At 46.5% G+C, this 144,179-nt stretch overlaps 2 protein-coding genes across 2 annotated transcripts; one reads left to right on the top strand and one right to left on the bottom strand.

The window, feature by feature from the left end:
* Positions 1-45,581: 45,581 nt before the first annotated feature.
* Positions 45,582-77,143, top strand: tbx21 (T-box transcription factor 21). The gene is made up of 6 exons (XM_088906443.1): positions 45,582-46,651; positions 69,212-69,366; positions 69,837-69,958; positions 71,430-71,588; positions 72,886-72,947; positions 73,290-77,143. The coding sequence occupies exons 1-6, from the start codon at positions 46,098-46,100 to the stop codon at positions 74,128-74,130; spliced, it is 1,893 nt and encodes a 630-aa protein (XP_088762569.1). The 5' UTR covers positions 45,582-46,097; the 3' UTR covers positions 74,131-77,143.
* A 1,060-nt stretch (positions 77,144-78,203) lies between these two features.
* On the bottom strand, positions 78,204-122,427 carry itga3b (integrin, alpha 3b). The gene is made up of 26 exons (XM_088906265.1): positions 121,835-122,427; positions 97,808-97,935; positions 95,859-95,941; positions 95,187-95,436; positions 94,848-94,943; positions 94,172-94,373; positions 92,663-92,856; positions 91,138-91,226; positions 90,596-90,732; positions 90,177-90,260; positions 89,994-90,061; positions 89,614-89,750; positions 88,941-89,096; positions 88,457-88,554; positions 87,860-88,034; positions 87,571-87,648; positions 87,035-87,114; positions 86,083-86,160; positions 85,803-85,905; positions 85,402-85,578; positions 84,800-84,913; positions 84,596-84,709; positions 84,048-84,146; positions 83,711-83,836; positions 82,019-82,175; positions 78,204-80,261 (listed from the first exon to the last, which is right to left on the bottom strand). The coding sequence occupies exons 1-25, from the start codon at positions 122,029-122,031 to the stop codon at positions 82,065-82,067; spliced, it is 3,174 nt and encodes a 1,057-aa protein (XP_088762391.1). The 5' UTR covers positions 122,032-122,427; the 3' UTR covers positions 78,204-80,261; positions 82,019-82,064.
* Between the last annotated feature and the right edge of the window lie 21,752 nt (positions 122,428-144,179).

The following is a 144,179-nucleotide window of genomic DNA, read 5'->3' as shown; positions in this document are numbered from 1 at the left end:
GCTGGGGGTCAGAGCGCAGGGTCAGCCATTGTACAGCGCCTCTGGAGCAGGTGGGGTGAAGGGCCTTGCTCAGGGGCCCAACAGAGTAGGATTCCTCTGCCAGCTGCGGGATTTGAACCGGCAACCTTCCAGCCACAGGCGCAGATCCTGTGATTGCAGATACTGTGATTTAAATGTGATTGCATAAAACATTCCCAGTATATTTTGTATAATTCAGCCTAATTTTTCAGGAGTCCTAAATTTCACATCCACCCATCCATTTTTTAACTGTTTCTTTATATTCAGGGTGGAGGGGGAGCCAGAGCCTATCCCAGCAAGCAACAGGCACAAGGCAGGATACACGCTGGACCTCCTGGGTCTATTTCAGGCCACACACACAGACCGGCGCCCACTCACACCAGGGCCAATTTTCCCACAAGCCAATTAACCTTCCAACATGTCTTTGGACTGTGGGAGGAAACCGGAGCACCTGGAGGAAACCCACATGAACATGGGGTGAACATACAAGCTCCACACAGACAGCACCACACGTCCAGAACTGCACCCAGGGACCCAGTGCTGTGAGGCAGCAACGCTGACCACTGCGCCACAGTGCTGCCCAATTTAACATCCATCTCCAGCCCATCCCCAGAATTTGGCTTCCAGCACAGACTGAGCAGTTGCCTTAGAGGTAAATGTGTGGTTTGGGCCAGAACAGCAAGTGAGCCCCCTCCTGTATGTAAACTGCTTTCTGATCCATCGTGTTGAAAAGTCTTGTATAAATTCATTGGATTCCTTGTTCTTATTATCAGTGGCGTACCTTTCCCCTGCCTCCTCTGTTCATGTATCTGTGGCTGAAGTTACATTTCTGACTCATCTGTTGGTCCGTTGAAAACAGGGGTCTCCACCCCTGGTCTTGGAGAGCTGTGATCCAGCTGCCTCTAGAGACCTAAGCAGGTGAATTGTTAGGTTAATTTCGAGGGCACTGGGAGCAAATCTCAATACGCCTTTCCCCTCGAGGACAAGAGTTCCCTTAATTAAAGCAATGGCTTGCTCAACTGGTCAACAGCTTGCAAGCGTTCTCTTCTCAAAGAGGTGATTCAATAGGACATATATACCCCCTATCAGTGTGGAAGGAAAATCGGTTTGCAAAGACATTCTGATGCACTGTGTTTCGCCCCCTCCCATCTAAACCACAGGCTCCTTCTGAAGCCCCCAGTGGGCTACAGGAGGGAGGTTTGAGTAGGAGTTGCAGGGGGGAACCCTGCAAATTCTGGAGTCATGTGATTTAAGAAAATCAAGAGGCTTTCACAGCAGCAGAGAGGCTCGGGGACCGAACTCTCAGTTGATTCAGTTTCTTAACGTTCTCCCCCTTTCTCTTCTCTTTTTCACACTGCCTCTGTGTGCCATGACACCCACAGCCTTCCTGCTCATTTCTGTACACAGAGTGCTCTCGCCAGCCTTCGCCTTTCTAAACACGCAGAGAAACGAGAGAGAGAGAGAGAGCTCGGGTATTAAAGTATTAACACAGCCATCAAATGCTACAAATTGCAGCGCAGAACAGAACAGGTAGTGAATAAACTTAATCAGAGCATTTCCGTTAATGATTACGTACAGAGAGAGAGACTGATTGTGCATTCTGCTTATCCTGGGGAGAAATCAGAGATAAGGAAATGGCAGAGTCTGATAGGGGGTGGTGTGCATATTGGGGAGAAATGCTTTAGAAAAGCAGGCTTGATGCTATCACCAGCAGAGCACAGCGCAGCACAGCTGTGGTAAAGACACAGTGGGAGATGCAGATCAACATGGTGAAAGCAAGATCACTGTGCGTTTATTGACACGGCGCATTAGAAACCTTAGAAGAAATCACCCAGCATCACCCAGATTCCGTGTGGAGCAGCTTACGGGAGGGAGGTTTCTGGGCTTTCCTCAGCCCCCAGAGATTGTGTCTCAGTGCCCTGTGGGGCTGTGAGCCCCAGATTGGACAGGAGTCACAGGGACTGGGCTCTTTCAGGACTGCAGCAGGAAGCGCTACTGTGCTGCTAGTGAAGCTGCCTTTGCTGAGAACAGACAGAGGGCTTGTGCTGCGGACACACCTCGCGAGACCCTCGTACTGTTCACAGAGGCTGCAATACTAATAGCCTGTAGGGGTATTCCACAGGTTTTATACTTCTCCCGAAACCATTGGCCTCAAAGGAACTGGGAAAGTCCCTTGAACCAGTTCAATTAGACAGTTGTCCTTGAATGAGAGTCCCCCAGGGGACTGGGCTAGGATCTCCTCTGGAAAGGCAATGGAGCAACTGGGTTGAGTGTTATTATCTTGTGATAATGCCAACAGTGCTTATGCTAGTAGTGTTAATAATAAGAATTCCTCAGTTATATAGCACTTTTCTGGACGTTCCACCTTAAAGCGCTATTCAGGTAGTGGGGACACACCTCCACCACAACCAGTGTGCAGCCCCACCTGGATGATAGACCAGTACGCTCCCCACACACCAGCTCTCAGTGGGGAGGAGAGCAGAATGATGATGCCAGTTCAGAGATTGGGATTATAAGGAGAGCATGATTGGTGAAGGTCAGGGGGAATTTTGGCAGGGAAGTCAGGGTGTTACACATACCATCTATTTTAAAAGTTCTTACAGACAACACTCTTATATTTACATCCTCACGTACACGTTGGTGATCAGGGCTCTGGCCTTCGTCAGAGCTCTTAATACTGAGCACAAACTACCGTTTTCTTGTGTGACCCTTCATATTCCGACAGTCGGCCAAAGACTGGGATGATTACACGAAGACGTGGATAAAAATGAAATTAAAAAAAAAAGCGCCACGCGGTGTTTTGCCAGGTGATTGACAGGCGAGGCCTTGGCGCGGCTCCCGGGGGCGGAAGTGACGTCGCCCGTAGAGTCCGCGAAGGTGGCCGGTGTCTTTCTTTCTGCCTGTGAAGTTTCTATTTTCAACCTGCTACAGAGGAAACACAGATTGGCGTCGAGGCGCTTGGTTCTCATCACCACGTTCTTAAGAGGAAGACCCGTTAAAACGTTGACGCGGCATAATGAGGTGAGGAGCCGTTAATTCCTCTGAAAAAAAAAAACCGCGTCAGTCTAACGTACTTCGCTGTCCGAATGGCGACCTCTCTCTCACCTTTGGGGTTTTCTAAAACGTATATATTTTTAAAGGAAACTGAGCCTCTACCAGCAGTTTCTGATAGTGGGCGTGTCGGAAAAGGTGGAAAACCATGAAGTATTGTTTTCCAACTCGAGGTGTGCTGTAGGTAGGGCCTTCACTAACAGGTTACTAATTTAATAATTGTTTGTTACCGGCGCTACGTGCTGTCTGTATCAGTTCTGTTGCCGAGGATAAACTCGGATATTTATCGGCGAACGTGGCGCGTGAAAAAGTCTTTTAGCACAAATTGATGCTGACCTTCGACCCATAGCGAGGCGGGGGGTGTAGAGGGAACCTGTTTCAAGGTCTAGACCTTGAAACGGGTGTCTGCACATACATTCATCAAAACTCCCATGCGTTCTCTGTGTATGTCTTAATGTGTTAGTATGAACTGAAGGCAGCTGTTCTCTTGTTAAATTCAGTTTGTGTCGTTGTAATCAGTGCTTCCTCAATTTCCCCTGGTCATAGTGTTGGAGTCCTGCTCATCCTGAAACATTCCCAGACAGGGATACCCCCCATTCCCTGCTTTCTGTTCCAGACAGCTGTTGCCTACAGACGTTCCAAGACCTTGGAGAAATGTCTAAGTCAAGCAAACTTTATTTTTGTGTTGTACCTCTTCTTTCGTGTCAACAAGTATTTTCCTTTTTGATATTGTAATATCTGGAACAAAGGTGCCAAAGAGGAACAGATAACAATACCACGCCCCCCCCCCCCCCAAGGAATCTCCCCCCAATTTACCCTTCACAAGATCCCCAAAAACTAAACGTCGTGCAATAACCCTTTGAGCATGTTAGTAGTGATCCAGGTTCCAGTGTCCCCAGACCCTTGTAGAACATAGAAACACAGGAGCGTTTACCAACGAAAGGAGCCATTCAACCCATTGGGCCCATGTGGTAGTTGATGGATCTGAGGACCTCCCCCAGGTGTTTTCTTGAAAGAGAGTAGGGTATCAGTTCCAACAACATGGCTGGGTAGCTTGTTCCATACTCCCACCACCCTTTGGGTAAGGAACTGGCGCCCGTCCTCGGTTTTAAACGCCCTCCCCGTGAATGATCACACAGTTGCTGGGCTTCCGTCTGTGTCTGTGGAGCCCTGACGGAGACACCCATTGCAGACCCTGCAGCTTTTCAGCTGAGTCACATCAGCCGACTGGATGTGATTCTGCTGCTGCTGCTGCTGCCTCAGACCCTTCTTGGTTCCCTAGAAGGAAGGTAACTTCACACATGCTGTTCGTTCAAGACAAGTCAAATGCAAGAGGAGTTCTATTTATAGTAAATGGTGGAGTATGGAGCACTTGGGTGTCCTGGCTTGCAATGGAAAGCCTTGTGTCAGAGGCAGCAAGTCTAATAGAAATCCCCATTTTGCAGCGTCTTTGTGTTGTTGCCGTTGTTTTGTTTTCTGTTCATCCAGACGCACATACACACGCACACACATGCCACACTCGGCCTGTCCTTCGGGTCAGAGGTGAAGCCACAAGCTTTTCCTGTGATGGAAACTTCAAGGGCAGGTCGGCTCTTCTTTGACACAAGCAGAGAGAAACAGGCTTCCTGGAACTGCGCGCAGGAGATGAGAGAGAAGGCCCAGGGTGTGTGTCTGCAGCCTGCGAGGCACCGAGCGCAAGGCGGGGGATGTTTGACAGCAGTGTGGAAGGTGTGATGATAAAGAAAGAGCCGAGTTATTGCATAAAAGCAGCAAAGAAAAGACGCAGTCCTCTGTCCAGGAGAGTGGCACAGAGAAAGATCTTCGATCCTTTGATAAGCTAGACAAAAAAACTCAAAGTGGTCGATATGTTTCATTGCAGTTGTTTATAACCTTTGTGACTGTTGCGGAGTAAAAAAGGACGATTAGCTGAAGCGGTGCTTCTCTTTTGTATATATTAGACAAGCAGACATCAGCCTTGTGCTGTGGACTAAACCTCACAGTTCAGCAGACCTCTGCCGAGTGCTGAAGAGGGTAGGCGAAGGAGCCGTGACGCACAAATTATGCATTCGCAGTTGCTGACGAAGCCACCCTATTACCCGTCTTCATGATCAGCAGCAAAACATGGTTAGCTGTTAGCTCAGTAAAGCAGGGGAATTAAGGAGAAAATACGAGGAAGTCCATTTAAAACCGAGAACGGGGGGTTGTTATTTACACAGAGGGTTGTGGAGGTGTGGAACAAGTTTACCCAGCCATGATTTTGAAGCCGGTTTCCAGGCTTCTTTCAAAACATGGCTGGGTGAGATCCCCAGGTCATTTAACTCCTAACTACCACGTGAACTAGAAGTGCCAGATCTCTACTTGCTTGCAAACTTTTTGTTTTTTTATGGTGCTTTCAATAACTGGCTGTTATGTCCCCACAGAGGATGGAGTCAAGTGATTCACTTCTAGCTCTTAGTTTCGTAACAAGCCTTTTTTTATTAGAAACTGGGGGCCTGTCTTCTCGTGCCTTTTGAATGTCCTGTGTGCAGTGCTAATCTGCTTCTCAGTACCTGTGTTGTAAAGCACAGCAAACATCCCAGTTTCATGGAGACAGTGAAATACAAGGCGTTGCTTTCCCAGAGAATGTTATCATGGTAAATGTACTTAAACAATAGGATTAAATATAAAGTGATGTGCTCAGGACCTGATGTGAATCTAGGTGCTGTGGATTCTTAGAGCTCAGACTATGGACCCCAGCTTAAATCCACCAGTCTGAAATGCACTTTCTTTACCAACGGCACTGCTTTGCTGTACTCCTCCACTATGATCATACCTTTCGGCCTTTTTTTGGCCTGCTGCTTTCATTGTCATAATTTCTTTTCTTTCAGTGCTTGAAATTCTGCTTTTATCCTGGCTTTGTATGGTTGATGCTCAGTGACCACCTGATTCAGGTTTCTATGTCACTCTCCTGATGTGCCTCTGTTACATCTTCCCCAAGCTGCAGAATGACTCGTTTTGAAAAGCTTTGTGATGGCGCTTGCTTACGATCAGAGAACTGTGCAAAACATGCATTCTGCACTCATTCAGACAGCTCAGGAATGCCCAATATCTCTGCAGATTTTTTGGGAGGGGTGCAAAACTTATTGACATCCTTAATGTCTTTTGTTGTTTGTACTGTATTTGCCTTCAACGAATCTACAGTTCTGTGCGGAAGGTGTATACGTCTTAGACACAATCCAGACAATACATACACAGCGTGTACGTTAGGAACATCGACGATTTACTCAGAACCAGCACTGGTGTTTTGTACTTGGGCTGTTATTAACGGAGCTTAGTCTGGGTGAGAAGCAGCCAAGCTTGTCATTTACAGTGCCTTGCGAAAGTATTCGGCCCCCTTGAACTTTTCAACCTTTTGCCACATTTCAGGCTTCAAACATAAAGATATAAATTTTTTATTTTATGTGAAGAATCACCAACAAGTGGGACACAATTGTGAAGTGGAACGAAATCTATTGGATTTTTGAAACTTTTTTAACTAATAAAAAAATGAAAAGTGGGGCGTGCAAAATTATTCGGCCCCCTTGCGTTAATACTTTGTAGAGCCACCTTTTGCTGCGATTACAGCTGCAAGTCGCTTGGGGTATGTCTCTATCAGTTTTGCACATCGAGAGACTGAAATTCTTGCCCATTCTTCCTTGCAAAACAGCTCGAGCTCAGTGAGGTTGGATGGAGAGCGTTTGTGAACAGCAGTTTTCAGCTCTTTCCACAGATTCTCGATTGGATTCAGGTCTGGACTTTGACTTGGCCATTCAAACACCTGGATACGTTTATTTGTGAACCATTCCTTTGTAGATTTTGCTGTATGTTTGGGATCATTGTCTTGTTGGAAGATAAATCTCCGTCCCAGTTTCAGGTCTTTTGCAGACTCCAACAGGTTTTCATCCAGAATGGTCCTGTATTTGGCTGCATCCATCTTCCCCTCAATTTTAACCATCTTCCCTGTCCCTGCTGAAGAAAAGCAGGCCCAAACCATGATGCTGCCACCACCATGTTTGACAGTGGGGATGGTGTGTTGAGGGTGATGAGCTGTGTTGCTTTTACGCCAAACATATCGTTTTGCATTGTGGCCAAAAAGTTCGATTTTGGTTTCATCTGACCAGAGCACCTTCTTCCACATGTTTGGGGTGTCTCCCAGGTGGCTTGTGGCAAACTTTAGACGAGACTTTTTATGGATATCTTTGAGAAATGGCTTTCTTCTTGCCACTCTTCCATAAAGGCCAGATTTGTGCAGTGTAAGACTGATTGTTGTCCTATGGACAGACTCTCCCACCTCAGCTGTAGTTCTCTGCAGTTCATCCAGAGTGATCATGGGCCTCTTGGCTGCATCTCTGATCAGTCTTCTCCTTGTCTGAGCTGAAAGTTTAGAGGGACGGCCAGGTCTTGGTAGATTTGCAGTGGTCTGATACTCCTTCCATTTCAAGATGATTGCTTGCACAGTGCTCCTTGGGATGTTTGAAGCTTGGGAAATCTTTTTGTATCCAAATCCGGCTTTAAACTTCTCCACAACAGTATTACGGACCTGCCTGGTGTGTTCCTTGGTCTTCATGATGCTCTCTGCGCTTTCAACAGAACCTTGAGACTATCACAGAGCAGGTGCATTTATACAGAGACTTGATTACACACAGGTGGATTCTATTTATCACCATCAGTCATTTAGGACAACATTGGATCATTCAGAGATCCTCGCTGAACTTCTGGAGTGAGTTTGCTGCACTGAAAGTAAAGGGGCCGAATAATTTTGCACGCCCCACTTTTCATTTTTTTATTAGTTAAAAAAGTTTCAAAAATCCAATAGATTTCGTTCCACTTCACAATTGTGTCCCACTTGTTGGTGATTCTTCACATAAAATAAAAAATTTATATCTTTATGTTTGAAGCCTGAAATGTGGCAAAAGGTTGAAAAGTTCAAGGGGGCCGAATACTTTCGCAAGGCACTGTAGTGTCTTTGATTTACACGTTGATCAGAATCTTCAAAAACGTGATCACAACATCTCAAGGTTAACTATACACGAGCAGCCAATATGATGTGTTGTAACAGCAAATCCATCACATTTGCCAATCGGGTCTAATTAACTCATTGTCAGGTGTTACTTGTCATTAACGTTTGTTATTCTCTCCACATCCATCCACCCATCTATGAAGCTACAGAAAAAAACAGAAAAGCTGCTGTTTAGACTACAAAATACAGATTTGCACTAGCTGCTATCACAAAACAAAATGGCTGAAACTTCAGCAGAAGGTTACCATAAAACTGTTACCGTATAAAGAAAGAAGAACTCAGAGTGGAAAGAGCAGAACAGTGTAAAATGTCTTTTGTACCGCAGTAGAATTGAAATAATTATTCAGACTCGAGCATTTAAATCCTTGTGTTGCAGTGAGATATGGTGAGATATTTGAAAGAACCCCTTTGAGCCCGCTGGGTGGTGACCTGTCACTAGAGTCTAAAAGCGCTGGGAGGAACTGTGCATTTATCTGTAGTGGTTTAGCTGTGCAGTTTGTCAGCCTGTCTGTCTCATTACTCAGGTGAACTTGAACTCCCTGCTTTGCTTTTTTCGGCTCAAGTCCAGAATGGTAGAATCTAATCAAAACCAACTTGCCAAAACTTTTATTTTTCTCATAAACCTATTCTGCATGGTTCTGATTTAGGAGTCCATTCTTAGCTTAAAAAATAAACCTGGCAGCTGCTTTCCGTGCATTAGTCTGCATTGGGAACAAAAAATCCTGGTTTGGACTCTTTCAGTGAAAATCAAACTTACATTAGGGACTTTCTAATAACCACATCTACCTACCAGTGGGTTCTTATCATCATAATAAGTTGGATGTGTTGTGTCACAAAGTCAGAAGTATTCATACAGCACAACAGTAAAAAATTAAGTTTTATTGCATGGTTTGCTAAGTATCAAATATAATGTTCAGGACAATATTTAAAAATGACTGCTTTTTGCTTGTGAATTTTCTTTTTAAACTAGTCTCTCCTTAGGCATTTCTATTTTATTGGTAAGGGTTCAGTTCCAGTTTTGCTCAGCATGTCTTGTTGAAGCTTTTGCTTTTGCATTTCTTCAAATGTTCCTCTGCTCGTCGTTAAAGAAACATTTAAGTTGCCATGAGATGTTTTCAGTGATGTTTTAACACTTTCATTTTTCTTCTCGCATTGTGGTGGGACATGCCACCCATTAAAAGTAGACTGATGGCAGCTTACAGTAGCCTTTAATAGTCATTGCTATTTGTTAGTGATGGGACACAAGCTACTTGCTGTTTCGTGTGTTTCTCTCGATTGCTGATCTCTTGTAGCCCTAAAAAGAGATTGGAAAATAAATCCATAAATCATTGAAATTAATTCAGCTGAAAAATACTTCTGTATGGAATTCTGTATTTTCTTGCATCACAGTATCTGCTTACTGCACAAAATCAATGGGTCGCACGCTAAATCGTTCTAAGGGAGGAAAAGATTTTTCTTGACGATATAAAGCTGTAACACAGAACTTCCCCTGTGTGGAAGCACTTCGTCTGAAACCCGAGCCTGCTCTGCACAGTTAGGAAAGTAAGGCCCTCAGTTTAAAAAAAACTGGCAGATTATTTGCTAATGAACAAAACACATTTTCAAAAACTTTATTCAGTTCTTGCAAATGAAACAAAAAAATGTGTATTAAATCACACATTTCCTTAAAAATAGGCTGTTTAAGTATATTTTACTTTATAAAACATTTGATTCCTGTGAGGTGAGTGAGTTAATTTTTTAGCTTTGACGTCTGAGCTCATTAGAAAAGCCCTCACTCATTTTGCAGACTCAGAGTCCATGTAGAAATGACCAGTAGATTGAGATCAAGGAGAGGAGAAAAGACTGCCATTTCGTTCAATTTTTAATGACTGCTCAGTTTTTTAAAAAATGAACCATGTTTCTAAAACTACCACATTTTACAGAACCTTTCACCTAGTAAAAAAAAACAAGAATAAAAAAATTGCTTTGCCATTTTAAACCCAGTCCGTTCTCTCAAAACAGAACAGAGGCATCTATATTTTTATAAACTGTACGCTCTTCAATGCTTCCTTTAAAAAAATGAAAAAGATCTTAGTCTTAGAGGTTAACACCATTGTATTTCCTCCAGTTCTGTGGGCTATAGAGCTGCGAGCTGCGTTTCTTTCACCCGGGCTAAGGTGGTGGAGAGAGAACAGCAGCTCAAACCACAAACTCGACTGCTCGCAGTCGGGTTTAACACATGAAGAGAGAGAGGCAAACGCACCTCGCAGCTGGAGTCCTCCCCCACTCCCCACCACCTCTCCAACCCCCCAGACCCCTCCATCGGCATTCCAGGCTCCGACCAATTTCACAAGACCACGCGTTCGCAAGGCAAACCTCCGCTTTTGAAAGCGTGGTCAATGGCTTGTTCGCGGCCACGGCTGGCAGCCCCCGTGTTTCGCACCACATTTCCCCTTTGCTGCTGGGGTATGCATTCTCCCGGCCAGCCTGTCTCTAACGTGGCCGTGCCCGTGCGCTGTACCGCGCCGTGCCCGGAGCGCACAGCGGTAGTGACCAGGCACAGTGCAGTTTTCTTATTGGTGACGTCTCCAAGAAGACCTACAGCCTCTCTTGTGCAAAGTAAAAACCACCAATGCCCAAACACAAGTCCACATTTTACTTGAAGGTTATCTCTGGCTTAAAAAAAAAGGGCACCAGATATATTTGCTCAGGGTACGCTGTGAAATACCAACCTTGTCTCTTCCTGGATCAATGAATATTTTAGCAGGTACTATACTCCCCCCACTTTTGGGAATGCTGCTGTGGCACGTTCCTCCAGATACACAAGTTTATACGCAGTGGACATTCAGCATCAAAAGAACTGCCTGTATCTACAAAAATCAGCTTATTTGTCAGGCATAACCCATGTGTTATAAGCTCAGCTACTAAAAGATGGTCACGTCCGTTTCACTGTCTTTTATTTTTTTTCTGGAAGAAAAAGCAGAGGACTTCACAATGGTTTGGCGGTTGGTGCTCCTGCATCAGACCTCTTGGGTCCTGGGTTTGATTCTGCCACTCTCTGTGGGGGATTTGCATGCTCTCCTCATGACCTTTTTGTTTTTTTTCTGGGTGTCCTAGTTTAAGGATATAATCTTAACTGGTGACTCTAAACTTCCCCCAATATGCATGTGACTGAGATGTCATGGTGTCCTGTCCAGGGTGTATCCTGCTTAATGCCCATTGTGTGCTGGGTGAGACTCTGGATGACTGTGACCCTGTGTTGGACTACGTTGGGGCTGATAATGAATGGATAGAATGTGCGCAGACGTCCTGTGCAGTTATCTTTTTTTATTTTTTAACAAGAGGCAAGGAGAATGTTCAACTAGACCTGTAACATAATGTGAAATCTTGGCATTCAAATTTCTGGAATTACTGTATATTACTGTCCCAGAGCTTGTTTGTGCTGAGATGTCAATAGGGTGACTTCATGTCCAAATGTGGGAGGCTCTCAGATAAGAGCAAGAATATTTTATCTTTTTCATATGAAGCATTGTTTTTAGAAAATATCTTATGCTATGATGTATGTCGCTCAAACAATTTAACTGATAATTGATTGCTTTTTTAAAATCAGCTTCTTGCTCTGTCTCTTGTACAAACATTCAGTTTTTTTCTCAGTCCCTCACTTCATCTTTATAGGAAATCTTGTTCATGTTGATTATTCGTAGGTGTGAATGCAGTGTGCAGTGTACCTGAGATGTCCCTTGGTTAACAGTGTTATTTTATCTCGTTTAATGGGACTTAAATATCCTCGTGTTCAACAGCATCTCATAGCACTTTACAACAAGTTGAGTTCCAATAGAGCAAAGAGGTGTTACAAGTTTACAAGTTATTGTAAAATTGTATTTGGAAGTAACTTTTTGTGATTTTTTTTGTGGTGTAGATTTGAACTAAAGAATTAAACACACACATTGTTAAAATTAGGATTTCTTACTGCTAACTTATGGTCTAAAGGAAAAATAACTGATTTAAAGGTTGTTAAGCATTCAGGAAGCTAAATCCTCACAGCTGGCCTTTAAACTGTTGTCTCTAAACAGAAAGCAAGAGCCAATTTTATTTTTATGATGTGTTTTTAAAAAACAGGCTATTATACATTCTTCTGAGCTTTTGAGATCTGCTGAAAGTCACTCAGCTTCAGCCGAACTTCAGAGGGAATGGGGCCTTCTGGGGTGCCATACTGTTCACGGGCTTCACCCTGCTCCTCAGTAAGGTGGGAGTTGTGGTTCATGAGCCATCACTGATGGATGATGAAATGTTTACTGTGGTTTTGGAAAAACTGCCAACAGAGCTTTGCGCAGTATGAAAGTGTGTGTCTGCATACATGCAGAAAATACATACAAATGTGTGTGACTGGGACCTAAAAATGTGTACATATCGTTGTGTGCACATCTAAACCTGGGGTCTCTTTGCATTTTTTTTTGGTAGGGGCAGGGCAAAACCTTTGGGTCAGATTACAATTTTTGGTGTGCGTTGTGCACACGGCTCTCAAGCATTTATAGCCCTGATGCAATTGCTTCAATAGAAGGAGTGCATTGATGCCGAAAAGTACAACTGAAAGCTATCAAAGTTCTGGTCTGTTTGTCTGGCTTCTGGCCGCTACTGTGACTGCTGTACGAACTGCCCAGCTGGCACTTCTCTGTGCTCACCTGTGTGTTGTCCCTTCTCCTTGTTGCACAAGAGTCTGGCGGCGGTCGGTGTGATGTTCCCTCACCCAGCTAGGCACAAGTCGAGGGAAAATAGTTCTTTGCCCTTTTTTTTTTTGTTTTGTAAATGTGAAAAAAAAAATTGCAGTTAAACCACTATAGGTTTGTGGCTAGACCTAATCAGAAACAAAAATCACAGTGGTTTTCAATATGATTCACCTTTTTTTATTACCGTTCTTTACTGTTTTATAAATTGGCAGCATTGGCAGAAATGTTGGATGGAGTCCATTTTTCTCCCTCCTCGTCTAAGGCTTCTTTTAACAGACTTCTCGGAAGCTAATAGTGTGACTGTGGTGGCGTGAAGAAGCTGTATTTTTGTTGGGTTGGGTTCTGACACCCAGTGTCGACGATGGGCCAGTAGGAAAGCCCCTGGTCCTGATGTTTAAGAGCAGCATTGTCCTTTGCTGGAATCCCACTGACAGGAGGTGTCAGAGGTCGGAGAGGGTGGATGAACGTTCTCCTTAGCACGTGTCATTAGCACATCAACACGTGTATTTCAGGTAGATGTCTCAGTGGAAATGTGGAGCAGAGCAACGCTGGATGTGGTAAACTGTTGATTTGACTTAGTCAGCCATACAGGACAACAGAAGGGTGGCAGGGCAGGAAAATGGAAAGTCTCTCTCTGATTGTGAGTCAGATAGCTACTTTACCCTACATTGATCTCCTCCCATCATTTTTGTTTTCCTGCAGTACAGCAGCATCTTTTTTCTGAGACTGAAGACATTGCTTTGTTGCTGGCTTGTTAAACCTTTTCATCTTTTTTTAAAATTTCTACCACCAACTCCTATTTTTACAGATATCTCTCTGCAGTTCTTCGGTAGACCACTAGGGGGGCCAGGCAGACCACAAATGTTGCTCTCATCCCATAACCACAAGCATGGGGGACTGGAGCGCCAAAATGTAGTTTTAGGTTCTGCAGTTACAAGAAATGACACTTGTGTTCACTCAACATTACCATGCACAGTATAGGAAGTAAAAGCCCAGGATTTAAAGGGATTTAGTGTTTGGATAAAGGGCTCCTTAAAATGTTGTTTGAATAACCTTTGTCATGGCATCAACCTTTGAACCTAGCAAAGAACCTAGCAAACATTTGAAGTATTCAGATTACAGTGGTTGTGTTGTGAAAAACCGTAGAGCCCTCGATCTTTAAAGTGAGGCCCTTTAGTGAGAACGAAAGACGTGACAGAAAGCGAGTGCTGACAGGACAGATGTCGAGGCAGCATGTTCATGTGTTAGGTCTTTATGACTGGAGGGGGAGAGAGAGGGCTGTAAGGATGCACTTTTTTGACTCGCCCACCCTTCCCTACTATTTGTCCAGGGACATGCTGCAGGGCCCACAGAGCTCTACAGGGGATTTGGAGCTGTCGCGCCAATAAACCTGAAACATCCTGGTGTTGAAAGCCTGCCAGACCCTTCGGTGCTGAGCAGATGGTGTGTTTCCTTAACCTGTTACTGTGAGCCGGCGACATGGCCCAGGCGTGAACCAGCAACCAGTAACCATGCCTTCATGGGCTGGGCAACTTGGTGGTGCAGCCCCCCCCCCCCCCCCCAGTCTGAACCCCAGTTTCTGGTTTCCTCAGAGGATCCAAATGAAACAAGCAGGACGGGCCTGTGCTTTGCAGTCATACGCTAAAGACAGTGGTTCATGCAAATGAACAGCTTCTAATTTGGGAGTATGCTCCTGATGCTGTTCATCCTTAATTGTGCCACTGCTTTGTATATGTTTTTTTTACAGTGCAGACAAAGTGTTATTAAAAATGAGTATAGTTTTTGTCTTGAGCTTTTTTTCCTGCCTGGTTTCTTTACTGTGGCCAGTCTCGCAGTGGGTGTAAAAGGTGAAAGGTTATTGCTTTCTGTTAGTGTTTGATGCTGAAATTTCTCTGACGGCATGCAGTTGTCAACATGTAGATAACAAAGTAGTACCCCTGGCAAAATTCCCCTGACTGAAGAAATCTTCAGTTATTTTTAATTGTGCAATTTCAGCGATTCAGACAAAGGTTGTGTGGCCTTCATCTGTAAAAAGCTTAAAGAACAATGGCAAAGTAAATCAAATGATCACTAGTTCGAATTATTTCAGTTCTTTTCTCACCCTAAAGAACAGGAGTCTCTGAACCCTCAACTTTGAACTTACAAACATTTTGTTTTACAAAACAGGTGATTTGGATTTGCCTTCAAAACCCGCAGGAAGTTTTCTCCATTGTCTGGGATGGACACTTGTGTATGTGAAAGTCTACTGCCTTTAGTGCAGTGATTGGTAAGTGGTGGCTAGTTGATATTAGATATTATAATCAGTATATAAAGCTTTTAAACATATCTGAAAGTTCCACTTTGATTTTGCGGGCGGTGCTGAGGCTCTGTGGCTAAGAGCCCCTGAGCAAGGCCCTTCACCCCAGCTGCACCAGGGGCGCCGTATAAATGGCCGACCCTGCGCTCTGACCCCCAGCTTCTCTCCCCGTCTGAGTGTCTCATGGAGAGCAAGCTGGGGTACGTGAAAAGACAAATTCCTAATACAAGAAAATTGTATATGGCCAATGAAGTGATCTTATCGTATGTGTGTATATGGTGTGCATAGCTATATGTATACCTTTCAAAAGATGATCCCTAAAAATAAATCCAAATGGAGGATTTTTTTCGAAAGGTGTGTAGAAAGCTGCTACTGGAGCTAAAGAAGTCAGGTCTTGATTAGCCTCTGGTGCTTAATTAGCTACTTGCACCACTTAGATAGGGAGCATGAGAATTGTGCAGAACACACTGACTGCCACATGCTGGGGGTTCCCCACTTTACTAAACATGACTGCAGAATCACTCTCCTGCACTTAGGGCATTTGTGTCTCAGCCTCTAAGGAGTTGATATGAATATTGTTGTACGTCTAACCTGTCTTTTCTTAGTTAAATCAATCAATCAATTAGTTTATTGTGAAAGCAATAAAGATGTAAATATTGTCTTACGTTTTGAACCAGAGCCATTTACCCTGACATCCTGAAAAATTTCTTCCGTTACAGAATAGGACAAAGGGCCCTGAAGGTGTCCATCTAGATCTGTGCTGTTATATTTTTCTTGTGTTAAGTGGGAATCTGTGCTCTGAAAGCCATCTGTCCCAAAATTTGTTTAGCTTGTTTTTTGTGCTGGTTCCTGCTCTCTCAGATACTGTCAGATACTACGTACGTTGGGATGCAGCATCACACAAAAATCTCATTTATGAGTATATTGATTGCTTAAGGTACTTCTGCATTTGTCAATGGAAGTAACTTTGTTTAGTGAAATAATCATCCATCACCAATTCGCACTGGTTTTGTTTTGTTGTTAATGTTTCAGATTCATTAATGCCCCCCCGGCTCATGCTATTCCAGGGGCGCCGTATAAATGGCTGACCCTGCGCTCTGACCCCCAGCTTCCCTCCCAGTCTGTGTCTCATGGAGAGCAAGTTGGGGTCTGCGAAAAGACAAATTCCTAATACAAGAAATTGTATATGGCCAGTAAATCTTATCTTATCTGTAGATCCTGAGACCGGCAGGTCTTGGGCATAGAAGGCAGTTCTTTCATATAAAATCACCTGTCCCTGTGGATCTGCAGCTGGTAAGCTACATCTACCAGTTTTAATATTTTGTTCACATGCCCAAGATGCCAGCATAGAGGACTTTTGTGTTGGTATTGGAACATGCAATGCTCTTGGGCTGTTGAGGACAGTGAGCTGGAACTTCTCTCGGGTGTTCTGTATTGCACAGCCCTTTGTTCCTGGAAATAAGTGTTGCATTCTTTTCTCACACCTTCTGCCCCTTGGCAGTTGAAAGATTTGTGTTTGCAGGACCGCTCTGTTGCGCTTGGAGGATCTGTGGCTTGTTGGAAGGTAACGGACACTAATAGTCTTCTCGCAATTTAGCACGGTGGCACTGCAGCATTGGCATCTGAACCAGCAGGTGCTTGTGACCGGCTGTCTGGTACAGTGCTGCTCTTACCCGCATTATGGACAAGTGCTCCGCTGTTAGGCAGTGAGAGAGTTTCAGCTAGGGTCTTGCTTCTATACTGTCTTGTCCTTCGTCTTTTTCGTGGTCTTTGGCTTGTGCCAGAGTTTCCCGTTCCTGTCAGGGGCTGAGCTGGCCAGATTGGAGTGGTTAAACAGTGATTTAAGATGGCAGAGGTCTGGAAGGAAAGGAAATTGTGTCCCTGTGGTTTTTATCAGTTGAAAGACAGAGCTGTCATTGGTGATGACAATGCAGTTGTCCTTCTTTTACAGAGCCTCCAAATTGACCACATTGGGTGGTGAACTGAGGGTGCGTCGTGGTAGGATTATACCTCGGCGCTACAAAAAGTCTTAGTAATGCAGATGCATAACAATATAGATATTAAAAAATAAAAAGGGTTCAGGGTGATGATGTTTTTTAAAAAAAACCCAGGACATCTCCCGTGCACGCTGGAGAGTGAGGAGGGAGGGCCTGCAGAGCGAGAGGAGAGGAGAGAGAGTTCACAGTAAACAAGCGGCCGTGAAAACATTAACGAGCAGAGCTGACATTTGGCAGAGGCTCGACAGCATGTAGGTCTGACCTGCGTTTGAACCGCTGACCTATGTAACTCACCCCTATCGGTGACGGGGCACACTCACAGCACCGCGCCTGACTGAGCACAGTGTGCCCAGGGGCATGGGCACTGGAGGAGGGAGGGGGGGTTGATTTGGGGGATAAGTGCTGGAGTAACACTGAGCCATGGCTGCCAGCCTGTAAGTGGAGTTGGGTTTATTTGTTCAGTTCTGTCTTGAAATAATTACTGGATGATATGAGAGAGAGAGATCAGGAGCAAGTGCTGTGACAAATGCAGAATGTGCCTTCTAGGCCCCTTTTTGTGCGTGTTAAGCGGGATACATCTGCATTCGTCTTGAAATGCAGAAGAAGCGGTCTAGTGCCCTGCCTCGTTAAAGACGCAGGGGGGACAGCTGGTTCAAGGTTAGGTTCCACCCGAGTTGAAACTTGACCTTAAGTGGCAGCGATCAGAAAATGTTTTTGTTTTTTTATTGTAAAACGCTGAGAATCTCCAGTTACTTTATATACCCGACCAAGCTGGCGATGTCAAGTGTGTTTAATGGTGAAGTCACAGCCTTGATCCCCCAGTAACGTCTGGGCAAGGTGAGGACCTGCAGATGGGCGGCTCTGACGTGTCCACCTGTCGGAGCTGTTCGGTGTTCGATGTTGCGAGCCTCCTTCGGCAGAGGTAGGTCAAATCCCAAACCTGCAGGGGCCCAAAAAATGACAGGAGTCATCGTCCCGCGAAAGCCCAGATAATGCCCACCCTACTGTGGCGCTACGCTACCTACTGTGTGCCCCTGTCTGGGGAGTGATATAGGCTCGATACAGCAACATCTGGGTTGCTCTGCTTTTACGCAGCATTTTGAGACCCAGGAAACATATTTCCTTTCACACTCCTGGAACCGGCTGAGAGGTGGAGGGCTGAGACTGCCTGGGTAAAGCCCAGCTATTTTGGCTACACTTGGGTTCTCGGTCCAGGGCAGAGCTGTAATTTTAGAATTTCAGAATTGGACAGTTAAACTTGTGAACAGCACTATTACAGTTTACCTGGGTGCATCTCAGGATGTTAAAACATTCTAGACTGAAACTTACTGCTGACATGAACCATATCCTCAATGGGTAACATAATAACAGTTGCTTACACTTCTATAGTGCTTTTCTGGACACTCCAGTCAAAGTGCTTTATAGGTAATGGGGATCCCCTCCACCACCGCCAGTGTGCAGCCCCACCTGGATGATGCGCCAGTACACTCTCCACATACCAGCTCTCAGTGGAGAGGATAACAGAGTAATGAGGCCATTACAGAGATGGGGACTAATAGGAGGTCATGATTGGTAATGGCCAATGGGAAATTTGGCCTGGATGGTAAGCCTTCATGCTTAGAAGCATAGAAGTAAGTGGGTATGTATATACCAACAGCCTTACTCAAACTGTAAATTATGGCTTTCAACCATTTGACTGCCCAGCCTAGCCACTGCAAATCTTACTAGCAGTTACACTTAAAATGTTCATGTTCAAATACTCTGAAGAAGGAGAAAGATGTTTCAGGGTGGTTAAGGATATGTATGAAGGTACTCTGAAGTGTTGTATTGGAAGTGAATTGATTTCAAGGGATGTGTCTTTCAGAAAGCAGGGGTATTACTACAAAAATGTATTGACATTCATTAGTAATGAAACTGTCTAAACTGCTAGACAAATGATGGATTGTGACATAAGCTATATCCATGCATAGATTTGTGTATTATGTACGGTATTTAAGTCCTTCAGAAACAGGGGGATACATATATCAATAACATGAACTGAATTTCATATAAACACCTCTTTTTATAGGAAACAGAGAATGTCTGAAAAGAAATCAGCCATTTTATTTTTATGAAGTTTCTTTTTTGGATATTATTCAAAGTTTCTTTCCATTCTGTGTCACAGATATGTGGTCACAAGGTCTGTATGATTCAGCCCCTCACATGTGGTTTCATAACCACACACACAGACACACACCAGGTCCTCCCACACAGCACCTCCGTTCTCTAGTGACATGTCACTGTATTAAGTACGTTTCTCAAAACAAAGTCAAACATTCAAAATATGTATACACTTTCTGTCGCCTCAAGGTTTGCATTTAAGAGTCCATTGAATAAGAGTTTTGTAACCAGCTAGATTGGTAATGTAATTGGTTACACCAGTTTCATATGTTGATTAAACAGCTCCATATCACCCGAATGTGGGAGAAAGGTGAGGTTGTAGCCACTTGGAAGAAGGAGATACAAGGTTAATCAATCTTGTGTGCTGATTTTATGTAGACTCTGTCATTTGTCTACAATATACAACAGGTCTCAGACGTGTATTTAAAGAATTAAAGAAGGATCAAAATGCGCTTCCTTACATCCAATTCCCATATCCAGGAGCAGAAACGGGAAAGGCTGGTTTGCATCTGTGAAGTTCCTTCTTACTGTCAGTACAGTTTAAAGGTGTTTTTCCCCCTCCTTCACTGTTGTACATAACACTGCTTACTCTCAAAGAGATGCCGGTTTTTTTTTTAAATATTGTTTTTTTTACTATTTTTTTAGGGGTACCAAGCAAGAAAATGTATTCAAAAAAGATTTCTCTAACACTTGCTTTATTGTTGGATACTTTGGGGGAAAGAATCTTAACTGATTTTCAGGAGTTACATGAAATCACCCCGTTCTTGCAGAATGATCCAAACTGTTATTGATCTGATTGAATGTTTGCAGGAATTAGTACTGTTTTACTGAAAATCTCTTGAGATCTCAAATCTGATAGTGGATCTTCTGTTTAGAAGATGGCAGCAATAAAGTCATCTCAGAACTGTAGCAGAACTGTAACAGAATCTCATTTTTCTAAGAAAATGATAGTTTTTCTTGATACATTTTCTTAGGGTAAGTTCATACGCAGTTCTTTCTCATCACATGCATTGCACCTTTAAAACAACCTAAACAATTTTAGAAGATATTCATTGCAGTTGCACTCAGAATTGCAAAGGTAACCCTAAAAAAATGATGTCTCCCCCAATTTAGCATAAAAGAAAGGTCTTTATTCTTCACCCCCACCAAGACAGGTGCAGGAACATGGTTGGAGCTCAATGCTGTGATGCCCTGAGCTAGGGCATGAGAAGTGTTTTAATTTCAAACTAAAAGTCTACTTGAACACCCATTCAGGTACAATCCACCATATATTTAATCCCATTTGTTATCAGTCCACAGTAAAGGTGGTAACCCTAATTACAGGTGAGGGTTTACATCACAGTAGGAGATGCATGCTACCTCCACACCTCTGTAAGCATGTTTTAGCTGCAGCTCTGGGTTTGACTGAGCAGCTCTTCATTTTAAGATGCTTTGCCATGGCAGACGGGTGGCAGAGCATTTCTTTTACACTTGGCAGTATCACAGCTCCGATCTGTCACCCTCTGCCTGTCTTAATGTGCGAAAGGAAGACGTGTTGCGCCTATTAGCACTTCCTGGCGAGGCTGGCACGCTGATCCCCCTTCCCCGGGGAAGGAGGCAATATGGTGTCGCGCGGCCCCATTCCGCCGGCGCGCGCGCGCTCTCCGGCTGTCACAACAAATCAGGGCGCTGCCGGCCGCCTGGGCCAAATCAGGCGAGCTCTGGAGTGTGCCGGCTCGCATCCCTGTCGCACGGTCCCGTGGCCTGAGAGACTTCCTCACGCGGCCTGTCCGCTGCCCCTTATCATCTTAAGGCTGGCCAGGGCCGCAGTGATTGCTCTGATTGCGTTCTTGTCTTCTGATGTGACCAGTCTCAAGTGCAGGCACTAAGCTTAGTTTGTCATCACCTAAAAACCTTTTTTTTTTTTTTCCCCTATCTCACTGCCCTCCCTGCCTTGCTCTCTTGTAAAGGACAAAGAGAATATTACAAGGGCAGCTTTCTAGGAACCTGGTAGACTGAGTCAGAATTTGAGGTGAACTCGTGGTTTTTCTCAGGAGACAAGTGAAGCTGTTTGAGGCAAACCCACTAATGGTGGAAGAGTGCGTTTTGGGGTCACCTCTCTTTCACATGATCCTTAGGTCTCCTTGGCTCATATTCTCTAAACCAGTAAATGCAGTGATCTTTTCTGAAGGCATTTCCAGCCTCCAATATAAACATCTGGAAGATAACCTTACTCTGGTCCTGATTTTATTTGTTCTTCTGTAATGTGTTTACACTTACAATAATAATATTATTCAAATCAGTCTGCACACATCACAGTAGCAATGTTATATATCAGAAAGTCAAAAGATCAAACGTCTCAAACTAGAGACTTGGTCTTTTACCCTGCTTTGGATGAACTTGTGCTCCCCTGACCTCCCAATAGCAGTTTTCCTCTTCTCCGTCTGATGACAGTACCTTGGAGAGACTGTTATGGGTGAATTTGATGCAGAGGCTTAATGTTTTAAGCAGAGCAAATCACAGTATAGGTTTAGACATCCAAGACAGCAGGAGGGACTTTTCCTAACATGGTTCTGAAGAGCTGGACCAGGTCTTCACATCTGACTCAGATCTATTATTTTCAGCTCTTTCTCCTTTAAAAGTAATACTTTGCACGATGGTTGTTGACCTGATTGGATGGAGTCAGATAAAAGTGAGAGACAGTACTCTGAGTTGCTCCAAATTCCCCACTCCTGATCAGCTCACGAGGTGCATAGGTCAGGAACTCATTAACCTAGAAGCTGGTGATTCCCCATAGGTTGTGATGGGTGCTTATTGAACTCCTGCATGTTAAACAGGAAGATGCCTGCCTCTGTGTTGCTGGGTGCTTTGAATCTATCCTTTGTCCCCACCTAGCTGGCCAAGTGTCCCTGAATGGTTTGCAGTAAATCCTCCACCTGTTTCAGAGTGGTCAAACTGAAACTGTACTCCTCAGAAGAACTTTTCATTAAGGAGTGTTGAAGGCCGATGGGTTGTGTAATGTATTTTTTAGGGATTGTCAGTAAATTTATGTGGTTTATTAGACTCATCCTTAACACCCCAGAAGGAGGTGTGCAAACTGGCCAGACCACAGGCGTGAAGTGTCCACAATCTCGGTGTCTGCAAGGGTGGGAAAGCAAGATCAGGGATATCAACATCTGTTCCTACAAGTGTTGAAGTGTTGTTGAGACGTTTGTGTTATGGTCTTGTCCCTTTCCAGAGAACCATGCTTGTCATGGGAGCTTTATTGCCTCTCAGCTACAGGAGAGGGGTTCTATCATTTGTGTGGGTTTGCATGTTCTCTCCATGTTGGCTTGGGATTTCCACCTGGTGCTCCATTTTACTCTTACCTTCCGGAGATGTGCAGAGTAGGGCTCATCATCTAATCCAGGGATGTCCAATACTGATCATGGAGAGCAGGGAGTGTCTGCAGGTTTTCCTTCAAACCTGGCTCTAACAAGCTATTCCAGTTTGTTACTGGCTTCACTGGGCCATTTTAACACATTTCTCTCAGTTCTTTAGGGGAGCTGATGAAAACAAACCTAGAAAATTGCAGTTACTGCAGCTCCCCAGCACCAGAATTGGATGCCATTGGCCAAGGCAGAGCCCCAGTCCGATAAACCAAAGGCTTGCAGCACTGGCAGTGACAGTGGGGATGGAAGAAGAGTTTGGGCTTGACCAATGCTAGTCCATAATGTTTCCGAGGCCCATGTTTATGCTCAAGTGAGCCGGTGATGGACAGAAACTAGCAGTGGTCCTTCTCTTGGGCTTTCATTACTAGCTTGATTTAGTGGCAGAATTAGAATTCAACAATTTTATAGTTTATATTGCAAAACTGGGCACCATCAGCTGAGGTCAGTAGAGGCCACTCTGACACTTTGCTGGCTGTCTAGATGTGCTGTTGTGCCTGGGCGGGCAGACTTCCTGTCTGTTGAATTGGGCACGTGGGTCATCTCATTTTGCACTAGAGGAGAACCATGCTTTTTACTGTTAAAAAAACAAATGATTTCCTTCAAAGGGTTGGGCTGAGACTCTCTTACAAATTTTAAGATTTCAGCTTTGGTCTCTCTTCATAATGTCTGTTATATTCAAGTTTGGTCCAGGAAGCGGTTTTGTCATTTTTGTTAACTTTAGCACTGTAGGTTTTAGGAGTTGTCCTATAGTCAAACCTGTGCCTTCAAGTATTTGTTCAACAAAGCTGGCAGCCTGCTCAATTGTTATAGTTATCAGGCAGTCAGTTCTTATTAAAGGTCAACTTTTCAAAGCTCTTGAATAGGCCTTACTAAAAGTGTAATGTGGAAATTTAAGTATTAATGAGCTTCCAAAAATATAAAAAGAAGTATTTCTATTTTGAGATTTTTTTTCCCTTAAAAAAAAGACTGGCACAAAATCAATTCAGAGCATCAAAAGTTTGAAGAAATTACATGTTAGAATTGAGATTCTCAGTGCTTTGTAACTTTGTGTCATTGTGTTAAATTTCTTAGCAAAAATAAATACTAATGAAAAATACTCTTCCACTCTTTTTAGATACAAATCTGTTCTGTTCTGTAGATCAGTTCTCCTTCGGATGTCTCGGTAAAGAAACAGTTTCAAATAAACGCTTGGGAAACAGTATTTTCAAGGAGAAACGGCGTAAAAAAATTAAAATAAATCTGCCGTGTTACCCACTTCCCCCTCTTGCGCCCCGAGTTCTCTCCCTGTGGGGAGCTGCCCTGGAGGTTTTCGCACCCTGACGCCAAAGATCACCAGGTTTTTGACCTAAAATTAAATCAAAATTAAACGAGCCGGCGGCCAGGCCACGGAAGCCGATATTGGAGAGGTTCACCAAGGTGGGGGCTGGGCTGTCTACTGATCTTCCACAGCTGTGTGCTTGGATGCCTCTGCTCTTATTAGCTGTGACGAGACACCAGAGTGACATGTTGAAGCTCGGGGGGGTGGTGGCGGCAGAGATTTAAATACAGGCGCACAGGAACAAACATTCCTGCATATCTGTATCCACACGCGTGTGCAGTCGCAGGGATGCGGGGGGGGCAGTCAAAAATCCGCAGAGGAAAAACCACGCGCATTGGCATGGTTCACAGACGGGCAGCCTGACGGATTTGGGGGGCGTGCGAAACGATGCCAGGGGGTGACAGGTTTGAACTTTGGGACATCTCCGCTCCCGACAGATGACACAGTCAGGGGGCACCCGGCGGTCACCGGGGGCACGATGGCGGTCAACAGGGATGACACAGCCCCAGAGGGGGAGGGGTCTGGGATGGCGAGGCGGTGGAGGGGAGGGGGGGCGGTTGAACACGCGAGGCGTCACAGTGTCGCCGTCATGTCAGCCATTGTCAAGTGCAATCAGTGTTCGTTGTAATTTTCTGAGCAATTAGAGCGCTTATATTGAGAGGGCTGGCTGACTAACAGGAGGCTGGTTGATACTCGGCGCCCGTGCAAGCACAGATCCACACACACAGCCGCGCCAGGCCTCGGTTTGCTTTTTGCCATTTTCTCCAAAACCATGGGAATTTTACGATGCTTTTTTTCTGCCCTTTTTCACACTCCAGATTTCACTGAAGCGTTTTTAAGGCGTCCCAGTTTGAATTGACTGATTCTACACAGGTACAGTTGTCATTAAATGCCTTCAAGGCATTTGGGAACAAAGAACATAAGAACTCAACAATATTTGCATGTACAAGGAGGTCCAGATCATGTGCTGTATAGTAGATAATTGCATGAGTATCTCACCTAAATGTTTCTTGAAGAAAGCCAAGGTTTTGAAGTCATGATTTAGATATCAAGGATGTTGATAATGAGCTAGGTATCAGTGAAGACCTTGTCATAGGGTCAGAATCACAATTCAGGAGTTTTGCCTTTTTCTTTCATCAACTTGTACCTACATTTAGGTTGTTCGGGGGCTTTTCCTTTTCTTCTGGTGAAACTTGTCAGCAGAGACTCGATTGTGGAAAGAGGCAGTAGGATTGTCCGGAGGTGGTGCCCGGTTCAGCAGGGACGACTTGGTGGGGGTCTTCATCCTCCCTGAGAATGGCTCTGAGTAATACTTGCCGCCACCCCCCACCCCAATCAGAGCTAAACTTCCTCTCTGCCTGCCTCCTCAGCTCTGTCACCTCTCACCAGAATGTTCCAGTGTACTGCGCTGCTGTAGCCAAGCAGCTCATTCAGACGGGCTGTGGTTACACAAACCCACAAAACAAGATGTGAAAAACAACATCACCAAAACCAAGGACATCTCAAGAAGCAATATTTGTACAGTTTAATTTTATATACCACTTCCTAGAATCTATTTTCTTGGTTTAATGCAAGACAATAATACAGTAGTCGAAAATTGTCATGCGATTGCTAATCTTTGAGGGGTGTTAATAAAGTACTGGACAGGTTCCTGAAAAAAAAAGGCAAAACAAAATAAAGACAGGCAGAAGTCCTGAGCTTATTCACTGATGCTGTATCTTCAGGATTCCTTGTACTTTTAAAATCCCCTTTTGCTTTTAAACATGTCCTGTTAGACTATATCTTGTACTATGTACCGTATTTTTTAGCAGATCATGGCTGATCAATATTTTCCTGACCTGTGTTTTAGTCCTTTTGTGCATTTTTTAAAAGATGAAGCTTGGTCTGATGCACACTGGAGTTAACTTACTAAATTAAGAAAATGTCTTTTCAGCACGTTATTCCCCTGCACTTCCTATCACATATACTGTAGTTACAGTGCTTGCCCAGAATTTTTTTTCTTGATCAATTAAGTTTGAATGAATGATTTTTTTTTTATTTACTGGATTCAATTTCAGCACAGTTGATAAAAAAAAGAAGGTAGACGGAGCGGGGTTCTGAGAAGGTCAGGACCCCGAGGGGCTGGCTGGTGCCGAGGCTGATAGGGACCCCCCTGCGCCTCAGTTTCTAAATCCAGGGGTGTTCACAGCTCTGCTGCTACCGTCGCTGCCTCATGCCTCACTGAACCGGAAGACACCAGCAGGAGAGAATCTGCGAGTGTCTGGTGGGATCAGACCAGATGACCGCTCATCCTCGACGCCCCCGCCCCCCCGCGCCTCCCCCTTGACTTTCACAAAGCCTGAGCGGCACTGTTTGCGTGGCGTCTGCACACGTCGACAGCGCTCTCCCGTTGCCCGAGGCCTGGCGCTCCTCGGCTCCGGCCCTGCCTGATGAAAATGAGCAGCCGTGGCATATGGGTCATGGAACAGCAGTGCAACGCCAAGCACAGAACAGAGGAAGTACCACACACTGGTACGGTGTTTGTAAATTAGACTGTTGCTTTTTCCCATGGTGTGCGCTGATTCTGTGGGAGATGTATCCTGTTGTTTCTTCTCCAAGGCGGGCATGGGGTGGATGTCATGGGGGGTTGCCTTGATAGGGCTTCATGTGACTTCTTTTGCTGACTCCAGTGTGGAGCAGTCAGTGCTTCAGAGTTTTCTATAATAGTTCCTTTTTAATTGGTTCAAATTCAGCTTCATTGTATTGGTTTAGAATTCTAGTACTTTGTCATTTTGACTTCATAACAGTGCTTCAGTGAAAGACAAACACCAGCCCTTTCAAGCCTTAAGTCCTTGTTACTAGCAGCTGCTTAATTACATCATTCAGTTAATTATGAATTGATTACTCAAGCAATTAACTAGGAGGCTGTGCCTTTCCTTGAGTCTTGCAATGGGAGGAATTGCTAAGGCTGTTGTTTGGCTGCTCCTGCCAGAGTATGTTGTGAGGTTGGATCGTGTCTAAATGATTGTACAGTGGTTAATGGGGTGAGCATTGAGGTGAACCAGGGTATGTGGGAGCCTAGAAAAGGCCTGGATGAGGATCTGCTTTCTTGTGTTTAGGAGATCATCTGTGTTTTCCACAGATACAGGTGAAGCTGGCCAAGAGCAGTGGTGATGACCACTTGCTGGTGGTAGCCTTTGCCCTTTTCTCTTTGATGTTTTTTATGTAAAAAGTGTCCTTCATGCCAATATACTGAAACAAAGGGGGCTGCAATTCCACAACCCAGGGTTCTTAGTTAATTATCATTCATAGGAAGATGATTATATATAATTCTGGTATGAATCAGCCTTCTTCAATCTCCCACTGAAGGAAGACAAAGTTCTTCTATATGAGTCTTCTCTCTCGGCCAGCTGGCTCTTGCAAGCCCAACGGTTTCATCATGGGGGTAGTTTTTTGGACTGTTGTGGTCTCCTGAGATGCACTCTTATACTTACCTGGTGCATTGCATTTCCGTTTTAGTGTCTTGACTCTGGTCATGGTGAGGAGACAGCTGTGTGTTTCAGGAATGTAAAGGAATGCAGAAGAGCACTGTTCTGTTCCCCAGCTTCATTTCACAGGGTTTCCAAACTTTTGAATAGTCCTCTGTGTGTGCGTTTGTATATATATATAAGAAACCCAGCAGGGCCATCCAGACAGCCCCCACAACCCCTCCTGATTCATGGTCTAATTAGGATCTCCTGCTCGTTAACGCTAGTCACCCCTCGGGCTTTGTAATAAAAAAGTTGATTTTATATGACTAAACAAGTCAGTGTCAGGGGTTGTTGTGTGTGTGTGGGGGGTTAATTTAATCAAACTCAAGTGCTGCTCCTCCAACAGTGTCAAAGATGAAAAACAAAGTGAAAACTCAGAGTGGCGTTAAAGAGAAGATTAGCAGGTGTTTGATTTGTGTCTGCGGATAGCTCTCTGGCCCCCTGTGATACTTTGTCTCTCCCTACATTAGGGTTCTGCCTGTAGTTCTGAGCACCTTCAGGGCAATGTTGGCAAGGAGGTTCAACGGAGATGATCAAACATGGCCCAGATATTGTGGATATACAGTAATTACTTTGATCACATCTTCCTTACCCCCCTCTCTCCCCTCTTCCTCCCTCACTCCGTCATCCCCTCCCTCCCTTCCTCTCTCCTCTTCCTCCCTCTCTCTCTGTGCTTTCCTTGCTGCCCTCTCTCTTTCCCCTGCCTAACCCTCTCTCTCCCCTCTTCCTCCCTCACTCTGTCTCCTCTTCCCCCCTCTTCCTCCCTCTCCCCCCCTTCTCTCTTCTCCTTGCTGCCCCCTCTCTCTCCGCCCTGACCTACTTTTGTCATTTGATCTTGACGGGAAGGTTATCCCCCGTAGGGTGTACAGTGTCAGCCTTTTGCCACATCAGTTTCCATACAAAGGGCACCCTTTGTCACTTCATATTTCTAATTTTTTAAAAGTACCTTTTTTTTCTAATAGTGTTATCGTCATTAGTATTTTCATTTTGCGTTTGCTTCACATTTTGTCCCCCACCCCCCTCCCCGATTGTTGCTGTTTAACCCAGGGGGAGTTTGTGGCGTGTTGTCAGAGGGAAAACGAACACAATCTCCGTCTTTGCTGCAACAAAGCACCCTCAGATGAACAAAGTGCCTTTTTAACTAAGGGGTCCTCTGGACGGTTAAATAAAGCGCATTTAGTTCAATTTTTCAGTTATTTAAAAAGGTGTTGCGCAGAGCATTTGAAAATAATCGCCTGGTAAAACGTGTGATCTGTTTCAGCGAGCCAGGGCCTGAGACCTTTCTGTTGACACAGATCAACCACTTGAGAGGCTCAGTTTTTTTTTAAATCAAATTAAAAATGAGCGAAAAAAAGACACAAAGATGAGGGAAGTGTTTCTAGCCTTGTTTACACCAAATTATAACACTGTTTATTTCTTCCAAAAGTCTCGCAACTGTTAACGTGAAAGATTCCACTTATAAGCGTTAACTAGCAGCTTAGAAAGTAAGCTGATGGGGTTTTTATTACTCTCACACAAGTAACTTGCAAAACAATACACTTCAGCATAAGACCCTGGCGAAACAGGTGGGGAAGGAAGGAGGGGGATGAAGAGCAGGATGGGTTTTTTTTACCCCCCAGTGCCAGTGGCAGCCTTGTGAAACCATGGCATTGTGCCAGGCATGCTGGAGCACTGTTGGCACGTGGTGGGCCTGACCCTGGCACCGCTCACGCCAGCCGTGTCGTGGGCCGTGTGGCCGGGGCTGGCGCCGGGAGGGGTCGGCGCCCATCATCGCGCGGCGGCCTAATGGTACTGATGAGCTGGAGCCAGCCCCCCGGCCCACGCGCCCCGCGGCACGGCCTCTCCCCGTCACGCTAAGCAGGGCCGACAGAAATCAACGGAGATGAGGGGGGTGGGGGGGGTCAGGGGGAAACTAAACTTTCCCTGGCTTCACAGGACACGGTGAGGTCAACTCCGAGCGCGAGGAGCTGATCCCGGGATCACCACCCCTGCCAGAGTAGGGAGAGAGCAGAGCGAGCCCAGCTCTGTGTAAAACTGCCAGTGCCTACAAAGACTGGAGGACAGTGCTTGTGCAGTCTTGCTATTTTTATGTTGGGTGAGACATTTGATGAGAGGAAACCTGAGTCGGAGTTTCAGCTTCAAAGTGTTTAATTCTAACAATTATTCTCCTTTTATATGCCTACTTGTAATGTGCATTACTGTGTAGTGTACAGTGTGTGCTGTATGATTTCTGGAAATAAGATGGTGTGTACTAAAAATGTCATATATATGAATAACACTGCGATGTTTTTGTGTGAAAACCATATAGATCGCCAGTTAAGAAGTTATCTTTCTGTGGTCTACCACTTCTGGCTGCTCTGTATGGATGTGGGTTAAGTTTTTGTTTTCCGAGACCAAGTGCATAAAAATAACAATTTTGTATCCACTTTTGCACAGAATTTTAATTCTATTAACTTAGCAATTTTTAAAAGGCAATGATAACATGTAGCGTACCTGTGTTAAATTGATTATACTGCTAGTTTCACAGGTCTGTCCACTTGATCTTGGTTCACTGACCTTTTTCTTTGTCAAGATGTCTCAGAGCGACAAGCTGGTTAACAGCTGAAGAGACATTCTGATCCTGTACAGCAGCAGACTCCGCTGAGTGTCATCACAAAACATTTGCCCCTGTGCAACATTAGCACCATGTTTTGGCTGAAAAAGAGAATCTTTCCCTTGAGTAGTACATTTCCGTGCAATATCCCGAGCTTCTACTTGCTTTCAAGTTGCTCTTTGTCTGTCCTGAAACTCTTTACCAAGAGTTTGCATAACTGGAACATGTTAAGTATAGTTCTTTGATTCACAGAAATTTTGATTTTAGGATTACACTTGTTACTACCTCCTTCTGTATGGCTGAGAAGTTACATAGGTTTCTTAAACTATGTATAAAGCAGTGCACATTAATTTCCTTCAAATATTTTTGGTAAAAAGTAGAGGAGTCAAAATACTAGTGGACATAACTTGGCATTTAAGTGCAACAGTGAAAGCCTGGCTTGTTTGCAGCTGTAGTCGGAGGTAGCGACGTGCCTGCAGTGTCTCTCCTGACCACCTGGGCTCTGAAACACGACTAGTACAGACTCTGTAAGCTCATCAGGACCCTCTGAACCTCACTCCTAGGCCAAATTGCTCTTCTACTTTTCAGTCCTGGGCCTCTCGCAGACAGAGATGGCTATCCCATCTGGCCCACAGCCAGACTTGGCACCAGCTGATCTGAGCAACTCGGCAGGAAGCAGCTTGTTCTGTAATAGAACAGGCTACCTCTAAGGGGACCTGGAAACTGCATTTAACCAGCTGGAATGATTCCTTCAAGCAGGGGGCATCCTTTCTCCTGAATTAACCTGAGACTTGTGTGACTGTCACAAAATTGTAGAATGACTCTCAGCATTCTTCATGGGTTATTTAAACATCTCTCTTCCTCACATTAGTGCTGTTCTAATTTTATACTTTTATTGAGGAAAGTGTACAAATCCGTGCATACTGTTGAGTTGGGCTGACAGGGTTCAGAGGTCACGTGTAGAACCTGACAGTGGACTCCAGAGCCACATCACTAGAATGTGTGACAGAGCAGACACGTACAACTGGGCTGTGCTAACCTTGGCTTTGAGGCTTGAGCAGTAAACAGAATCAAAAGTTCATTTTAATCTGTAGAAGCCATTCACTGAACTTTCATTGATAAGACAGTTGTCCTGCATGAAGAAGAGAAAGAATAAAAGAGGCCAAGGGAAGGAGAGAACAGAAGATGGAGGTTGAATCGAGGGAGAAGGCTATGCAGCCGCTCTCATTGACAGATGCCAGCCTGCTACATTAGCATTATTAATGATCCTGATGTCGCTAGACTTGGGGGAGGGGCGGTGGAAGCGAAGAGAGCTGGATGAAACTGAACACTGTAGCGTTGATTTCCTGGAATGCAAGCTTGCAGAGCCCTGCTCAGCTGGCACCAGACCCAAATACCTTCGCCTGCCCCTCTTCCTGCCCCCCCAGCCCCATTTATCCCCTGCAAGCTATCACTCCCTGTGAAATGGGAACTTCCCCTCTCCACTTCCTCTCACCAGCGTTCCACCCCCCCGCACACACACACAGCGCCACCGCTTTTATTAAAGCAGTGAGCCAGCTTGCGGTGGCTGCCCTGCTGTCATAACTGGCCTTCCATAAAAGACCGTGTCAAATGAGTTACTAGAAAACCGGACAATCCTTGGAACCCTGAGAGCAAGGACTCCAAGATCCCACCATTCCTACAGTTTTTCCATTGTTCTTTACTGCTGCGCCAGGAGAGGTTTTTCAGGGAACTAAAGCTCCTCATTAGAAGGGTAAATAGGTGGACACAGTGCAAATTAAGATATGCATTTCTCTTAAGAGATTAGTGCAATAAAGTGACTGGGAGCAGAAGGCACATTAGCTCTGTGGGGCCAGGTTGAGGCCAGCATTTCTTGGTCTTGCCTACTGCTGTCTCAGCCGTTCCACTCCTCTTACCCCTTGTCCCTTATCTCTGCCAGACTTAATGTATCTCTTCTCTGTTCCCTCTTCCAGAGGCTGTTCCTTGCTCCTCAGTGGTGCAATAAACTGCCCACAGAAGCTGAGATAGTCAGTCCCTGACTGTCTTTCTCAGACAGGACCTGTGACCTCTGAACTCCAAACTACTGTAATTCCTCACTCACTCTTGCACTGTATAGCACTACTGGACAGGACTCTCAAACTGGACGTAGAAGGTATGTATTGCACTTCTGAACTATAAACAAGGACGTACTGTATATACAGGCTGCTCTCCCAAATGCAGATGCGTGTGCACTTGACTGCAGCTCTCTGACATTACCAGCACTCGTGCACTGAGGTGGAATGTAGTCAAATACATTTGCCCACTACTGCAGTGATGTTCCCTCCCAATCTGCAGTCTCCGGAGACCTTAGAAAATCTGCCTGCGGAACGTAAGCATGGTAACATTGCAGTTTACCACGCTCCTATGTTTATACTGCAATGTACATTTAGTTTGCTTTACCGAGGGCACTCTTGATTTGTGCATTGCTTTGTTGCGCTTTTCCCCCTCTTCAACATAATCCTGCTTTTCTGTACTTCAGTCCGCTGTGCTTTTATCAGGTTTTACTCCAGTAATCTTTTGTGAGGGGACAGCTTGGACGCAAGACGTGCTCCTTCTGAGAGCAGTCCTGGGCTCGAAGGGGAATTCTGGCTGTTTTAATTAAGGTTCGTGTAATTTACATTGGACAAGGCCCGTGTCACGGCACGTCATGTGCGCCTCGCAAATTACAAGACACGTTAGCCGAAATAGCGCTTGGGCACTTAGATTGACACTCATTATCTAGCACTGCGGGCTGTGGGCTGGGAGTAAGATAGTGGTGGTGGTGGTGTTGTTGTTGTTTTTACAGCTCTGTCCTGGGGAGGCAGCTCCGGGTACACCTCGGGCTTCGCAGGGGCTCGAACTTCACGTACGATCAAGCCCAGGGAGCAGACACAGCCAGATCCAGCTAAAAATAATTAAAAACAAAAAGATTGGATGATTGATACAGATGGAGGCCGACTGGTAAAGCCAGATAAATTAATAACGAAGGGGAAATGAGCTTTCCCTGCTGGCTGGTGTCAGGTTATATGGCTGCTTAAACCCATTTGGATCTCCCCCCCCCAGCTGTAGACCCTTTTAAGCCCTATAAACAGAATCTCCCCCCACCGCTATAACCACCACCCCACACACTGAGCCACCACTCCTCCCCCCACTGAACCCAGTGCCAGAGAGTAGTTGGAAAGAGCCCGAGTGGAGTGTGGAGTCCAAGAGCAGGGCCACATGCACACACAGTCCTTCTCGTCTCCCCCTGACATTTGAGTTGCCTGCACCATGCACAGTGCAACACCGAGGGCTGTGTTTTTCTTTTTACTGCCGCTGTATGCTTTTGACACAGTTTTTGTAACTTCTTGTCAGGTTGAATGTAACCCCACCCCTCCATTACCCTTCTGCAGTCAGCGTGAGGTCTCTCTAGGTCTGGCCATGCTCTGCACACTTGAATGTGCTGATGTCGCTGATGGGCGGCAGGCTAGCTAACTTAAGCCCTCCGCCTCTCATCGCCGCTGTGTGCGCTTCTGACTTTGCAGCAGGAGAGGGCAGGAAGCTCCTCAGATCTTCTCCCGTCGTCTCATCATGCTGTGACCGAGAACGGGTACCCTCTGCAGCGCGGCCCTGGGCGATGGTGGATGGGGGGAGCTGCAAGGGGAATGAGAATAGGTGCAGAGGAAGAAGCAGTTTCATTACAGGATATGGGGGTCCTTCTCCTCTTCCTGGGATCTTCAAAAGCATCTCTTTCTCACCCACCTGATTTCCCCCTTCCACCCTACACCCCCTCCGTCCCTGCGGTATTTCCTGAACGAGGGCTAAATATACCACAGGACAGAAACGAGAGCTTGATCCGGGCTGGGCACGCGCGCCAAGTGGGTCAGCATGGGCTGGTCCTACGCCACGTCTGGGCGGGACGCTGCCAGCCCCCATATAGTGAACAAAAGAGTAAAAATATAAACGGCCACAGCTGCAGGGAACGTCGCTGCTTTGACGCTTAACACTGAAGCTATGAGCAACTACAGACAGTACTGGCCCCCCGCCTCACAAATAATTAATTCACTGGCACGTCTAAACTGCCATTCGTACATGACACCTTTTCAACAAACTTACAGAAGGTGTCATTCACAAATCACTGTAGTTTGTTTCAACTCTAACAACTTTGTTTCAGACACTGATTGCAGGATCTTACGTTTGCAGCTATATCTAATAATGTAACAGTTTCCCTGTTCTTTGCTTTAACTTCTCTTCCGTTTACAAGCAGGTGTGCAAGTGAGTTATTCTTTTCTTTGTAGTGATAAAGTGCAGTGTTTTGTGCTCCATATTTATTGTGTTGTCATGGAGCAGGTACACTTCTGGCCATATAGGGATCTGAGGATTACATCTGGGTTACAGGCACTAATATGCGGAATAATTTGGAAAAATGTTTTGTGGAAGTCCTGTATTATAAAACGGAAAATAAATTTTTTACCACGTTCCATTCAAGGGGGTACAACCTAATGTTCTGGTAAAATAGAGATTTAAAGAAAATCAACATTTTATTCTTCTCTATAACTCTCCATACATCTATTGTCAAACCTCGAGCCTGTCGTGAAGTGTAGGAGGCAGGGCAGGACATGCTCCCTGGACAGTAACGGGATGCACATACACGGGGACAATTCCAGACAGCAGTTGACCTAAGGTAGCCTCCATGTCTTTGGGAAGTGGGATGAAGCACAGGTGAACATGTTGAGACCACACAGGCTCCTCACAGGAGCTCACCAGCGGGTAGCTTGGCCAGGCTGCTGTTGCGCCATCCAGTTGCTCTAACTGTTTGGATTAACAACCAAAGAGCGTGGGACATCACGGAACACGGGAGTGGGGAAGAGCAGATGGAGGCAAGAGACTTGACGTGTTGTGATGTGTCGCTGTCGGTGAGACAAGTTACAATGTGCCCAGTCAGTTTCTGGAGTTTCAGGGGCAGGAACAGAGACATCAGAATGTCTGTGCTTTACTGAAACAGTCTGTCACTTTAGTTTGTGGGATTCCTGGCATGTGAAATGCCAGATATTACAAGACAGAGACTCCCATCTGCGCAAAGTCAGTGCAGCAGACCTTCTTTATTTGGGCGACGAAAGAGAAAGTAAAGAGTTTTTATTGCCACATGGTTAATTTTAATAGCAGTGGTAAGAAAGGTCATAAGCTGGCAGCTTCAGTAAACACTACTGGAATTTCAGAATATATCTTTAAATAATTATGTATTAGAGGTTCCTTACAAACCCAAAATACGAGCATTTGCAGAGACAGCAGCTTTGAAAAGCTCTTAAAATGTTTAGGTTTTCTTGCAGTTCGTTCTGAGTCCCAGCCTTATTTCCTTTATGCTCCCTAATTGAACTTGTCTTGAACTTGCAGTGAACTTACTGAAATGCACAGAAATCAAGCAGGGTGACTAAACACACAATCTTTTCATAGCTCTGCCCTGGCGCCCTGGGTGAACTAAAAGCAAGAAAAAAAAGCACTACGGAAGCTGTAAGAACTATCACAGGTTTCATCTGCAGATTTCATCAGTGCAGTAATAAGTCTTTTAGGTTTAAACTAGCAACCAAGCATATGACCTCTTTCATTAGTAACTTGATGTGCTTTCTCTGATCATCTCCTCCCCCCCCAAAAATAAAATTAACTTATTGACTTGAACAATTTCTAATCCTGGGAATAAGCACTCTCCTTTTTCTTCCAGGCGTTTGTACAGAAAGTAACTCGTGCCTGTTATTGTAATGTGACTAAAAATAAAGGGTGAAGTGGTTAGGTACTTCTGTACACCCTTTTTCAACCTACATAGATCACAGTGATAAAAATAAAATGGCAGAAGGCTACTGATGCACCATATCTCTGTGCCGAGCAGGGAGAGATACAGAGCAGTGATAGGAGGCAGATGCGATACCAGGACTGATGTACAGAACCTAGGAAATGAATGCTATGGCAACCTAATATTTACGTATATAAGTATAAAGAACTGGAATGGAACTCTGCTATCTTTCTATGGGGGAAGTTTAACTCGTTCACCTATTTTTGTGTGCAGTGCTTCAGATGAGGACTGGAAATCAAAACATCATCGTGTTAATCTGATATAAAAAACAAAGAACTGGAGGGATGTTCAGCACCAGTGTGCAGCCAGCTCTGTTCTCTTAGCGTTTCTGTTTTGTTGTTGTTTTCTGTTTCTGTTCAGAATTGCTCCTCTCAGCTTCTGAGTAGTTGATCAGTATGGTGTCTGAACTGAGACAACACTGAGAGTCGGTGACAGACAACAGCTTCGCTATGCTCAAAACTACTGTCTTCCCCCTTTTCTTAGTCTGTGGTTAGTGCTCTGTAGTGGTCACTGACAAAACGGCAACAAAAAAATAACTAAAAAAACCGCCTGTAATTTGGAGTGTTTTCCTGAAACCTTCTGGTGTCATGGACACATGGAATCTATCCCCAGTTCCTTGGCTGCAAATCCAGCTATGATCACAGAATCCTGAACAGGGCAGCAGTGGCATGCTCATTAAGAGGTGTCTAGAAGTGTGCTCAGTCATGTGAACGTCATGCACTGTGTGAAGCTTGGTAATTCGCTCATGCTAGCTGCCTTGTGCATTGCACTAGGAATCTGCTTATTAACAGTCACTACAGCTTCAGACCTTGTTCGCTTGTCCCCAGCTCCTGGGGAACTTCAAATTTGCTAGGAGAGTAAAGCGAATTTGAATAGCCACTGTTTGTTACATAGGTAAGAATGAAGTAAAAGAGATATCATGATAAAACAGAGTTGGGGGGTAAAGTATATATATATACAGATGATCTTTGAGTGGAAATGGTAAAATACATTTTAACCACGAAGAATTACTGACTTTAAATTTGCATGAGGGTGCAGATCATGGACAATGGCTATCGTGAATAGTGGTGAGACTTAGCACATGCACAATTGTGTGACAGTTTATCTACTGCTTGGAGCAGTATTTCTCAGTGGATCCTCTGTGGGTGCAGGGTTTGGGGAGGGTTAGGACTGCCTCTGTGTGGTTGCAATGCCCCTGTGAGTTAAGGGCCATGTTGTGAAGGGCAGCTTGAAACTTCTGCACACTCTCAGGCTAGAGGAATGTGCCTCTGGCGGCAGCTGCTGTATCCCATCAACTGCAAAGTGCCTTACCATTACAGCCGAGCATCACGCTTTTGGAAGAACGAGAAAACTTAATATCACAACTAGTTGTTATGTAGTAACCTAGCAAACAGTGTAGGCTACGTCGCTCCAGGAAGTAGTTCAAAACCTGTCTTGCCCAAATTCAACCTGACTTCCTGCTCTTCTTCTCATCTGGAGCCAGCCAGGCTCTGGACGGCAGTATGATGCCATAGTGCCTGTATCGCAGAACTAAAGTTTAGGCTTTGAACAATGACGGATCGAGACAGGCGGTTAAAAGATTCCAGTTGATTCTCTGGGTGGGCACTCAAAAGTATTAATTTTATTTTAATCTCTTGCTGTGACAAACCGAATAATTTCCATTCCAGACTGAATGAGAGTCATATCTGGGGCATCCCTGCACAGGCAGTTAAAACGGTTTTGCATGGCTGAGTAAGTCAGTGAAGCCTGACTCATGCCAGAGTGCAGCGTTCAAGACTGAACTTCCAGGGCCCTGCTGTCAGGGGCGTGCAGTTCCAGTCAGCAGGGGTGTCCACATAACAGACCACATAAGTACAGATCTGTTGCCGTCCCTGGAGGTAATGAAGATAGTAAAAGAAGAATGAGGTACACCCATGACACAGGCCTGTTATCAACTTGCGGCCCTCTGAAAGCCCCTCTCTCTTTGTTTCTGGCCTTTTCTGTGTTGCAAGGCTGATCCACCTCAGTGCTCAGCGCAAGGCTAGCTGGCTGCTTTGTAGGAGCAAACCCAGCATTGATTACCAGCTAATTATAAACTGAGGAAGCAGCAGCTTGTTTGTTTCTAGGGTTGCGGTGGAATATATTTGCACTTCTTCTCCAGCAGTTCATGTGATATCGGGTGCGAATTCCACAGGGCACTAAGTGCTGCCTCTCTCTTCCTCTCTCTCTTTTGCTCTCTCTGCTTCTTCTTCATTTCCCTCCTGCTCCCTCTCTCTGCTTTCACAGACTCCATAGGTGGTGCCTCCTGAAGCTTTTTTTTTTCACACCAAATGTGGAGAACATTTAAATAAACATATGTTCAGTTAATTCCGCCCCGTGTCTCTGCGTAACGACCTGCAAGCAGGATCGCACTTTTCCAGGAGCGGGTCGGAAAACGCGCGCCGTTGAGTTTCTCGGTGCGGGGCTGTGCTGCTCCTGCCTCACCTTCAGGGCTGCAGGGCTCGTGCAGATTTCCCTCGCGTCACTGGGGGCCACATGCAAACAGTACCCGTTTTGTGGTTCTTGCACTTCAAAGCACTTGTTCTACATTTTCGGTGTTTTATTTCCACCTACGTACCTCCCTTTAAACTGTAATTAGTAGTAAATGAGTCTTCACTGGATCCCAGTTTAGTGAAATTAATATTGCCATCTGGGTTTAGGGTGCTTCTTTTCAAATGAACCATACTTTTTGTAAAAGGTTTTATTAAAAAAACTATTTTCAGGATTATTTATTGGGACATCTTATTCAACTACTGACTAAAATAAAAATGTTACCATGTATGCTGAAAAGAGTTTGTGTTTGTGCCCAAGGTTAAAGTGTTTTATTCAGAATTTTTCAGACAAAAGTCCTTTTTCAGCTGTTTTGAAAGATATGCAACCACAGTCACTTTGCTGGAGGGATTCATGGGGAAAAACGCTCAGTTTTAAGTGAGAAGCAGCTCACTTTGTTTGGTAAGAAGCAAATGTTTGGCAAGTTTAAAGTGACATCATGTGATGGAATAACATATGTTAGGAAAAGGGTCCTGAATGTAGGTCAGCTGTTATTTTATTTTGCACTCTATTTTATTACTCTACTCTGTTTTATTTTGCACTCTTCAATGACTAAAAGACTTGGAAACATTTGTAGGACCAATTAAGTCACTAATTGATTCAGTTCAGCCATTAAGAAATCGGAGTGAAATCCAGAAGACCTTGTCATGAAAATTACTGGAGATGTTGATCTATGTATAGAAGGGTTACACAGAGTTCACCCCAGGAGTAAGCGCACATTGAATTCACTTTCTTAAGTCTGAAGACATTTTTTAATTTTTCTAATTAACTGAGCTCCAGAATGAAATAAAGCCATTCAATAGGAGAGGACTTTTTTAATGCTAAGGAGACAATCTCCTAAGGAGGACACTCTTTGAAATGTTCAGTGTTAATATTTAAAGGCCTTTAGAACCCGAGACTGTTTGTGCTGTATGGGCTAATTGAAAGACCGCCATGTCTCAGGAGGTGGTTCTACTTTTTATAGAGCAGGTAAAATTCCCCAGAAAGCCTTTCTGCATACAGATGACTCAAAAACAGTTGTCAGATTACTCAACCCGCTCTGTGACTTGGTGGAAAGTGTGGTGTCCAATCTCAGCCTCGGTTCAGTGCTGAAAAATGGACGGGTCATTTTTGGAACCTTGTGCATGTAATGTCATGACAGGAGAAGGGATGACGACAATGTTATCCTGTAGCCTGCAGCTGATATTAACTGGGTTGTCAGAATCCAGAGCCGTTTGCTCAGATTTCTGCTTTGAGAAACTATTCCAGGCCCTTATGCTTTTTCTCTGTGTTCCTCTCGATATCAATGCACTGTTTGCACAGACCGGTAAAAGTTATCTAAAAGCCATGTGGACTCAGCTCAGCTCGGTTCTGTCCACTAGCCTTCTGGGCCCCTGTATTCCAGGCAGCCGTTGTAAGATGAAGTTGTGTGCCAAGGGAGCTTGTCTTGTCCTGTTTGAGCTCAGTGACTCGCATGTGACACAGTGCAGATTCCAGGCAGGTAAACGGCCAGACCCTGGCATTTTGTTTTGTTCTCAAAAACAGAAGAGACGGGGAGAAAGGCTTGGGAATGCAGGCAGCCGGCAGTAAGACACGGAGAAAGGCTGTTCTTGAGATATAGATCCCTTCTGCCTAGTCAAAGAGATCGTCCCTTAATTTCAGCCACTCTGCGTGAAATTGTGCTGTAGAAGGACTTTGAAAATGAATTACATGCCAAAGGCCATTTAAGAAGCGCTGTCACTAATATGCTTTAAAAGTCACACAGCAGTTGGTCAGGCGGTGACACCAGAGTGGCTTTTGGTCAAGCAGCGTCCTTAGATGTGCTAATAATTGATCAAAAAGACTGAAATGTAGGGATCCTGACTGGCTGAATCAGTAAGGTTTCTCTCTTGGAGAGCGGGTCAAGACCTCCCTCCTTTGGGGTTGGGCTCTGTCCCTGGCTAGGGTACCCTTCTCTCACTGCCCCATTTTGAGTCACACCGCCACCTGTGCGCTTGCAGCGTTGGCGATGAGAGCTGCCTTGCTCCTCCGGTGGGAGAGGACTGTCCAGTGGGAGCTGTGCCCGCCCACGATGAGGAAAAGGAGGCGGACGTTCATTTCTGGGGCCTTTTTCAGAAAAATATAACATAATAATAATTGCTTACACTTATATAGCTGTTTTCTGGACACTCAAAGCGCTTTACAGGTAATGGGGACTCCCCTTTTCCACCACCAGTGTGCAGCCCCACCTGGATGATGCGACGGCAGCCATAGTGCACCAGAACGCTCACCACACACCAGCTCTCAGTGGGGAGGAGAGCAGAGTGATGAAGCCAGTTCAGAGATGGGGATTATTAGGAAGCCATGATTTGTAAGGGTCAATGGGAAATTTGGCCAGGACGCCGGGTAGACACCCCTACTCTTTTCGAGAAATGCCCTGGGATTTTTAATGACCACAGAGAGTCAGGACCTCGGTTTTACGTCTCATCCGAAGGATGGCGCCTGTTTACAGTATAGTGTCCCCGTCACTATACTGGGGCATTAGGACCCACATGGACTGCAGGGTGAGAGCCTCCTGCTGGCCCCACTAACACCTCTTCCAGCAGCAACCTTAGTTATTCCCAGGAGTGTCCCACCCAGGTACTGACCAGGCTCACACCTGCTGAGCTCCAGTGGGCTGCCAGTTGTGAGTTGCAGAGTGATATGGCTGCTGGCATGTGCATGGCAGCATGGTTGTCAATCCTCTGCAGTAAAGCGAAAGAAATGTTCTCAGGGGAGGGTTTTTTCAAAACGAAATAATTGCAGATTCCCAACTAAACTAACTGAAACTCAGTGTTGCACGTTGGGGGTCGAATTAAAGGCTGGGGGGAAGGGATTGCGTTGAAGACACCTTTCTTCTGTGGATCTTAATCTCCGTGATGCTCAGTGTCTCCCCTGTCTTAGGTGTGGTGCTGAACACTATCGGGCTTCCAGGTGCCTTTGGGGCTTTTAGTTTTTGTTCGATTGTAATTGTGATAATTACTGGCTTGATTGGATAAATTATTTATTTTCCCCAGGAGTGGAAAACATTTAAGATTTTTTTTACAAAACTCAAATCCCTCTTTATTTACCAAGAACATTTAAAAAGAAAATATCGGAGGTGTGATTTTCAATCAGACTTTAAAAAAGACAAAAGTCCCCTGACCTACCACAGCCCAGGTGCTAACTTTTCTGTGGCTTCTTCAGCTTAAGTGGGTGGAAAATGTAAGCTTTTTAGAGCCTTACTGTATGTGGCAGACCTCCATCTTCTCAACAGGAACAACATACAGCAACAGAGCTTTGCTCTCATGCATCGTGCAGTGTCCAGAAAGATTTTTCCTGTCATGGACAGAAACACCTCTTCCGCATTGTCCTCATTTAAGTAGCTCAATCAGAGACCGTCCTTTGTCTTTAACGCCAACACACTTCCAGATAGTATTTTATAACGGGGAATTATGCGGAATCGCTCTTTATTTTTCCAAGTTGATTTTGGAATAGCCAGGCCTAGATAGTGGATCTTGTGCCTGATGCACAAGGGACAGGACTCCCCTTGGACCATTTTGTCCATTTGTGCCCAGCACTTAATCAAGAAGTTCATATGACAACCCTTGATGTGGACACTCCTCAAAAGCTTACAACATGCAGACACTCCACTGTTCTAAATATGAGCCTTTTCATTAAGCCTTTCAGTTCGGTTAGTATTGTATCCAAGTCCCAGAACTCCTTGCTGTGTGGTATACAATTTCAGGTTCTGCTAGAGGCAGCTCAGACTATGCAAGCACGGTAAACCACCCAAGACACCCCAGTCTAAACAGGAATCAGAAGCCTCTCTGCTTCTTTCGCAGATATGCAGGCTGTATGTCTTTGACAGATTGCGACTGCCAGTCTCACAGAGCAGGGCATGATGGTAGACAAGGTGCTGTGTCTCCAGTCACCTGACCTGTGAGACGGTTTTCACAGCAGATGAATGTGCACTGCTCTTGCTCCAGGGAAAATCAGGCCCAGGTCTTGTCCCTCCTGCACAGTGTCAGCACCAATGAAATCATAGTGTGACCTTCTGTGCTCACCTTGCTACAAGAAACACAGGAAGTGGGATAAGAGCAATTGCAGTGAAGGAGGAACCACAGAATATCCGTGGTGTTTCTGCGATGAGCTATGTTGGCCTAAAGGCTTGATGAGCAGAGATTGCTCTTTCGTTACCTTTCTCTTAACCACATTAACCAGATATCGTTTTCAACACACAAATTCAATTTGTTCTTTTTTTCCTTTTTTTCTGGCTTTGGAAGAAAAAGATCATTTCACTTTTTATTTGCAAGTTTAAAGGGTTGCTACTTACAGTATATATTTTGTAATGGGGGGGGGGGGGTCATAAAGAGTAAGAGACAGTCGAAATGGTGCTGTAAAGTAGGACTAGGGTATTTTTTTTCAATCTGTGTGATATGAAGGCCTCAGTCTGAACTATGAGTTCTTCTAAAGATGTCCTTTATAAATGGCAGCAGTATCAATAGTTTTTTCTTATTTATTCTGTTTGATGAACTGGAGCTAACAATACCTTTAACAAAGAAGGAATAAAGCTGCGTGTCTGCAGTACTGTAGAAATGTGATTCTTGCTCTTTTTTTCCACAGGTTGGCAAGCTTTTGGTGTTTGGGATCTGCTGTCATGCCCTGTGTTTTCCCTTGTGCTGTTCAGGCATTAGGAAGGTGAAGTTTGATGTGCCTTTAAGGAAAGGGCTGAAGCGTACAGCATGAAGTGCAGTAAGTTAAATTCCCCGTTCGTTCTTCCTTCAAGTGTTGACAGTTCCTACAGCTTTGAGTGTTGCTCAAAGCTTATCACCTATGCCCTTTTGTAATGGAAAAAGTCTCCATGTTTAATACTTCAGGTGTTCTGTGCTGTGAGCACCAGGTTTCTGGATTCCAGCTGCTGGTGGTTTAACTGAAATCATGTTAGTCATCATGAAGTCGAAAGTAGCAGAGATAGGCATCTAACTGTTCTGTTTCTTACATAAACCCTCTCTTATTCTTTCTTGCATTTCATCTTGCCACACTGCCATCCATCCCTCTCTCTTGAAGTGAGCACAGCGCAGGGGGCCAGGGATGTGTAGTCATTACCCTGAAGCTGTTTGTCCACATCTCTGGGGCTGTGTGGAACAGTCAGGGACCCTGGCCGAGATATTGTCATCTCTGCGGCGTTTGGACTGAGAACAAATGTTGGCCGGCACAGATATTTCACTGCATTGGGTGTCAGAATGGCGTGAATTAGCAGAGACCTCAATCAAATTCTTACTCTGCAAGTTACAAGGCACTGAATCCTGTCCTTAATTTACACTTAAATAACATTCTCCTCCCGAGAGACTCGATGCCTTCGGGGTCTCAGAGCTTTGCTCCTCGTGTGTTTTGTAATGGGGGACGCTTATTCCCAGCGATCTGGTCAGGGTCTCAGAGCTTGGTGGTTTCCACTGGCTTCATGGAGATTCTAAGTCTGTAATGGTTTTCACCACTATTTACTGGAATAAACATTCTGAATAAGCACGTTGACACCTTCCCCAGGCCCAGTCGGTGAGTTACAGCATATTTACATAGACGTTTCCAGTTTTTGGTAATGTCTTTACCCCCGTTAAAATATCAAACACCAGACTCTTTCCACTAGTCCTTTTTTTTGGTCCTGGTGCCCAGTAATCCCACATTCAGCCTTTTAAAAAAATGTCTGCTTTACCTCCTAACAGGCACGGAATCACCCGGCGGTATTAACAGCAGGGAGTTCCGGCAATAGGGACTTAAATGAAACTTAACTAAGATCTATGGAGTTTTATCTTTTGAGTCTGTTTAAAAATTCACCTTGAAGACTGTGACGTGCTTATCGAAAATAAATTGCGTTAATATTCATTTTTTTCTCCTAGGTGAAAAAAAAAACCCGTTGTTGCCAGTGTGCATGTATACCTATTTTAGAAAACTTATAAAGATGCAGGTATTCGAATTGCATCATCATCATTATTTTTGTTTTATTGAAATGGGGCATTCGTACTTCCACTATGCAGTCCTAAGTCTGCAGTGAAACTGGGCGATAGTCTGGCTAATGGGGGAGTACCGACTCGCCAGCACGGTTCATGCAGAGAGAGAACATTTTTAAAACAGGGCAACAGCCTACTCGAAATGTGAAAGGTGCAAAAACGACCTGCAAAAAACAGGTGGCTTTATAGGAGCAGCAGCAGCTAACATCTTTAAGCAAGATGAGCGTGTGTTCTCAGTGTCCGGGGTATCTTAGAGAGCGAGGATCTTGAGAGCCCGTCTTGAGCAGAGCGAGTCGGGCGCGGACGCGTGGTCCCGGAGGGTATTTCGGTTGATTTTTTGCAGTTTCTGCGGTGCTGATTTCCTGATGTGAACCGATCGCAAGGAGGGTCAATGCGCAGATAACCGGGCACTAGGCTCGCATTTCAAGCCGGCAAAGAACCTTAAAGGAAAGTGCGAAACCAGTTCAGTGTTATCTGGGCACATCATCAGAAGAGCGACTTCCAAAATCACTCCAGCCAGCACAATGCTTAATAAGTTTCTAAAATGTGTGGCGTTTTGTGCCACGTAAAACATTCTTGATGCATCGTTATTTCTGATGGTGTTGCTGTTCGTTGACGCTCCAGTTACTGTCATTACCAAGTAAGATTTGTTCGTCAGATTAAAGAACTACGACTTCAGAAATTTAAACAGAAACCCCCCGATTTAATGAGGGGTTCGGGGCTCTATAGTGTTTTCACACAACCCATAAATGTGGGGGAAAAAAAAACGCGTTGACTTTCAGGTGAACACATCTCGTTCTCTCTGGTGGAAGGGTGGGTATACATCGTGTATCTGAGCGATTACAGATACAGCAGTGGGCACCTGTTCTTTCGTGTAAACGAATACACCCCTTGTGCTTTGGAAAAGGGAAAGGCGGTTTTTCTTTTTACCTGACGACCAGTGCTGTACTGTTCAGCTAGAGGAATGCAGACTCGTTCTTGGGCGCTTTTCACCAGCCCCTCAATTCCTAAATGAAAGGGGCAGATCGCTGCCTTCTTTAAAAAGCGCCTCGGTGTGCGAGTGATGAGGACTGACTCTCGACAGCCCCAGGCGAGAGAGCACAGCCCTCTGTGAAAGAGGTCCCGTCGCTCCAGCCAATCAGCGGCTCTAGAAACTATATATGATTTAAGAAGGCGAGCATGTGTTTCCAGCTTTAATAGCGAGCTGGGTGAAACACGCTGTGAACAAGTGATGTCTACTATACTTTCAAAATAGCTCACTTGAACTATCCAGTTCACGAACGGCTACCGCTATCGCGTTAATTTAAGTTCCTTGGCGTTGCGGGTTTTTTTTAAACTTATTCTTTTTGGGCACAACACTGTACAGCAACAAACTTGTAAGTTGGAGGAAAAAAGAAAAGAAATCCCCCCCATCTGATTAGCGGTAGTTAAAAAGAGTAACCGTCGCTCGAACCCAGCCCACCTGCCTCGGCGCGTCCTCGGCGCCGGTTCGGGCACCTTGCGGGCTTGCGCTGCTGCAGGTTCTGGGTTCATTGAAAGACGAGGAAGAACGGAAGACAAGGCGAACTTATGAAATTACACGGACACCTGGGCTGACGCAGCAAATGGGCGGAATAGGTGGCAATTTTTACGTGAGCATGTTGAATGGGACTGAGGCGCAAAGTTTTGGAAAGGACTCGGACATCAACAGCCACCTCCACCGCAGCAAGGATCTGTCCGACTTCAAAATGGGGATCCAGGACACCCGGTTTTACTACCAGGACCCGCTGCAGGCGGGCCAGGACAGCTGCTCCATCACCCTGCCGTACTCGGCCGGCCAGAGCGTCACGGGCTTCGGGTCGCACATGGGGAGGCTGTTCACGTCGCCGGGCCTCGACAGCTGCCCCTACAGCGCCGTCCGGTCCCCGACCCGCAGCGGTCCCGGCCAGAGCTTCGCGGCGGGCGGCGGCGAGAGTTTCGTGCACTCGGGCAAAGAGGTCTACCCGGCCGGGGGAGACGGGTACACGGCGCCCTACCAGCACGGGTACCCCCGCCCGCCCATGTACCCGCTGCCCGGGCTGCAGGTGTCCGGGAAGACCCAAGCCGTGCTGAACAACTACCCGCTGTGGGCGAAGTTTCACAAATACCAGACCGAGATGATTATCACCAAACAGGGGCGGTAAGAGGACTTTTTCTGTGTTATTTTTAAAACGCCAGACCGCTGGGTTTATTCCTGATGGGTGCTCACACGAAATGTGGTGGCAATTATAGCAGCAGTGTCATCATCGTCGTCGTTGGTATTAGCAGCACAGATTGTAATTCGTTTGGTAAGGACGCACAGGTTTGCTGCCTCGTAGCTTACGTTGTTTTTTTTGACGACCTCCTCTTTACTATCGAGTTAATTAACGATATTCTGCATTTATATAGTGCGCTCCAGCGCCGTCTCTAAAACTCCCCTCTCGGCTCGGAAAGCCAGGCGTGTGGGATACAAGCAGTGCCCAGTGAAGACGCACAGGCGGGTCGCGGCAAAACCGAAACCGGTTCGGAAGCCACACGCTCTCCCGTGGGTTTTAATAAAGCGACATAAATAATACTAAATAGCCGGACCTTTTGTTTCCTGTCAAGTTTTCTGGAGCTATGCATTTCGTTTTGTTTTTTTTGCACTACCGTTTCCGCACACGGCTCACCACCACCACAAAAAAAAACAACAACAACATATATATCTTGAAATAGTTTTGCTCTTTTGCCAGTGTGGTATCTGCAGTCTGAAAGTTGACCGTCCTCTGGAGTTTTTTAGCGGCTGTATAGCGACCCCCTGTCTCCAACACATCAAATAGGTATACACAGAGACGCACCGTCTCGCATTCAAACCACACACAAATGCACTGCTCCACATAAACACACAACCCCAATAACCGCATGAAGCCGGCTACTTCTGGGCTGTGCGTGAACTAAAGATGAAGGCAATACTTTCTTCTTTTTAAGAGCAGTGCTAACCTTTCGTGGACGGGAGGAGTTAGAAGCTCAATTATTTCATTGGCCTTATCTAGGTACTGGCTATTAGTTGGGTGTCGAAAGGGCTATTTTACTTCGGGTTGATCGTGGCCACTAAAAATTCCCAAGTGATTAAAAAAGGCCCGTACTCTTTAGAGCTCTTAACATTAAAAAAAAAACATTACATTTCACCGCATTTTGAGATGCTTAGGTAGCTTGCCTGCTTTGCGTTAAAAATTCCTCGGTGAAGACGAATGCATCGTCTGAGCAATTGGTATTTGACCTGCCCTAGCGTTCCCGTCGTGACGGGCGGCGTGCGGTTAATTAGGGGATGGGGATTGTGAAAATACCTCGAGGACGTTGTGACACCTCGGCGCCCCCCCCCCCAGGGTGCGGCGCGCCCCCCCAGGACAGAAGCGCCCCCGGTGTGGTCTGATAGGTCAGCGAGCATTAGCGCGAGGAGGGACACGTCTTCCTGACATCGGGCTTTCCGTCCGTCGAAAATTCTTACCGGAGGGGAAGACATAAAACGAATCCATCACTTTATTTCTTAAAAAAGCCCATCCTGCGGCCTCCACAGGCTACATTAACACTCGGTGCAAAAGTTCTCTTAAGAAAACTCAGCCGAATCCTTTAAAGAGCATTGTGGTTTTTTTATTTCTTATTATTAGTCCTTTGTTATTTTCTTTCTAATTATAATTGACAATAAAAAAAGCAACTTACCGTTAACATTAACAAGTCGCACCGGAAATAACTATGAACAGCTGTGAGAGACAGTAAATGCTGGATGAAAGAAATATTCGTGGTATTAGTATATCATTATTAAATCTAAGTACACTAACTATGGCTTGTGTATTTTACATATGGGTATAGTCTTCCTAAGATGTAAAAATCTACTTTAGATGAGCTTTACAGCAGATACTGCCCCGTCTTTCTGGCAATGCACAGATGCTTATTTATATTTTAAATAACAATATAATATAAGGACCTTGATGATCTATTGGCAACATAAGCTTGCCTAGAAATTGAGTCTTTTTTTTTTAATTAGTGGCAAAACGTGATTAGGATATCAATAAGGTTGAGCAAACTAATGGAAAAGTGTATAAGCCTTTAAAAAATGGAAAAAATACAAAAATGAATCCGTTTTTTGCTTTGACTTTAATAGTAGAAATAAAGTAGTCATCAATCCACTGTAATGATGGTTTTGTCATTTCAGTGTATTTTTCCTATATCAAAGCAGAATTTATTATATATATGAAGTACAATCTACCTGATTACGCCTGAAGATTTTATATGACAATATTGTACCAAGTTGAAAAAGTACTGTTTTTAATGTCTTACATTTACATTTGTTCTACTTTTGCTCATTAATGAAACAAGTTCCACCTTGTTAAGGTAATATAAAAATCTTTGTCAAATTTGCTTGATAACGGTAATTCAACTACTGTCGAAGTGAATACCTGTTGGGGTGACATTGCTTATTTATTCAATACCAACGCAAATCGGACGGCACCACAGTTCAGTCACCCTGGCTTGTTGCTTTCTCTTGTTCCACTGCAACTCAACTGACCAGCTGAAAGTCAAACTGGTAGAAAAATCAGCGAGGAAGCGCTGTTCCCTCGCGAAACGACCGCCTGCAGTCTAGAGAAAGCGTGGCCTCGTGAAGCTGAAGAGGGCTGCAGCTCGATGGCGACCTGCTGGCTCCCCGTTCCGTCACCTGTTTCGACAAGCACGCTGCAGCAGGCAGGAGACTCGAGTGCAGCGATTAGGAAGTGCAGGGAGACCCAGACTTATTGCTGTTCTGTGTTACTCTAACTTGCCTGGACCCCGTGCTGGTGTCCTCAGCCACAAAGAGAACGGTGTTCAGTGTTTTAAGAGCGCTTGAGTTTCAGTACAGCAGAAGTAGAAGAAAACAAGGGCGCCCAGGTGTTGAGAGTTTTGTTGCTTACGTTTTATTTCACCAGTTGCTGCCAGATTTCAGTGGCCTTGTCAGTGTTCTGTTTTCGGCGGCGTGGCAGAGAGGCGATTCTCACAGATGTTTGATTTTGAAAACCCTGTGGAACCAGGAGCATTTTTATTTTCATTGTAAAGCAGAGCATCAGTATAATTATTACCTCTATTTTTCGTGTTCTTTCAGCTTCTGCTGGTGCTCCTTCTTATCACGATTAGATTTATTCCATCTCAGCCATAAGAAGACTTCATTGACCTACAGTATGTAAGTGGGTGAGGAGTAAAGTCAGGATTGTTTTACAGGTCTTAATCAGGTTCTGACTGAAAGCTGACTCATAAACCTGCAGAAACCCATCATTTGCAGACTGGAGGTGCCTGCCCCTGAGTTAGTCTGAGTACAGGAGATTATACCATACAGTATTCAATATACAGAACAGTACAGTAAATCCCATTACTGTGATTATAAATGACAAAGGTAAAGTGTAAGAAAAAATTGGATAGCAGATGATACAATGGGCCAACAGAGACAGTCAGCTCTGGTGCTGATGAGCAGAGATGAAACTGCTTTAAAACAAGTGACTGGGAGCACTGTGCTGCCTGTTGAAGCAGGCACAGCAGCACCTTGTGCCATTCATGAAGACGCACAGTTTCACATTGAGTGTGTAGAAGCCTTTAAAAAACCTGTACTCACTGTCAGCATTCAGAAGTTCTTCATGACATACATGGTACACAAGTCAAAGAATTCAAAATAATAGGGAGACTCTTGAAAGATTATTATTTTGTGTTATAATTATTTAGTAGCGTGTCATAAAAGATGGTATTTTACATTTGAAATTTTGACCGATCAGCCTGTTTTAAAGGGATAAATGATTTGTGATTTTTTTTTTCAATGATGTTTTGCTTTTTTGACAAAGAAAGAAATTCAAATCTGACCTTTTGGTTCACTTTAGATAAGCAGTTTTTTTTAGTCAGAGTTCTCTGCATTGTTTCTGAAGAGTGTTGTGAAAGTATATATTTTATAAAGAAGAGCTCCTGCCCATTACCTAATTATGTTAGATAATTGCACGTTAATGATTAATATGCATATACATATCTTATCGCCTGATCGGAAGTGATTATTTCAGAGAAGAAAAATCTATGTGACTAATGAGCAGATAAAATCCTTTTTGAACTTAATTCTCAAGGCTTACAATTACAGTAAATTCGTAGTATCTTTACTGTAAAATAATTAAGGTTGAAATGTACATAATGAAAAATAAAGAGAATAAAATTAAGTGTGTTTAATGGGACATATCTAAGAGCTCTTTGGTTGCACTACAGAAAGTTTTCATTCGTATCGTTTGGGAACCTCTTGGTGTGTACCGGTGCCCTGTCAACTCTTTCAGAACTTTTAAAATTGTCATCAGACGGGAGTTTCAGAATTGTCCTGTTCCGATTTAGGTTTTGCTTGTTTTTTTTACTAATTAAACTAATTGCAGAGTTGGCCTACAGGGATTACTCAACCTGTACGTGTTGAGCAGGAGGTGATGAGGTTCAGCAGGAGAGGATAAAGAGGTGTTGCTTTGTTCACGAGGGCATGTTAACCTCACATGGCCTGCGCCAACTTTTTGAACCGCACCTGCTTGCGCTCCCTTTAAAGACTCTTTTTTTTCTGTGTGGTCTTTTTACATTGCACTTTCTGTTAGTAAACACAAACTAAGATCTATGTATATTTTGTTGTTGCTGTTTCAGTCTAAAAATAAGTGTTTAGAGGAGGTTTCATACCACAAGAATAGGTTTCACATTGTCTTTGTCTTAGAAGGTTACAGCCTAACTGGTCTTCACACTGTTTTGAAATTAAAATTCAAGTAGATACATTTGATCAAATGGACCCTTTTCCTCACCTCCAAAGAGGCCGTGGAGTCTTGGAAAAACTGCATGACTGTAGCCCTGGGGAAGGCAGGTTGTGGGGCTGTGCTGTAGAGGATCATGGGAAGAGTGTCGTGTTCTGTACCGGAAGCCGGTTCCTCTACTCTTAAAATCTGTGTCATGTGGATTTTCATCTTGCGTAATAAACCTGTGCGTGAAACCCCTTTAGGCCTATAGTCACTTAAGCCAGCTGGGTAGAGGTACACTGGCCCAGCACGAGCCATGTAAAAAGCCAAAGATTTACCCCTCCTGCCTCGCTGTTTCTCTTGCGAGGTAGTGTGGGCACAGGAGGGAGGCGATTCTCTGGCTTCTCACATCCCACAGCTCGCCTCGCTCTCCTTGAACGCGTCCAGGTCCGCCCTCAGCGTCGCAGCACAGTTTCTTTAACGTCAGTTACTTGTCGTTTAAGGAGCGAGAGGGAACGTTTACGTTTTTTTTAAAACCGTTTTAAATGTCTGGAGATAGGTGGAGTCATGCCATGAGGTGGGTAGTGACAGGAATGCCCCAGCAAGTGTTCTTGACCACACACGTATGGCCACATACTGGACTGCCTGCAGGTCCAGTTCCAGGTCCGCTGCCCCGGGTCACAGGCTGTCAGTCCATCTCGATCAGAGATCAGAGGAAATAGCTATCCGTTACTCAGCCTGGGTATTTTGGAGTCGCACCGATGAGTCTGAGGCAGGTCGAGGGCACTGCTTAAGTCAGGGGCGCTGGGGTCTTGTGTCGTTTGTGTTGGTCCCATGTTGGCAGGTCATCAGGATAAAGTATAAAATATTAGGCCTGTGACAATTGCTGTGATTGTTTGGTGAGATCTAGCCCAAAACATCTGAAAACAGAGGTTTGGGCAAGAGAATAGGCCTTTTATTTGTCAGCAAGGTAAAGTCATGTTCTTTCTACAAGATGGCAATGGGCATATAGTCACAATTGCTGACTTTACTGGTTCGAACCGCTGGGCAGCTGCGGTCAGCACCACCCGTACTAGCTCTTCCATGTGAAGGAAGCTCAGTACGAGAACTCAAGTCATCATTTCACATAGGTCTTTTCGGCTGGTCCACAGCAGCTGTCTATAAAAAGCACAGACATAAACCTCTTTGGATGTCTCTGTGTGCTAGGGGAGGGGAGGTTTTTGGGGGTATATTTATTGCTTTAAATCCTTCAGCGCAGCTAGCGAAGACCAGCATGTCATTTTCATTTGGATCCCAGGGCATCTGCCAACACGGTTTATATCAAAGCCAGCGCATCACAACACCGCGCGCGCACATACACCCTCACAGGGCACTTGAGCGCTAACTAAGTGGTAAAGAGGGATAACGTACGTAGCATAAACGCAGAGCCTTGCAACCAGCCATGGCTCTCTTTAAAAAAAAAGAAAAGGTTTTAAACTGCCGGCTGCCAGTTTTTGTCTTTGTCTGATTTTGCTCGGTCTCTCTTGAGTTTTGAACGCTAGCCATTCAACCCCCATCTTTAACCTTTACAGTTTTAAATAAGCAATAATGTTCTTTTTTTATCCTGCACTGATCTAGAAGGGAAATGAGAGGAGAGGTGGTGTACCAGTGATTAAGGTTTCCAGCAAGGGAGGTTATTCCATTGTGGACAGGTTCGGTCAGGGTGCTTAGCAAGTCAGAGGCGTTTTTGCTGTAGGAGGTGATTGTTACAGAGAACCGCTCTGTCCTGCTGTCACTCAGTTGAAACAAAAACTGCAGGAAGAAAGAAAAACCCGTCACTTGGCAGCACAGGTCTGCCCTGCGAAATGTACAGCCCACTAATATTGATAGTAACGCCACTTCTACTACAGTTACTGTTTTTAAAAAATAACACCTGTTCTGCAAGTGTGTGAAGATATACATCACGATTTCTGAAAAAAAAAGATGGACTCAGTTAACAGTGTTTGATTGTTTCGAAATTGTTTTTGTGTGCAGTTTTCTTTTTCCATATGTAGATGCTCGGTAGACCACAGAAAGGCAACTTGTGATTAGTTTTCAGCCTTTGCTTTGCATTACATAAGCCGTTGGTGGCATACGTACAGTAATTCAGGCCTACACACTCGAAAACAGGGAAACAGTTTCCCCTAACATTTGCTCAGTAATAGACGCCTTTAATCTGGGTAACATCCTACATCCTGGCTTGTACAGAACATGAACAGGTGTAACAGCAGCCCCTGCCCTCGACTTGCTCTACAGCAGGCCTGGCTTTCCACACAGCACCTGTACAAGGGCAGATCTGTCAGCTGGCCCTTGGGGCATTTCGGTTTCACGGCCCTTTGCCGTTTCGGGTAGAAAGAAAAGGTTTTTTGAACATTAGGAAGACCGCGTACACTAGTGAATTTTGAAGTTACCCGAGGCTCCGGCATGCCCGAAGTTTCCATATATGCAGCTTCATAAATCAGAAAGAAACTAAAGTGAATCGTGAATCATACTAAGAACACAGAAAAAAACCCATAGAAAAGCAGGGAATTATATATATATAAACACACAGATTTATATGTGATCATTTTCATCCTCTGTTTGAAACAAGGGTCTTCATTTTTACATAAGATTGATAAAAATATTGTTTGGATAGTATACCTACTTGTCAGTGATTTCTCTCCTGTGTGTGTCAGTGCGTGCGCTTTTTAATCCTAGACAGGTCGAGGAATGTTTGTGAATCAAGTAAAGATGCAGTTACTATTGCCATGTGTGTATGTTGATTTTTATACCGCAAGTTGAAATGTTTCCATGGGCTCCTCTGGACAGGCCCTGTACCTCCATCCCTTCGGCTCCCAGGCCCTGTACCTGCTGGGTTACGTATCGCACCTTTTTTACAAAAGGAAGTTATGTTCTGTTTTCTACCGTTCAAAGTCGATAAAGCTTATAGTTAATCTGGTTCTGTGCATGATTTAAGTATCAATACCGATTATTTATTACTGTTTGTTAAGGTATTATGAAAGTGCAATTTATAGATTTTCATTTTGTTGTCAGTGTTAACGTTACTTTGGCTAATAATTCTGGCATAGTTATTGCCAATTAATTTATTGCCCCACGATGCACTAGTGTTGTGTTCTCATTGGGAAAATGAAAAGATGTGATTTCCTGGAACACCGCTCAGAAGTCTTGCCTGGGGTACCTTAGGCGGCCCTGACAGTCGGGGCCCTGGCAGATGTTGGGGTGCCTGGAGTTTGAGTGTGCGACTGCGTCCGAGCCGCGGCACAATTCCCACCAGAGAACGGCAGCCTGAGCGAGTGACTGTTTAGACCGAATTGAAGACAGCTCTGACAGGAACCCCCCTTTTCAGACAGCAGGTCGGGTTCTTCTTCCTGCCCAGAGCAGCTTTCCTTTTTAGGTTGGCTAACGCCTTTTTTTTTCCTGACTGGAACGGAGGTACAATCTATAATTAATTAAAAGTCCTCACAATATGAATCAGTCTTCCGACCATTTTCGTATGAGAGCAACTTTACGAGCTGTTGCAATTCCCACAATGGAGTTTTAATGGCAGCTAAAGAATCAATTTGCCTTAGTACCTTTTAATGCAATCTTTATCTTGTTTAAAATTTACTAATATGTAACATTAATGTTTTATTATAATATTAATATAATTGTTATGGATTATATATATATACACTAATGCTATATATGTGTTGATTACATATGCAGATTACAAGGTACTTCTGCAGTCTTGTCTGGGAAGTTTTATAGCTTAAATATGACCTTTGAAAGCAAACTGCGAAAGCATGGCTCTCTGTGGTGTGAAAGGTGTGTGGATGTGCTGAAAGGGAGTTCCTTGTTGCATTGAGTCAAAGCAATATACATATATATGTGTGCTGAGACTCGATTCTTGGTTGTCCTGCCTGAATATATACACTCCGGTAGTGCAAGATTAATGAGAAGCATGTTTCAGATGGAGAGGCTCACCTTTTGTCTTTTGTTCAAATTTAAATCAGCTGGTGGTACTGGTGGGATTGCGATAAAGTGTGCAGACTTTGTGACTTAGAATTGCACCAAAAGGAAACCGGAATTAAAGTCATCTAATTTAAGTATCTCTGCCAATGGGTTTCTGTGGTATTTAATTGACCAAGGCAGTAAGAACATTGCATCCACACTGAAAAACAAGTTCTTCATCTGATATGCGCTTAAAGATGCAAAAACAGAAATCTCGCCTTGCTGCGATAAAGGGCAGGGCTGTTGTTCCACTGCGTTGTTTCTTTAGATGCAGCTGACAGAAAGGAAGCTGACTGTATGGAACCTTGTTTTCGGTGCTTCTCAGCCACAACAGAAATATCAATTATCTCCCACTTGATCAAACCAAATACAACCCTGTCATGGTTCTGAGCTTTGGGGGTGAAGTTGAGCTTGCCCTCATCGTGATGGAATTTATATACCATTCGAAACACAGGATGGTAATCTTCAAACACTGCTGTGGGTTACTTCTGAACAAGAGTCACCTTTGACTAAGCACCAACAATGATTGAGCATGTTTCTGTGGAATTACTCAGCAGAAAATGGCAATTCCTGTGTTAGGCTTTTGGATGCTTGCAACCGCTCCTGCTTGGTTAAGTTGTGTGTATTGCAGAAGAATCTCGGAGTAGATTTATGTTTTTAACAAAATATTGAATACTTCATACAGTTGCACTCAAAATAGTATATATATACAGGAACAAGTAATAGGTTTATTCCATGCTGAAAAGAGAAGAGAGAAATCACAATGTTTCGGCTGTGGAGCCTTTATACCAGTTAGTTATTCTGATGGCTGTACCAGGCATTGTTGCTGAAGCTGCTACCTTGGCCTCTTTAACCCGTTTTAGTTATTTTAGTATTGTAGTTACTAATTATTAAATGGGCTGGATGGCCTCCTGTCGTTTGCAGACCTCCGGACATTCTTACGCAGAGCAACACGTATGTGTAATTCCCAGTGAGTTTCCACTCTTTAAATTCAAATCCGAAAACCCTTTTTTTTAATGTGCTTTTACAGTGGCACGGTCAGGCCATCGTGTGTGAGACGAGGAAACTGTGAAATCCGTTCAAGGTGTACATTATCAGTGGGGTTGTTTTAAGTGTAATCAATCTAGTTTTTAAAAAAAAAACTGGACGTAATTTTCACCGGTGCCACTTTGTGGTTTGTTGAATGCGTTCTTGTCCCAGTAGGGGGTAGTTGTGATGAACTTGTTTCAGAAGCTGGGGCGCTGAGACTTGTGACTGCAGCAGTACGGAGCCGCTGTGTATCTGGAGCAGAGATAATAATAATAATAATAAACTTTATTTTATATAGCGCCTTTAAAGGTGGCTTCTCAAAGCGCTTTATAGGATCACAACAATAAGTAAGAAGAATACACAAGATAAAACACAATTACAATATACAGAGGAGACTGTGGATGGTGGTACTAAGAAAAGCAGAGGGGTGAAGAATGGAACCAGTTCAGTAAAGGCTTTTCTGAAGAAGAGGGTTTTGAGTCTGGATTTGATGGAGTTTAGAGAAGGTGACTGATATCCCTGGGGAGAGAGTTCCAGAGATCATGGGTCCTGTTGCACTGTTTTTCAATTGGAATGGAACTCCAGGGCTACTTTGGCAAAAAGGATGCCGTGTTCTGCGTGTCCTTTGCCCAGGAATCTGCTTGACGCAATGTCCAGTCCCTTGGGTTGGTTCCATGGGGTTCTCGGTCATTTTTCTCAGGAGGATTGATTGGTCTCTCCTCCTCTGCACCACGGGACCAGACCAAGCTCTTGGTGGGGTTGAGCATCAATTTCTGGCTTTTACCAAGGGAAGCTCCAGGATATGTCAGAGTTTCATATTCAGGTTTACAATGTGGTTGGAGAGAAATACACAAATAATAACCAAATCTCATACTGAAATTTCTTTAAATAATTTCAGTGACTAAAACACATAGTAACATAGTACAGTGGGCAACCAACAGTGAATTAAGCTAGAGGTAATTTTTTAAAAGCCTAAATCCATAGATCGTATGTTTATTTGCCTTTTTTCTTAATTCATTTTTATGTTTTAAATGGTAAACTGATAAATAGTTTAATCAATATCAGCATTTTATTATCTGAAAAATAAGGTTTTAAGTCTCTTAGGAACTCAGGATATAAGTAACCTACTGCGGTGAAGAAAATTGCGTGTGAAAAAAAGATTTAGATTTACATACTCAACCAAACAAGAGTAGGTTTCCTCTCTCACAGGTAGGGGTACTGCTTGGCTGTATTTCAACGTGATAATAAAATGGGTACACGTATACCAGCTGGCGGTTGAGCTGCAGTATGTTAGGCGATGAGGAAGCAGGCAGGGTTGTGGTTATCTCAGAGTCAACTGAGCCTTATAGACTAGCTCGGAGACTCTGGAGTGCGGTGAACTCCGCGCCTCTCAGACAGGGCAGCTAGCAAGTATGTGCTTGAAAAACATACCTTTTACTGCATCAGTGATACCATAATCAACATCCAGTGAATCCATTCTAAATGTCCCGAATTAAAAACAACACAATCAGCTGAGATACTTTCAGAGTCATCATTTCTGTTAAACAGTGAAGATAAAAAAATGGAAAACCCGTTTGGCCCCTACTCTTAAACATGAACCTCACTGCACACATGCAGAGGCTGGGTGGCCTAGGGATTTAAACCACTCATTTGAGGCTGCAGGGCCATGCCCAGCCTCTGCCTTTGGCTCCCCCGAGCCAGTTACTGGGCCTCCTTGTGCCTCCTTCTTAAGATGAGCAGGACACCCGAGGTCCCACTGTGAGCAGTGCTTCAGCAGTAGCTGCTGGTGTGCAGTTCATCCCCTTCTCTCTGCTAGTCACTCTGAATAAAGGCATCTGCTCAAGGATGGTGATTATTGTTATTACTGTGCGGGTCGTTTAAGCGGGTGACCTTCCATAATGAAAAGTACAGCAACCTGAGAGGGATTGGGGGGGTCAGTCATGCTTGATCTGGCCTTGTACTTGTCGTCTTCTCAAGCTGTGAAATAGAAAACCTCCAGGACCTTCCGACGGAGGGGTGGCCGTTTTTTTGTTGACTGGATGCAGTCCCCATTAACGAAAAGGCGCCAAGTTTGTGTTTTGGGTTGGCGAACGGTGCCGAGAAGAACGTGCGAGCATGTTCTTGGCCGCCATGCCTGGTGTTGGAAGCACGGCTGTGACTCGTGTACTAAAAGTGTGGTGAAGTGCTAAGCTGTGGTATCGAGCCATCGGTGGCTTTTTCAGTTCCGTGCCCTGACCGACGCGCTGATTGATACACACACACACACGTATTTTATCTGATTATACACACAGTACAAAGGAGGAGGTTGAGTGTTCTGCTGGTGTCAAAGTATAAGTCTACTACCGGTTATTTTCAACAGCAACATCCTGCAAAACACAAGGAAGTTCTGTGGTGCACCTTGTCAGCAAAGGAGCCTCAGAGTTCACAGTGCAGTAGCAAGAAAGAAAACTGTCGGAGAGAGGACAAGAAAGAGCCGAAAAGCACGAGTACACTGCCAAATCTCTTACAGCCATGTGGCTTTGATGTGCAGGGTGCAGGGAGAGCTGTGCTGTCTTTTCGCTCCTTTTTTTTGTGCAGGTATATTTAGAGGAAAGCCAGCCGAGTTCCCTTCTGAAGATTTCGGCCTGCTCTGAGCTCTTGCTTTGAAATGCACCCGAACCACAGGGCTTGTGGCTTGGACGAAACTCGCTGGCTCTTTTCAAGTTTTCCTCTAAAACAGGAGAAATTCACTCAAAATAAGCCAGAGTCATAGTACTGCGTTTCACTTTGATTCAAATGAGGTTGAGCTCTGTGGCATTTTCTGTTACTCTCCTGAGGCTTTAGGATCTAATTTAACTGTTTTGATTAAAGCATTAATTACTGTTTTAGTTTTAAAGGTGTACAATAGAGTGCCCTCTTGATTTATTCCTGTCCCTGATGAAAGAGCAACGATAGGCATCAAATAACAGGAACTTTTCTAAAAATATTATGCAGTAATTAATCTTAATTACATTGCATAGAGAAAAATCCTATTTGGCATGAATAATCTTGAAAATAGGAGGGTCACATTCATTCACACCCCTGTAGTTAATTTTTTGTAAATCATCCTCTGGCCATGAGACTCTGTCACTTCAGATGGGAAATCTGTGAACATTTCTCCTTTTAAAATTGCTGCTTTGGTTTCCTTTAGTGAACTACTGTCATCTCGAGTTACAATTACAAAAGTTTAATTAATTAGATCAAATTCTGGAGTTTGAGTTGGCCAGTCAAGAGCACTTAACCTTGTGTGCAGTTTACACATTTCTTTGTTAACTGAATTTATGCTTTGGGTCGTTGTGATGCAAGAACGTTCATTTCCTGCCTAGCCATTAGTTTCTTGGCAAAAAAAGAAATAGTTCTCAGGGTAAAATATCTTGGTATGTGTTGGAGTTCATGATTTCCTTGTGGACTGGTGAGGTTACCTTCGGTTTGAGAGCCCATAACAATAGACACTACTGCAGAAAGTGGTAGGTTCAGATTTTTTCTGGATTCTTGTATATCCATGATACTACTAATGAATATTCTTCGTGTGTTGCCTCCTTTATAACCCAGGAAAATAGGAAGCATTTAAAGAACCAAACAACTTCCCAAGAGCATAATGTTGTTGTAGATTTGTCTTTGCTGAATTTTATTTAAAGTGACACTTAGGTGTGTGAATAAATGTGACCCTCTCGTTTTTTTGGAATTCAATTGTGTATTTATGGCAGGTATGACTTTGTGCTTTGTGGTGGTATAATGAGTACTGGAGTACTCTACTGGAATTTTTTAAAGCAAGGCACATTATCCAGCCTGTCAGCCCTTCTATTCTCTGTCCCTATTTCATCGGCGCTATGAATAAACGTGGAGCAGGAAAAAACATTTCTGCCTTTAAGATTTATCGGGGTTTAATTTCTTTGTACTTTATTTAAAGCACTCATATTGAACGGCTTCCTGTCAAATGCAGGGCAGCTTTGGCCAAGACAGTGAGTAGTGATTAAATGAAACCTCAGTCTTGGCCAGCATGTTACAGACCTAATCCTAGGACAGGTTGTGAAGGAACAGCCTACAGCTGATCTTAGTGCCCGAGTCCCTCCTGGCCACCACTGTGCTGTTTTCTTAACAAGGTTTGTTCCTTCTTGCTGAGGATAATTCCAGGTGGCCTCTTTCTGAGGAAACCTCTCTCGACAGACAACTGCGTGTAGATCTCTCACTTTGCAGAGAAAATCAAAAGACTCCTATCAGCGAGAGATTCTTTCAGAAGATTTTGGCTTACGATGAAGCAACAAAGCATGTGACCAATTTCAGACTTGTACGGGAAATCTACCAAACTGTTAGAAAGCTTTAATAAAAAAAAATAGAACAGTCTGTGTTTTCTTCAGTAATCTCTGTTGAAGAGCTTTTGTTGCCAAAAAATAAGTTACTTATACGCATGCTTAAATCACTTTTTCTTATCAACTCAACTAACTGAAAATACTGAGAAAGGAAGCCAAATGGTTTTTGTTTCAAAAGTTCTCTAAATAGAAATACCTTCTGTAAAGTTTTTTTGGTTCCTAAAGTTATTTTTATGTATTGTTCATTAATGCGCCGTTAGGAGTTGAAGGCGATTCGAGTGTTGATATTCGCTTCGGTCGCCACCCAGATAGCTGTTGCGCCTGGCGCAGGTCTGTTAAATTTAAAACACAGGTCGAAGAATAAGTCTGGAAACGTTGCGCGTAATCATCCGTTTAAAGAGTCACTTCTCCAGTTGCAGCCTAATATTTGATTTATTCCGGTTGTCATATTGCATTTTCGGCTTAATGCAAAAGCGATGTATGACGCTTTGTGCTTTTCATGTCAAAATCTCAGACATGATTAAATGATGTCACATCATTATTCAGAAAGCTCTTCATTAAGCTGTGACAGTGGTTAAAACTGATCGGCTTTAGACTGCTTGGCCAAACATGCTTTTCAATATTCATATTTCATGTTAACGGAGACCCTCCGAGGGTGTTCAGAGGTGCGGCTTTTTATTCTTAGAAAAAAAAAAGGCAGATCGACAGGGGGAAGCAAGAGTGTCTATTTCTGGTTTGGTTTTGTTGTAACTTTTTCATTTGTGTGTGTGTGTTTTTTTTTTGTTGTTTTCTTGCACTCGCGCTTCCTGCTGCACTCTCGGGGTTTGACAGCGAACGTGCGAGGGCCCCTCTGTTGCCCGCAGGTGCGGCTCCTTCATCTCCTTCCGCTTTCCACGCCAGCGAGCCGCTCCAGTGGCGCTGGGCCTCCCCGCCGTGGGTCAGCGCCGGCTCGTGCCGTGGAGCTCTGGGTCCCCCCTGCCACTGTCCCACCCTGCGGGGTCACGAGGACACTTGTGCACTCGCTCGAGACCTGCACTGTGCTGCTCTCGCCTTGTCTTCGATGCATCGCAGCCCAGTGAGCATTTTATTTTGGGTAGACACGATGGCCAGTGTATTGTTTAAAAGGCTAAAGAAATATCCTGTTCATATTATTAATATTAGTGAGTTGGAAATCCTATAACTGCTGTAAAATGCATGTATTTGGCGTTGCTGACAAACCTCGCATGCTCAGTTTTGTGATGTGTGGAGTGTTACACGGAATAGGAGACCGACCAGTCCTCCCGGGCCTCTTGGGTGCTAGCAGATGATCGAGCTAGATCATCTCATCCAGCTGTTTCCTGAAATCGGCTTCTCCAGCACGGCTTAAGATCCCGCAAGCCAGTGCTAGTAAGTTAGTCATAAAGGAGGAACGCTTGTGCATCTGACCAAGTGCGAAGAACGTTTTTTCACATGTGGTGTCAGAAACCCACTCAAGTAAAACACAGAGTAGTTAGAAGGCAACCGTACACTGTCACAGACTTGGAAGTCATTTGGCTGGAGAAGAGAGCAGGGGTTCTGAGCCCTGTACTCTCCAGACACCCAGGTGCTTATCGATATTATTCCAAACTCTGTTGCTCTGACAGGTGCGCCAGAGCGGTGCTCCCAGCTGGAAGAGCAGGTATCCACAGAATACCTTCGGACTCGTCGATGCTTGAAAGTCCGTTACCGTTCCCGTCTCTCCACCTCGCACAGTAACGAGGCGATGGAGGAGGAGACCCAGTATGAAGTAACGCGCTGTGCAGATCCCGAGCAGGGCAGCTCCACTGGCAACACCGTCTTGAACTGGCAGCCCTGCCATAATCTGGAAGTGAACTCTATCCCTGGCTGAGATTCAGGGAGCACATTCATGTGGAAGAGCTCTGCGTGGTAACTCAGAAACTGGGGGTTTTCTGTATTCCTTTTCAACACATTTCTCAATTGGCTGTCCGAGTTATTAATTGTTTTATTTAAAAAAATTATTTAAGTTCTTGGGCGCAATAACTCAGGTGATAATTTACACTAAGTTTACACGTTTTTAGGACTTAAGTCATTACTGTCTAGTTAAGACCATGAATTAGTGGTGATCGGTTATCCCAGCGAGTAATCAATGATGAGTCCTGCAGGCGAGCTGATGTCGTTGGGCGGTGGCGTGAGACGGGCTGTGCTCACATGAGAGGTCATTTCGCAGGGCTGCAGAACAGCGAGCTGGGTTCCCGGATTGCAGGTCTGGAAGGCCATCAAACAGACAAACAGTGATTCCACCGGGGGAGGAGACATACAGCCAAAGCCTGTATAGCCGTGGTGCCTGAGGCCTGGAGTTTATCCCCTGCCGCGCAGTGAGCCCGGTCTCTCTGCAGCACAGCCTGAGGTGTACCCCATAGCGCCTCTCTCTGCAGGCTTCTCACCTACAGCGCGGCCTACAGCCCGGGGCTGCAGGTTCGAGCTGCTCCTGCTGCCTCCCCTGTGTCTCCGAGTTCAGCACACTCAGTGAAACTCTGCGATTCCCCCACATGCAAATGAGCACCCTCTCTGGTACTTTCTTTGGTTTCTTCCCCCGTCTTCTGATTTCCTATAAAAAGGCTCTGTTTTAATAACTCTGACAATATCAGGGTCAATTCAACTTAGGAAAATGACACAACTCTATTTTTGTTTCAGTCTTTTTCTTTCTTTCATTAAGTTTGTGTGGGCTGGCAGGCTGGTCTCGTATGAAGAAAGTTCACGGCTGGTTTCTTTTTTCAGTTATATCAGTGACTGAATTCTGTCCTGAACAATCCTTCTGAGCCCAGAGAATGTGCCCTTTCTCATCTCTAGCCCAGTGACTTACGTATTCCTCTCCTGCGAGAGAGAACTCTACAGCTGAGTGATTTTAAGATATCAATTAAGCAGCTTATTTAACACCATAGAATGTTTGTATTTTTAATATAGATGGTAGTGTGCAAAAGTCTTTTTTTGCTTTGTTCTTGACACAAAACTCAATTCTGTGGTGTCCTGTTGAAATTTTAGACTTAGGTTTAATAGCAGTTATTCCTTGCCATCCTTTTAAGGTGGCTTGTTCTTCTCGTACAGCATCCTTGGGTTCGGAAAGGCGCTTTATGAGTAAAAGTTATTATTATCCTCTACACATACATAAAACTAAAAGGCAACTAATGTATCGCAAAATACTGTATGATAGCAATGAGATTTGATTGGCAAATGTGCTGGATTCGCTGCTGCTTCAGTTTATATTGGCTGCTCATGAATAGTTTACCTGCTGTGATCACGTTTTTGAAGATTCTGATCAATGTGTAAGTTAAACATGCTAAAATGATGAACTAGGCTTTTTCCCATCCGGACTGAGCTGTATTAAATACAGGCCATGTTTTTATCTCAGTAGAAAACATTCGGAGGCTTTTGAGTAAGTTTTCGATGCTCATCATGTGCACACCTATCATGACTCCTGATTGTGTCTGAGATATCTAGGCTTTTGCTTTGCAGACCACATAGTATAAATTTGAGCAAATGTGCTGATGCTTTTGTATCAATGTAAATGATTAGGATGCTTTACAAGACATCACACTGTCACTGAGGTGCACAAAATCATTTTTTTCTCCTTTCAAGCCCCCAGTAAAATGCAGATGTTGCACCAGTTAAGTTACGCGCGCGTCGCCCTTGCTGTATGTGAATCGTTCCAGCCCGCACACCCGCACGGCATCTTTCAAGTGAGCCAACTGCAATAATAGCCAGATGCCACCCCGGGCTGCTAAAAAAGAGAAGTTTTGGGTTTTTTTTTTTCTTGAAGCGCTGCTCCTTGTCAAGCGTGCAGCCTGTCGGTCTCCAGTCTGCTGCACACGCAGGGAGTGAAAAGCAGAAGCGTCAAGCCGGGACCCTCTGCTCCTGCACGCGGGGTCCGTGCCCCCCCCGAGGTAGGAGCGGTGCGTATGGACAGCTGGCGGCGGACGTCCCACCCACCCTGCGGGACTGAGGCTGCCGCTTACAGGACATGTGCTCCTCTACTTGTTCAGTCATGCCAGCCCTGGGGTGCCAAGGGCCGGGGGGCGCAGGGGGCATGGGGGGGGGACTTTACCGTATTTTCCTTCCGAATGATTCCCACTTTGGCTGAGGAAGCGCTCTGGGATTCTTAAGTGGGATTAAACTGCCAAGGTGCAGCTTCTTCCCCTTCTTGGGTGCAGGCCGGACGTGGTGTTGATTGAAACTCATCTTCTGAGTAATTCAGTTCGTCAGGGCACCTCTCGGCCTGGCACACACACACAACAAATAACCTAGATTATTTACTTATACAGTAATTAGACCTTTTCTGTTTTATAAGACTTCTAATAAATGGGCTGATTTAACAGAAAACCACTGGTTAGTTTATTGGCTTAGGGGAAAATAAAATGCCATGGCCACCCACTGTCTGTGCGCTGTGCCCAGGCAGACGGAGTGAGTCAGTGCAGGGCTGAGCCGCTCTCTCCTCGCCCTCGGTGTGATGGGCGGTGCGGGGCTGTTTGTTCTCGAAGTCCTTCCTGTGCACTGAGAGCTCAGACCCTCCGTTACTCTGCAGGGCTGCACCAGACCTCAGCAGCTGTAGGTTCAGCTGCGTAGTCCTGGATACACGCTTGTAAACCTTATTCTGCAGCGTCAGTTTAGATTCACACGAAAAGGAAAATATTTTCCTGCTATTCCAGGGTTACGAAATACTGAATACCATTTGCTTTGGTGTGAAACTTTTTCACGAAGCATTCAAAGTCAGGATGTACTCACGAAACATTCCACATTGATTCATATTATTTCCATTCTTAATCACAAACACCTACGTATTAAAATTATTGTTTTCCTGCTGTGGCAGTACGGACACGAGGCTGCCGCTTGCAAGACTTAAAATGGGTTGAATCTCTGTGACCCTCTGTGTCTGTACACTTTTATTATTGCGCTCCACATTTCCAGCTGTGGACTTTACTGGAAACACTTGCCTCCACATCTGGAACTGGATTTGTTCTAGATTTTTATCCACAGCTTGAAAGCCTCTTGTTGGAATATTGAGAAATCAAAGAAACTCATTTTTCCATTACTTTTTTTGTTTGTTTTTTTTTCTTGTGGCAATGATGCTCTCATGCTTTTTAGCACATAGACACTCTCTTTTACATGCTGCGTCTTGGGCACACTTGCTCCTTAACAGTGATCAGTGCCCCCAGCCGTGCTCTGTGCTTTGGACAGGGCTTAAACTTTGCTGCTCTGCACTCATTTGGGTCCTCAACTTCCAACTTGCTCATGAAAGTATTTGGGGTATCACAGCAGTGTAATAGACTCACAGCAGTGACAAGATGTTAATCCCCTATTGCAAATGTCTTGGCACTCGAGTTGATTACAAGCTCACCTTCAACTAAAACGCAGCTATCGGTAAGGCAGGCCAGCACCCTCTTTCAATGTTTTTAGTACATTGATGACTAATTGTATAGAACTTTTATTGAATCTGTTCGAACATTCGTTGTGGTCACCTGGTGTGCTAACTTTGCTGACTATCCTGCTCCGTCTGTTTTTATGGTGACTATTCAGGTTATCTGCGCACAACAGCTACAGCTGGCAGACATCATCAACAGGCGAGTAGTGTGGAAGGACAGTATAATCACAAACACCCTTGTAGTTTTAGCTCCTTCCATCAAAACATTGATTTACACTCCCTATTTTTAAGTGCAGTAGAACTAGGTTGCCTTTTAGTCATTTTTCACCTGCTTAATTTGGAGGACTGTCAGATTTTTCTCTCTCTCTCTCTTTCCTAGCGTTAATCCCGCATCAGCAGGGTCCGCTTGTCGGCACGCCCGTCTCCATTTGGTGGTTTGAACTAAATCTTTGAGCTGACGTTGCCATTAACTGCGACCGAGAATATTCCAACCGGCGCGTCGCTCCGCCTGCCATCGGAGTGGGGGGGGGGAGGAGAACAAAGTATTGTAGCCAATTCATAGAGGGGGATTATTAGGAGGCATGGGAAATTTGGCCAGGACGCCGGGCTTACACCCCTACTCTTTTCGAGAAACACCCTGGGATTTTTAATGACCACAGAGAGTCAGGACCTCGGTTTTACGTCTCATCCGAAGGACGGCGCTTATTTACAGTATAGTGTCCCTGTCACTATACTGGGGCATTAGGACCCACCTGGACCGCAGGGTGAGCGCCCCCTGCTGGCTTCACTAACACCACTTCCAGCAGCACCCTTAGTTTTTCCCAGGAGGTCTCCCTTCCAGGTACTGACCAGGCTCACACCTGCTGAGCTTCAGTGGGGCTGCCAGCTGGGAGCTGCAGAGTGATATGGCTGCAGATTTTTATATTTTTTTTATCATGTATCTTACATAACTGTCTCACTCATGGATGACCCATCTTCTTTCTAAATTGTGAGGATTATTTAAAGCCTCAGACTTGTTCATCTACATCCATCTGATGCATGTAGGTTTGTTATTGGTTGATGGGTTCTTGTTGATTAAAATGTGTATATTGTTATTTCTTTTACTTACGAGCAAAGCAAATGTTCCATCTGGGACAATATTAAGGAAGGAAGTATTGTTTGCTGTGTGTGTCGCATGCTTGAGCTGAAAGAGTATATTTGGGGTTTTCTAGTATCTGTAGTTGATCTGGTACCATTAGTGAATGTGCTTTATCGTACATCAGGTCTGTTTACCAGAAACAGTTGATCGCTTATCTGAAAAACAGCTCAGCCTTTAATTCACAAATGTGTTTCTGGGAAGCATGGTTAGGCAAAACAAAAATGGAGAGTTAAAGCACTGCAGTTGTAGTCAAGGTGAGAGCATGAAGGAGGCACGCTGAAGAAAAGGTTTACCAAGAGGAACTCGTGCATGTGCTCAAGCACTTCGGGTTGCAGAATTGTCTTTACCTCGCTCTCAAGAGCCTGCGCTCCCCGCTGAGGAAAAAGAATACCACATCAATGACACACACCGAACAGGAAAAGGCACGTGCGCACACACGGTTCTTGCAGTAACCCGCTGCCGTGGCGACGGCAAGCTCCACCTGAGGGGAGCTGGTCTGAGGGTTCAGGAGAATGGTACGGCGGTTTATATAAACCTGCAGCAGCCTCTCAGCAAGTGGCCGGGTGGCTTGTGCAGGACAAAAGCGTGCCCCCTGAACCTCGGAGTCCCTGTACACAGGGTTCGACCCTTTTGAAAAGTCTGGCCTGGCCGTCACTGTGAAAGAAGACGGTGGTGTGGAAACGTGGCAAAGGTTAGAGAGCGCTCAGAAAGCATGGTGTGACTGGAAAAGCGGGACAAAGTCAGTATGAATTGTGAACTGCAGAAATACTGTGGGGTGATTTTGCAAAGCTGGATTCTCAAAGCCGTGATGGGGTTACAGCAGTGCCGTGTGTAGAGCTATACAGGCTGCAGTTTGCCTTGTATAGTGATGTCACTTTGTGTCCAGCTCTAACTGCAGTGCCTGTGTGTTCATCAGACAATGGCCTTCTCAGTAGTGGTAACTAGAGAGTATTGGCACAGCTCCCTAGCCTCTTAAAAAGAATTAGTCTGCAGAATTAACAGAATCTCCCCATTTCCCCCCCAGCCTTTACCCTTGTGATACAGATGCATTGCTGTGAAAGCCTGAACTATAGCAGATACAGTACTTTTTGTGACTTCTTTGTTTTATGCTTTGTATTGAGCCACAGCTGTAATATATCCAAGTCAAGACAGCTCACATTAGTACAGCCAGGTTCTGTAATGTTTTGCCACTTTTGAAAGTTTCTGATTTATTGAAGCACAGACCAGTTTAGTGTTTTCTGATTGTAGGTATAACCTACAGTAAAAGGTTAATTGAGGGGAAAACATGAGTGTTTGTTGAGCAGCACGGGCACCTGCTTACAGTTCTCCCCTTGGCACTGTTTAAATGCAGACTGTTGATGCAGCACTGCAGACATTAATCCCACACTGAATATAAACATGGCGTTCACGTTATGACTATAAATAGGGTTTTTGAGTGTTAATTATGAACTTTCAAGTGTGTGAATGAAAGTGTTGCTTTGGTAAGGCGCTGAGGAGTGATCCTGGGCGTCTCAGTCTGAGCTGTTCTAATGTCACAGTGTTAAGTGATGTGAATATTTGAGCTGTGGCAGGAAGCTGCAGCACTGCCCTGCGAGCTTGGTGTCGAGACCTTTGCAGACAGGCTGGTGGATAACGGTGACCGATCAGGAGAGAGGCAGCAGGTTGTAAGTCCAAGGCTCTCATTGACTGCGAGGGGTGGTGGTTTCAACAGGCTGCACTGGAGCTCCGGCTCTGCTCCTGCTGCGCAGCACACTCAGCCTGGGCCCTGGCAGAGCGCGGGAGTGTTCCCCCCCCCCCTCCGCGTGTTTAACAGCACCACCGGCGCAGCGCCTGGGGACTCGCCGACCTTTCTGTTACCTCTTCTCTGTGTCGGCCTCTCCGTTATCGGGATCAGTTCAGCAAGTATAGAAGGAGCGGCGCCCCCTTTCTCTCTGCCAGCATCTTTTATTAAACACTCTTATTAATCATTCAGGTCCCGCCCAGCACTCAGTCCCGTTAACCCCTTCCCCCTAGAAGCATCGCGGCTTCTGGGAGTTTTTTTTTGGCCTGTCTGTATTCATTAACGTCTGCTCTCCCCTCGCAGGAGGATGTTCCCTTTCCTCAGCTTCAACCTGAGCGGGCTGGACCCCTCGGCCCACTACAACGTCTACGTGGACGTCGTCCTGGCCGACCAGCACCACTGGAGGTACCAGGGGGGCAAGTGGGTCCAGTGCGGAAAGGCCGAGGGCAACATGCCAGGTGAGCCTCGGGCACCGGAGAAAGGCTCTCGCTTGTGGGCATCAGTGGGATTGTGGAGGAGTCGCAGGGAGAGCAAGGAGCTGCTCACAGATTCCTGCTGCTGCACGGCCTTCATCCAGTGTGTGTGAGCTGATTTCACATGCAAGATGCCAAGGCCTCAGTTCTCATCGTGTCTGCAGAGTTTGTTTAATGCAATTACAGCATCTTAATGACCTGTTTCTTGTTACAAAAACTTCCGAGAGCTATCATTGACCAGTAAAGCTTGAGCAGTGCTTGTGTCTGCAACCGAAAATCTCATTTACGTCACAGAGCCCGATAGGGAGCCCTCACTGGGGGTGTTTCCTGGGTTTTCCAAGTGCGAATGGGGGTGGGGTTGTGATACTGGCGGCGGGGCTGCGATGCGCTGACTGAGCGTTTTTACCTGCCACGTGTAAAACTGAGGGCACCTCCCTTTCTTCACTGTCTGCCAGGTAATAGGATGTATATGCACCCCGACTCGCCCAACTCAGGGGCTCACTGGATGAGGCAGGAAGTCTCCTTTGGCAAACTGAAGCTCACAAACAACAAGGGCAGCTCCAACAATGTGGCACAGGTAACTGCGACGCACACAGAGAGGCTCTGAGACACAGTGGCACACAGAGAGGGTCTGAGACACAGTGACACACAGGCTCTGAGACACAGTGGCACACTGACACACTGAGGCTCTGAGACACAGTGGCACACTGACATACAGTGGCACACTGAGAGGCTCTGAGACACAGTGACACACTGAGAGGCTCTGAGACACAGTGACACACTGACATACAGTGGCACACTGAGAGGCTCTGAGACACAGTGACACACAGGCTCTGAGACACAGTGGCACACTGAGAGGCTCTGAGACACAGTGGCACACTGAGAGGCTCTGAGACACAGTGGCACACTGAGAGGCTCTGAGACACAGTGACACACAGGCTCTGAGACACAGTGGCACACTGAGAGGCTCTGAGACACAGTGGCACACTGACACACTGAGAGGCTCTGAGACACAGTGGCACACTGACACACTGAGAGGCTCTGAGACACAGTGGCACACTAAGGCTCTGAGACACACTGAGGCTCTGAGGTACAGTGGCACACTGACACACTGAGAGGCTCTGAGACACAGTGGCACACTGACACACTGAGGCTCTGAGACACAGTGGCACACTGACACACTGAGGCTCCGAGACACAGTGGCACACTGACACACAGTGGCACACTGAGAGGCTCTGAGACACAGTGGCACACTGACACACTGAGGCTCCGAGACACAGTGGCACACTGACACACAGTGGCACACTGAGAGGCTCTGAGACACAGTGACACACTGAGAGGCTCTGAGACACAGTGGCACACTGACACACTGAGAGGCTCTGAGTCACAGTGACACACTGACACCGACAGCTATGTAAGCTGTGTTCCTGCCATTGTAGAGACTGAGTTTTTATTTTAATTGATTCCTAAGTCCTCTGAAATTGAAAAAAAGACAGTTAAAAGCACATTTGCCATTTTTTTAAATACATTGGTTTAGCCTGTAGGGAAAAAAGTCCTTATCAAAATGGGGAAATCCCCACTTTGTCACTTTTTGAGGAGTTACTGTCTCTGTGGGGAGGTTATCTAAAACTTTTCACCCACATTGACAGCAATTCCAGACCACATGCCCCAGAAGAGACACAAACCCACCCACAGAGACCCACATTAATGCACCTATACACAATCGAGCACACCGCCTCACACAAAAACTGATACTTACACTTGCAGAATCTAACTGCACGTCCATGTGAACCTGCACACCGGCACAGTGCCGAGTCACCCCTCAGTCACAGTCAGCAGGCGCTCTTCTGCAGAGCCACATACTCGTCCTTTAGGGGCTGGATTTTGGTTTTGGTTTAAAGTGACTTGAAAGCAGGGTGACGCACAGTGAGTCAGCAGCAGAGCTGGGGCTGGAACCTGCACCCTGAAGCAGCAGAGCACCTAGGCAGCAGATCCCTGGAAGGGAGACGCGCCTGTATGAGTGAGCGCGGTGCGGTTCTCCCCGGCAGATGATCGTGCTGCAGTCCCTGCACAAGTACCAGCCCCGCCTGCACGTGGTGGAGGTCAGGGAGGACGGCACAGAGGACCCCTTCGTGGATAACAAGTCGCAGACCTTCATCTTCCAGGAGACGCAGTTCATCGCCGTCACCGCCTACCAGAACGCTGACGTGAGTCACACACGGTCGGGGGGGTGGCAGCAACACCTTGCCAACTGACTGGCGTGGGAGTAAAACTCGAGTCTTGGGCATCTTCACCTGAATTAGACTTAGACTGCTGAGGAAAGGGCTGACGTGCAGTGTTTTAAATAAGGTTGACTTGCTCCATATAATATGGCCTTGTGGTTGCTGTACTCTAGGTAACCAGTGTGGAAATACATATTAAGCTGGTAATAAATATTGATCTTGACATGGGTTGCACTGTCTTTCACAAAAGACGACATGATTATTGCTTTGTTACAATTTGCTCAGTGAAGTGAAGCAGGAGCAGTAGAAATTAGCCATTAGGAATATACAGCATTAGCAATATCTCCTGCTGTTTAGTGCTCGTCTTGTATGCTTTAGTTTAATCAAGCCCCTGATTCTTGCTTTTAATATCCACAATGCTGTAAATGGCAACACAGCATTAAGTGAAAGAAATATACACTGTAAAAATGCCAGATAAGGTACTTGCTCCATGAAAGCTGAAACTTGGAGCTGGGGGATCCAGGAAAAGCTATGCAAGCTTTGCATGAATGGGTGTGTGGAAACATCAGAGAAGGAAGATTTAAGTTTCTCTCAGCAGTCCCAAAATCCCAGATAGATTTAGGCGAGCTGTTGCAAAACCTGATACAGTGCTTCGGGCTTTTGGGCAGATGAAGTAGACTGATACTGAAGATACGAAGCATCTTATTTGGACAACAAAACACACATTAACTTACAAAACCCAGTCCTTCTGAAATTTAGTACAGTCTCGTGTCAGGTCTTAGTCCTAATATTATTGGCTTCAACTGGAAGAAAGAACATTACATCACACAAACATGAAGTTGAGGATTTGAAATTTTAAGATCCTAAAATCTGTCCTGAAAGCCTGTATGGGGAGAACCTGTAACTGGATTCACTCGATTGCAGAGCTCTGGCTGACAGCAAAACCTGCAGAATTGTGTACCTGGGGTCTGTCCACAACATTAACAAAAATGATCATAAGCCAGTCTCTGCTGCAATAGGTTCTGCAGGAATTAAAAGGCATAAAGTAAGATCGATAAAATGGAATATCATATTAAAATTGTTGTAAATTACAAAGATTGAAAGAAAGGAGGTTCTGCCTAGATATTTTGTAACAAACCCCAGACTGTTATTTCTTTTAGCCACGAAAGATCTTGAGATTTAAAGTGGTTCTTATTAGAGCGTTTTAGTTCTTGGGATGATCCGTGATTGCTGTCTTATTGCCTTATTTTCTGTCTGCTGTCTCCTGTCGTTTGGTATACAGATCACACAGCTGAAAATAGACCACAACCCTTTTGCTAAAGGGTTTCGGGACAATTTTGACACGTAAGTAAAAGATTTTTGATTTCTAGCGTTCCCTAGCTTGAAGGGAGCCCTTCTGAATTTTTGTGCATGATCACATCAGCCTTTAACCCTAATATGCTCAGTGTCTTTTATATTGGTTTATCCTTAGGAGGATGATTATACTGTACTAATCTAAGCGTTATTCCATTTACAGTGCAGCTCGTGATGGACCCATAATTGCTTAGGAGCTTGTGACCGAACCCTTGCACAGTGCACTGCTAACCGCTGTTCTTTTGTGCTTAAATTGACGTGACCCACAGGCCCGAGTCTGTGCTCAGGTGCAGAGCTGAGCTTAACCTGTGCTTCTGTCCTTGTCGTCCGCAGGATCTACGCCTCCGCCGACTCTGACCGGCTGACCCCCTCCCCGACTGACAGCCAGCAGCTGCTGTCCGGAGGCTGCTACCACCAGCCCTACCTCCCCGAGCAGTACATGAGCCCCCTGCCCCAGAGCCGCTACTTCAGCCGGGATCGCATGGGTGTGGGCATGGGCCACGCGGGGCACGCCGCTCACCCTGGGCAGCCCAAGGACCCAAGCAGCAGCCCGCACAGCCGCTGGTACCTGCCCGGCCAGCAGGGGGCGGGCGCCAACCGCCTGGACTTCAACTCCTTCGACGCCGACTACTCCGGCAACGGCTTCATGTCCTACAAGCCCTTCCCCCTGCAGACCTCCGCGCACCACGCCCTGGGCTACTACCAGGAGCACCACCCCTTCGGCTCTAGCGCCGTGTCCGCCCCGGCCGGGGGCTGGGGAGCCAGCCGCCCCCCCGCGCCGTACCTCAACCCCCACCCCCACCCCAAGAGCGGGCCCGGCCTGGGCTGGTTCCGGCCTGTACCAGCGGACCCCCGGCTCCACCCCTCCCCGGCTGCCACCACCACCGCCACCGCCGCCCCCGCCCCCGAGCTGCAGCAGCACAACCCGCCCCTGCCCCCCCCGCCGGACAAGCCCAAGGAGGCCGGGCCGGGGGAGGACTCCTGGCTGGAGCCCCCCTCCGTCAAGTCCGTGGACTCAGCCGACTCCGGGCTGTACGAGGGCGCCGAGACCAAGAAGAGGAGGGTGTCGCCCTACGCCTCCAGCACCGAGAGCTCGCCGCCCACCCGCGGGGGGGAGGCCTGCGAGAAGGACAGCAGCAGCGATGCAGGCTACTACGGCTTTTACGGGAACTGAGCATCCCCCCACCCCCAGCTGCGCAGCTGGATCCCACCAGTCAGTATTTTTCAGGAGAGGGGGTGCAGAGCAGAGCCGAAAGTCCGCGTCTGCCAAAGGGAAGTGTTGTTGGGAGAGGTACAATACGGCGCTTGGACAAACACCTTATTCTGATTGTCTGGTCCTGGTGCATCAGTGTGTCTCGTGTTTCGTTAGTAATTATATGATTATTTATTTTGTTTTACTGCTAGTCGAAGTTCGCATTTCTGCCGGATGACGAGGGAGGAGGGCAGAGGCTGCAGGCAGACAGTCCCTGTGAGGTAGGGCATGGCGAAAGGTCATGGACGGCCACCCCAACTGTTTTTAGACAGGTCTGTGGGTTGCAGGGCTCCTCAGCAGGCCGGGGGGAGACGGTGCCTCCAGGGGGGGGCCCCTCCAAGCCTTTCTCCCTCCAGCTCTGCACCAGGCCGGGAGGCTGCCCTGTGCCGGACACTGTGGGCTCCTGGGGGACAATTCCAGTGCAGAACGTGAGAGCAGCCTGCAGGGCAGGGCCTCCAACCTGCACCATTCTTAATCACCATGAGAATAATAATAGCGGACAGGGCTTGGGATTAATATGTCTTCTGCAAGACCGTCACTGTAACAATCCATCAAGAGCGACTGCAGGAGACGGTATGACCAGCTCGTTCCTCAGGGCTCGTTTCGAACACAAGGGAGTAACACTTGTGGACAGTTTAGTTGGTAGCACCTGCTGGCCTGCCCTTGACGAATGCTGAAAGTTGGCATTTTGTTTTTTTTCTTGAGCTCCAGACATTTCCAGACAGGCTTGTTGAGGATATTGACTGTGATGATTACAGTGGCTTCATTTGTCAGGGATCTAACAGAGGGATACAGTTTGACACGGAGAAGGTATTTCTTAGGGAGCTGATGTGGAAGAGGCAGCAAAGGGGGGGCCAGTTTTCCTTTGGGAAGGACCGTCCCATTACTGCAGCCAAAGGATCACTATCACTCAGAACCTGGGTGCCTTTAACAGGAGGCGCCTCGTTACACAAAGGGTTGTGGGAGCAGGGAACAGGCTGTTGAAGCTAATACCCTGGCTTCTTTCAGTAAACAGCTGGATACAGTTGGTTCAACTACCTGCTGACAACCAGTTAAGCAAGCTGGGCTGAATGGCTCTTCTCACTTGTAACCTTAGTGGAAGAGTTGAGACAGTGGCAATACTGTGAGCTAAGATCTTATTGAATGTCTACGGAAAAGGCAGCTCTGAGGAGGCACTCGCCGATAGTCTGCTTGTGGCTTTCAGATACTTAAGCTACAAAACCACCAAAAGATAGAGGGATTGAATTATCTCCTCTCATATGTAGCTTTTCTGATGTTCTGATGTTTTAATTATTTGTGTTTTTATATAAATCATATAAAGTGTGTTGTATTTTTTCTATATTTGGTTCCAGAGGACAGTGATGTGTTATTTTTATATGTATATATTGTATAGGGGAACTAACATAATAATTTTGTTCAATTCTGTAACAGTAGAACCTAATGAAATCATAATCACAATCATTAACTCCCCAAGACTATGTAGTAAAGAAGACTTGCATCCACACGAGCTCATGTTTAGGTCAAAGAAATAATAGAAGAATCGACAAACGAACAATCTTTAAGAACTAGAATTAGTCCTCCTGTCTGCACTGTGGCTCCATCTAGTGGCCATTTACTCGCATTGACTCTCCAGCCAAGCGCAGTTTAGTCCGGCGAATGAATCGCCTTATTCGAACGTGGGGACAACCGAACGGCGCAAAAGGCATCTTGTTACAAACAGGTCAAACCTTTTATTATGACAATAAACGCCAATTAGCTCAATTCAGGAAGAATTTATTTTTAAGCTGGGTTTCCCCCATCACAGTGAGAAGGTTCTAGGCCGTTTGAGTTATTTATATTTTTTATGTATTTTTTTTTTAAGACTTTGTGTGTTAGATGTGCACTATACACAAGCACACGTCATTGTGTGTGATGTGCAAAGCCCCACTCTGACGATCTCACCTTTGACTTGCAGAGTATGCTGTTGCTGAGCCATTTTTTATTTTGCAAACACTGGTAACACATTTGCTTTGCACAGACCCTGGGAGAGACTGTTAGGCTCCTGGGCTTGTTGTCTTCTGGGTCATTCTTGCATCCAGGAAGCAATGCCTTTGTTCGTACTGGTACCAGGCAAGGATACCAGGTATCACTCTTTAAAGAGGGTCTCTCTTCAGGACCCGTCTCTGCTCCTCAGCAGGATGTTGACAAAGCAATAGGAGGGCAGGGGCAGGGGGGGAAGTTAGACCCTCTTCATATGATGCCGTATTTGGGACTTCTGAAATAAGTCCCCTGATTCAATTGCACACAGCAGCTAAGAAGAAAGTTATTAATAAGGCAAAAAATTATGATTTCTTTATGCAACTCATTTCATCACCCCCCCCCCCCAAAAAAAAAAATCATTCATTTAAAAAAAGGTCATGAAGAGCAGCAGTTGGATCAGAAAACCACACTATGGCCCATGGGCCTGTCTGCTGTCGGGGGGGGGCTCTGTTGGCGATACCTGATCTATTTAGAGCAATAGGAAAGAGGATCATTGTCCGAGCTCTGAGAATGAGCAGGGGATGCTGCACAAGGCGATGCTAGGTCTGTTTTTATTGAAGAGAATGTGTTTCTGTCAGATTTTATTAGGATCATCTGTACATGAAGCCCTCCCCCTAGCATCTGGTCTGTTCCCTCAGTTTTTATTTTAATGCCTTTAAAGACAGGTCAGAGGTCAAAGTTGACTCCTCTTAATGTTTCCTTCCTAGGTATGGGGATGGGTGGGGTGTGAAGGGCAGTCAGGCATTTATAAAAATACAGTATATGAAAGTTAAATGGATTACTAAATTTATAATGTGCAAGATTTTTTTTAAAAAGTTTAAAGCGTTTATTTATTAAAAGCAGGCTTTACCTCGTGCAAATGTGTATGAATTGTTGTTTTTTATTATTATTGTTCATGAATAAAATGTAAAATACCCAAGCATCTTTTTATTGTATAATGCCACTGTTTTGGGGAGAAAGTGTAAATAGAGAGAAGAGTTACTCTGTCTCTTACTGTAGCTTCAGGTGACTCAGGACTGGCCATGGTGCCACTGAGCTGTCACTACTTGGAACAGTTCACATTAAAAACTGCAGTATGAAAGAAATTAAAAAGATTTAAGAATAAGGAAATACTAATTACTAGAGTGAATGTGTTCTCTTTTTTTTATAGAATCCTAATGGATATAGAATAGTTCCTGCAATGCTTATAAAGTTACCCAAGAATTTGTCAAATTCTGGTGTAATTAAGGGTAATTTTAAGTCAGGGACTGAAGTGCAGTTTGTTTTGTTTACCTTATGAAGAGGTATCAGAGGCAAAGAGTTTTCCGTGAGTCTCTTTTCTCCCCTGAGCTTCAGCAGTGATGTTGAGTTCGCGACACTGTTTCTGTACTCCTGTTTCCTGTGGTTTGAGAGGTGAAGGATTACAGGGACATATTCTTCCTAGGTCAGCAAAGAAAGTGAGTTTAACTGAAGTCTAGGACCACATTCGAAAGGTCTAACTCTCACTTTATCCTTTTGTAGTCCTGGCCAGTAACAGGACAAGGCAGGATACACTCTGGACAGGATGCCAGTCCGTCACAGGGCAGATACACACATGCACTCACACCAGGGCCAATCTTCCCAGAAGTCAGCTAACCTACCAGGGTGTCTTTAGACTGAGAGAGGAAACTGGGGCACCCAGAGGAAACCCACATTAACACATGGAGAAATACAAACTCCACTTCAGTAGCAACCCAGGCATGTAATTGAATCTGGGGCCCTAGCGCTCAGAGCCGGAGAATGGCCACAATGAAAACAATACTTCTTAAAGATATTCACCTTGGCAGCAAAGATCCAAGTAAGGAAGAAACAACATTGCAACTTTTAAGTCTACCACTGTGAGAACCTTTTAGAGCTAAACGGCCAAAACTTGTTTCTGTATATTGTTTCAAATGGAACAGGTAAAGGTTAATTCCATTCTGAAAAGTAAAATGAAAAATTAAGTCAAGCCATTAGGATTTGTTAAAAAATACTTTTAGTAACACTGGAATAGTACAACATAAATTGAATCTCAACAGTGTTTTTTTAAAGCAAAATGAATGTGTACAAATACATGAACCAAACTAAACATTTAAATATTGGTATGTGCATGAGTATGTATATATGTACAACGGACACAATCATTTATATGCCTCTAATCAGGCATCAGAATAAATGCACATTCTCAGAAAATTACATACACCCTTTAGAAAGAACAATATTAAAATTAGACATCTGGTCCCAGAAGAGACTAGTACCTCTGTGAAATTTAACCAATTCCAATCTAACAATGCTAGCTGAACAGAAGATCAATTTAAAAGTGTAAGAGATTCCCTCCCCCATCTTTTTCTCTGGGAATGACATTATTCCAAGGACAAGTAGTTCAAGTAGGCAGCTGCGTCGGCATACGTAGGCTGCAAAGGAAAAGCAGGGAACGTTTATTCCCTGCTGGAAAGAGAAGACGGGAAACAACTTTTCGGCTGTGGAGCCTTCTTCACCTGATGGAACAAACCTTTACTTGTTCCTTTATTCCAAGGACTGACACAATATCGGTACCACAGCTTGAAAACACTGCAGAACTGAAATGCTGCACTTGCGTTTGAAACGGAGTGCAGTATCCAACAGCATTTACGCCATGTGAGAGCTGTATATCTTTACCTGGTTAACAGTGGATTGTGACGGACACAGCCACAATTTGAAACCAAATTTAATTTCTCTATTAAAGCATCTATACCTTTTATAAAACATATGCATGAAAAACAAATTGAACATGTCAATATCAAATTAAACACTTCAAAGCCCCATTCACTCACTCAATATCCAGCAGGCTGTAAAACATGTAATCCAGAATAAATATACTAGAACCTATGGAATTCGACAGAACCAAGTACATTTTCACTTTTAAAGGGAGTCAAGGCAACATGGAGCCCTGGAGCTCCTGCAGAGCCCTGTGGGTGTGAGCTGACAGGGCTACAGCTCTCGATAACGTTTCACTGTCAAGCCCCGTGTTCAATCAACCGGAGAGCCCTAATGGGGGGATCCCCAGGCAGTGACGCCCTGTGACCCACAAGCCAGAAGGACAGAAGGACAGGAGGAGGCGCCGGTGACGTGTTAAAAGGCGAGGGGCTCGGCCTGTACTGCTGCAGTGTGGGACAGCAAGGCCACACAAACACACACACAGCTGGCCATCAGAGGGTTTCAAGACTAACTGGCGATTCGAGATTAGAAACAAGGCACCAGGACACGCCGCTATGAAGTCCCAATAGCGGCATGACAAGTTGCACAAAATCTGAAGCCAGGACTTCAAAAGGTAAGGGGGGTAAGATGGCAACCAGTTTTAAATCCTATTACAGCACTGGAACAATGCTGGAGGTCAGCTCACCCTGGTTTTCAATTCCTTGACAAGCCTAAGGTAAAAATGTCATCTCTGAGTCAAATCCAAGCAGTGTACAACTGGGAGGGAGGTGTCATGCTTGAGGCAGTTTAGGCACAAAAAGATCCAATAAGAAAATATATTTTTGAAATGGAGTGGTTTCACACATGAAAAAAATAGCCCCTTTAAAATGTTTTTTAAACTCTTATCAAAATATTTTGACATTTGTGACTATCCTGTCTGAACAGAATAGCTACTACAATATTGCACTAGAAAACAAAATATTCTGATAAGCCCAGCTCAGGCATTTACCTCATCTCCCCTACCGTCAGTAAAGGTACAGGAAACTCAGCAGTCGCCTTCCGGCTGGGACGCCACAACCCTATTGGGCAGGACTGGCCACGCCCAGGCTTCAGAGAGGCGGAGCTTGTGCAGTGCAGTTCCCCATCTTCCAATGAGGAGTTCCCACAGAAACCAGGGGGAGGGGCTAGAGGGATTAGTAGTAATAGCGTTGCATTTCGGTCCAGTTGGTGACCCAGTGCTTCTTCCTGGTACTCCTGGTCAGGAAGCCCTCGTTGAACTGGTAGCGCTCCTCCTTGCGGATCTTCACAGCATGGTACTTTGGCATTATCCTGTAGTAGCTGGCTCGCTTAAAGAAGCCACACTGCCGCAACAGGAGAAAAAAAACAAATAACAATGAGGACCATGAAAGTGAACTTTGTCAAACGTTGTTTCATTGCAGTAGCTACTGCCTCTGAATCAAGGTTTGTCCCCATAAAGACCAGCTTCTGTTCAACAGCTCCTTTACTGTACATCTATTACTTGGCTAAATATAAGTCAAGTCTATAGCAAGATGAGCTTGTGCTCAGTGTTGTGTCTGGGGGACTTCTGAGGGCTGTGTACCCCATCTGTCTACTGTTTCAGGTTCTCATGAGCAAAACCCCAAGCTGGATTCGAACCCAGGACCGTGGGGCTGGAAGGCATCAACACCACCCTCCCCATCGTGAAATTTTTAACTAGGTAAGACAGAAAGGTTTGGGGACAGGAGACAGGCACTGGGACACCCTGCAATTTTCACTAAGCCTTGTGCGACACTTAAAACTCTCATGCATGCTGGAATTGTTTCAGCTTTTACTGCATCCTTGAGTACAAGGTCTAAAAGCAAGAAGGGAGAAAGATGACAGCTGTGAAGAAAGAGGAAGAGATGAGCAAAGAAAAGCCAGCATGTCTACATTTCCTGGACACACAGGACATTGATCATGTGCAGGAGGTGAGCTAGAGGCAACAGAGAGAAAGGGAGTGATTAATCTGGCTGAAAAGTGAAAACAGTGTGTGAGTACATTCATTTAGGAAGCCATTAGTTAGGGGAAAGAAAGAATCAAGTGGTTAGTGGAGTAAAGCAGTTTTCTCTTGCAGAGGAAAAAAAACATTAAGTATTTTCAAAGGAGTAGCTAAAAAATAGCATTCCCAAGACAGGAAAAAAGGTTAATGTCCCTGGAAGGAGAAATATCAGAAGACACTTAAGAATTTGCGACAGAGGCAGGGAAGGACATAAATGTGACGACATCCGGAGAGTCCACACCGCTGTCTGGGAAGGCTGTGGAAGGACTCTCGGATGCTGTCCAGATTTATCTCCTTCCTTGACATCAAAGCCTAAGCGCCTGTCTGGGTAATTCTCACAGCTCTTTGCTCCAGAGGGAGAGAGGTGCAGGGGTAGCAGAGAGAGATGAAAGCCCTCTTGAGCAGTCATGAGAAACGCGCTGGAACTCAGCAGAATAGAAGAGCCTATTTTTGTGCAAGGCTTTCCAGCAGTCCTGCTGGTCCACAGAAGAGAAAAAGGAGCCAGTCTGTGGGAGGAGGTTTAGTGTCTGACTGTGGGGCCCTGTGGTGCTTCACAGCAGTCGACTCGTGACTCACCTGGGGGTTAGGGATTTTGAGTAGCACATAAAGCCAAATTCACATATAGTCAAGTTTTACCCCTGCTAACCTCTGACGGTAATTCAAGATAATACATATAAGTATAAAAACAGCTGAGAAGGAAGACAACTGAATAGGCTCACAAACTAGCTCTCGTAGATGTGCTTGAGGAATTTTTCAGAGAATAAAGCATTTTTCCAATATTTTGTTATTACATGAAGAGACTGGCTCCTCTTTTAACTCTGCTGCGCTGCACTCCCAGTTCCAGGAAGGTCATGCCCCCCCCCCCACCCCCTCGTCTGGAAGAGGTCAGACTGAGCTGCGCAGGGCTCGGCAGTGCTTTCAGATTTCCACCAGCTCACTGCCGCCTGCTGTCCCTTCGCTCTTTACTCTGTGGAGGATCTTCACAGAGTAAACGGTCTTCCTCCTGTAACTGGGATGCTGACCCCCGCCTGCCCCCATCGCTCTCCCTCCCCCGGACAGAGCGCGGTCGAGGCTCATTACCAACGCTGCCCAGCGGCATGCGACAGCGGCCCTCGGGGCCCCCCAGTCAGTAGTCCTCGGTCAGCCGCTCGGTCTCGGACGGCTGGATCTTCATCTCGGCTTTCTGCGCCTTGGCCTCGTACATCTCTCGCCTGCTGGCCCGCCTGAAGAAGCCGCACTGGGGGAACCAGGGAGGGAGGTTGAAGAGAGCAGCCGGGCGAGGGCCCTTCGGGGAGCAGACGGGACCCCCGTCCGGTGGAGCAAACGGACGCTACAGAGCCTGGCCATTTTGAAATGAGCAACAGGGGAAAAACACCAAGCACAAAAGGGAGTGGGCACCAACACCCCGTATTGGGCAGCCTGGCATGGCGAGTGTAGAGACTGAGAGTGAAGGGAGATATCTACATCACATTCCATGGGAAAATCCTGACGTTACCATTCATGTGGGGGATTTTATTCTGCTTTTTGAATGACAGCGCTCTGTAGGTACTGAACGTTAGTATTGGTTAATTTCCTCCAGAATGTTATCCACTGCAACCTGCTGTGAGGATCACAGCGAACTGACAGCTTTAAGATGCCTTCGTGGAACACCCCCTGTAATTCGCTGAGTAAAGAAACAAACATGTTTAAAAAGCACTTCTATCAGCCTGTGTTAAGTTTACATAGCAAGCAGTGTCTGTCCCTTCGGAAGTTTCAAAGAGATTCGGCCTCCCCACCTGACAGGGAATCATCTTGATTACAGCACATGAAGTCTCTCCATGGCCAAAGTGTTGAGCTGACATTAATGATGCTCCAGCGAGCACCTGCCTACTAACTGGCATACAGCCTCTTCACACCGAGTGGTCTGTGCTGGGTCAGTGCCAGCAAACTCATGTTGGAATGTGGAAGAACAATGTGGAGGTCTATTACAGGTCCGGATGTTGGCTATTTGTTGCTTAATGAACTGCACTGCTGATCCCATTTCATATTGTTAGTTTTTCACAATTCCTGCGCTGCAGCAATGAGATTTGCTGTGCTTCATTTCATGAGAGAAACCAGACTGAATTGATCCAAAGGAGAAAGGAGAAAAGGTGGTCTAATGTGAGACACTGTAGTTGTTAATTCTGCAATTCATTTTCTCTTTGATCTTACAATTGACAGGACTCACTGTGAAGCACAGCAGATACAACAGCCACACGGACAGACTCGCAGGAGGAACAGGTTCAGCTTTGACCAGGTGAGACCTGAGAACCTGTTCCACAGTCCTCACAGAAACTGGGGCCGGACGACACAGACGGCAGTTCTGTGCTGACGGAAACGGGGTGATTATAGGTTGGAGGGGTGTGGTGAGCACTTGCAAAACTGACAGGCTGAAGGCACTGAATCTTTTCAGTCTTGAACAGAGAAGATTACAAGGAGATCTGATCCAAAGTCTTCAGCATCCACCTGTTACAGGTATAAAAGACCACCCAGCAGATTTCTATTGTATCACCCGTGAGATACGAACCAGACAGCGCAAATGTTAACTGCATGGAAGTGCGTTTAAAAGTGATAACAGGAGGCACTTCTTTACACAAAGCTTAGTGGTAGTATGGAACTACTTATCCAGCCATGTTGATAAAGACAACATCCGGGCTTCTTTCAGGAAACAAACGGATGAACTCCTGACTAGCCAATGGAGCTCTGAAGAGCAAGACCTGACGTTATCAGACAGCAGCAGAGAGAGGGGCTCACCTTCCAGAGCAGCAGGATGATTAAGCCCAGGAGCAGCACGCCGGCCAGCACCGCCACGATGATGATCCACAGCGGAATCTCGTAGGGCACCTCCTTGCCCAGCACGGGCAGAATTTGCACTTCAAACTGAGAGGAGGGAGCAACAGACTGAGTGTACACCACGCCATGAGGCTCATGACTAGGACTGTGGGCATGCAGGACATCGGACTCTGAAATTCTGGTCCTCCAGCTCTGCCTGCTGTCATGTCAGATCACAGCTCCCCTGGCGGCCCGGCCCACATGCTTCCCCCTCTCGAACCCGGGGCAGCCGTCGCCCCACGCTCCCAGCCCTGCTCACCTCCGTCGTCTGCTGGCTCATCCTGATGGTGGGCTTGTCCGTCTGCAGCTTCAGGGTGGCCCTGCCCTTCACATTCACCTGCCAGGCGTTGATGTAGTCCTGGGCACAGACAGAGGGTCCTAACAGGTCAAGGGCTACGGAAGGCCACTGAGCCATCAGCTGCTCCTCTAGCGACGTGGCCAGAAAACAGCTCACAACTCTTCTAGATCCAATGCAATTACTGAGGACCTGATGCACAGCTTTCAGAAAACCTTTGAGTCTGCAATTCTGTTCTTATGTCCCACTAGCAACAACAGCAACCCAGAGGTGTTCAGAACAGCAACAAGGAAACATTTGGAAGGGATAAACTTTAAAGGGAGACATGAGAACTATGTGGAAAAAAGAACAGGAGTCAGGAATGGTTTGATGATGATGCAAATTGAACAATATGTGCAATCAGTCAGACAGGGTGGTGGTCAAGTCTGACTGCTCTAATAACCCACAGAGTGTCATCTGGGCTGCATTCTGGGAAAACAGCTTGAAGTGGCGCTGCAGAGCCCTGCACCCACCTCCAGCAGGGTGCTGTTCCACACGCGCGCTCTGACGGTCACCTGGGCCTCGTTGCTCATGTTGCGCAGAGGGCAAGTGAACTTCACGCACCTGGCCGTCGAAACGGCACAGTCCTGCAGGAAGAAAAACGCCCCGCTGAATTAAACACCCCACTCGGGTCTCTCTCGGGTCTCTCTCCACCCAGCGCCCGGCTCTTTGCTTACCAGCAGGAAGTCCTCCTTCTTGGCCTTCAGGAGCGTGATGGCCGCCTGGGGCTCCACCTTCTTCTCCTTCCCATCGGCCTCTCTCTTCCGCCGGCCGGAGTCGGTGCTGGACAGCTGAGCACAGTGACAGAGAGAGAGAACGGTGTTCTAACTCCTGGTGAGGGGTGCGGCGTCCCGGAGGCTGCCCCAGAAGCAGAGTACACAAGGCGGTACTACACCCTGGGCAGGATACCTCGGACATGTGCAAATGAAGCACTTAGCCTCTGGGAGGAGGGAGGAAACTGGAGGCAGCGATTGAAGGGAAGTTTTAAAAAGCCGATATCACCCAAAGAAAAGAGGGAGTGTGAACTTGGGTGGAGAAGAAAGGAATTCTGGGACGCACTATTGATGCATCGGTATTAAAATGCATTTCATGTCAAGCACGTCAGGCGCTCTCTCTATACAAAGAGAACCAAAATCACACAAGGTCCCCGAAGAGGCTAATGCAGTCCATGATCACTCGCTTGTACGCGTGTGCTGTTCTGTGCAGCACGGGGAACTCTGCCCACTGGCAGGACAGAGCCCAGACAGGCCAGGTGACGCCAAGCCAGACGCAGACTCACAGTCAGGTTGAGTGGGTTGATGATGTCGCCGGGCGGCACGCAGCGAGCCTCAGCTGTGCCCTTGGTCACCACCTCCGTTGGGTACAGCAGCCACTTGCCGTTGGGCACCTCGTAGGGCCAGTCGATCTCCACCTCTAACGTGCCGATGGAGCCCAGGGGCTCCCCTTGAATGTGGACCTGAGAGCAATCACACAGATAAACGCCTTGCCAGCCACAGGAACACCACCTTCAGCAGAGGCATGAACCCACAGGAGGGCAATTTTCTGAGTGCAGAAACTTTCCAACCCGCTGTTGGTTGGCAGCCAGAGAATGTGATGACGGCGATACTCGGATCTTCATCAGGCTGTTCCTCCCAGCACCCCCGGTTGGGTCCGGTTCCGGACCGTTTGCGTGACACTCACCTTGAAGGTGAAGTCCACCGGGCTTCCTATATCCCTGGTCTGCTTCATGGCTGACTCGCCCATCACTGTCCCACTGAAGTAGGTCGTCACTTGAGACTGTGTCCTGTAAGGGAAAGCAGCTCTCGTCACTGAGCAACAATACCAGGCCACCAGCGATCCCGCAAGTCTTAGCGCACTCGCTTCTGAGCTGGGCTTTGCCTGTGCCTAACGAGTACTGAGGCACCATTGCCCTGAGCCGTGCAGAGGGAGCAGGGGAGCACGGGACTTGCTTTCTACTTACATAGAGAAGGTGACATCTACGGAGTACACGACCTGCAGCAGCACCGGCACAGGGTTCAGGTCGCTCTGCTCGCTCAGCCTGCGGACCACACACACAGAGGGGCGTGCTGATAGCCTCTACACACACAGTGGCAGGAGGATGGAGCAGGACAGGCAAGCCTTCAGCGAAGGCCAGCTGTGTAAGGAGGCTGGAGGAGTGCCTGTCCTGGTCTCACTAAAATTCTGCAACAGGAGCCTGTTATACCTTCAGCCTTTACTGAGCTCAACACACACCAGCACAGCGTCTGCCCTGCAGAACTGTTGAACTGCTCCAGGTTTCTAACACTTTTTATACAGTATATAACAGTCTGGGTGACTCTGAGAAGTTCTGGTGCTTAAAGAATGCATTGTGCAAAATTGTGAATAATGCACAATTGGTGTTTCAGTTGTGAATAATGTTCACAGGGGTATTTGGGTATTTTTTAGGGGTTGAAAATATTTTATGTTGGCTTTGTTTTCTGTCAATAAAGTCTAGTTATACAATACAGCCTCATGGAGTATGTGACTAGTTGGTTTGTTTTAGATTTAAGTGGTTTTCTTCAGGCTCTTTGAAGAAGTCAGTTCATATCGGACTTTAGGAGACCTTGAAACGGTCTGGTCACTAACACAGGGCGGCACAGCTAAGTTCACATCTTGCAGTAATTATTCCACTCCACAGTGTAATTAAGCACTAACACTCCAGCCTGGGACAGGTGCCGATGTGCGTGTCCCACTTCAGGGAGAGTCCCACAAGACAAGCGTGCTCTGAAATGAATCTGCAGGGGATCTGGACGGCTGTTGGGAGACGCAGCCAACAGATCTGTCCAGCTCTGCGCTGGGGGCAGGCTCCACGGCTGAAATCAGGGGACAGCTGGGGCAAACACCCCCCTTATGAGATGAGGGAACGTCCCTGCAGGGTTCAGGCGCAGACTCACGTGGACAGCTGGAGCTGGGTCTCTATCTTGTCCGTGTACAAGTTGATTCCCGAGGTCTCAAAGATAATCAGGATTGTGGCCTGCAGGAGGGGAAACAGGGGGGTTTGGGGGTCAGACAGGGATCGGTAATGGAAATTTTACTCACTTAAACCAGAAACAGTTCTTTGGTTTATGAGCTAAAGTCTGAAAAGACATCACGATGGACATCTTTGCCATCAGAGATTCCTAGTATGGTTTCGATTAATGTGCAAGACAAGCACTATCTCTCTCTCTGCGTGATGCTGAAACAATATAAGAATCTTAAGTTTAGTACTATAAGTATTAAATATGTAGGCATTATCCCCTTAAGCAAGACTTACAGTTTAACTACTTTACACGATACCCTTTAGATAAAAAAACGTAAGAGATAAGTGGAAATTTGGTTTTAGGTCTTCTATGCAGCACAGATCTCAAACTCCATTGAAGAGTCACAGTGCCCTGCACACCCATCAAAGGGCAGTAGTGAGGGACTCAGCCCAGCACAAAGCTTTCCATACCTTTTCATTGCTTTTGAAGGGGTTTCCCAGCTGGCAAAGCAACGTCTCGTCTGCAGAACAAACAATGTTCTTCTTGTCCTGGGGATTCACAAAATGAACTTTGACATCAAGCACGCATTTAATTCAGCTGTCCACCCTTAACCCACGTGCACACGTTTGCCCCAGTCTCTCCCCATACCTCTTCGACTCTGCAAGCATGCATGCCCCCTGCAGAGCTATTGCTGCCCTCCTGCATCCTGGAGTCAATACACTGATCCCTGGCTCAGTCAGCGCGGAGGCCGGCTCTCACCGTGTGGCTGGAGCGCACCCCGGAGTAGCGCAGCGCAGCGGGGATGGTGACGTTCAGCTCGGCCCGGTGAGCGTCCTCCGCCTCCACGGCCCCCGAGGGCAGATTGGTCACGTTCACCACCAGCAGCAGCTTCTTCACACTGGTGCTGTACTGCAGGACCTGCAGGCCGCCCTGACTGCACACACACACACACACAGGGCAGAGCTCAGCCAGCACATCACCTGCGTCTGAGCACACCTCAGCCACCACTTCATTTAGCTTCACATCAGCGAGAGTGCTGCAGCACCCAACTGTACCTGCATGAGCCTGGCTGTGCCAGACCATGAGCTGGACCCAGGGACTCTCCTGGACAGTGGACCCCAGGCACCCCAGAAACTCTCCCCACACACCCCGCGCACATCCTGGACACTCTCCTGGCACTACCTGGGTGCTCTTCAGGCACACCCTCTGGACACACTTCGGACACACCACAGACACACCCCCGACACTCCCCCTGGACACACCCCCGACAGTCTCCGGATACTTCCTAGATACTTCCCGTGCATACCCCGGACACGGTCCTGTAGCTGAAGGGAGGGGACACTCGACCCTACACACCTGGGGAGGGGTACCTGCTGCTCGCTGGCAAACAGCGCCGAGAGCTGCAGGTTACTCCTGCACCTGTTGTCATCGCCGCAGTCCTTCTGGAAATTGATCTGAGAGAAAGAAGCACAAGGAACTGACCCTGGGACACCAAGAGTTAGGGATTTACCTTGCTGCAGAAGCCGAATTTCTCACACCCAGTATAACCAAGTCATTCAATATGAAACAGACAGCTCTGAAGGACTGCCTTCACTTTCAAGAGTCCTTATTACTGAAGTAAAGCCCATTTCAAGTACTACTACAATTACTACTACTGGTGCTGCCAATACTACTGCCACTGTAAATGCTACTGCTACATTACTGTTCCTGCTTCTATCAACACCACTACCACTTTACTAACGCAACTGCTCCTGCGTCCGACACTACCGCTGCCATTTCTGTCACGACTAGGGCCAGTCCGGACTCGGTGCAGCGGGCTCAGCCTGCTGGTGGGGGGTACCTCTTTGGTCTCCGAGAGTTTGTGCCCCTCTCTCAGTATGGGGAACCCGTCCAGGTTCTGCAGGGCCCGGCGCCCCCTGCCCCTCTGGGTCTGCTCCGCCAGCGAGAAGTTCAGAGCGAACACCACAGGGTGCAGCTTGTCTTGGATGTTACTGTCCTGAGAGGAAACAGAGAGCAGACCTCCTCTCACTGAAAGGCCAGTCACCTCTTAAAATGACGCTTTCAGTCACTTATACTCAATACTGATAGACACTCACACAGGTGCCCCCGGAACCTTTATAAAAGTAAAGGAACACTACGGTAAAAGCAGACTACAATACATAAATCCTAGTGACTGATAAGCAAAAGCAGAGTACAGTGCAGTAAAGTCCAGTAAAAGAAGAGTACAATTTGTGTGAATTAATAGTAATTGAAGTGAAATAAGTACAGCACAGTAAAGCACTGGTGTAAAGGAGGGATAAAATAGAGCAACCAGTCTTATGTGGGTCAGCTACATGAAGACAAGGCAGTGAAACTGAACAGATGCTTTACGAAATAAAAAAAACATTAAATATTATTTTCCTACATCGCTCTGATTTTTCATCAAATTAAAAATAACAGACTCTCCAGAAGCTGCCTGGAAAAGGAGGAGAGAGCCTGTGGCATGTTTCCTGCGTGGACTGAGCTCTCCTTACCACCAGGACGAGTTCGAGGGTCTGGCAGCTGGTCTCGGGCATGGAGAAGGAGCCTCTGTAGGTGTTCTGGCCGTTGCTGAGGAATCGGACTCGTGGGCTTCGCCGGTCCCTGTCGGCACTCAGGTCATAAACCAGAGCTGAGTGGTGGGAGACAGACAGGTCAGTGGTGTGCGGCTCACCAGTGTCGTACCGGTGATAAAACGATATCAGACCGGTGATAAACCAGTGTTAGAGCAGGGTTAAACCAGTGCCAGGCCGGTGTGAGACCAGTGCCAGACCGGTGTGAGACCAGGGTCAGACCGGTGTGAGACCAGGGTCAGACCAGGCATTTGAAAAGCGTTACTGACTCCCTGCTGTACAGAACAGGAATCTGAACTCACTGATGTTCCTCTTGAAGTTCTTGTTGCCAGTGCTCAGCGTGTAGGAGAAGCACAGCTGCACTTGGATACTGGAAAACACCATCAACACACAGTAAGAGGCAGCTTAGGACGAGCATGAATAAAATAACAAATAAAATCCTCGCTCATAACAGACCACAACGGGCGTTTCTGCAGCTCTCTCACCAGGAGTTTGAGGTACATTTACTGGGGTCCACGATCTTGGGCTCAACGGCAAACGTCGTGGAGAGATTAATGACTGGCCGAGCCCTGAAACCAAGCAACGGAAAGAGGAGGGATTTAAGATATCTGGGGATCAGGAAAAGAGGCAAGAGGGAGATATCTGGTCCGATTTCTGCTTTCTGATCCGATTTCAGGTCCAGAGACAAACAGCCGTGCCCCAGCTGTGAAGTGGATCCAGACAGGAATTGTGAGCTTTGACAGGAAAATGTTTTTTACGAGGAACCAAAAATGGAAGACTTTACTTTTCTGCCCAAGCCTCACGGATACGCAGGCCCTGTATATGCACGTGCATGCAGACAGAAGAAGCAAATGGATAAAAGCAGCCGTCGGGACGCCCCGAGGGGTCTGGCGCTGCGGCCCACCTGAGCAGGGCTATCTTGTTGTCCAGGGAGCCCACCAGGACGTCAGGGTAGCTGTTGTCGTCCACATCCAGCCCCCCGGCGATGGAGTAGCCGAAGGTCATGAATCCACCCTTGCCCACCTCTTGCCCCTCAATCACCTGCCGTCAGAAGCACAGCGTCAGTCAGACATGGTTTTAGGGGTGCTCTCATCTCTTTGCGGGGGGGGGGGGGGGGGTGTCAAATGGGGTTCAAGAGTCGAATCACAAGTCCCCCCCATAAAAAGACATCAAGCTTGTGAAGGTTTAAGAAGCACAGGTAACGTGTCCAGGGGTACCCGCACACACACTCACTTCCAGCCTCTTAGTGAGGCCCCCATGTAAAGATGGGAACACAACATAGCAGTCAGAAGCCCCCTCATAATAATTTTAAGTAAGCGTTTTAAGTACGGGGTGAGAAATCCATTATTCATTAAAGGAGGTTCCCCCTTTGCCCCTCCAAGGGGTTCTGTGAAATAGCACGTCTGCTCTCAATGACTCATGGCTCTGGCACACTGAACGACTTACCTGACTGTACTCTGCAGAAACCCCCTTGTTACGGCCACACCAGATAAACACCTTCCCCGAGCCATCGAAAGGGGCTCCGACTGCAAAATCTGCACGGGAAGGAGATCAGAGATTGGAAAGGAAATGTACAAGGATGCAGTTCGGTAAGGTTTCAGGATTGCACTGCACTGCTACACGACGCCAGTAGGTGGCGGCACTCCAGTGCACTTCAACTCAACATGAGGGAGACTGGCGAGAACCTCAGGGGACCTCAGTCTGCAGATGTCCTCTGCTTCTGCTGTCATCTTGTCCTCCTCAGGTGACGCTGCTCTGGGAAGCAGGGGGAGTCTTGAGGCAGGTTTACTGTTAAGCGGTATGCAAAAGCTCTCGGCATGCATTTCATAAGTGAGTCCTCATGCAAACACACCGCCAGGAAATTAAACCACCAGGACGTCTCGCACACTGTCTCAGATGCTCCAGCTGTTAGCACAGAGCCCTGTAATGTTAACGTTGTTGTGGTGTGGCAGATCTCTTAGTTCAAGCTCAAAAGGCTAGCTGCACACATACTCACTTGTCAAAATACTGCAGCCCCCAACTCCCAGGATGGGACAGGCCAGGGCTTTCCATGTGTGCTCTGCAAGGCTGTGACATGTCTGAAGCTCAATGCCATCTCACTCAGGGCGGCCTTCGGCTGAGGCTGTGGCCAAGGTGACCGAGCACGAGACCGAACTGTGCATTGCAGGGGCTCTGCTGTTCTATGGCTCATTCTGGACAGGGAAGCTGATGAAAACATGCACCTGTCGCCGTCGCCAGCGAGCGCGGGTCTTCCGAGTTTGCCTTGTGCTGCAACTTTAAAGAACGCCAGTAGGTGGCAGCAGCGCAACGCAGGCGAATTGCCTGCCGTTTCATTAATCATCTCGGCTGCGCCAGGACGCTGCACAGCCCTCATGGTAAAACAGTCTTGCCCGTGGTCCGCTGTCCTGGGACCACATGTCTAACCAGATCATCTAAAAGCACAAGGCCGTGGAGGAATGACTACCTCATTCCAAAAGGCTACATGGCAGCTTTGAATTTTGAATAAATTAAACTGTTAGGAAGTATTTTTCTTATTAATAATAACAATAATAACACCTGAAGAAGGCTCCACGGCCAAAACGTTGTTTTCTTTCTTCTTTTCAGCCTGGAATACACCTATTACTTGTTCCATAACAATAATAAGTCTTATATATTAATAAAATAATAGATTCATGTATTTATATAACACAAGGACCAAGGAAAGGTAATGCAATAAAAAGTAAAAGAAAAACTGAGGAGGGTTTTGAGATTTGAAGAGAGTCAGAGAATTTGTTTCCTGCAGAGTCCGAGTCTGAGAGTGGGAGGAAGGGCAGTCCGTGTGGATGAAGCAGCAGAAGAGGAGGATGAAGAGTGACTGTCAGATGAAGAAGAGCTTTAGGGAGGAATGAATGAATGAATGAATGAGCCGCTCCTTTCTTCTCCAGGCGGGGTGCTTGGAGCGGAGGAGGGGAGGGGAGAGACGGGGGTTCACCTTGGAAGCCATCCTGGTTAATGTCCCCGATGGCGGCGACGGCGATGCCGAACCCGGAGCCGGGGGAGCCCGGCAGCACCACGCTGGCCTCGTCCTGGAAGGAGCCGTTCTCGTTCATGAAGACGTACACCGAGCCGCCCTGCTCCTTCTTGTGGTGGAAGTAGAAGGGGGCCCCGACGATCAGGTCGTTCCACCTGCGCGGACACAGCGGAGCAGGAGGCATGAGGACCTGTCCCCACCAGCTCCTCTCGGCCTGGCTCAAGCAAGCGCCAGACCTCCTTTCACCTGAGAACGGCCCCATCTGGAGGGCTCATTCATCAGCCTTCAAAGAGAAATAGTCTACCGTAACCCCAAGTGACTGTCTACTGGGCTGTCGTGATTTTTATTACACAGTGCCGATCAACTTCGTACAATCATGCAGATCAGTCCAGTTATTATAGCTGAAGTTATAAAGAAACTATCAGTATTTATTAAATCAAAGTGAATAAATCACTGTAACGCAGTTTTCTGCATTTTTGGCATTTAGAGCTTTATCACAAGGTGTCTCTCTTTAAAACTGGCTTTGTTCCCTTTGCTCCCTAGTTAACTTTCAGTTACATGCTGGGACCACATTAAACCATTAGTGATGAAGGTACCCAGAAACTTGAAGCTGCTAACCACCTCTACAGCCAGCCCATTGATGTGGATAGGGGTGTGGTCCCCACCCTGCTTTCTAAAATCGATGACCGGCTCTTTGGTTTCGCCGACGATCCCCCCACCTGCCCGTTATCATCTTCCACACGCGGTCGTTTCTCCACGTGTCTTCTAGTTTGTGTTTCACTGTTGTTTCTGATGAAATCTGCTGTGATCTTCAGGATCCTCAGCAAACGCCATCTTACACTCAGAAGACCATATAGACACTTACATTGCTGAGATATTGGGGACATGATATAAAAGGTTCCCCGATCTTTGGTACAGGTGTTTTCAACCTAAAGAGTGTATCTTGCGTTTAGGAGAGCTGGTGGTAAGAGCAAGTAAGGACAGCCTTCAGCACATGTGATCTGGGCGCCCGTTGCCAGTGAGAAGTGGCATGGCAGGGTTGACAGCCAGGCACGACTCGGATGCATCTCATCTAGAAGTGTTTGGATCCATTAAAAAAGTAAAATGCTTACAATGGTGTCATGTGAAAAACACTGGTAGGTCATGATAGAAATGAGTGACAGCTTAGTGTAAAACACCCCCATCTCTACTCTAGTGCATCGATCCTAAGAATGTGTCTGTTATGTTGCTTCTCATGGGAGGAAACACACAAGGAAGCAGTTCATTGTACTCGGGTACACATGACAAACCTGAAACTTGGGCAGAGCCCCCCATTCGTTTATTTCCCATAGGTTTGCACTCATAGGGTCCAAACGTCCCTTATTTTTATTGTCCTTATGTCTTCACATCATCGCACTACAAGTCAGGACTTTTGGGGTTCCCAAACCCAGCGTACATCAGGTACCCCCTGTGCCCGTCTGCCCAGCCTACCCATCGTTGTTCAGATCAGTGGCCGCTATGCTGCTCCCGAAGTAGGAGCCCAGCTGCTCCCCCAGCAGGACCACGCGGGGGGTCAGGGTGGCATTGATATCAGCCAGCATCACCGAGCCCCGGCTCTCGTTGCGCGGCGCCCCGGTGATCAGCGTGTACGAGTTCTTCCGCAGGACGTTCTGCTCTTGCAGGACGGAATACCCTGCAAAGACACAGCACGGTGGCCTTAGTGGGGGGGGGGGCTGCTCCCGATTCCAGTGCCACACTTCCCGCCCCCTGCAGCCTCACCAGCTGTCCCGTCTCGCCAAATCGGCTTCCTTCCTGCCGCCGCTGTCTGGGACCAGCTGTCAATCTGCTGTTACACTCCATTCCCCCTCCTCCCCTATTTGAAAACGTGGGTTTCATGAGCCACTGCAGCCCCGTAGGGGGACTGAGTGGAACCAGGTGCAGGAGAAGAAACCATCTGCCGGTTGTCCTGCTTAGGGCACTGGAGAGCACAGCGCCAATGGCCGAGGCCGGACATCCCAGGCGGGCGGTGTGCCCAGCGTCCCCGACAGAAATGCTGCTTCACATCTGCCCCAGCAAGAACCAAACAAGCTCCTGTAGCAAACACTGCCTGGCACCACGATCTGGTATTGACTACTCTGACTGAAGTAAATGGACTGGATTACTGTACCGATGTAGAGGTATCGCTGGCCACGCAGGTCAGGGAAAGACTTCTCATTCGAGTCCCAGGACTCCTGGGGGTTCCTCCAGGTGTTATGGACATTTCCTGGAAACCGCAAACAAACCACACAGCTGGGTGACAAAGCCATTCTGCCAAGGGCCAGGAACTGCAACAGGGACAGCCTCGTCCCCGAGGTCAGAATAATGTCCCTCAAGCCGGAAACACGCTCGTCATTCCTCAACCGCACCAAATGCACTTTGCACCCAAAGCTTTTGTCGAGTCGGTGCCGACGCAAAATGCCCTCGGCAACCTCTTCCACCTCCCTGCGAGGAGAGGTGCGCCGCCCACCTTGCCACAGGAAGCTCCCCGGAGCGCCGATGTACACGTCGGTTTCCGTCATGCCCGCGGAGATGCCCATGGTGCACATGCCCTCCAGCTCCATGTCGTGGTTGGGGTTGCACACCTCGTAGCGGGAGGTCTGCCAGTCGTCGTTGGCGTCGTACTGGAGGTCGTTCCCTCGGACGAAGCACCTCCCGATCATCCGCCTCTGCTCCATCGAGCCCGACCACGTGATCTTCACAAAGCGGTGGCCGCAGGCCTGCTCACGGGGAGAGAGAGGCCGCAGTCACACAGAGGCTCCAGAAGGGGCAGCACAGAGCAGCAACAACGCTTGCAGAAACGGAAGGCAAACAGACCAGGAGAGGGATTTTGCCAGGATTTGAGCTCTGGACTTTGGAAGCAAGTTCAGAAGGGCCAAATCCCTGGAAAACCTCACCTGCTGCACGTTCCAGGGCAGCGGTTTGGAACTGGTTCGACTCGGGAAAGTTAGTTGGAACAGACGATTAAGACCTTGTGCTGAACGATGAGCAGAGAACTCTGCAGGGCTCAGGGATGGGAGAGAGCAAGACAGAAGCCCATGTAAAAAATGGGGGGCAGAGGTCAAAGAGAGAGAGGCCAGCAGAGGAGGAGAGAAAATGAGAGCACGAGCAGGACTCAAGAAGACGGGAGTGCGACGCTCACCAGCACACGGCCCCCGTTCGGCCCTCCCTGACTGGCCACGGTCACGCCCAGCCACATCCCCTCCACCATCTCGGTGTGCTCCACTGCAATCAGAGGTCAGAATCAGAGAGCATGCTGGGCACATCCTGGACTGGCATGTCAGTTCCATACCATGGCACAACATCAATGCAAACAGAGCAAAGAGAAAGTCCAGTTTGGTTGCTGGAACTTCATGGTCTGAGGACCTCACCCAGCTGTTTCTTGAAAGAAGCCAGTGTGCATTATTTACCTGTCTTAGTGTCTTAATGGCTGAAGCAGTGTGTACAGCTAATGGGACTTGACTTGCACCTGGAGAAAACCCACAAAGCTGAAGTCCCTACTTCACTAACCACCAAAACCCTGTGCTGCCCACTAATCAAAATGATCAGGAAAAAATGATCCAAAATGTAAGGAGGAACTATAGAGGCACCGTTCTGAAAAACTGCAACCCGAGCTCTAGTAACGATAGCTTAACCTTGAACAGATTTTAAGTGTAAATCTGTCACTCCTCTTCCCAATCAAAAGTTTAATGGTGCTTTGCAATTATCTTATGACAGAGAGGGATCTGACCTCTGTTGCAGCTCCGACATATGAAAACTTGCAGGCGGCATACAGAGTTAACGTACGTGCCAACGTAACGAGAGGGGAGACAGACCCATTCTCTATCACTGGGCCTAATGCAGGGCCTGACACAGAAGGTCACAGACACGGGCAATGATGTACTGTGAGAAAAGTGCTTAGGGAGGCATGGAGGTGTATGTTGTGAATAAGTGTGTAACCCCAGTTTATTCAGTCTGTTATAGTCCTGGCACCTACAGGCACTAATTGTCAGTATTACACACTTTTTTTCTTGCTACACAGAAGTATGCCTGTCATTCGCTTTCTAAATTGCATGTTCCTTGCGCCTACAACAACACAAGTATAAGACATGAGACAGTGAAATGAAAGAGCTGAGCATCTCTACAAGGTTTGCTGCTTTCTGTAAAATGGTCAGTAACCTTAGTGTGTGTCAGATGTGGTAAACATACACTGGCACAGCAGTCCGTGGGCTCTGTTCAGATAAAAACCCATCGTCACTCCTGACGTGTGGAGAACCACAACACTGCTGACAGCAGCCGACATGGTAGCCTCAGATCACATAAAAGATGTTCAATTATTTTCCACCACTGACAGACAGTCACTATTATCTTCACAGTGCTTGAACAAAAAAGAATCACTTAAAAAATATATTTCTTGCCAATATAAAAGAATCCAACATGCAAGACCTGGAAATCCATGGCCAGATGTATTAAACATGCACAGCTAGAATCCCACCCAGTTCCCCCCTTGAGGGAGTCCTACAGTTTACGGGTTTGATTCTGAGCAGCTTGACCAAGGGCAATATCCAATAACACTTCTATCACAAGCCAACACGTGGCAGTTCTGGATGGTGGACATAGTAGCACCTAAGCAGTCACTGACAAACCCCTTTAAAAAGGTTAGGAAGGTCCATATTTCCCTACATCAGTAATAATTATCTAACACAGGCCCTATATGACCCCTAATAAAGGCAAAATAATATGCATCTGCCAGCACTAAGCAGGGTTTGATCAATGTTTCTGGCCAGCGATCTGAACAGAACCACTGTCCCACTACGTGACAGTGATCTAACATACTTTGGGGAAGCCTGATTCCCCTTAACATATTAGCAGGTCTCTTTAAGAAGAGGGATGAGCCAAATGCTTTTCCTGTATTCCCACGGCAAACTGAGATAAGGTGACATGCATGCAGAATCAGTTACAGGAATGTATTTATTTTTAAAAACTGAATGTAATAGCATCTGATTGTTTATTAATCTGGCATCCGACGAGTAACAGCCGGATGAGATGGCTGAATCAACAGAGATGAGTTTTCCAAGCCAGACGGCCTGCAAACAGACGGTCCAACAGTACCTGCATCGACCAGGCCCATTCTGGTACAGTCATCAGGGTCAGTGGTCACCGGACAGGAGTAGATGGCTCCTGTCTCGTTTGCTTTCACCTGGGGCAGTGCCTTCTCTTTCGGAGCTCCCGTTAAAAGCCTGAGGACAAAAAATGACATGAACCCATAAGCTTCAGCTTCAACATAAACACATAGTTCCATTCCAAAAAATTAGAGAACATCCCTAGCTGATCAGACCTTGTGAGCTGATTGCTGCACTGAATACGGGACCACTCATTCCCAAATTGTGGGAAGCACTTCAACAGCTACTTAGGATGTAAACTGGCTTCCTGTCGGTGATATTTTATTTCTTCAAACCAAAGAACGTAAAGGTTGTCTGAATTGACTCATTAGACAGGTGTGCTATTGCCTTCAACTCCGCACCAACCTCTTGTGAGGCCACTGACATCACGGCTTTGCATCTCACAGAATGACACACTGAGGAGAAGGCCTTGCCTGCTACGTCTTTACAGTTCTCAGGAGTTGTGAGGTATGCCACAAGTTGGGCGATTCCAGATACTTTCAGATATTACTAGGTTTCCCTTACAGCATTCACTATTCCCTCATATTTACCAGGACAATATGTGCACTCATCTTCAGAAACTGTAACAAGCAATAATACTAGGGATAGCTTCTGCCTGAGCCAGACAAAACATTTTTCTTGGAACAAGATCTAACATCAGTTAAAATAACATATTGTATTTGTGTTGTACAGGACACCACACACCCCATCCGCACCTGTGCCAAAACAAGCTATTGTAACCTCAGTAAAGGACACCGATTTAATGTATCGGATTAATTCAGCACTGACATTAACCACAGACATCAAGTGGAGTAGCAGTAAGGTGAACAGTACAGGTTTTAAAAATAACCACCAGCTACACTTGCAATAGTATTTAATTGTATCTGCAGCTAGCATATAATCACTGGAGCAAAGACTGTCTTTCCAGAGTGTGAACATTTTCTGGCAATTCAAATAATATTTTGCACTTGCCCTGGGTCAAAGACCTCATCAGTCACTTAACACCAGCTCTGCTGCCAGGGACTGTTTGCTTAGAGTTTATCACTATCTCAGAGACCTGCTGGAATGTATCGAAGAGCTAGCTGGCTGTGCTGCATTCTTCTCTCGTTTACCACTCGATTGGTGAGCCAAACGCTGGGTGAACAGCAGGGGGCGCTGTACTGTGCACCGCGAGACCGGAGAGGGAGGAGGCGATGGCAGAGAGACAGAAGGTGAGTGAAGGGAGAGATTAAAAAGCAGACAGGAAGACACACAGAGAAAAGCTGAGTGAAGCAGAAAGCAAAAAGGTTTGTTACAGCTTTGGCAACACTGTAATTTATCAACCATGCCAATAAAGCTCTTTTAATTTGAATTTTAGAGGGAGGAAGACGGCAACAGAGGGAGAGAGGAGCAGAAGAGTGGGGGGCACGAAGGATTTCTATATTTCTACTTGCGACACTCGCATGTCCAAATCACATCATCCACAGGAGGTGTGTTGATGAGCAGCCATATCACTCTGCAACTCACAGCTGGCAGCCCACTGGAGCTCAGCGGGTGGGAACCTGGATGGGAGACTCCTGGGAAAAACTAAGGTTGCTGCTGGAAGAGGTGTTAGTGGGGCCAGCAGGGGGCACTCACCCTGCGGTCTGTGGGTCCTAATGCCCCAATATAGTGACGGGGACACCATACTGTAAAAGGGCACCGTCCTTCGGATGAGACGTACAACCGAGGTCCTGAGTCTCTGTGGTCATTAAAAATCCCAGGGCGTTTCTCGAAAAGAGTAGGGGTGTAACCCTGGTGTCCTGGCCACATTTCCCATTGGCCTTTACCAATCATGGCCTCCTAATAATCCCCATCTCTGAACTGGCTTCATCACTCTGCTCTCCTCCCCACTGAGAGCTGGTGTGTGGGGAGTGTTCTGGCGCCCTGTGGCTGCTGTCACATCATCCAGGTGGGGCTGCACACTGGTGGTGGTGGAGGGGAGTCCCCATTACCTGTAAAGTGCTTTGAGTGGAGTGTCCAGAAAAGCACTATAGAAGTGTGAGAAATTATTATTATTAAACCTACTGCACAATAGTTCGGGTGGGTAGCTGCTTCGGCTGCATAGGAACAAGTAATAGGTTTATTCCATGCTGGAAAGAGAAGAAAGGAAACAACGTTTCGGCTGTGGAACCTTCTCCGGGTGTGCACCCAAATCACACCCGAAGATTTCACACCTTTCTTCTCTTCTCAGCAGGGAATAAACCTTTCCTCGTTCCCCGTCTGCACAATACAGTGGCTGCTCACGTGGCGGACAGAGAGGGAAGGGAATGGGTGGAGAGGGAGAGGTCGGTCCTCTCCCTGCTGCAGCAAGTGGGTCTGCGCGAGGGCGCGGGACGAAACCAGGAGTGCGGGCCTCATAATCGGGTTTCACAGAAGAGCCAGGAAATGATGCCCAGGGGGGTGAAAGTTGAATTCGTTTTTGAGCGTGCCAGAACACGACCGCGATTAAAAGGAGATAAATGGGACAATCACGTTTAAATGCTCCCTTTTTGTTCAACCTCTGTGTCAGCACTCAGCGTGGGGGGGGGGGAGATGCTTTGAAGTGGGCAGATTAGCTGCTAGGCCCCAGGTTGAGTCAGCAGGGAAGACTGCGCCCTGTCTCGGCCTCGGAGGTGGGTTTTCTGCCCGACTAAACAATCAAGTCACCATTAAAACAAAACGGGTATGTTTGCTTCAGAGACAGCAGACCAATATCGACATTCTTGGACCTTTACTCTGGAATGTCCTTGCACAGGCCTACAGGGGAAAGGGATGAAAATGACAGAGAGAGTAGCTACCTATGCAAAATCACAGCAAAAGCAGATTACTGTCAAGTAAGGTCCAGAAAAAGCTTGGTGAAGTGGAATAAAGGAGAAAATCCATAGTAAAAGTTAAAAAGGTTTAGCAAAGCATGATAAGGCAAGGGAAGTCAACATTCAGGATAAAGATGGTAAAATTCACTATGGGCAATCAGAGGACTGAAGAGATTCTCTTGCCTGAGAGCTACACAGCCCTCTGTTCTGAATGTCTTCTCTATCTCCAGGCAGTGGAATTAGAGGACCTGCATGATCAGACACGCACGGGTGAAGCTGCCTTATTCAAATGAGCCAAAACGTGTTGGTGCCCCGAAGACACACATTCAATACCCAGCGGTTTCACTGTGGAAACGTCAGCCACAACCAGACCTTAAAGAAACAAGAAAAATACGAATCCTGATTTATAACCTCGCAATATATTGATACTAATTGCAGATGATAAGTGCAGGGTTCACTGCTGTCTTTTTCAAACGGGATTGCTTCCATCAATAAAATGACATCCAAGGGACATAAAAATGCTTCAGCTGTTACAGTGGCTGAATTTTGTGCAACAATTCTACTTTAGTCTGTTTTTTTTAACCCAGGCTCAAAGTCATATACTACACTGACAGCCTAAAATAAATATACAGTATCAAAAACCTGCAAAAGTGCCTGATTAAAGTACTATATTCATAATCCTTTAAGGAATAGGGTAAAGAAAGTCAAATGACTTCTTTAGATCCAACAGTGGAACAGGAACACAAGTTGAAACTAATGTTCTCTGCACTTAAAACAGAGAACAAGAGGCAATTCTTTACAAAGCAATTTATAGGGGCCTGGAACATGTTACCCATTAATGTTGTTGAAGCTGATGCCCTGGTTTCTTTCAAGAAGGGGCTGGAAGAGATCCTCAGATTAATTAATTACAGCAAATTAACAAGCTCAGTGAGCTAAGTGGCCTCCTCTCATTTGTCAGCTTCCTTTTGCTCTTCTGGTTACTGCACAGAGAGAGAGAGACTCACTGCAGCTTTTCTATCACTGTAGATGGAGAGGGGAGTGGTGAGTGTGTGTACCTGGCTCCTGCAGGCTTAGTCTCCGGGTTAATGTTCACCAGGAAAGCACACCTGAGAGAGCTGACTTGTCAGTGCCCCACACCCTCTGCACTACAGGCAGCTATCACACACACACACACAACCCCGCTGAAAAGTTAATTCCATTTGCCAATCTGGCCTGGCTCCATCTGCCTGCTTTCCAAGTAAATAACATGGCCTCACACACAAAGCAATGTTATTGCACTCTGATACTGTAGATTTCACAGGCAATTTATAGAAAACATGATCCCATCAACTTGTTGAAGTTATTTAAACAAAAAATGGCCCCCTATAATCAGCATGTAATGGTTTAAAAACCATTTTGCAATCTATTTTGAATTCTCGCCTCTTCTGAAAATCGAATGCACACAGAAAACATTGCACAGACAATTCACTGATGGCTTAGTTACAGTGAGTCCTAAAAAGCATGGCGGATTCCAGATGAAGCTGCAGGAGATCTGGCACGACTGGAGGACCTCAGGAGGGCCCAGAAGCGTGGGAAGAGTCAAGCAGGTGCACACTGCTAGAAGAGGGAGACTGGAGAAAAAACACTGCGTTCATTCCTGAAGAGGGAGGACTGCTCTCTCGCTGGAGGCACTAGGGCCTGGAATTTGATTCATCTTTTGGATAACAGATACAGAAAAAAATCTGTCCTGGGCCATCTCCTACTGGTACGACCGCCTGGTTTCTCTCCTTGAACTGGCATATTTCTCCAACAGCTCCCCTAAAACACACAGGGCAATGCAATTAGCTACAGCAGTTTTTAGATTCCAGAGGGGAGAAGCAGTGCACACCCTCATCAAGTGATCTTTGAGCTCTCTCTCTTGTTCACCTGCTGCCCTTATCATCCTGGAACAAAAGGCATTCTCTGTGCCCTTTGATATGGTGCATATTATTGTGAATACATTAATCTATGCATCGGCTGTTTTGTCTCTACCTTACTGGTTGTGGAGCCTCAGTCCTGTCCTCCATGTTGTGCCAGAGTTACAGAGCCCAGCTCACCTCTGGGTGAAATGGAAGCTCACCTGTCCACCAGGAGGGGCTGGGGGCGGAGCTCAGGCCCTCTCACCTGGAGCTCATGGTGCAGCAGTGAGTCGTATCTACTCTTGGCTGAGCGTTTGCACATTGTGCGAGTGTACCCTCCTCTAGTAGGAACTGCCTTAAACGACTACAGTTTACTATTTTGTGGAATGTTTTCTCTTTTTGATCATATTTGTTCCCTACAAGAACACTTCGTCAAAATGATTTTTAAGACACCTTTTTTGCAAGGCCTGTATTTGTAGGGCTTCTAGATATACAATGAGGTAGTTTAATCATGAGTTCTTCAGCTTCTTTGTGGTCTTTGACCACACAGAAGTGCAATTATATGCAAGTGTCTAAAACCAAAATCACAAGGCACATCTTCATGCACAGGGATGTGGGAGAGTGGAACAAGCTACCCAGCCATGCTGTTGAAGCCAATAGCCTGGCTTCTATCAGGAAATGGCCCTTTCAGACCCTTAGATCAATTAGCTACTAATTACCAAACAGGCAAGATGGGCTGAATGGCCTCTTCATTTTTCACCCTTTTAGGGACTGCAATAAAAAGGACAAATGAATGAATTATATTGCACACTGATGGCAGCGTGTAACAAGGACTCGTGCTCCTGAAGGTGAGCGTTTGTAATTGTTACGCAAGAGCACAGTTCAGGGTTCACAGCATGAATTTAATGGGATGATGGAACAATCAAGCCCGTCTCAACCAAGTGCATTCAGGTTTGTTGGACAAGCTAGACTTCTCTTCCAAAGCTTCCTGGGCATCCATACATCCAAGCCAGCAGTAGCTCGAGTGAATAAACCCAGTTAGGAGACAGGGCGCCTGTGCTTATTCTGTCATGTGCCTTTCGTGACACGTGACCTCAAAGTGCTTTTCAACCCCACATGGCGAAAGCTGTAGAAACACAGGAATCTGGAATGTGGAGGGCAGCAGGGCAGGCAGCCAGCTCACACCCTGGCTCTGCTTGGCACTCGGGCAGAGTGGGCAGCCACCCCCACCCCTCTGAGATTCTGCAGCTCCAGAGCCCTCATGTGCAGCATGGGGCAAGATAAAGGTGAGTCACCCCAATCAAAAATCAAAACCTTATCAAAATGCTCAGGAACCGGCCGTTGGTTTGATACCAAGAAACACCACCCTGGCAGCTTACTCACAGCTTACTCACTTCCTAATCCTCCCCCACAATCCCCCACCTGGACCAGGATGCAGCTGGCAAAAAGGGCAAGGTCATCCTGAAATACTCCTTTTATTTTAGAGACCGCTCTGTGTGCCCGGAGTGGGACAGGCAGTGCGGTGATCGTCTTCAGTATCCGGGCTTTAACAATATAATCCCCCCACCACCACCATCACACCCCCCAGCACAGCCAGCGCGCCAAAGTGCCTGGAGAGGAGTCCGAGTACTTCACCGGATCCCCAGTACATCCAACAGGAGGCACATTCCTGGAATTTCTTTCCTGTTGCCTGTGGTTCTGTACAAAATCGGGCAAGAAAGCAATTTTACATGATGCGTTTTTCCCTTTGGCAACAGCAGGGGACACCGAGTTTCCTTGCTTTCTTAACGCAAACATGAGTTAAAATGATTTTCATTCACAGGGGGCACCATCCCACAGCCCTTAAGATCAAAGGTTACAAAAACGCGAAGAGTTCGTCTAGCCTGTTTGGTAGAATTGATCCCAGGATCTCATCTAGCTGCTTCTTCAAAGAAGCCAGGGTATCGACTTCAACAACATGGCTGGGAAACCTGTTCCATGCTCCCACAACCCTGTGTGTAAATAAGTAACTCCTTCTCTCAGTTTTAAAAGCACGTCCGCGTAGACTGGGGATGATCACTACATTTTATTTATAATGCAGCCCTGCAAGGCCCTTTGTAGAGCTTCCCCACAATGAATGAACAAGGCAAGTTGAAATATGTGGAACGAGTCCTTTAATTTCAATCATATTAACCGGCTGGGAGTCCCCCTTCCCTCCGCAGTGAAAGGGGAAATTGTCCTGTGTGGTTTATGTGAACAATGCATCAGTGACTCACCCACACTGAGAGACAGCCACATGGGAAATATAATCTACACACAAGCAGGTTGCCCCTTTTGAGTATAAAAGAATATAAAATACTTTCCTTTCTGCAAACAGTAACAGCTACACGTGGTAACAATGTTAGGCCTCACTTAGGCTCTGGCAAACCGACAGATCAGTCTTCCCTGCCAGAGCTCTCTCTGCGTGTGTGGCTTTCTGCTCAGAGACAGTTCAATACTGCTCAGTGAACAGCAGCCACTAGGGAGGGATTGGAACAACGCGGATCACAGCTTCTGCAAAGCATCTCATTCATTCACACTGATCAGTGAAGCCACAGATGTCGATAACGCGGGGCTGGCTTTCAGCAACGTACCGGGGAGGAGAGCTTGCTGTGAAACTCCGCCGATTCTGATCGGGCCGTTTCGACAGGTGACAAAACGGCCCCAGCAGGTCTCAGGGGTGGAGCGGTGGCTCTGTGGCTCAGGATCTGCGCCTGTGGCTGGGAGGTTGCCGGTTCAAATCCCGCAGCCGGCAGAGGAATCCTACTCCGTTGGGCCCCTGAGCAAGGCCCTTAACCCCAACTGCTCCAGGGGCGCTGTACAATGGCTGACCCTGCACTTTGACCCCCAGCTTCTCTCCCTGTCTGTGTGTCTCATAGAGAGCAAGCTGGGGTTTGTGAAAACAGATGAATTCCTAATGCAAGAAATTGTATATAGCTAATTAAACAACATTATTATTATTACACATTCAAGGACACAGATCCTGTCTTCCGCCATATTTCACACCCTACAGCCCCGATCTCCCTACTCCTGTACTCCTTACTGTCGGAGAGAGGCACAGAGAGGGAAAGGACGTTGTTGTTTCTCCCGTCGATGCTTTAATGTCTGTGTTTTGCATTTGTTGAGCTTGTTTTTTTTTCTTTATTGCCTAAGTGCTTAAAGCTTTGGAACGCATGCCAATAGAGCCTTTTAAATTTGAACTGGAATCCGAGAGGCTAGGCGCTCACTGGCCACAGTGCGTGTTCTTAGTGTCTGTGTGCTCTCTCCCCTCCCCTGCTGAATATTTCACACTCGGGTCACAATGCCCGACTGAGAGGCAGAGCTGCAGAGAACCTCACAGCTCGTACCTTCGAGGACACGACACAACGTGAAGCCGACCATCGCAGAGATTCATACGAACGGGAAACTACAGCCGCCTTTTCACACAGAACGCCGTTTTCACAGAGCAATGTCAGGTTTCTGGAATCTGCTAATAATAAAGCTTTGCCAGGACTCAACAAATGAAGTTGCTGACGATGTCGGTTTTTAATTACCCGTTTAATTAATGCAATATATGTCGTCACCTCCCACTTGTTCAACCACAGCCTCAGAATCCCAGGTCATGGTATATCAACTAATTTCCAACATTTTTTTGGGAATGAAATCTAAAACCTTTTTACAGATTTTTGCCCAAAAGCAAAACGTAGCCCTCTTGTTTGTAACCACGTAATAATAAAAAAAAAATCTTGTTTACTAACACAGAGAAAGGAAGTCTTAAAATCTTCTATTTTGTCTAGAATCTTCTTCTAGGCAGGAGGCCCTGTTTTAGCCGAACTGGAGCCTGGAAGCCCCTGGCACTGTCTCTAAGCCAGCTCAAAAGGAGCTCACATCCCAACACCAAGATCAAATTTGTATGATGCCCCCTACAGAAACTAGAAGGTCAACAGCCAGTTATTTTCTAATGAGCTATTAAAAACCAATGGCAACCAGGACGGAAATCCAGCAATCTGGAAGGTCTCAACTGTAAGGTGAAGTCACTAAGATGCAAATGATCAAATTCAGCCCCATCTGGAGGAAATGACCGAAACGACATCAGGACTGGATCTGCTGTGCCTCGTTAGCACAAGACATTCTGTTCTCCCTCTCCGCTTGATAAGTATACAACGGGAGGGAATTTACTTTCCCTCTCTCGTGGCATATAGAAATGTATCTGAAAGATAGATATTATGAGAGAACCTGCTAACGATGCAGTATAACACCAGCTGCCCACAGAGTAATAAGAGCTGCCCTAATGTGTCAAGGCTCCCAGCAGGTCAGTGTATCACAGCAGCAGTCCCAGACACTAACAGATGAACAGGGCTCAGTTTACCAGCCCTGCTGCTCACCAGCAAGAAAAAAACAAATAGGGGAAAAAAAACTCTACGTGCATACTGTTGCCTTTCGTATTTCTTGCAAAATGTAAAAAGGGGCAAAGTCAATTAGAAAATCTCCCATTTCAGCCCATTGCTACTTTTTTTTTTTGCAATCTTAGGCATTTTAAAAGGATCTCCCATTTCCTTGTGATGTAGGCAGGGAGATCATGGAATCAGCCAGGTGTTTCAGCTCAGGGTGAGCAGTGTGTATATAAAAAGGCTCCTACATGATCAGGCCGTGCCTGGTTCTTTTAAAAGGGATCAAGCTCAGTTCAGTGCAGGTATCTTATAATACTGATATAGTGGTCACCTGCAAAATTAATATGGAAAAATGAACTTCACTGAGAGCTGTAGAATTTGCAAACTGGTCTTCTAGTGCTGTGCTCCTCCAGGCACTGGAGCAGTGCCTTCTCCCAGAGACAGGCTGCCCCGATCGCAGGGGATAAGCAACGAGCCCTCCAGTGCCCTGCCAGACCATGGCCACTGTGGCAGTACAGGCAGTAGACCAGCCTTTACTTCCAACGCAGGTCTGCAGGACGGCCTTCCACTGCTAGCTGCTTCAAAACCTTTGTTTTAACTCTGAAAAGCTGGAGCTGCGAGCAGACTGACTGTGCAGCAAGAACTGCACATACATCGCTCAAACCCTCAGGCTTGGTTTGCTGGCTGCCTTCTGCGAGGATGAGAATTTCCCAACAGAGGAGCCGTGGGCTGTCTGAACTGGCTGATAAGCTATTGCAGCTGCCCAGCTTGTCTAAATTATGAGCTACAAGCACACGGTAGCAAAGGAAGGTCCACAATCCTGCTCTGATTAACTACTATCTGCTGTAATAATCAGTTCCTTCTTCCCTGCCTCAAAGAGGGAACACGACGGTCTGTTTTTCTTACAAGAACCCTTTGCTTCCAGGAGGCTCTTTTGAAGTTTTTCACCTTGTAATACACAGGTGATCTAAACAGGTGTTGCTCAGGAAAATGGGACCTTTGACAAACAAAATGCTCAAATGCTTTCAGCACACTAAGAGAAAAGATTAAAGATAAAAATGCAGACTGACTGAAAAGAAATGTCTTTACACTTTATCAGTATGAGGCTCTGTGTATCCATCTCCATATTATTTTATTCACACAGCCTGGTCTGCCTCTATATTTGTGTCCCTGGAGCACATCAGCAAAAGGAAACATGTCGCTTGTTTCTCTGCTGTTAAACAAAACACTGTTCTCTCTGCAGGTTATTTCCTGTGAACACGGTCTATCTGCGCTGCAATGTGGTTCATCACAGGTTCTGATCTGTTTGCTTGATCTCTTTTTCTGCTGGCTGTGTCACCACTCACTGTAACAGAGCCACAGTCCCAGCTGGAGGGCCACATGTGAATTAGTGACCAGCTACTTCAGACCACCACCAGCCTTTCGTCCCCGAGTCCAACTGCGTTTTCTTGCTTTCAACATTCTCTTCCCTTGCAAACGAAAAGACTGGAGATGTCAGAATTCTGGCGTGTTGAGCTCTCCCAGCACACTCTGCAGGTACTGCCCATCGTCAGCACAGGACTGCCTGAGCAAAGCGTCGGACGATCACGCTATCTGGAAAAGCGTACTTAACGGTGCCAGGGATCGCGGACAGCGGACTCGATCAATCATAAGAAAGCTCCTCTTTCAGCAAAATTTACGGAGGAGCAGACAAAGACGTTAGCTTTTGCAGCAGATTTGCGGACGGATCAAGCAGACGAGCAATACATTAACAGGACCATTAGATAGAAACTTCATTAAGGGACAAGGTTTTCCACTGGGCGCGTCGCTGCGTTCTTTCTGCAGATAAATCACTTCCCGTCATGAAAGGCTGAGGGCCGTGGAGGTCTCCAGCAGATTCCTACCGCGTCTGATGAAATTATTCTGCAGAATTACCTTTCTTTCCATGGTGCGCACCCCCAGCTTAGCAGTGTTCCCTCCTGTTGGGGGTGTGGGGGACCCCAGACCCCCCTGGAGAAGGGGAAACACATGGGCAGGGAAGCTCAGAGATCTATCTACAACAACCCCCCCCCCAGTTAAATTAATAAAGGTGTCGTCCTGACTGACTGGTAACGTAAGCGTTTAGTGCTGGAACAGGCTGAAAGATCTTCCTTGGCACGCAGCCCAGTGGGTTGTGATGGAGGGCTGAAGGCTCAGGCCTTCGTTCCAAAACACGGTCGTTGTGTTCATGCCACAGGTGTGCTCACCTGGACAATCAACAATTCTCTAGGACTAACGTCACCCAAGAGTTGAGTTAAGCATACTGAAAAGATTATGGAGTGTAGTGCAAATTTTTCTTAACGCTCCTGGCCAGGGGACGAGGAGGCTGAGACCTCCCCCCCCCCCAGCAGAGTGAGGGGTGACCAAGGGGCAGCTGCAGGAGGGGTGATGGGGTGGAGGAGGGATGCAGAAAGACATACGTGAGCAAGAGAAGGGGAAATGTGCTGTATCTAGAGTGTTTCGTCAGTGTTTACTGACAGCCAAGCCTGACTGAACCTGGGTGCTGTCATCCCTCCCGAACTTTCACGACAAACCCCATTCAGAGACCCGAGAAGGTGAACCAGAAGGGTCCTCTTGCACACTGAGTAGTGCGGTCAGTGCTCCGAGTCGGGTGAAGAAATAAAATAAAAAACTGTATTCCTGCCAGTATAAGGCAGTTCCTTGACCCTGGGGGGGGACTTTGTGTGCCGCCTGCACATGGCCAGTCCCTCTGCCTCGTCTCTGCTGGAAAACAGTTTTATTAAATGCAAGCAGCCATCCATATGTTAGCGGGTATTTTAACTTAAATTCTGTATGTGTATCAGTCTAAAGTCAAGGGGTTCTTGTCATTTCCAGAGCTGACATCTGTCAGAAACCACCCATTGACTTACGAGGTCCTGCGGCCAATGGGCTGACTGAAGAATCAGAAATATGAGAAGTGTGCGTGTGGGGAGGGGGGGTTTGTGGTACTGGTGACAGCAATGGGACATATGTCTCACAATTCCACCCCCAACTTCCCAATTCAAAACAGCAGAATGAACAGTGAAGCACAAGAGTGCACAAGTGGAAACTGTGTGGGAGGCGCATTTAGCAGCGGGAACCGGGGCCACTTCTTTACACAAAGGGTGGCGGGGGTGTGAAACAAGCTGGTAAGGAATAAAAACCCTTCCCCAGTTTCAGATTAGATCAAAACTAACTCACCTGCCAACTCTGCAAACACGAGAAGCATCTACACACAAAAAAAAACCTCCATACACAAGGTTTTCTGACCAAGTTCTACGTTTCAGCTGGGTTTCCATTTCAACCATCATCCAAAAACACCCGTTTTAAATCAATGTAATGGCACCCGACAATCACCTGACTTCTAAAATCAACTTCATACTAGTAGAGAATGAAAAGGGGGATGCACACCCCCCCACACACACACAAAAACAAATACACACACAGCAGATTGAACCAGCATCTTATTCACATCGGGGGAAAAATGAAAAATGAAATTCTGGATTCTTTCGAGGAACAGCTGGATGAGACCCTGGGATCAATTAGCCACACCGAAAGGGCTAGCTGAGCTGAACTGAACTGCCCCCCCTCTCATTCGTTAACTCTCCGTAAATGTATATTTCTGAAAGCCCGCACAGTGCCTATAAAAGCTGACGCTCCCATTTCGGACATCTTCCAGCAGATGAAAAAGCAAACAAAATGAAAGCTTTTGCTTTCCTCTGCACACCAGAACCACACCTGACACCCCATCATAATGAGCAATAAATGGTAATTAGTCATCGTTTCGTTTCTTATTCAGCTCTGTTCCTTCTGTTGACTGCAGGCAGGTAGGCATGACTGGGGCAGGCAGGGAGAGAGAGACAGACAGACGCAGGACAGCCGAGGTGAGGCTGTTACAGACAGGAGATAACAGGCCTCTCTGCCTCTTGGCTCGGGTTCTAAGGAGACGGGGCAAGGAGCTTCGCCAGGTCTTTTACATCGGAAGTATGAAAGAGCTTGCTCAGGGGTCTGCAGCGCCTGGGAGAGAGAGAGAGAGCGCACCAGGAATGTGCAGATCGCCACAATACAAACGTCCTTCTTCCAACCGGCAGGCCCCTGCGCCCGAGGATGAGCTCGTCTTGCAAGGCTGGTAGAGAAGCAGCCTCCTGGAGCTGTGTTTATGCGCACTGATACTAGCTATTATCTCCAGATCCATCCCGCTCTCAGCTCAGTGGCTTTGAAAGCTGAATTACAACCTGCTGCGATTATAAGATGGCAGGGTGATGAGAACGTTTTGGACCACAGATACCACCTTCAGCTAGAAATCATTATTTATACATTTAGAAGTGTTAGAATGGTGAACTGCATCCCTCCGAAACCACGGACCCACAGAAGAAGCTACTGCATTGTCTGTCTGAAGTCTGCTCTCAGGCTGAACTAAGAAAAGGCTGCTCTCATGCTCTTCCCTGCCCAGCAAGGCTCCGAATCTAGACAGACCTGTGCTTGAATGACACTGCCTTATTTTGTCACCTGAACTGTCCACTGGGAGGTAAAGAAACGGGATACAGTCTAGTGAGAAACTGCAAACAACAGAGCGACCGAGCCACCCTCCGTTATGAGGGTCTCATACCGCCGACGTGTGGCACTCCATCGTGATTCTGCTGTTCAGCTGCGTCTACACCCTCTGGCAAGGCTGCCTATCTGGAGAAGGAGCCTCTCCATGTCAGTTCCTCGCTGCTCCGCGGGCAGGAATCAGAGGTGGACGGAGGTGTCCTGTTAGCGTCGCCCCCTTTACCCCGTTATCGGTGTTAAAGAATCTGTACCCCCGTTAAAAAAAACCCCAACGGTCGAACACCCTGGACAAGCAGAGGAGCTTGCTCCAATGCAATGGATCTCAGGTTCGACCAGGATGTGCTCTGGGTTCCACAACTGGTAGAGCGGCACTGGGGAGGAGGGGGGTCAGCTTTTTGACTGACAGCAGCTCCTGGGCCTGTGTGCAGGGACATCAGCGATGGGGTGCCCTGCTTCCCTAGAGACGTTTGGCTGGAAGGCGCGGCAGACCTGAGGAACACCCCCCACCCAGCCGTCCGTCCGCCCCCCCTCTCCGTGGGAGCGCCGGGCAGGCCACAAAGACGCGACGGGGCGATTCCAAACCGGGCGGGACAGCGGGACCAAAACAGACCAACACAAAAACCGCTGCAGAAAAAAGCACAAAGTGCAAACTGCCACTCTCGCTCAGACTCCCCAGAGAGTCGACAGCAGGGATCATGTCTGGATTGAACAACAGGGCAGGTCTGCACAGTGGCACAGTGGTTAGCACTGCTGCCTCACCCTGGGGTGCTCTCTGTGTTCTCCCCATGTTCACATGGGTTTCCTCCCACAGTACAAAGACCTACTGATAAGGTCTATAGACTGTGATTAGACCTACTTAATTGGCTCCTGGGAAAACTGGCCCAGGTGTGAGTGAGCGTCTGCCCTGCGATGGACAGGGTGTACCCTTGCTTGCAGTCTTCTGCCCACTGCTTGCTGGGACAGGCTCCATTTCTTTCAGTTCAGGATTTTGGGGGTAGCCGTTTAGGAAACTCGTGGATAATAGGGCAGCTTCAGGCTGGGGGGAGCATGCAGTGAGGCAGAGGAAGAGGGAGGAAGGTGGAAAGTTGTTTATTGAAAACCAGTGTGGTGCGGAGCTGCTCAGGCCGAGCCAGAGAAGGGCAGGCAAGAGTTCTCATTAATCACAGTGACATTCATTGACTACAGAGCACTGCCTAAAGCACAGACTTTAGAGCACAGAGTCACAGCCTTTCTACAGCACGGGGAGGTACAACTTAATTCACCAGCATAAATCAGATTTGAAGAGACAGTGGACACAGGCTGCTATTTATATAGCGGAAACAAATACATTTCTGGATTTTGTTGGTAGGCCTGTCCATTAGCAAGGAAATGCTGACTGAAAATGACAAGAACTGGGTTTGGAAAATCTCTCAAGACGTAGACAGTCTCATTCTGCTCTTTGCACTAAACCCGAATATTTTTTTCTTTCTTCGGAAGCACAAACCTATGATCTGAAACACACTGACACTGGAGAAGTTTTGCTCCCGACTCCACACTGCAGAAGAAAATAGGAAAACGAATCCTCATAGATCTGTATTTTGAAGTCCAAAAAGACCTTTCTTTTAGAGTGAAAGAAATGACATTAATGATCTGACATGAAGACAACTCGTTTTCATTGATAAATTAGCTACTATAGTGGCTGCTCATAGTGTCTGAGCCTTTTGCACACTAGTGAACGCTGTCCACACTGCAGATCCCTGAACTCACACTAGCTGCCAGCAGGCAGTGCTGAACTCTTCTTGACAGTTTCAGGGTGAATGGAGGCTGTTGCATTGATTATTCAGCCTTTCAGCACATGGGAGGGGGCAGCTCAGAGCTCCAGAGGGTCCGTTTGCTCAAGGAAATGCTAAGGTGATGCATCAGGCAGGGAGGGGCCGTGACTATTCAGCCGGTTTCCGAGACCTTGTGGGGGTTTCTGCTCATTCCAGTTCTGTCCCAACCTGCAGGACTAAGTGAGCTGGGAAGAAGACGACAGGCATTCCTGGGATTCCAGAGGGTCAGGGAGCTGAACTGGGAGTGTGGGGATCTCAGCGGAGCACTAAACCTTCCCTGAGCAAGGCAGCCCCTTGAGGGAGGAGGAGGAGACTGATTAACAAACACCCCATGTACATTAACACATCAATGGAGCGAGACCCAACCAGCCAGGAGAAAAGCACATTCCGTACATTTTTGGAGCCACTCTTAATTGCAAATCCCTCATCCCACTGGATCAGGTAAAAATGATCAAGTCTTTTAATAGTTAACAGTCTAGTTAAAAGTAGTTGCTGCACTTTGGGCTCATATAATATTTTAATGTTAGCTGTAATGGCTTTTTGCTATAACATTGTAGAAGCAGAATAAATTGAATCACTAAAGAGCAAAATTACAGTAAAATTGCATCTAAAGAGACACATAAGAGAGTCTTAGCGAAATAAAAAGGAGCTGTGGCAAAGTATGCTTATGGTATAATCCTTGGAAAAGCTCCAGGCATTCCACACAAATGTACTGTGGTTAAATTACACCCTTTTTCTGGGCAACCCCACAGTACTGCATGTGGGCCAACACAAAGGAGCCCGTCTACAATACTAATAGTGCCCTAGAAGAGAGAGCTATGCTCCGTACATTGTGCCCCATACACTACAGGGAGCTGAGGGTTAAGCCATGTAGCAGGACTTAAAACTAAACCACAGCAATTCCACCCCCTCCTCATTTATCTGTCACCTGAGATGATGTGTGGGGCAGTGACACGTGCACATTCATTCATTCAACGTGTAGCTTCATTTCTACAATGCCACAGCCCGTGTTCCTGCAGACAGGCTCTCATCTTCAGCTCCTGTTGAGCTCCCTGCCTCCTCCTCCTGCTGCTGCTGCTGCTGCTGAATGCTCCCACCCCTGGGACCAGCTGGAGCAAGCACCGGCACCGCCGCTGATCTCGGCCGCCCCAAAAGGGCCATTTCCCCCGAATCCTGGTTCGAGGCACCAGGATTCCCCCGAATCCTGGTTCGGGGCACCAGGATTCCCCCGAATCCTGGTTCGGGGCACCAGGATTCCCCCGAATCCTGGTTCGGGGCACCAGGATTCCCCCGAATCCTGGTTCGGGGCACGCGGACCTGCACCACAGCCAGAAGCCCTTCGCTTTGATCCCACCCGAAAAAATACAAATCATGTTTACCTGCCTCAGCAAGAGATGAATTCTAAAGCAAAAAAAAAAATCAAGGATCCAATTACACACAGAACCCTAAAAGTTCCTACATATACACAGTTTACTTCTGCAATATGTGAGCAGACACCAGCTTGGCGCTGATGGACAGAGTCACGGAGTCGTTTTCTGACTCGGCCACAGTTCCCAGGCTCCCTCCTTGACCACTATCCCACAAGCGGCAAGGCCGCAGTGCCGGGGAAGCACCAGGCTGTCCCGTCTCCCTCCCCCCCCCCCTCCGCTGCTGGGTCTGGGAACAGCACGAGTGCCTGCTGCCAGCTCCTCTCATCTGCCCAGGCTGGCAGACGCCGGATCGCCACGGCGGACTCGAACACAGTGCGTTTCCCCGCCTCGCTCCCTCTGCCCACTTCCAGACAGAGAGCCCCCAACCTCCTCTGGTCCTTCACCACCATCAAGAGGACGATGGGACTGAGGGAAGAGACAGATCTTGTCTGCCTGGAAGGAGACAATCCCTGTTGCTGAAGACTGCAGCCAACCCTTACACTATGAGCCTCACTTCAACATGCAATGCTATTTTTATATTTCGGGGTTAGAAAGAATCAGCACTGATGAGCGCATTTCAAATCACAATGAAGGTAAAATGTACCCAGTAACATGTGAAACCTCCAATTTATATCACAAAATAGACAATATTTCCAGGTATGCGCAACGCCACGTTCCGCGATTTAGAACCACAACAAAACTTCTGGTGATGTGATGCGGCTCTATAAACACTGTAAACAAGCAGGCTTGTGAATACATCTCTTTTAATCCAACAGAAATATTGCTCTTGACTTTGAGATGGTTTTGCCAACAAATACTACTTCCTTGTTAACTCAGCATGCAGATCGTGTAGGAATATTTCTGCAGTGAAATGTCTGCTGCACAACCTGTACTTATTCGCTCGTACATTACATTTGGCATTACAGTGACTAGTGAGCAGGAAGGGCTGCATCACATCGCCATCTGTGGGACCTCGTGAAAACTGGACGACCTACAAGCCTTTCACATAGTTCGTGATTTTGTGCTTCATTCGAAATTTGTAAAAGGTTTCCATCACGTCAATGAATTTATTGCGTTACCAAGATTTAATGCCTGGTCTAAGGAATTGGGACTGTAGCTCCCCTTCGAGAAAGTTTCCCATCGAGAGGAGCCCGTTTGGTACTGTAGCTAGTAGCAAACTGATCTCAGGATCAGCCAGCCTTTGTCCTGACAGAAGCCAGGGTATCGGCTACAACAACAGGGCTGGGCAGTTTGTTCCCAGATTTGACCTGATTTATCATTTCCGTCCCCCCACCAGCCTTTTCTCGGTTTTAAATGCACTTCCACCTGCTTCCAGGGCAGCTTGGTGTGTCCTCTCCCCCAAACCCGCCACTCATTTGAACTCCGAGACTGTTGTGACTTCGCGTTTTTGCTGACTAGTGACTGCATCCCCCACCCGCCTCGAAACTGCCAGCCCCCCCATGCCGGACGAGATCCAGTTGTTGATTTACAATTTGCTTTCCGCGGAAGAGCTGCAGAGGCCCCCCTCACACGGGACGAGACAGTGCAGGAATGCTGAACTTGACCAGACTGAACGGGCACGCGAGCGCACTACTGTAAGCCCACGCCTGCCTGTCTGCTCCGGGGCCGAGGGACTCTGTGCGGGACACTGCTCAAAAGATTTCAAATGAGTGAACTGTAGAGTCTCTCCCCTTTAATTAAACCACCAAGGGGCTTTTGGTTTTACAGAAAATAACAAGAGTTATGGTCTTGACTCCTCATATTCATTTTTATGAAGTTATTTGATCATGCCCACAATGCTGTACCCCTACGGCATTTCATGTAACAAAAATACCCTTCGTCTTCTCAACAGGACTGTCTCTTTCACCTGTCCGAGTGTTGAGCTGTATCTAAAATCACCTGAAAATGTTTCTCTTGGGAATGCCCTCAAACCCCTGCCCCCTAACTACCGCCCTGCAGAAGCCAATAGGACACAAACGGAAAGACAGTGGCTACTGCGCAGTTCTGAAAAATCTGGAAGCAAAGGGAGTTGAGCGTTTCTACAATCACCGCGTGGACCACTTAATGAAAATGGGCTTGTACTAGTTACAAGAACAAATTCAGCAGTAATAAAAATGAAAGATTTACGACAAGCATTCATTAATGTCGGAAAAGAAGTCAACTGCAAAGCTCCAAGCGCCGTGTCTGCAGGGGCCCGTTGCCTGGAGGGGTGGGAGACTTTAATGTTCAACTGCAGTGCCTATTTATTCTCCAGCTCTCACAGCACATCTGCCAAGAGCACTGTCTCACAGACACAACAGCCTGACCGCAATAAAGAGGAGGCAGGCTTCCCCTTGAAGGCATAAGACAAACATTTGTTTTGCTTTCAGTGCAGTAGTTTTTTTTTTTGTTAATTTCTTTGCAAAAAAAAAAGGAAATTTGCGTTTTAATTTGTTTTGGTACATCACGAACGAGCTCACACGGGATTTGAAGTTGTTTCTCTTATTCCACACTGGATTAAAGCTATTAATCAACAGATTATATTATTATTTTTCTATAGATAAGGCTTTGACGAAACCTGTTTAGGGAAAGACCACTGATTAAAACATGGAAAAAAATTAAAGTGTTTGTACAATATCACTCAAGCCCTCCTGTTTTCCTCCCAGGCTCCTGTTTAGATTATAAATTAGATTATAATTATGCTTCACTTAATCATACTCATTCCTGCAGGCCCTCCTCCCTCAGCTTGTGCAGATTCATGGAGCAGGAGCTGGTCAGTTTTCCTTCGGCGGTGCAGAACGCAAGCTCATTTGTTGCATCAAACAGACATGTCGAGCTATTCATAACCTAACACAATCAGCAAGGAATCATGAAACACCTGATGGGATTTCCAAAACCTCTACAAAGCACAGATGCATTTATTAGACCCCTATTTCATTAATATCTCCTTGCAAGCATTTTACTAACGTAGCCACTGCTAGTGCTTGTATTCATATCAACAATATCGCACTAGTGTTACCTCTTACTAAGCTGTAAAGATATTAAACTTTACATTAATGATAAATTAACCCTCAGGAAAGGTTCCACAGAACTCGAATAAACAGCTTTTACACTGACACGCTGTAGTGTCTATCCCAGCCCAATCACTTCAATTATGTTTGACCTGCCCTCATCACTGCTGAATATCTATAGATGCTTTATTGATGTTCAATATGCCCACAACCGATGATAAATTGATGATTAGTATGGCATCTTTTAAACCTGCATTCATACAACAATCTTAAGCAGACTCATTTTATAAAGTACCTCTCAAGGTGAATCAGATCAAAGCTCTGCACAGAGAAACACTGAGAAATGAAGAGGATATTCAGATCTTTCTCATGCCGGACGTGAAAGCACCTTTCTGGATGCAGAATAACAAAAGCTGTTGTCAGCTACACAATTCTCTATAAAAAGCTCACTTCCTGAGACGCTCCTGGAATAAATTACACCAAACTGAACCCACGTTTAACAAGGTTAATTGTACAACAAGGGATTCGACTTAAAAAACTGAGATAGAGGAAATGATTTTTTTTGCCAGTAAACATAAGGCCTTGAGATGAAAGAGCTGCACAACGCAGGCAGCAAGGCAGATGTGCTGGATCCAGCTGCTGATTCACCGCTGCCCAGCTGCCTGGTCCCAGCCCCAGCGCCAGGAAACATCACTGTTGCTACCCACAGACTCCTGCCTCCCTTAACAGGTTACCATGGAGTTTCATTAGCATCTCCTGCCTCCGCAGGATATCCAAAGGGCAGGGAAAACCTGGAACCTGGAAATCAGGGGGTCTTGAAAGTTAAGTTAGCTGAAAGCCTTAAGAGTACCCCTACCCCCCCCCAGCTCAAAACTATAGACTAGCAAGTCGAGAAACAGGACTTTTTGAAGACCGTGCTGACAACCCCCCTCCCCAGGCTACTTCAAACCTTACGTCCAGCAGAGCGGAGAGGTTTAATGCACCTTCTTTACCAATGCAGCTCTCTCCCAACCACACAGGAGGCGGGTCTGTGAGGTGCTAAGCCCGATGTATAAAGGAAACTTCGGTGGCTAGTGCTGCTGAAGTCACTGACAGCCTGAGATAAAATGAGGCCAACTTCAGTATCGCACATTGCTTTGCTCATCAGTGAAGTTATGTCTCTGGCATGTGGATCACAATCAGTGCTTAAAGTAAAAAAAAAAACTTCTGAATTTTGCAAAGATGTGTCATGAACGGAAGTTTACAAATATGGCTCAAAAAACATGATCATACCTGTTTTTAAGTCTTCTAATCTTCGTACTGTATGACTCAGAAAGCTCACAAAACTTCTTCTGATCCAGGGCTTCGAAAACTCACTGCTCCAGGACACAATTATGCTGCAGTTGAGCCCTTAAATATTTAATGTGTAATTAGCAGGATCAATGTAGTAATGAAGGAGCTGGTCGCAGAGTGTCACAATGAAGCTGATTAGACCGTGCCACAGTTGGAACAGCCCTGATCTGATTTGTTTGTTCAGAATTAGTGGTTCTGCTCTAGTCGCAGCTCATGGGAAAGGCCAAGAATTTCTCCAGATTCGCAGTACAGCAAACTTAAGTCGGCACTACTGCACCAAATCCTAGGACTGGCATTTTCTCCTTACCATATTCTGACATCAGCCTAATGCAAGAAATACAGAAGAAACATCTTGAAGTGCATTTTTCACTTTTTACCCTAATTACCAAAGACTCTAGTGTAGTTTACAACAGGGTTCTCCAAAGCTCCTGAGAGAAAGAGGAACAATCTTTAGAACATAAGAAAGGTAACAGACAAGGGGAGGCTATTCAGCCCATTTGCAGGTTAGTATCTGACTGATCCAAGTATCTCATCCAGCTGTTTCCATAAACCAAGGGAAAACCACATGGCTGGGCAGCTTGTTCCACATTCATGAAATCTTAAATCAAAGATCTGCTCTCCGGGGGTTCTGGAATGCAGCAGGTTTTCTACATCTCTTTGAGTGACAGAACAGCTCTTCACCTGAGAGAAGCCATAAATGTATAAAATGAAGGTTCACCTGGACCTGTGTGTCCCTCCTCCATAGCCTTAAGTGGAGATGATATGATTTAAAGGCAGACAGAAGCCCAGGGTCCCAGCACTACGGATTTGGGAAGCCCTGTCTTAGGCACACAGGAAAATACTAAATGGATCAGACTGCCCTGCAAGAGCATGCAATACCAGAGGCCATGTCACTACAGCCACAGTTTCATAAGCATGAAATTCACAGGAAGAATACCAAGGCAGATAGCCCAGTTTTCTGAAATCTACAGTATATACTGGATCCCACTGGGGTCAGCGCCAAGCAGGTCATGCTAAATGAGCTAGAATTACCACTGCTGCTATTTATTATTATTGCTCTCAGAACAGACGCCCTTGTGACACAGGGATCACCAGTCCTGATCCTGGCCAGCCGGGGCTGGAGGGAGCCGGTTCTGATCACGACTGGATTAATTGGACTGGATTCACTGCTGCTCCCAGCACTTCAGTTGGCTACTGCTTGAAAGGGACCCCGAAAACCTTTGAAGGTTTCCCCCAGATTGCTCTAAAGTGGGGGTACAAAGTGGAGGAAACCCCTCTGGCGTTCAGAGAAAATGAAAAAAAAATAGCATAATAATTTCCCGGCCTAGAGCACACTTTAGAAATTAAGAAAATTCTTTGTTTTGCAATGCACAAAGTGGATAAGATTATGCATTGGGAAATCGCAAAGTATATATGCCTTCTTGTTTAACAATCAGGAGCCATTCTTCAGTCTGGCAGGCACCCTGACATATCTCACCTGAGCACTTCAATTCTGAAGTAGAGATGTGGAGAACGGGTTAATGACTAACTAAAGCCGGGGCCTGCTCAGGACTTCCATATGGTCGACATCAGTGCCAGAAATCCCGCACTCTGGGACTTCACAAACATTCTTCCCCCAAGTCACAAATCGGATCCCAGAATTCCCCCACCTGCCAGAACCAGAGCCAGAACAGCTTCTGGTCCTGCTGGTGGAGGAAACTCGGCAGGGCTGCAGCCCAGTGTGTGGTCACTGTCCCAGCCTGAGGAACAGCGAGCCCGTCTCACACTAGTCTTGTATGCGATGTCTGCAAAAGTTACTGGCCACGGTCTGGAAACAGACACTGCACAACCTGCAGGGGTTTCTAATGGTCACCAACCCGTCAGTCACCCCACTTCCATTTCCCTTTGAAGTAAAGCTGGCTAGCTATAAGGAACAGTGGGGGTAAGAGGGGCAGTAAGAGAGGAGGAGAGGGGCAGAGAGAGAGAGGGGGCATTGAGGGACTGGGGGAGAGAGCGCAGGAATTACATTTAAGGAGGTGAAATATCAGTTCAGGTGCATATGAAATCTACTGACCGGAGACCTCCTGTAAAGAGGAGACTTCACAGTTTTTAAAAGTAAAGCGCACGACGCGTTTAGCGGTTTAGAAATACAGACACCAAGCAAAGCCGTGACTCTGCAACTTCAGTCCTTCCATATTATTAACAAAGAGTGATCGCTGGGGTGGAAAGACAGCTCTGAATTACCTTCCCCCGAACGAGCAGGAAATCAGCGCCGCCGTACTAAGTACAGTGTTGATCTGTAAATGTGTAAGGTTATTACGGATTGTGGAAGGATATTGCAGCTCACACAATGACAGATGACAGGTGCTGAAGCTCCATTTAATTTCCGTCCCGAAGTCTAAAACAAGCAGGTGTCTGCTTTCGTGAATTTATAGCGACGACGGAAAAAAAAAAAAAGTGGTTTGATATTTGCGACCGGGGCAACAACTTCATCACCCACATGACAGACTATCGGTTTTTAGTTCCTTAAACAAACAGATCTCGGCGCCTTTTTTTTTTCTTCTTCAAGGGAGATAAACTGAACTATTAACTGCTTGCAAAAGTTTGAACCAAACTACGAGGTCTGAAACCTCTCGGGAGATTCCTCGAAAAGCACGGTGCCCGCAGGAACAGTTTCGTCCGCGCCGGCTTGAGCAGACTTTTAACGTTGTTTCTCAGGCTCCTGTCAGTTTGAGAACTACAAGGAGCCCGGTGTGGTCTGTCCCCCCCGTCCCGTCCCTCCCCGACCGGGAAAAGCTTGATAAGAAAAGAGAGACTGGACCGTACTCACAGGTATCTCTGCTCTCCGGCTGTCTGTCTGTGCAGCGCCACGGAGAAACCGAAGAAGCTGCCGTTGCTCTTGCCCTCTTTGATAACCGGGAAGCGCAGATCTAAATTGTATCCCCCACAGGTCCGAGCCGCGCAGAAGAAGGCGAGCACCCAGACGCCGAAATCCCTGGGGAACAAGTGTAATTGACTAGGAGCCATGTTTTCACTCCCTAGCTCCTGCGGTCGCCCCGGTCCCACTTCCCAGCGAGAGCACGAAAAAGATTTTTTTTCCCCTCAGCTCTTGAGGAAGGCGAGGTGGGGAGGGGGGGAAACTCGGGAGGGCGCTTCAGACCTGTTCCCTGCTTTCCAAGCACCGCAGCAACGCGACACCTTCCTCTAGGTCTTGCGTGAACTCGCTCGCTGGTTAGATCGCCCTCTCCTCCCCTCTCTCTCTCTCCCTCTCTCCACACCCCTTTGCACAACATGCGCTGAATAAACCGACTTTCCCCAACACAGATAGATAGCCTTTTCTTCCGGGAGCAGAGGCACTGAGCTGATTCGGAGTTCTGAGGCGAAATGGAGCAGCAGCCGCCGCCGCCGCCGCCACCTCGCAAGAAAGGGCCTAGAGTCTGAGCACTTGACGTGATTAGTTTTGCCAACGCTACAGCTCAGAGCGTCCTCACACACACACACACGAGGGGCAGAGGCAATTTCTGTCGCCTGCTTTCTCCGGCGGTTTAAATTAATAACGCAGTCTGTAAAAAAACACAGGAGCGAACCTCGGAGAGATAGAATAAATCAATTCGCGGGCTCAGAGATCTGCTCTGGGTAAACTTACAGTGTATGTTGTTTTTTTTCCCCTCCACAATCAATAAATGTCCCCGTCAAACCTAAGGCACAGCCCACGAACCCTCATGTTGCAGTACAGCGACCTGATAAAGGGATACCTGGGCCCGGGAAACCACTGTCATGAGCATCGCACTCTCTTTATACAGTGTTATATTAGGTGCCAGTGCTGAATTCAGATTGTTTCAGTTCCCCAGTCCTGGAGATGAACATGTTGATGGCAGGACTGGAACCCGAGACAGCATGAATGAATATAACCGTCTGAGCGCCGAGAGAGGGCTTTCTGAACGATGCTCACGGGTTCCGCTGTCTCAGAGGCTGTCTGTCTGTACCGTACCTGCTCTTAAACCTGCAGCCTCAGAGGCTGCTAGGTCTTTCTGCGACCTGTCTGGGAGCACAGACAACAACTCCCAAAACGCAGTGCACAGAGAAGCCCCTGTTTTAACCCCCATGTGTCAAACACCCAGAGCAAACAAACCAGGAGCTCGTCCTAGTCTCGGGAGCGTCAAGTGAAGTCAGACACACAATTCCCACCTGGAAGAAACTCGGCTCCATCACCGAGTTACGCCCTTCTTGTTGTCCATGCGCACTGGAGCAGAGAAGGGTCAGTCGTTCAGAAACACCTAAGCAGCCTCTTAATTTGGGACACAAACCCATCACTTTCGGAACTTTACAGTGCCACTACTCTGTACTGAGTCTACAAACTGTACTCACTCCAAAATACAAATAGTTGTTTTCTTTGGTGCTCATGTCACATCGATCTGTACAGTGAAGCGATACCTCCCTTCACCCAAGAACGATTCTGGCACCCCTCTCTTTCGCCACTGGGGGTATTTGTAATATTAGACTCGATAAGCGTTCAAAGCTTGTGCTCAAAGCAACCACATGTGGCAGTAAAACGCATTTTCAGACCAACACTGCAATCTGCTTTTCTGTCTGAACAAACACAGACACTACTAGTCGTCTGCCTCCGGTGGCTCTGTTATGCAGTGGCTGGGGTCTGTTGATTCTGTTTTGCGTGTTTCTCTTTGTTTAAAAGTATGTAAGAACACACAAACTATCCCATTGGAGGGAGAAAGGGCTTCCTTCTTTGTTGTGTTCAAAACATTACAAAAGCCAAATGGAATCACAAATGTAACCCCAAACCAAGAGGTTAGAATTCCTAGCCAACAGTATACAGTAAAATGCAAAAATGAAAAGCACATGGCACTTCAGATTCTGCTGGTCCAGTGCAACAAGAAACAAGGCTTCTCACCTCCACAGAAACCACAGGTACTGTAGATTTTTACAATAAAATATTTTATGTATAATTGCAAATAACTATCATCATCATCAACAACAGTAATAATAAATAATAATAATAAATTAACCAAGCTAACAACCATGTTAAAATTAATCTGAAGGTAATGAAGGCATTCAGAGTTCACACTTGCTATGATGTTATGTTGCAAAATTAAATCTGCAAATTCTGCAAGATTTGTCTCTGTGCTCCAGGCAGTCAGGGTCACAAGAGTAGCGGTGTGGTTCTGTATCGTCTGTGTCTGATTTAGTTACATAAGAGTGGGAACGGGAACTTTGACTGCCAAGGCTGACCCCAGTGAAAGTGTCTTAGCTGTCTGATTTTGTACTGTTTGGCAACAAACTTACTGACCAATCATAGAAATGTCTGTTTTTGCATGGAAGTTTTGCTCATCCCCAAAAATAAAAGCCTGTTGCTGTCCTAGACAAAGCAAGTGAGAGGCAGGCTGCTGGCTGTCTGTCCTCCTTCCTTTACTGCAGTAAAGACATCTCCAGCTTTATTTACCAGAGTCATGTGGTTTTCTGAGAAGGGTCTAACAGTGGGGGCAAACAGACGGTACAGGCCGTGTGTCTCATGTAGATTAATGGGCAGCTGCTGACTGTGGATTATCATCGATTTACATGTATCCGGCTCATCAAAACACCCACTACGTGTTTAAGAAACAGCTGCTGTGCCCTATAAGCAATTTCCCTCAGCCAGCATGCTGTTATAAAGTCCTGGTTGTGCCGAATTAAGTGTCTACAAGGGCTGACATTCCCTCTCTAACTCCAAACTCCCCATCACTTCTCCAGGAAACTGCTCTTTAGGATGCTTCCCAGGGGTATTGAGAATAGTCTGTTTGCCAATATCCTGGCAGGGCACAGCTGTGGAGAATAACAGTGTTTGTTTTAAAATCCCTGCAGAGGCAAGGATGAGCCTCTGGGACACACAGGGTTAAACATATCTCTGATAAATACTTCATCTTCACCTTCAACCTTCTCACTGGGTATTTTTGTGTTATTATTTTATATCATTTTATTCCTGTCTTTAACTGTAAGTGTCTGATGCAGTGACCTCCGATGGGAAAGGTGTCAGTGTTCGCCTACATTGAAATTTGAGCCCTAATAAAATTCTAACCTTCACGTTGTGAGTTGTGAGCGATTTCCCAGTCTCCAAGTGTACACGTTTCAGAAACTCCAGCGGAAAACCAAAGCCTCAGGATGGAAATGCAGTAAGTTTGTGCTCACACCAGGTCAGCTGACCGTGCTAGTGAATCACTGAAGTTTTCCGCTTCGCATGAAGAATTGCGTCTCGGGACCGGGTGGTGTGAAAATAGTTCGAGAGCCACAGTTCTGCTTGCTGGGAAGGGTCTCGGTTGAGAGATGGTTGACAAGAATCTGCTCAGCTCCCTTGTCCTCGAGTTAAGATATGGGCCTTGAAAGTGAGCACAGGGTGGACAAACGGTCTGCTGATGGCACTGGATTAAGGCCACAGCAGCAGCACACATTCCTCTGGCACCAGGCCCTGTCCACACAGCAGTGGCACGGAGGACTGAGCACCTCATGCTGTAGGCTACCCTGCTTTCTGCCTGTGGCGTACCAGGTAGACTTCGAGAGCAAAAGGCAACAGTTCGCTGCCCAAGGGGGCTGGGTAGTTGCCAGCGCTCACAGCAGATTAAAACCTCCCCTCTTACAGAGAGTATCTGGAGACCGGCTATTGATCAAAGGAGTTGGGAGAAAAAATACAGCCGCAGTGAAAACCAAGTAACTCCCATCCAATGGACAGTATCAGGTTCCAGCAATGCAGGCACGCAGTCAGGAAGCACAGACTGGATATGCCATCACAGGGAAGAGGGCACTGCTACACAGGGCACAGAGGGCATCAGAGGGCTGAATCCAGGGCACCGGCCTACGTCCACCCTCAAGGCCTGGTAGTCCTTCAGGACTGGCAAAGAGTTAAGGGCCTGGACAGATCAAAGGGGCAGTGGGTGATGGGAACAGGCTAGAATTCATACAGTGTGCAAGAGTGAACACAGCTCTGGTCAGACTGGGTCTCTCTGAGGCAGTGAAACCTCTGAATAATGGAAGGCAACAGTCATCTCGGTAGCAGCTACTTGTAAAAAGCCCTTCTCGCATTAAAGGGAAACAGCGACGCTATTTTTTATATTTCGGGGTGAGACAGAATCAGCTCTGGTGAGGTAAGCGCGTTGTAAACCACAATAAAAGCAACACGTACACTGAAGCTTGTGAAATCTCCAATTCACTTCACAAAATAGAGAAAATTTCCAAAAACTTTTGCACGGCGCCGCCAAAGTTCCTGTGACATGTTGCGGCCTTGTTACAACAAAAAAGCAGGCTTGTCAAAACATCTCTTTCAATCCAATAGAAATATTGCTCTCGACTTTGAGATGGGTTTGCCAACAAATACTACTTCATTTTGCACGCAGGTCACATTGGAACATTTCTGCTGCACCACCTGTACTTATTCGCTCGTACCTCCCACTACATCAGTCATTACAGTGACTAGTGAGCAGGAAGGGAGGCATCGCGTCGCAATTCCTGGAAACTTTAATGTGAGTTTGCGTCAGCATGGCGGCTGACGGTACTTTAATAAAGTTCCTGATTTCGTGCTTAATTCAAAATTTGCTAACTTTTTTCTAGAACGTCAGATTAATTTACTTTGTTACTAAGAGTTAATAACCAGTCTGGGAAATTGGGCCTGCAGCTCCCCCTTTAATGGGGTGTTGCACAGACCCATAAGAATACCGTATAAAAGTGTCATTTACTGTTAAATATGGAGGATCGATCTTATTATAATAGCTTGTTACAAAAGCAAGTGATAGTTAAGATGTTTTATTTTAATGGATTAACTCTAAGATACGGGGGGGCTGATATTTACCTGCAAATGTTTCAAACCTTACTCGCAGGTTCATTTTTCTATGGCTCTTCGTGAGGCATTAGCAATAACATCCTATGTGAAACCAAACCTCCCTGGTTCTATACAGATCTGTACACCTGCAACCACTCTGTAGCCTATATCTATCAGATTTCTATACCTATATATAGAAATCTGAACCCCACTACATTTCAGCAGTGGTTAACCAGAGGCTGTTTTTTATCATTCAGAGGGCAGCAAGGGAGAATTTGTTCTGAGCTTTGTAACTGTGTGTGACAGCATCTTCACAAAGGCAATGTGAGTCTCCTCAGCAATGCAGCACTGCAGAACTTAATCCAGCTGGAAATGTGGGACCTCCAGAACCTCCGGGGTTCAATGCAGTTTGTCCAGTCCGACCTAGGGATCTAGGGATAGTTATCATACAAAAAGACAACTGTTCTGTCTGGCAAAGCCTTCCGCTGAACAGTTTCTGCTGTAAACAGGGGCTGTGTTCCTTTTGAAGCTGCTGATCTGATGCTAAATAAATAAGTACTGAAAGATCTTACAGTCGCAGGCTTTGGAAAGAAACAGGAAGCGACAGCTGTGATTCTACAGTTACCAGGTCTGTTTGCTTCAGAAAACTCAGCTGCACCGAGCAACATGATGAACTGTTGTAAAGTTACGGAGCAGCACAGGAGGATGCAGACAAGCAGGGTGCCATCAATAGGAAAGCTTAAAACTGCAAGAACAGAGGAAAGGATACAATCAAGAGGCCATTGAGCACATTACAGTACACTGTGTTTTCTGTGTTCTTATTACACAGATAAGCCATTTGATGACTGAAGGCTGGGAAATCTGTAGAATGCGCTTCTACTGTTTTGTGAGCGCCCTTATTTTAGATACATTTTAAAGCATTGAAAAAGGCTGCTTTTATGATTCATCTGATGCAAATATTTTGCAGTTCTACAATGCTACAGTGTGCGTGTTACTGATGGAAAAAGCAAACTTTTAAGACAGTAGAAAAGAGTCTTAATGCGGATGCACTAGTCATTTTTACAGGACAAAAGAGCTAGGCCGGAATTATAATTCCCCCTTCATTTCACACCTGCCTATTTTAGCATTCCACATATGCACAAACACACAGAAAAAGAAACTGCTGATGGGCGTTTCAAAAAAAAGAAAAACGTTCCTTTACCAGTTCCATTGTTATCCCTGCATCCTGGCTTTCTTATCGGGCAGCCCCAGTCAGGCAGCATCGTCACTCAGTACTGGGCGCACGAGCCTGCGTCAGGCACAGACAGGAAAGGCAACAGGAAGTGCAAAGTACCACACTACACACTGATGGACTAGTGTGGGTCACAGGCGCTGCTGGGCTAGTGTGGGTCACAGGCACTGCCAGTGGTGTAAAAGCCCATTCAGCAGTTATTTACTGCTGGCAGCCTTGTTGGCCCCATAGAGACAGCTTTGTTATTTAAACAGGCTGCTGACCTGGACTGCTCAGCAACTGCAGGTTCCAGTTTTCCTGTCGTTTCAAAGAAGAAGATCTTTGTCTCTTGGACCTCAGCACACAAGCACGCAGGGAGAAATCTCGGTTAAAAAAAAAACAGCTGAGGCTGGTAGTTACCAGATTGTCCAGCACACAATTAAAATGACCCTTACAGAGCAGTTTTAATCTGCTTCACACTTATTCTCCCTCACAGAAGCAAATCCATTGAGTTTTGCTCCCACGATCGCGGATTCCGGGACAGCAGATGAAAAACTCAGCTTGCGACGGGTGCTGTGGCTGTTCTGAACAGAGCAGGTCATCCGCGGGCACATAACGGTCCATCAGTCAGCAGAGTAGCTTTTCTTTCATTTTAAGGCCCGCAAGCGTGAGAGTGCAGCCGTTTCATTACAGTTATATAGAAACACACAGGGTCTTTACAGTTCCTTTTCTGAACAGGGATAGTGGCTGTAGATCAGTTCCTGGGGACCTGTGCCAAGTCAGGACGAAGAGCTGAGAGCAGTGGGGGTCCAGCCTCCAGCTGGGCAGCTCTGGAGTCAGGAGTGACCTTGGGCCTCCTTGTGTGGGCAAAACAAGCCTGCCTGTTGTAGGTCACAACACGCAAGATGGAGTAGGAGGGTTTCTATTTAGAAGGAAGTTGACAGTCTGGATCTTTAAAAGACGCCATGGTTGTGTAATATCTCAACCTCCCTTTTACAGGGGTAAATAAGAAAAGCTTCACATGTGCCAATCTGTTCATGCATTTTTTATACAGTTGAGTTGTTTATGGTGGATTGACTACAGTGTGTCCTGTGTACAAGCCTGTACAATGAGCCTGTTGTGTCATAGGTCAAAAGATCCATATCTTTTCCTTCACATAGAAAAAGTTACAACAATATCTATGTTTACACAGCCTTTTTCATGCAGAGCAAGTGCCAAAGAGCAGCAATGCCTGATGAAGAAAAATTTAAAATATTCAGCTTCATGGCTGCATCAGTGGTGAATTTTGGGACGATGGTTTTCCCTCCTTGTCACATCGCCCATTTTTTTTAACTACAGATTATTCCACAAATCAGTTTCTAAAATAAACCAACAACTCCAAGTAAGAGTAACAGTTCTTCAGCCACAGCATATAAAGATGCTCTAGCAACAGAAGTACAGAGGGCTGACTTTCACCTGGCCTCTGTGCAGGTCACTGCAGTGTGAGCACATTACAACTGCTGAGCTGCCGATGTGAAACACTGTGTCTGAGATAGCAGATTCCCAGTGTCCACAGAACCCTAACGGAGTTCCTGACTCTCTGGGTCATTACAAATCCCAGGGTGCGTCTCAAAAATTGTAGGGATGTTACCCCAGCGTCCTGGCCAAATTTCCCATTGGCCTTTATCAATCATGACCTCCTATTAGTCCCTATTTCTGAACTGGCTTCATTACTCTGCTCTCCTCCCCACTGAGAGCTGGTGTGTGGTGAGCGTTCTGGCGCACTATGGCTGCCGTCGCATCATCCAGGTGGGGCTGCACACTGGTGGGGGTGGAGGGGATCCCCATTACCTGTAAAGCGCTTTGAGTGGAGTGTCCAGAAAAGCGCTATAGAAGGGTAATGAATTCTTATTCTCATTCCTGATCTGAACACCACAACATTACACATCAGGAAAACAAGTCACCCAATGCCAGACAGACATTTCTGGGTCTGGCCAGGAATTTCATTCAGATATACATTCTTACATCATTAGATCTTTATATGGTATGCATGTTAGACTGAGTGGGTTTGACATCGAGAAGAGTCTGACACGACACAAACACATCTTTGTCTAAATGCACACCTATAAATTGGAGCCCTGCATTACTTATGAATTGATTGCATGCTTTGTACTTCTAGATAAGAATAAGGGCCTGTGCCCAGTTACAAGAAATACCTTTATGTCCCTTTAGTTTTCCATTTAAATGCACTGCGGTATGTGTGCAGCATAATGCGTTAACACATTGATGTCTACACTGCAGTTGAAGGGAAAATAGTCTGTATTTTATCATTAAGCCATTTAATGCGTCCAGCTCTGCCTGTGCGAGATGTGACCTTTTCACCCAGATCTTGCCAGCTGAGCCCTATAATGAGAAACAAAGTGGCACCAATGACCCCTGTCCACCTGACCGAATCATGACGAGCTTCCTGTCATGCTAGGTGAAGGCGGGGCTAATTAACACAGGAAGTGCTTTCATCGCCCTCGTCATCCTACTCGAGCGGACAGGCTGGCGCCTCACTTCTGCGCTTCCTCTTGATCAGATTATAAATCATAACATAATGAAATCATCACAGTGTGGCGCAGGTTTTGAATGTGAGAGTGCAGTGTGTTTGTGGATATGCTAATCGTTAAAAACAAACTTCCCTCGGTTGTTTATTTCTTATTGTTTTTTTTTGCAAGTGAGGCGGACGTGACACAGCCTTGTGTTGTGACATATGAAGAACCCCCGTCCAGGCGGTCTTGTGCACAGACTTTCTTAATAGAAATCAGAGCGGAGAATTCAGCACCTACTCTCTGAAACCATTCATTTGATGACCTGGGCAGTGCGTTCTGGTTTCTAATTACTGGTAATAAAAATAATCTGGCTTATGTTTTTACCATTGATCCACCTGTGTTACTGGGGTTTAGTGCATGCTTTGGAATTTGCTTTACATGTTAAATATAAGCTTCCAGTTTCTAGTTCAGTAGTATAATGGAATCGTCAAAAACAATTCACAAAACTCCAGGAATAATGCAGTTTGCCTCAGTGCAGTTTCCATTAGCTGCACACGAATTGCTTGGAAATCCGAGTGCAACGAAACAACAAGGTTTCTTTCTTACAACGCTGAATTCTCAACCACGGACCTGAACTCTAAGACAAAAGATCCAAGCCCACCCTCATGATTTAGGCCGGGGAAAATCACTGTATTCATGCGGTCAGGTCAGTGTTCATTACAGGCACGTTATCAAAGAGGAAATCAGGCATTGCTGATCAACAGGAGACCCGCTCAAACCAAACATGACAAGCCTCTTTGTTTAAAGGCTAAAAATGTCCATTTATGACAAACGGCGATTCGTTAACTCATTATTTTCCATTTGCAACAAAACAGCAGATCGAAGCAGTGGATTTCAAGTGCTCTGATCCGAGATCGTCTTGCAACAGCTTGCAGTTAGAGGTGACCTGTGCACTCTGCATGCACAGAGCTTACAAGCTCTCGGAAATGGGGTTTGAGTATACAACGTGTTACTCTCAAATGCCAGAGCAGGACAGGAGAAAGGAGCTCGGCCTCTGTCTCGCTGCAGGTCCATGCAATCAAGTGCCGAGAGCTGAATGTGCATAGCAACCGACAGCTCCATGGCAACAGCAGGACGTTTACCCACAAGAAGTTGCAGCCAGAAATGCATGAGTATGACCAGACGAGACGGACCTGAGAAGCACTTTTATACTCTCGGTCCTTGCTTGGCATCTTCCCTGGCACTTGTCTCATGCTGCTCTTCTGCTTATTTCCTGTGCTGATTATGTTTAGATCAGGCTCCTGGAAAAGTGGTCTTCAACCCAAGGGTTCTGGGGGAAGCACGCCGACATCCAGTTGAGCTCTGAAGCCTGTCTGTGAAGCTATGTGCTCGTTAACCCCTCGCAGAACACAACACGCACCGACACACACAACCCTCCAAAATCGCCTCGAGCGCCTGTCCAAAGCAATTGAAGAAAGAAGGCAAAGAGAAGAGGAACAGAAGAAAAGCACCAGCTGTAAAGAGAGAAATGAAGATAAATCATCATTTGCATTCCACGGGTCAGTGCACTACCTGCAGCAGGGTCTCGGGAGCCATGACACTTCTATTACCGCTTTCAGCCCGAGGGCACAGGGGCTGGTATGGACTTACAGGAGGCCTGGGAACATGTGTGGGACAGGGTCCTGTTCACCTGGACATAGCATCGGCCTCCCCAGGGCCCCCATCAGGCAGCCCTGGGTGTGCGCGACAGAAGAGAGAGGTGCTCAGGTTACCACCGAGGAAGGAAGCAGGAGACGTCCGTGAATGTGTTTTCTGGGACAGGACAAGCGCTGAGCGAATACGCTGAAGAGGCGAAGGTGGGGGGAGGGGGGCTTCTGTCTGCAGGTGACAGTGTTCTCCCTTCATGCGGCCTCATGACCTCAGATCTGATTGCACAGAGCAGACGTCTGACTCTGCAGGCTTGTTGAGGTTCCTGTTTTATAAGATAAAAATCTTCACTGAGCGCACTGCGAGCCGCGCTGTACACTGTCAGTCACGGGTATCTTAGCATGCTGTGACAGAAGAAGGCCTGTTAATGGTACTTGTACTTGTTGGTTTGTTTTAGAAATGGATCTGTTGAGTGATCCGCAATTAAAAAAGTGGGTGATGTGCCAATGAGGGAGAACCATCGTCCCCGAATTCTCCACTGACAGAGCCAAGAATATTTTAAATCAAGCTGCAATGATTGCTGCAGAGAAGCTAACAAGCCAGGCAATAAAACCTGAATGTGTTCTGCTACTAACAGTGCAAATGCAGAAAACAGTCTGGCGCTTCAGATAACTGCATTCAAAACCCTGTGAAGTCAGCTGGGTGTGCCAACACTCCCAGGATATTATGAGCCACTTAGAGTGACCTCAGTCCCCAGGGTAAGAGCTTTCAAACACCCCTTCATCAGGAGACCTGTGCTCTGAGGTTCCTTATCGCCGTGTGGCTTGAGCCAAGAGCTAAGGTAGAGTCTGACCTTCAGCTCTGTCCTTATCCTCTCCGATTACAACCCACCCTGCGGTCCTTCCCTGCGGTGGCTGCAGCAGGTCACGCCCGACCTCGAAGTGGACGCCACAGGCCCGGACACGCAGAAACGCGCCTGCGGAAGAGCCAGGAGAGACAGAAGGCGGGCGAGTTGGAGCTCATTCCCCAGGAGAGCCGGAGACCAGAGAGGGGAAGTTGAACCAGCACCCCCTGCTTTCTGAGTCACGCTGAGGTTTGGTGCGGTTGCCTGCGGAGGTGTTAGGACACAGCCTTCACAGGGAGCTCGGCACCTTCCACGCACCCAGGAGTCAGACAGGAATGACGCAGGCTTTGCTCGTCGCTAACAAGGGTGCGTTTCACCAGCAAGACCAGCCCAGCAGGCCCACAGCTCTGCCTGGTGCATGCGAATTAGGTGAGAAAATGCCTGTTCTCAAATGGATTGATAAAGTAACCGAGTTAGACAGCCAAATTAATTAGAACGTGGTTGATACTACAAGAACACCACATGCAATCACATGGACCCAGGACAGTGTATTTTTATTGCAAGGTTTCTTGATATAGAAGTTTGATTTCCAATTATGTATAGCTCACCGTCTTCCATATTGTCAGGTTTTCTGCCCTATACCGGTTCAAAATTCAAATTATGCTGTCCACAAATTCCACAGGTTGGGGGGGGGGGTTCTGGAGCAGACATGTACAAAACTCCACCAAACAGGAACAGAAGTTTAACAGCTGCAGGTTCCAATTTGTTTACTGAGCTTGTTTCCAACTAGTTGATCTTGAATATATTGGAAAGGGCAATTGATATTTCAGCAGGAAGCCTTCCAGTAAGAGCACGAGACAGCCACCACATGTCTTAAAGTGCCCAGCAATGATTTTCAGCACCGGGTTCAGGAAATGAAGGCTCATAGTTTAACACCGAATTTCTTCTTCTTCGGCTGGTGGCCAAGAGAGGAATACCTTTCAGACAGAGAAATGAAAGGGCGAGTATGTAACCAACCCTCTCCGGTGATGTCTTCCCAGTTTTCCTCCTTTCTCTCTCAAAGTGTGGTATTCATACATTAACGGCTCAGGATAAACCCGCCATAAAATAAACTTTCTGTGTGGTTTAATGTTCCAAGACGTGGGGCTCCTGCCAGCTTGATCCCTGGATTATCGTGCATGCGTTCATGAGGGCCGGCTCGCTCCCAACCCGCCCCTGCACGTCTCCCGCGCCCAGGTCCCAACACGTCAGGCACAGCCCGGGAAATCGGCGCCAGGCGTGGGGAGAGGGGAGCAGGGCGTGGAGAAAAAGACGCCTCCCAGCCAGGGAGAGACAAGAATTCATCCCCGCAGGGGGAGGGTTCTGATTGTGCTCAGCTGGGGGGAAAAAAAGGCTGTTTGGGATTTTTTTTCTTTCCTCTTCGTTTGAGAAACGCACCTCCGAGAGCGCGGCCAGGTGGGCTCGGCTCAGTGCGAGAGAGACCTGCCTCAGACCCCAGAGGGGTGGGGGGGGGGGGGAATTGCTGCCTTTACAAGTTTCCAGGAAGCATTTCCCCTCTCAACTCCTGGTTATAAAAGAGCTGATTTATGACCTCATCTGCTGCACACCCCGGCAGCGCTTTTTGCAATGTGCTTTTAAAAGGTGGAATCGATGATGTTCTTTTTCCTGCCCACTCAATTTGGACGCGATAATGGGTGATGAACTCGAGTCCCAGTGTGCACTTGTCAGACCCGCTGCTGATGACTCCCACTGACATCACAGGCTCACAGCCACCCGCACAGTCACAGGGAGCCGCTGTCCGAGGACCACCTGATCCAGGAAGAGCGCAGGGTAGCTGGGCAGTGGAGAAGCTGGGTAATGATACAGCCCAGCATAGGAGCTGAAGCTACATTAATGCAATCTCTTACACAGAGATACACAAAGCACCTAAAGAAGGAATTTCTCCAGCTACTTAGATTACCTTATTACTTTATTACTCATTTCCTCTCCATCTAATCCAGTTACCATTATACCATTCACACTGGCAACAACACGGGCCCGCCAGGAGTAAATGGGGATTATATGAGGAACTGAGGAGACATGACTGGTCCCTTGGCAACAGACTGAAGGAGTGACTCCTGCCATCTGCCATCCATTCAGCTTTATTTTTTCCTCTTCTTCTGATTACTGGAAGTGCTGCGCCATGATGCAACTACTTTCTGGCGTGACTTCAGAATCTTTCTTGGGTTCAACCTCTGAAGGCTGGGGGCACAGTGCGAGCTCCATTGGCAAGACCGAGCCAGTCAATCCAGGATCGAACCTGGGTCATGTCACATACAAACTCGCAAAACAAGCGCACAGGGACATTACTGTAACATGATGGTTGTGTGTGAGAGGGGTCAGGTCTCCTGAATTTCCAGAGCTATCTGTGTCTTCGCACGCGTCCTTTTCACCCTGCAGGAGTGAGCTATGTGTATTCACTACTGGACTAGAAATGACTGGGGTCATGATCATTTCTTCTACCATCAAGAAACCAAACACACTCTTGTGCAAAAAAAAAAGGCTTGCACAGATAAAGAAAAATGGTAGACTCATGGGAAAGGCTTTGTCCTGTTTGCTCATCTAACATCCGATCGTAAACAGGCTGGATTGCTCAACCGGAAGTGCCACTGCCCGGGCCCTTAGCAATTTCCATTCGGAAATCAGGTTCTTTCACTGGGGTAGAAAAATTACATGAGGGAAAAAAAATGAACTTTAGGGAGGGAGTCGGTGATTGTAATGGAACCAGGACACATGTAACCCCTACAGGCGTGATAGCAGAAATGCAGGCACAAACCCCTCTGCAACTGCAGGTACCAAGGTGACATGCAACCACTGGCCCTACCTTACTGACTGCATTGGACCGGGACTATTTCCTATGTAAACTCTTAGTGTGTGCGTGTCTGCAGGTCCTGGCTTTCTCGGAATTGAGTGCCTGATTTTATACTGTCTTATTCAGAATCTGCCGTCTTGTTTTAGCTTGCTGCTTTCTTTCAATACTTTTTTGTGCACAGCATTAACAGGACAAGAGAGATAGTTTAAAATTATTAAAATATTCCAAAATTCAAATATCATTGCACCTCACAGGCAAAGCCTCACAAATCCCAGAAACTGAAGGACAAGGCCTTAGCCAAACACTTCAGTCAAACAACTGTTTTAGAGAAATGCCTTTTTAATCTTCACGAGGAAAGGAGAAGACGTATTTGCCCAGCATACAATTCACTAGGTCACACCCACGGTTTGTCCAAAGAGAGAAGAGCAAGAGGACACCCACACTGGAGTTCAAACAAGGGCCAAGACACTCAGGAGCTCCAAACCAGTGGAGCCAGACCAGTGCTAACTGCGCTTTACTTCAAGGGCTCTGAACCCGGCTTTTCACATTTTCAGCTCTGGCCTAAGAGCTCTTTAAATGTGGTCGTACAAAACGGGTTATACTGTTTATCAGAGACCACAGCTCCAGCTGTACTCTGCTAAGGAGAATCCTACCCAGGTCCAAAGTCTAAAAGAAGGCTGGAGCCGAGCTGTCTCTGGGCTGCAGGCGAGGATGACAGTAAGAGAGATCTATGGCAACCATACATTGGCCAAATATAATTTGCTTGATTATACAATAAATAACCATGATTAGCAGGCCAGTAACTGTGTATAAGAGCTGATCGAGGGAGTATGCTGTTGTACAGCACTGGCCACCCTCCATTAGTGTTAATTGGCGTGATTTACTATAGCCCCCCCCCCACCTCCAGAGTCAGCTCCAGGAAATAGACTCCCGCTGAAGGTAGATTCATGCACCTGGGTCACTCATTCTCCCTGCTGTATTTTCTTTCACATGTGACCACATGCACATTACACATAAACATAAGCACAGAAATCATAAACGGCAGTAATAACTGTAGCTCGGTCCTCTGCACTTAGAGATTTGACAAGGTGGTCATTTTGTGCTTTTTAAATATGAAAAAAGCGTATTAATTCAGAATGCGTAGGCAGTTAAATAGATTGAGTTAGGCGCCGCCTGAAATTTCAGCTAACAACGCTTTTTTGATTTAGGTTATGAAATGATTCCAGATGCTATTACCTTCAATCATTCTAGCCTGCAAAGATGCAATGGTTCTTCCTAAACTCAGGAATTTGGAATCTGGCAAAGCCAATGGGTAATGAAGACAGTTGAAATGTAAGTAAAATTAAGCAAAACGACCACGATTGCTGGTGTAAGTGAGAAATGAATGAAGGAGGAATGAATGGGTGAAAGGTGTCTAATTAGCAGCTGGAGAGACTGGGATTCACGTCACAAGACTGAGTGATTGGTAGGCAGTAGCAGAAGGCATGAATGTGGATGCAGACTACTTTATCATTAAACTATTGACAAGTATTGGATTCATAGCTATAGAAGACAAACTTTTAAGTGTGTAATGGATTCCATATCATACTTTTTATTGAATAAGCTGGGTTTCAGAATTGCAAGACATACAACATTGAGACAAACAATTTCCAAACAATGACACTGGGTTCCCAATTTAAAGATCTATTTCCTTCTATCCCATTGCATTTCTATAATAAAAAGCAATACAATATTAATTGTGGTTCAGAAAGGATACCTTTTAACTATGATCTTGATCCTGGGCTTTTGTGCTCTCCGATAGTATTTACTTTTCACCTCAGAAGAGGAAGGACTGAGTCCATTATTAAATAATAAACTGCTTGATTTGACCTAGAGTAAATTGTTTTTTTGCCGTCATTGCTGTGAAGTGCATGTTGTCACTGCTGTTGCCGATGTTGGTGAAATTCAGTTCTAAAGCAGTGAATTTTGTTCCTTCAGTAAGTCACTAAAATACCCTTTCTGCAATGAAATAAAGACTCATGGGAGTCTGATCTGCCACTCAATTGAATTGGCCTTTCAGATCATTAAAAGCCCATTCATTACAGCAGGAGGTCGGGGTCACAGACTTCATGTACCGAGACAGACAAAGAGGGGTTTCAGTTCACTCTCTCCAGCTTCATTCTGAAAATCTGGAGGCCCTTTTCACTCTGCCTATCAAAGGTTTGAACAATTAAATACTAATAATAACATTTTCCTGGAATTCTGTCTCTGGAACCCTTCTTGAAACATTTAGAATTGCTGATTGAGACTGACACTAAGCCAGAATTGTGGTTCTCTGCTCCCTATCTGAACAGCCAAACCACTGAGGCTCTGCACAGTGCCCCCACATACTGTACGTATAGCAGACCAAGCAGAATTCAGCTACAAAGAACAGGATCTGTCCAAACGTGTAGATCCGAGTTCAGCTCAGTTATGAGTGAGCAGGAACTGTGTGAAAGCTCTGGTGTAATCACTGTAAAAATACTCCCCCCTGGGCACTTATTAGTCAGACAGCTAACACTCCACAGCAAGAATCAGTGCTGGATCCAAGTAGGGTGTCTGTCACCTTAAAGTGAAAAATCTGAGCGTATCGGAGACAGTTTAACCCTTATCCGGGCTCTCTACATTCTTCTCCTTATCCCACTGCAGCAGGGCAGCTGATCTGCAAGTGATAGTCAAAGAGCATGCATTGCTCTGGGCTTGCTTGGGCTAGCCCTGCAAACTCCTCCTGTCCCCCACCCCACCAGGATACAGACATACAGAACCCACAACTGACCAGGCTGTAATTCTCTGTGTGGGCACATGTCTCTTGTTCCATAAAGCCACCTTATCATTGATTTTGCCCCTCAGAAGCATCTGATCGAGGACAGGAGCTGCATAAATGCTCTTCTGGGATACTTTGTAAATTCATTACAAACAATTCCTACTGGTTAATAAGCTATTACTCATTAACAGAAGACATTTCTACTAGGTTATCACATTCTGCTGTTAACAGTTTACAGGATCCAGTGAATGTACTGTATATGAATACCTCATGCAAACAGTTAATTTTACAACCAAAGATCTCTTAACTTCTTCAATCAGCTGGACCAGATGGGCACTCTTTTGATAAAGTGATAATGTGATAATGTTTCTTTATTGGCCCTATACAATTTCTTGCATTAGGAATTCATCTTTTCGCATACCCCAGCTTTTCTCCATGAGACACAGACACACAGACAGGGAGAGAAGCTTGGGGTCAGAGCGCAGGGTCGGCCATTTATATGGCGCCCCTGGAGCAGTTGGGTTTAAGGGCCTTGCTCAGGAGCCCAACGGAGTAGGATTCCTCTGCCGGCTGCGGGATTTGAACCAGCAACCTTCCAGCCACAGGCGCAGATCCTGAGCCACAGAGCCACCGCTCCGCCCCAAGGATATTTTCACATCCTTACAAAGCGAACTATAAATGCTACAAGAGGCCTCAAGTAACAGTTCAAAGGTCAAGAGAAGCAGAAGATGCTGTCTCGTTTAATTTGCATTTCTTTGACCTCGGTGCCAAATTCACTCTAACGAAATTCTGTCGCGGCGGCTCTGCGCGACAAATTCAGTTTTATGGTCACTGTTCCTGCTTTCCCTGCCTCTGCTGGGTTCAGCGTTTCCACACCTGACTTTCCGGTGCCATGCAGGCAACATCGCGGTGCGGTCTTATACCCCCGACTGGGAACAGATCTGAAACAGAGCAGGGCTCTGTGAGAACTGAGAGCTGCTTCTGACTGCACGACCAACAGCTGTGTTATGGGAACCCCTGCCAGATATTTTATTATCAGCCTAGGGAGCGTTTAAAATAAAACTTGGATGCTATTCCTGTCCTGTGGGGGGGGGGGGGGGGGAGAAGCTGCACAAGTAGTAGCATTTTGTTTTGCTTTTTGTAGGGCATTCTGTTGCCAGTATCCCGCGTTTCTGTGTTATGTTAGTAAACCTCACAGCCAAACCAGAATCGTAAAAGATCTCAGTCATCCCGAAGCCCCCCCATGAGCAGAAGAGCCCCCCGGTGTGAGAGGGTGCGTTGTTGCTCACGTACAGGCGAACAACAGGCCTCATTATTACAGGCCTGGAGCTCGGCCAGGTCCACAGAGAAAGGGAGGCGATCCCGAGCCTGAAAAGAAAGGAAGCGCACAGGCTGGGTACGCTCGGCTAGCTGAAAGAGGCTTTTTCCCCCCCCCCGGCTCAGGGAAAAAAAAAAAATGCTGTGTGAGATGAACTGAAATTGGAAGCCTGCATATCAGGCAGGCTGTATAAATCTGCACCACCAAGGTCCGACTCCTACATACCATGGTAGGATCACAGCAAAGCAGGGATCTCCAGCCCCGTTTCTGGAGAGCCATAAGTTCAGCAGGTCACCATTAACTCAACCGATTTCTAAAGATACGGACATTATGGTTATATGGTTCAAATGAGGGTTTGGAATACAGCAGGGAAGCGAAGGGGCAGGCACAGAACCAGTTAAATGAAAGCCCTTTGAAAGAAGGAGGTTTTGAGTCTGGATTGGACAGAGCTAAGGGACGGTGACTCTCTGATATCCTATTGGGACAGAAGTCCAGAGCTTTGGGCTCTCATCACCCAAAGGGTGGAGACAGGCTTGAGGGACAGACAGGACACCAGAATTCGAGACGGCTTCTCCCCACCAGCTGTCAGATTACTGAACTCTACCCCTACCACTGGCTCACACCGATGTTTGTTTTTCTCTCTAAGATGTATGTTATTTAACTCGTTGTTGTTGCTGCCGCTGTTCTGTGTTTCCTTGATGTCTTTGTATAGGAGCATACATGCAAATAAGCAGTTCATTGCACTTGTGCACATGACAATTAACCCTACTCTACTCACGAAGGTCGCGAGGTGGGGAGAAGAATGATGGTAACACAGACAGGCACTGAGGTGCCAAGCAGTGCAGAGCCTTAGAGGTGAGCATCAGGATTCTGAATTCGACAAAATGCAACTTTGCAGCCTTTGCCTAGAATTGCAACATCCGGCACAAAAACTGTGATTTCAGGGTCCAACAGCAAGGAGACAGGGGAGAGCAGGTGGAAGGGAGCTGTGCTGAGGAAGCCGGAGAAGCTTTCAGGCTGTACTGCAGCAGCACGTTGACCTTCCTCCGCTGACAGAGCGTCGGTGTGAGTCACGGGCAGGTGAGGTCTGAGTTTAGAGGAGCGGATTTCCAATCAATTCATCTGAACAGGACGTTGATGACTATATACTGCAGCTTTCAGGGAAATTTCTTGAACAGCCAAGGTGGCGAAGCAGTGATTCATCTGCAGAAGTGAACACGATTCCAGGATGTCACATGTGAGAAACCACTGTGATGCGATTGAGAAGTCAAGGGCTGGAAGCTTTTCCTCATTTATAAAGCCGCAGCAGTCTGATCATGCAGCCGGGCTGTTCATCCCGTTTTTTCCATCTGTGTGACAAAAATAAAAAAGCAGACGTGGAAGTCTTTTACAGTAAACATCGAGTGCCAGGGTCCACCATACTGCACATCACTCAAAATGGATTTTTTTTTAAAAGAAGGACTGGTGCTGCCCCTCTCCCTGTTTTCTTCAGGAGAATATCCTCCCGTGCAGGAAATCCCAAGTCAGTTCAGTGCTAAACAAACAGGTGTCTCGTGGTGCCGAACGGAATGCGAACTTAATGAAAGAACAAGGTTCTGTGTCGTAATTCTCCGCCTGCATTCCAGAGGCCAGAGGAGGGAGGCTGCAGCCTGGCTCCACTTCAACACGCGGCATCTGGGAACAGCTGGAGCCTGTATCCTGCTACCTGGCTGCCCCCTGCAGCTGTCCGCTTCCAGGCTGCTCCAATGAGGTTGCTGGCTGTGGTATACACTCTCCTGGACCAGCACAGCAGAGACGCACACATTTTTTGACATTTTGACAGGCTAATGGCTGATTTTACCTTGTTTCAATTTGTCACTGTTAGAAATACGAGGTGGGGGGCAGGCGCTGCCTGTCTCCATTAACCCCGAAGCCACATTCAAGTGCTCTGTAATCCTTCCGAGCGCCCTGCTCCAGCCACTAACCTCAAGCGATACAGACTAGTGGTTCTTAAGAAGCGATAAGGAAAAAATGCTCAACAATTTGTCCTTCCAGACCGTGCCAAACAGAAATCTTAGAATCTTGCTTAACAAGAACCACAGTTTTTTTTTTTTTATTTTGTATTAATGTTTAAAAAAAACAGTAGGGTAGCAAATGTGACTGAGCACTACTTCTTCATTATAAGGAAGCAATGAACGAGAAAAGACTAGGTGGTTTGGCAGTGATCTAGACACCAGAATGAGCCTGCTGTGGTTCTGATTACCCTTCCTGAAGCTGGGGTACAGTACCCCATCCCCACTATGTGCCCTAAACAGTGGGGCACCCATAGCGAACCACAAGCACTCTTTTAGACCAACACAGGAGAGACATACAGTATCAAGACAGGGTTTTAGTGGATCAAGGCCTCTAAACAAACCTCACTTGATGAATCAACATAATCCCACAACCGCGAAGGAGCTGATAAGGAGAACTGTGCACACTTGCCATGGTAAGCAGTGTGAAACTAGACATGTGGAAATCTGTATCCGAACGATTGTGTAATAACATAGTAAAGCAGAGGGGCGTTAAGTTAAAAAGACAGAAACGCACAGTAATATCTGAAATATTAATACATATGTCCCAGTTACCTTATTTTAATACTAGGTGGCCCTCTTGCAAAATAGTATCCAATCATGAAACCATCTCTCTTGGTAACTGTGCAAGATTAGCCATCTAAGCCGAAGACCGACGTAATGACATGCTTATGACGCACACATTGTTGCAACACATAACAGCGAATACTGGTGCAATTAGTAAAACAACGAAATAATGAAAAATACGTGTAAAGCCACTGCTGAGATCACCTCTTTGATGCAGGAATCAGAGCGGAATGAGGAATCCATAAGAATGGGAGTCGCATCTGTCTGGATCAGGGTTTCCCTGACAACCTACGATTCTGATATTAAAGCAGGGCTACACTCGGGAACGTGCTGTACTGATGATTTAACCACAAGGACTGCGGCACACCCAGAATTAAAATCGGGAGGGCATTTCTTTTAAGATTCTGAAAGGAACACAAGAAACACCTGAAAGGCTACTATCTGTTACCCATCGCTATGTTTTGCTTTGTATCCTTCAAAGAAAAGCAAGTGTGCGTGTGTATGCATGTGCGTGCGGTATACAGCATGATAATGTTTTTTCTCATTAAAAAGGAGAAAGTACCAAACTGAGGACACAGTAACTGCCTCTTCCAGGACTCCCCTCTGGCCTTTGGTTGCCAGCCCTGAGGATCAAAGTCTCTCCCTGCCGCCCCACGCTGTGCTGAGGAGTACAGAGCCGGCAGCATTTCTTGATGGGGAGTTGCAGATGGAAATTAAAGTGCTCGACCGAGCCACACTGCGGAGGTTCTCTGGCCGTGCGCTCATTAATTGAATTAGAAAGAGGCTGCGCTGGGTCGCGGGATTCTCACAAGCTGACAGCTCAGTGGCCCACTGGGGGATTGGTGTGTGGGTGTGTGCGTGTGCCTGCGCGTCTCAGAAGGCGATAGATCTTACTATCTAAGGGCTGCCCAGCCGCTTTTTTAAACAAGCTTGACCCGAGTTTTTCTAATAGTGAGCTATACAACCCTTCTCTCACGGGGTACTTAAAGCTTTTCCAATTTTGTCCTGTGTATGCTTTTGAGCCTAAGGGGATTCATGATGCAGTTGCAGAATACGGCCACTGGAGACTGGAATCTTTCAGCCTCCTGATGATGAGGCTGTGCTGTGCACTTGATCCGCAGTACTCCCTGTGCTGCAAGAGAAAGTCATTGGAAGTGGACACAATTCCCAGGGTCCAGAACCTCTTTCCAGAAGTGAAATTCAGGACTCCAGTTCAAAACGTGGTTTTAACTCCTTCCTAGAGAAACATACTTTTCAAACTGATTCACCGAGATGCAGTTTGGTTTTAACGTTTGTTTTACAGTACATTCACGTTTTGTTTCTGTGTACAGGTCTTTGAGATGGACGGTTGAAAGGTGCTTCCTAAAATAAAGTCAAAACCCTGCGGGGGAGCTTCTTGAATGTAATTCACATTTTCTCTCCGTCACCTGAGTGTTCGTACCCCGGCCGTAAGGGTTACCTCTCTGCAGAAAGATCAAAGCTGGTGCTTCTTTTGGCCTAGTTTTCCACAGTTTCTTGGAAAAGCAGAAAGGGGCTGACTTCCAGGCAGTCAAGTGTCTCTTTTAAAAGTAGAGGTTAAGGTTGCCAAATG

Source organism: Atractosteus spatula, chromosome 26, assembly GCF_055471065.1.
Source record: "Atractosteus spatula isolate fAtrSpa1 chromosome 26, fAtrSpa1.hap1, whole genome shotgun sequence".
In the NCBI taxonomy this organism is placed as follows: Eukaryota; Metazoa; Chordata; class Actinopteri; order Semionotiformes; family Lepisosteidae; genus Atractosteus; species Atractosteus spatula.
Note: the sequence above shows the minus strand (reverse complement) of the source record. Positions and strands in the feature narration are given on the sequence as shown.

Excerpts from the sequence above, each read along its gene's own strand:
- tbx21 (XM_088906443.1), top strand. The coding sequence starts at position 46,098 with ATGGGCGGAATAGGTGGCAATTTTTACGTGAGCATGTTGAATGGGACT. Across the intron at positions 71,589-72,885 it reads CCGCCTACCAGAACGCTGAC|ATCACACAGCTGAAAATAGA; the intron begins GTGAGTCACACA and ends TTTGGTATACAG. Across the intron at positions 72,948-73,289 it reads TTTCGGGACAATTTTGACAC|GATCTACGCCTCCGCCGACT; the intron begins GTAAGTAAAAGA and ends TGTCGTCCGCAG.
- itga3b (XM_088906265.1), bottom strand. The coding sequence starts at position 122,031 with ATGGCTCCTAGTCAATTACACTTGTTCCCCAGGGATTTCGGCGTCTGG. Across the intron at positions 88,035-88,456 it reads CAGCAGGTACCCCTCCCCAG|TCAGGGCGGCCTGCAGGTCC; the intron begins GTGTGTAGGGTC and ends GTGTGTGTGCAG. Across the intron at positions 84,914-85,401 it reads TCAACCCACTCAACCTGACT|CTGTCCAGCACCGACTCCGG; the intron begins GTGAGTCTGCGT and ends CACTGTGCTCAG.